The sequence below is a fragment of the Camelus dromedarius genome, chromosome 31, assembly GCF_036321535.1.
Source record: "Camelus dromedarius isolate mCamDro1 chromosome 31, mCamDro1.pat, whole genome shotgun sequence".
Lineage (NCBI taxonomy): Eukaryota > Metazoa > Chordata > Mammalia > Artiodactyla > Camelidae > Camelus > Camelus dromedarius.
Window position 1 is genome coordinate 19,148,939 of NC_087466.1, and position 144,179 is coordinate 19,293,117.

Consider the following 144,179-nt stretch of genomic DNA (forward strand, 5'->3'; position numbering starts at 1 on the left):
TGAAATATGAGAAGCAAAGTTGGTGGTGAGATTGTGAGGGAATGAAGAAATGGCATGTATAACGAACAAGCAGAGTGGAGCAACATGAGGCCAGTACTCACAGACCACATTAGGGATCCTTCTCCACCTCGAAAAATTGGTAAGTCATTTCAACATCTTAAACAGGTGGTGTGTCTGTGACCCACAAAATTTCATCTTGATGGAATGGTCCTTATTGCATAGTAGTAAAAGGATTGGCGATGGAACAAAAGTAAAATTCTGAGACTAGTAGATTTTTGTAATGAAATAAAATGTTATCTCGGATTAGGGTTGTGGCAAGTGGTGGGGAGTTAATATTTAATAGAGGGTATTTAAAAGATACAATTAAAGCAACAGATAACTGAAGGGTTGTTGGTGCGGAATGAGACAAAAGGCTTATGAATTATTTGCCAGGGTTCTGACTTAAGAAACTGGTTGAATAAATGATTGAGACAGAAGACAGTGGATGCTGACCACGTTTTGGAGCAGAGTTTGTTTCATTTTGTTTATGTGATACCTTCAGGCAACCTTATCCTTACAGACAACAGAGAAGTAACTGGACTAGTGGAAGAAAATTCTGAAGCACTGGTACATTGGAGGTAAAATTTTAGGCCCATGGCAGCAGCTAGATACTTGAGTAAGACTCCAAAAAAGAGGTCTGAACTAAAGGTTAGCATTTGGCTGGTTCAAGTTTTTATGGAAAGTAAATACAACTATGATAGAGTAATGAAAAGTGGGAAGAAGTCTAGGACTGGGTCCTAGAGGGCCAAGATTGAGGATGAGACAACTACAGAAACTGATGAACAGCCAATGGGAGAACTAGGAGAGGTCTGCTTCTATCTCCTTCCAAGCTTTTTTTAAACCTACTTCTTCAATGGTATTTCTCTAATTTTAATCAAAACACCTCATTATCCAAATTGGAAACCTCATCTTTGAATTTGCTTATTTTACCCTCAAAGTCAATTATTCTCAGAGTACCATCATACCTTGACTCAAATAGTGTGGTTTTCTTGTTTTACTGCCTGCCTAGCCACTATGTCTTTAAAATATCTCCTGGACAGCAACTTACGGTCCTGTGGCAATCAAGAGTGAAGCCGGATATATCCATCTCAGAGTAACAGGCTTTCAAACTGAAAGTAACAGTAATAGCTAGGAAAATGGTAACAAAGTTTAAGCTCATGAAAACTATGGAGTATGTTTATTTTCCCAATGAACACATTTCCAAATTGAGTCAAGCAGTTAACTAGCCCCTGCCTCGACTCCAGTAATTGCTTCTTTAATTATGCAACTGACAATTACCTATATGCCTTCCTCTAAGTCTGCACTGTCCAGGATGGTTGCCCCCGGCTAGATGCGGCTACTGGTAACTTTAAAAGTGGCTAGTTCCAACTGGGATGTTAAAATATAATATACCCACTGGATTTCAAAAATAAGCATGAAAATAAGAACATAAAATCTCAACTAAAAATACTGATTACCTATTCAATTATTTTGGATATTATACTAAATGAGTCAAAATTAGTTTAATCTGTTTAAACTTGCCTACAAAAATTCTTGAAATTCTAGATGAATGCAGGATGAACCGTATTATTCATAATGTATGGCCAGCTCATTAAGACACTGCAGAAAAACAGGAAGCAGTTAACATGTGCCTTTCGTATCCATACTTTATGCTAGAGAAGACTTCAAAGGGGATAATGAGCGAAGGGCATACAAAGAGCATGTTATAAGGCACTTTATTAAAATAAAAGTGCTTACATCCCTTTAATGTATTAATCTATTTCCTGAATAACACATGGAATATTTAACAAATACTGTACACCAATTCTGTCCCTTATAATAGTAGGAAAACAGTATTACTTTAGTTTGTTCACTCCTCCCAACTTCCTTTTACATTTCTGCTCACCATGGTATTGCCTATAGCAGTTAATTTTTCTTAAAAAAAAAAAAAAAAAAAAAAAATCCTAGCCAGTCTTCTAATTAGCAATTGCAAAGTGCTACGGATACCATAAAACAAATTCAAATAAGAATTCCAGGTAACTTAAATTAACACCAGTTTTGAGAAAACCATTTTTATTATCATCACCACCCAGCTTATTTGTGCTGGATAATGTACCAAATGGCCAGATCTTCTAAAGAACATCTACATAGCATTTCTTTCATGTTTCAAGAGATGAAAATAACTGTACAAGGTTAAGTACAAAAGTACACAAGACAGTGGACACGAAAAATCCATGTATGAGATTTTACCCCACCTGCAGCTTTTATATATTCGAAAAGTAGAATTCATGAACTAAAAAATATTGTCCTCCTATAGTACTGTCAAGTTTAATGGAAGTGGGTATAACCTGATAACAACACTAACACCAGTATCACTGATCTGATATTTACAAAAAAATTGTATTTTTCAATAAATTAAAGTCAATGCAACACCCATGCAAGCTAGAATGCTAGCTGTTTGGTGAACAAGGACCTGACATCAGAACCAGAAGTCTATAAAGTCCCAGATATTAAGTGTGATCTTCAAACTGCGTCCATTCCTCGCATTGATGATGTGAAACCCAATCCCATTCCTCTCTGTGTGTGGGTTTGTGATCTTGCCATTTCATATTGAGCATCTAGATTTCTAAATACTTCTTCTTGCTGTTTCAGTGTCTTGTAACTTTCTTCATCAACAGAGCTACATCCAGCTTCATCTTCACTCTAAATAACAGATATAAAATATACTATTAAAATGAATTTACATCGAATTAAGAAGTACTTCTCTCACTTAAAAGTACTGGTAGATCCCACTTTAGGGGTACATATTTGACCTTAATTGCCTTCCATTTAGTCATTCAGCTCCTATGGAATGCAAGGCAATATTCTTTCTAGATCCTGGGACAGAGTAGGATGTGACAAAGATCAACTTCATTTCAGTGGGCACGAAAAAGAACACACAGAACATGCCTGACAGTGTGTGAATAAATGACTCGGAGAAAAGTAAAGTAAGAAATGGGGATAGAGTGCTTCCTATTTTAAAAAATGTAGGCGAGAAAGACTAAAAAGGTGACTGTTTGGGCAGGACCCAGGATTAAGAGAGTCACATAGGCAGCTGAGGTAAGAATAATGCAAGGAAGGCTAACAAAGGCCCTCTGACATGTTTGAAAATAGCCAGGTCTGGGCAGCTCAGTTTAAGGCAAATTTCCCTTCAATGAAAAATGAACTGAACATTTGTGGACCTTTCCAGATTTAGGTTGTATAAAACCTAATACCTTATCTGTATATTTACATGTCATTCAGCATAAGATCAACTTTCTAGATCCTCTTTAAAAAAACAAAAAAGCTTCCTTGAAACACTGAAAGTTAAGAAGGTCCTACCCTCATTAAATGTAGTTAACCTTAAATGGGCAGTGACTATCATTTTTTTTTTAAAGCAAATTCATTAATTCCGTTTTTACAATTTCATTTTCATTTACTAAGAGAAGCTTATGATTGCAAACAAGATTCACCTAAGGCATAAACAGTAATAATCAACAAATGTGTTAATTTATGTTGAACAATTTGAACTGTCAACTAGTGACAATAAACATTGGTGTGTTATTTCTGTGAAATCAATGAGAACATAAAACAAAAAAGCATTAGAAAGTACCCAGAGGAGACATACCACTAAAATAACATTTGAGTTGAGAACCAATGTTATTCTAAAAATATGTTAATATGAAATTTAATATGAAGTGTATAACTCACCTTAATACCCATTAATTTCCTAAATTTGACATTTTGGTCCTTGTTTCCAAAATTCAATTTCTCCCATATTTCAGCAGACTGAGATTTGTCCTGTTAAGAAACACTGGATTTTTAGGATATGTACAATTTAAATATCTTTTATTAGCATATTAAATCTCTCCATAATATAGTCTAAGTAAAAGAAATAATAGCACTTATGGCATCAATGGAGTTTATAAATTACTTTAAGATTTCTACTATAGAATAATGACACAAAGAATTACTAATACTTCATAAAATCTCTCAAGAAAAAATATCAAAGCTAAGGAACAAACTCTTCCCCTTTAATAAATGTATGGAAATACGGGTTTCCTTTGAAATCTTGACTTAGACCATGCATTCCCCCCCCAAGTATTAAATAACTATTGCAAATTAAATTATTCTTGTCAGGTTCTTAGAAGATAAACCCAAACTAATCTCTTCTAATCCAAATTTATTTTCCTAAGCAACTGCTAATTAGGAATAAATGAGAAAAGAGGAGAGGGAATAAAAGAACTTACTCCTTCTTTCTTGCCTTGCCAAAGCATTTTCCTTTTCTTCTCTTGTTCAGCAAATTTCATTGGATTCACAGCTGCTGGGTTGTAATAGCTAGGTACAGCTATTCCGGTCTCTGCCAAAGCTTTGGCCTGGAGGGCTGCCATCTGAGCTGCCATAGCTATCTGAGGAGTTACTTGCGTTCCTGAAGCCAACAGGGCAGCAACATTGAGGACGGAACCTCCGGTTGCTGCAGCTGCTAAAGAGACAAGTATGGATTTTAACTAAAACAAACCTCCTGATTTTCAGTAATACAGTGTTAATATAAAATAGCTACTAATCTGCAAAAAAGTAGGATATTTTCACCAAATATATGGAAATGACTGAGTGTTAGCTTACAATGCAGTAACATTTTAGCAAGCATTTATTCAATGTATTCATCAACAAATATTTCTGTATATGATCCCTTATAGATACCCTAAAAACTTTTATTTGTACAGTTCTTTATAGCTTACAAAATGATTTCACAACATCTCATTTGAAACTTATACAAAACATTTAAAACTATTAAGTGGGTATTATGTACATTTAACAGATACTAGGCCCAAGTCCTATAAAAGTTAAGTGCCATGCCTGGTACTTTCATTTTAAGTGGTTGAGTTAGGAACTGAGTCAATCTTCTGTAAACAAGGACTGTTCTAATTACATTTTTCCTGTCAGTACAGAATATAAACTTTAAAAAATCTGACATTACTATCATAATGGGAATCCAATTATAAAAATTGTTATAATTATGTATAAAAACCAAATGGAAGATTATAAAATTTTAGGTTATTTTTAAAAGTACCACTATTTAGTAGGAATGTGAAAAACAACAAAAAATACCTTCCAGATTATGTTTCATACAAGCCATCTAATCACCTTTAAATCATCCTCAGGCAGTGTTCATGTCATGTCTAAAAAAAAACCTGACTGCTTTAACAGTTAAGATATAATACATATTCTACTTAAGTTTATTATCCTTTAACAAACTGCATTTCTAAAACCATAACTATAAGACATGTGCGGTGATGGTTAATGTGCTACATGAACAAGAATAGTCACTATTCGCTTCTCAAAATTATCTACATTGATGAAATCAGAAACATATATGCATGAAGATTTTTATGAAGTAGGAAAGTAACACTAAAATTAACATGTTCACAATTCAATAGTAATTTAAAAAAGATGTTTATAGCACACTGATGGGCAGTAGTGATCATAGGTGATTTTCTTCCTGTTCCTTTTCTGAAATTTTTACAAAACGCCAAACTTCCAAAATAAATTTTAAAAATTACCTGCAGCCATTTCTTGTTGTTTTTGTTTTTCAACCATTTCCTTTTCTCGCTGTTCTTGTAATTTCTTTGCCCTTTCCAACCTGTCAAAAACAATTTAAATAAATTAAAAACAATATAAAGCCAATATTTACCTCTATATGTATACTCATATAAGCAGAAGACATTTTATATGGAATTTTTAATTAAGTTTAACATCTTCTCCAAATTGGTATCTGTGTGTGGGGAAAAAGGTAATCATTCTCAAGATGGTATCAGTCAAATAATACCAATACTGGTTTTAAATATTTTTAAATTCACTGAATAGCCAACAACTGTTAATAGTTTATACAGTTCCCATAGAGAATGGTTAAAATGGTTAAGAAATAAAAATAACTGTGCTGGTTACAGGAGTTAAGGATCAAATTAAATCTTGCAAATAGACATACTCAGAAAATATGTTGAGAGCTGAGAAAATCTTAGACTATATACAATATTTACAGAACTACCTAAATGCTTCTTAGGGGAGGCTGATAGAGAATAAGGCCAACCAAAACATGCAGACAATGATTTTTATATTTATAGAGATTTTATCAAGTCTCTAAATTAATAAAAAGTAAATAGTCAGAAATAAAGAATTTTAAAAAGGGCAAGCAAACCCTAATTGCCATTCTGTATAATCTAATAAAATGGGAAAAAACTCAGTATTAGAAAATTACTTTCAGGAGGTGAAGAAATTTACTAGCAGCTTTTGAAACGTGAAACACAAACTTATCCTAAAACAAAACAAAAACAAATTTTGGTTCACACTAAATTCACTAATGAATACACATACTAAACTAAATGCACTGTCAAGTCAGTACCTACTTGCTATACAGCAAAGTAATGCTATCTTCAAAATGAGTTCCGGAGAGAGAAACCCCTTTTCTTCCAAAGATTCCTTGATTTACCAATCCTAAATTACACCACCTTTTCCCTCCTTTAATATGGTATAAAGGGGCAGCAAGGATTGGGGAAAATGTGTGGGTTTTTTTTTTTTTTGAGAGGGTGCTATATGGGTATAAACACAATGGTTGTAAATTGGCATTTGCTTTATCAATTGCTGAAATTACATAAAATGTAACAATCTAAAATTTTGTTCCCTTCAGTATGTATTGAAGACAGACATACAGTACAGACCTGAATTTGTCCTTGGAAAAAAGTTTCTGATTAGGATTAACTTTAAAATGTAAATCCACTGATATTAAAAGTATCTCCAAAGCAGTTTTAAAATAGTCCTCATTAAAAAAACAAAAAATGGTTTACATACTATAGTTTACTAACAGAAATACCACCCTTCAAATTTCAATGTAGCCAAGAAATAATCTGGTATTCTGAAATTAGAGCATTTCATGTAAAGTTGTCATCTGAAAAATCACTACGTAGACTTTTAAGTAAAAAAAGTTTTAGATGTTAGTGATAGATTCAACTTTAATAAAATCCAAAAATTAAAACACAATTAACCTACAGCAAATTAAGAACAAATTTTAGGGCTTTAAAAAATCCATGATCAGAGTTAATGGGCCATTCTTTATAAATCAGTTCAGCTACTGTAAAAATTATTCCTAACTCTGGTGATTTGAGTTTCAGAAAGAAAATGATTGACTACTATAGGTTGCATATTTTAAATGGTCATTGCAGGTTTGGAAACACCACCATTCACTAAGGTGAATGGAACGAAGGGATGAGCTCACACCTTTGCTGCTGCTGCTGTTCAGCTGGAGTTTCTGCCAGGCTGGGTTCGTAGGGCAGCAGCCCATCAGGTTACATTGTGATAACTGTATTTTTGTAATGAAAAAAAAAATACAAACTCAATTTCATAAAGAAAAAAAATTAAAATCAAAAGATTTTAGTTTTCAGAACATGGGAAAACCTGCAAACCAGCGCCTGGATTTTACCTTACTTCTTGCCTTTCTCTAGGAGGCAATCTTTTCAATGGTTTTGCAGATAGATTTCAACTAGATAGCCTTGCTGTGTGTAGTCCCACAATCACCCACCTTTGAAACACTAGAAAATTTAAAAATACAATGATTTTCCTATGCTGTCAGCAGTAAAATTTACAAGATCAAATAAATAGGCTGACTATTTGCCATCTTCATTATTTCAGACTTTGTTTTCTTAAAAAGGAAAAACAAAAAATAGACAAAATAGTTTTAAAGGCAAGCTTAAGAGTTTTTAAATCCAAGATTTTAAATTTCAAATGCAAACTAAAAATATTTAAGAATCCAGATTTGAGAAAAATGAATCAGTTAATCATGAAGGAAAAAGAGGAACTGCTTGCTGCAGACACAGAAATCCTTCTGGTTGTGCAAATAAGTAAATCTTTAAGATGAAAATCAACAAACCACTTAGTTGTATATCACAAAGGTGCCACACAGTCATGGCTAGATTTAATTATGTGAATTCTCTGACTGAAAGTATTTGTTATATCCACACAATTGAGTACTTCAAGATGACAAGGAAAAAAACAATGCATCAAATAAAAAATAAAAGCACCTTCGAGCTAAAGCTTCTTGTGCATCCATCGCTGTGTTTCTGCCTCTGAAGGGAGGTGGACTAGGAGTTCGGCTTAAACTTCTGCTGAATCTTCTTGGTTTTTCAATTCTCTTCTTTCTATCTCTTTAATAAATCATATTTTACATGTCTCAGTATTACCCAGTAATAATTACTTTGTTGAATCAAAACCAATTATATTTACATGGTTCAATAAAAATCAAAACGGTACAGGAAATAAATTTTGAGCCCTTTCTCTTCTGTCGTACATCTTCCATAGGCATCCCAAGTTCCCTGCATATAAGGTTAGTTTTCTATAAACCCACTTAATCATCTGTTTCAGATGGACATATAGGTTGTTTCCCACCTTTTACCATTACACCCAATGTTGTAGACACAAAATATAAACCACCAAAAGAATTACAAAAATAAAAAACAGACATTGATCAGAATAAAAAGTATCAGTGGTCAATATTAGAATCTCCATGACCTGAACTGCCCAAATGGCTATTAAAAAAAAAAAAAAAAAAGGTAATTAATGGTGAAATTATCATCTACCTTAGAGTGACTAAATCTAACTGGCAAAGTTCATTACTTTCTTTCTTTTTTTTAAATAGAGGTACTAGGAATTGAACCCAGGACCTTGTGCATGCTCTACCACTGAACTATACCCACCCTCTAACTGGTAAAATTCAAATTAGACAACTGATTTAACGAGCAATAAATTAACAAAAAAGCTTTCCCACTACTTCAATACCAGTATCTGTGACTATAATGTACTATTAATAACTGTCTTATATGACTAGAGAATAAACATATTCTCTGAATATCCATAATTAAGTGCTTTTTATTACAGTTCCTGTCTAAACAAATCAAAGCCTCCTTCCAATCAAGACAAGTTGGAATTAATAAGCTCATCTTTTTGAATAGCTGAGATAGTATAAGCAGTATGCTGGGTTAAGCACGTATGACTTCACATTCAGACACATTTGGGACCCGGTCCTGGCTGTACCATTTAGTAACTATGATACTGGGTTTCTTGGGCAGGTTACTCAGCCTCTCTAAGCCTTACCTGACAGACCCTGTGAGGGGCCTATTTGATTTTACTCAAGATGAGGAATACCTACCGACTTCTACTTCTCGTCCTACTCCTGCTTCTACTCCTATGCCTGTGTCTTGATCTTGAGCGGGAACGAGATCGGATCCGACGTTTTCTCTCCCTGCTTCTGGATCGTGATTTCTTCCTGTCTCTGCTTCTGGATCTTGACTTCTTGCGCTCCCTACTCCTGGATCGAGACTTCTTCCGCTCTCTGCTCCTACTACGATGACGCCTGAAATTAAAGTGCACAAGTTTCTATTTACTTTTAAGAGTTGTGCCTTCAATTACGGACATTATGAATTAATTACTTAAAGTGTATGCACTCAAGACAGGCAATAAACTATTCTGGGTTGTGTATAGAAAGTATAATTGAAGTTTTTAATGGAAGGAGGTATAACCAAAGATAGACCTTTGTTCTTGTTTGATGGAAGACAGTGAAGTTAAAGTAATAACATGTCCCAATTTAAGATTCTGTTTAACAGTTTAAAGTCTATTGCCTTACCAAACTACTTCTTAAGTTTAAGAGTAACAAGCAAGTTATTCACTTCTGAAAGTTTTTTGACCAAATCTGATATTACACATACACTCCCCACAGAGGTCTCCAAGTATATGATGTTAAACAATGGCTTCTTAAAACAAAAATGCCACAAAAATTCAAAACATGATCCAGTTTCTCAAAATTCTTTTAATCTATACCTAAGAAAACTTAAGAGTTTAGCAACAAACAAGTCCTCCATCAGCAATGTAAAAAGGACTGTTATACTGGCAAACTGTATTAACAGTTCAGCAATGATTTTTTTTCATTTTGTAGGACAAATCAAGAAATATAGTTGTTAATGTTAATTATGAATATGCTAATTATACCCACCCCTTGTTCCCCACTCTTGGATACCATTTTTGCCTTTATGAGGAAGCAAAGACCACAAGACCAGGTATTAGTGGACATTAATAGGCCAAAGAATGGATCAAGTTAAAAAGTTAAAGCTCTAATCTGTTCTTAGAAACAATCTGTACATATATGTAAACTAAAAAAAAAGTGCAGTATATTATATATATGTATTTACATGCAATATAATGTATATGTGCAGTCAAACTAATAATTTCTAATAAAACTGAAAAAGGAAAACAAAGAATGGATCAAGTTAACCAAAAATACCAATTTTCTAAGATTTTTTTTTAAGGTGTTGCTTGGTTATGTGAATGTGGAATGTGAAACGTGAAACTTTATGTAATTTAAAAGCTCTCTAAAAGGCACAAACTTAGAAAAAACTTACCTTTCACGAGACCTAGATCTTGAATGACTTCTGCCTCTTGATGACTTTCTTTCTTTGCGTTTGTGTCTGTCCTCGCCATTTTCAGATGAATTTAGCCGCTCTCTTCCTTTATCAGAAGAATGTTCTTTGTCATTATGTTCCTCAGACTTGTGTTTCTTAGAGGATTTATCTTTGGATTCATGTCTTCTTGCCTGTTTTAAGAAGAAGTTGGTTCTTTCAGGAAAATAGTGCAACAAAGAGAGTTAGTATGGGTATCAATAGCAAAAATGTTGTGATGCAACATTAGTAACCTTAGGAGTGTGTGGCAAATTAAAAACAGATCTAGTTTCACATCACCCAAATGTTGCAGATATATATGCTAATTTTACTTTTTCTTTATAAACCCCCAAAATGCAGTTTCTACCCCAAAATATTTTCAATCACAATGAAAGTGACTTTCAATGATGAAATAATACTGAAAAACCATTATTTCAGGAAAAGAAGAATCCCTGACGTTTCTTTTATCTTAAAGAATAAGGGAAATACACACGTATCAAAATTTTTTCACTTTCCCAACAAACCTTTTAGAGAAGCAGACCATGTATATACATCAACTTCTAAATGCATAGTATATAGTATTTAAGTTTAAAAGTTAACAATGATGAAAATGAAGGACACAAAGAAATGCACCAGAAAATGCATTTCCAATTAGGTAGCTAAATAAAATCAACCTAAGCATTAGTATTTTCTGCAACTTTAATTTACTTTACGTAGGGTTGAAGTGTCCTTTTTAATAGCTATAATGCCACATCCTCTCAAAAACATGGCTCTTTCTTGATTTTTCTCCCAATGTCTAAACTGTGAAGCAATCACTTTTCATCTTGTAATATCCCAACAGGCTTGGAGTTCTATTAACATTTCCTGTACCTAGGGTAGAAAATGGCAACCATACCTGTTTTAATTTTTATGAAATCAAACTAGTATAACATAATTAATCCCTATATTACGAATACATACTTCCCCCATATTCTGAAGGATTATAAAAACCAAGGCTTTTGCTTTCACAATATATGCATTCAGAGACTGAGCTAAAATTAATTGTATGATCAAGTCTCCATCCTACACTCATACTGAATTAGAAAGTACTAAACATTAGATTTCCCCACATTAAGATTTGTCAAATCTATCTCGCAGCTAAAGCTTAAAATCTTGGACATTTCAGACTCACAATTTTAAAGCTGGAAGGAAACTCAGATCCTCTAATTCTCCTTACTTCACATATGACTAAGTTAAGATTTAAAGTCACAAAGCTTCATATTAGGAGAGTTGAACCCAGACCCCATGTTCTTCTGATGCCCAGGCCACCGTTTTCCACCACAGTAGGACACTTATCTCATATTTTCTAAAACAGACCATAGCATTAAACCATGCTTCCTTCCACTCAAGATTAACTTTTCTTAAAAAAAAAAAAAAAAAAAAAAACTTTGGTCAAACATTATCAAACATGCATGGTGATATATCTGAAAAGGGTCAATTTATTATTCTGCAGAAAAATAAGAGACCTGGAGACACAGCTAAATTTTAGTTTCACTGCCAGTTCTCTATAATGAGCTTATAAGAGTATTTCCTTGATTTTGCCATATAGTGGCAAACTGGAAAAGCTTTAAATGGTTAAACTTGCAAAAGTTTTAGAGTTTACTTCAAACCATTTTCCAAACATAACATTATTAAAAAAAAAACCATTAAAACCCTTAACTGATTTAAAATATACTTAAGGGAAATAGGAGTTTGAATGACTAATAGTTACCTTATCATGAAGTAGGCTTATTATTTTGCTATCTGAGTCTGCAGCGTCTTCAGTTCAGTCTCTTCGCGCATTAGCACGCTGAGTATGATTTATTATAGAAATGTTATCATGTGAGCTAAACAAAATAGTCATTTTCACAAAAACTCTCCTAAATTAAAAATTTAACAGAGCTTCCATTAGGGGAAGAGGTGAAGTCCCTGCCCACATTTGTTTTAGGAGTCCCTTGCCCAGCCCCCATGAGACTCCTCCTCCCTTTTTGGCTGTTACTTCTGCTCTTCCTTTGTTGGCTCATTTCTTGTCTTCTCAGGTGGGCAAGTTAACTCCTCTGCCATATAGCTGCTGTCTTTATCCTCAACTTTTGCTGTCATCACTACCTTTCCAGCTGTCCCTCACTGACGCTTTTATTTCGATTCAATACTATTAGGGAATCGAACTAGTTTACTAATGAAAAAGACTCTTGTTGTCTTCCATAAAGAAAAAGTAGCCCATTGATATCTAGGGTAGTGCTACTTAAAGATGATTGCTATCTAAAAATCCTGAGCAGTCATCAGGCATAAGGAGACTCGGGACCTCAAATTAATGGAAGCTCTGTGTGACAGGCCTAAAAAACCAATCATATTCTTCATATGAAATTTTTATTGTGAATATTTTCACAACATAATATAATTAATAGTTTCTGAATGAACTTTTCATATAAACAACTATCTTCTTGAAAAATGATGAATCCAAATCATGCTTATTTTATAACCCAATTAAACCTTTAAAATTTCAAGTTTTGGTACTTACCTTGACAATATCATATATTCACACAAACATTTCTACCAGATACTTTACAAGTATTTTAAAGTGCCTATTCACTACAAAGTGTTAATTACCTCTTTGCTTCTGCTCCGGCTCCTGTGTTTTCTTCCTTCATTATCTGTAAACACACAAAAATTCACCATAAGATACAGAAATAACTCAAACACAAATTCCAACTCATATAAACAACAATCTCTGTCCATTCAGCTAACTAAATCTGTTTACTAATCATCCGCCAAAGCCTATTTTTTAATGGCAGGGGCAGGATCATTCTACCATTAATACTGTACATATTTGAAGCAAATCAAGCAATCTGAGCAAACCCAAATATAATCAAGTAAGTGAGCAAAAAAAGTTCCCCAAGTCCCTGTTTTATGACAATGACAAACATTGTCTTTTGGTGGTCAAAGATCCCCAATATTTTACAAAACATTCTAACCAGCCCTCCTTGTTTCCTAGTACACAGCAGAAAGGTCTTATTAGAGGTTACACTTAAAAACAAGAGAAACAAAGAATGCAAGAGAAAACAAATAGGCTAAATTACATTTGGTGCGTTGTAAGTAGTCAAAAGGATGTTGTATTTCAGAAAAATTTCCTTTCAAAACTGGCTATGATAATAGTGTGCAATTTCAACTATATAGATAAAAATTACATTTGAACCATTTTGTTGATGATTATCTGTGGGGGCAAAGGGTAATAATTAGAGCCCAGGTCTTAAAACTTTTAAATTCGTTTCTATTCTACTTCTCACCTCGCTACTTCATTAATTATTGATTTATCGACAATACATCAAGCATTTTCTATACCACATCAGTCTAGTTTTTTTCCTTTAAAAAAAACCCTGTATTAGGACATTTGTATTTCTTATAATTGAAAAATTCTACAGAAAATTACCAATATATTTTCACTAACCATTTCTCAATTGGAAGAACACACATTAATTATACCAGTAAATGAAATTTATGTCTTATACACAGTTCTACATGCATTGTTAAAATGCCTGTAGTGATAATTACCATTTCCAGCAATTCATACCTGACTTTCGTTTTCTTTCTCTTGACCTTGATCGTGATCTTGAATAATGATGTTTTGAGGCTCTAGGAGAAACAGATACATCTGACTGCTCTTTTTTCTTATCTCTATCTGGGGATGTCTTTTCTGGGGCTAGTCCATCTCGTTCAGTATCACTAGCCTAAAAGTTTAGAGAAAAATAGCTGTAAATTCTTAACTGCATTTAAAACTTTTCTAATTTCTTAAAAGAGTCGGGGGGGGGGGGGAGGAAAGACAGTCATCCTTGTTTTACAAAATTAAAAGAAGAAAATCAAGAAATAAGAACAGGTGATTTCCAAGTAGCTAAATGTGCTTTGTACCTGATAAGTAGGCCTGAATAAATTCACGACTAACCCAATACCAAAGAGACACGTGTAATTACACAGATCTATTTTTTTTAATTTTTAAAAATCATAACTTTTATCAGCTTAATATAAAATAGGGGAAGGGGAAAATAAGGGTCCCAAGTGTTCCCAATAAATATTTAAGCAGAGAAAATAGAGTCTGCTTTAGATTTGTAAATTTATTTAGCTGACTTAACCAACACTTGTACTTAAATCGGCATATGTTAAAAAGGCATTTAAAATGAGCCGTTAGAGGTTAGACTCAAAACTGTAAAATCTTAAAAAGCAAAGAGAATGTTTCTAGAATATTATAAAAGAATAAACAGAAAATAAACTTACCTATCTGAGAACCCAATATTAATTTCATTAACCCTCTTTAATGAAAGCCCCTTGGCACAGTGCTGCAGCAAAATATGGTCTGCCTCTCCTCACATATGCTCTGGGCTATGGAAACATTAAGTTGTTTCTGCTTTAAAGCACTTTATAAAGTCACAACATAAAGTTTTTAAAAGTTAAAACAATAATCAAACATACACACTTTTCCAGAAACCTGATACCTAAGAGAGTAGGTACCATTACCTAAATATCAGTTCTTTGTTCTCCAGTTACAAAAGGCAATTTCACCTGCCTTGATCACGACAGTACTCAGAACAGAAATCAAACGTGAAGAAATGAAGACCAGTTATTAGTTTTCCATTAAAAATAAAGTATTTCTGTGGCTCTGCAGACATGGTCCAAATTACATGTAACAAGAGTACCACACACACAAAAAATTTTTTAATGAGTCATAGGAAAAAAGCTTTAAGGAGAAACTAGAATCTGAATGTTCCTGAGTCAGATTTTGATAAAAGGCAGAGTAAACAGTTACAGTGATATGTGGAAGGTGGACAATGATGACCTATTTAACCAGAGAGGGAATATGAAAATAGTCACCATGTCTGGGGAGTTGATTACTTAGTACAGGAGCAGGCAAACTACAGCCTGAGTTTGAACGGTGAGTTAAGAATGGTTCTTACATTTTTAAAAAGGCTGTTAAAACAAGCAAGCAAATGTGATGGAGACTGTGTGCTCTATGTGGTCCACAAAGTCTAAAATTTTTACTACCTTGCCCTTTATGAAAGAAATCTGGATTGGATAAATAATGAATTACTATACATTTTCAGCAGGAGGAACAATGAATTTCTAATTAGTCCAGAAAACAAACACCATGTAAACTAAACAGGGAGTATTTTAACAAATAAAGTGTGAGAGGGTGCATTACTTCAACAACTATTTTATTAGGGTCAAAAATGCACCTAACTAGACCCGGAACTCCAGGAATAAAGTGATAAAAGGGAAGGATTTAAAGCTTAGTTGGGATGACAGAAAAATTAGGTGTTAAGCCTCTAACAATGCTACCAGAAAACCAGTAAGAAACAGGAGAAACCAACTAACTACTGGGGAGGCTCATTTGAGCATATATGCTTCTCTAGTTTCCTTGGATGATTTCTAGAATCATTAAGTTTTTGTGCAGAAGGCTCTTATCCCTTCGATTCACATTCAAGTTTCTCACTTTACAGATGAGATCCAGCAACATCAGTTGCTTCGAACTAAGACACTGCTCTCTTTGCTGTCTACTATTAATGCATGATACTGTATCACACAAATAAAGACGATGCTGATTTTCATAACTTACACTGGTCACTTTCATTCCTGTTCTTATCCCTATTCTTAAGTACTATTTCAGACTACGACATGCTGTGTGTTAGTAAAGTTACACTTAGCAAAATAAAAGCAACAGCAAAAACTTTAAAGCACTGCTATCACTTTCCTCAGCGCATGCCACTTTTCTGCCCAACAGAGAGAGCATTCCTGAACCGCCAGCACGTGTCATCCACTTTTATAGTTCTAGTTAAAAACCTTTTCAAGGAAATGTATGCATCTAGCCCAGGAAATAACTTTTCCGTCAAATGCTTATTAACATCACAGAAACCTGGCAATAGGGAAGTCAAATATTCCTGCCTTAAGGGAAGGCACTTACAGCCATTTTCTTTTATAGAATATACTGCAGGACAACAGCAAAAACCACTGTATCACCAAACAGATATTAATAACGGGTGGCACTTAGGCCAGGCAAAACTTTTATTTCCACGAAGATATTCTATAGTAGCATAACAAAAATATCCAAATAAAATCAATTGAGTATTAAAACTTCTCTGAAAATTTCTAAGACTTTAATTAGTAGGGATCTATACATAAATCTTAAATGCTAACTGCAAAAATGCCCTCCACTCCAGCATCTGCTCTATTAGGACACCACGGTTTCTTAAAATTTACATCTTCTTTAAAACCCTAATGACACTCAAGACATAGTATACAAATGTTTTTCCAGTGCAAAGAGGGTACAGTGGATTTAATACTAGGCCACCTCTCCAGGGGATCACGTCTTTTTATTGAACGAGGCACTGCATAAAAAGATGTTTGAATTGGTTTTTTAAAATATCTGAGCCCAAGTAAAACAATATCACACTCTACTAACAGTGTATCAAGAGGATGGAATACTATTTAAACAAAGGAAAACATTAAATCGATTAGTTACAGAGATACCAAATAGCCTGCCAACTGTTTGAAACCGATTCTAAATTCAATTGTCCAAAAAAAAAAAAAAAAAAAAAATCGGTTCTAAATCCAATCAATTCAGTATGGGGGCGGGGAGAGGGGCAGAAAACTATTCCTAATTCCAGATATCCCAATGATTAGGATGGGTAAACTACAGGTCTTTAATCTTTACAACTTAAGTTTAATAGTCCTATTTATTTCTGAAAACAAGAAAATACAACTTTTTTAGTCAGTGGAAAGAAATGCAAAATGCTTGCATTTTTCTTTATCTGGGTTAATTAAAATGAAGTAATCACACCATAATGCGATGCATCAGGACTGGGCATTTTATACCCAAAGCAGGCTTTTTTTTCATAGGAAATAATTCGAGAACTATAGTTTTATTTAAAATTAAACGGGTTAGTGAGGAACTCTTAAATTGAAAATAACAACGCCAATGATAGGGCTTGATCATGTTTCTCAGACTTCAAAATGATTACATCAGGAGCCGCTTCAAAAACAGCAGCAAACAGAAATCGTAGTTTCAAAACCTTCTCCTAATTAAGTCTAATTTTTACTTCCTTCCATCAATACCTTCCTTCGCTGCTTACTAAGGAATAAACTAAGGTTTACACAGACGGAAAAGTAATCGAAGTTATGCAACTAGAATCATCGAGTGCAGGCAAAAAAAAAAAAAATCGCTGCAGAACTACTCTCTTCTCACATTCTATCCCTTAGAAGGACCGCCTTTACCCAACACTTTTCAGAGATGATCCGTGGTCTCTTTTTCCTTCCTCAGCCCTTTCCCACCACGATCGTTAAATGTCTAAACCCTAACGAAACTCAATATAAATCACCAACCATAGCGAGTAAGCTTAACCGGAGTCAACTCCGTGGCCCAAAGGAACACGGGGCTGGGAAGATGAGGAAAGTTCTAGAAAAAAAAAAAAAAGACACTCCCAGAAGCTCCCCACCCCCATCGACACCGCCTTATTTCCCCCTCCCTGCAGCAGGCAACCATGATGGCGGGCGCAGAAGAAGGCCGCGCCGCCATTTTGTCCACACAAACGCGGACAACAGCTCCGGGAGCCGTTCACCTCTTCTTCGGAGAGGAGCAGAAAAATAACCCTGACTACAAACTCAAATTGAGCACCTACCGCCATAGTCTAGGGTCTTGGCCCCTAGGGCGGCGCCTCCTCTCGCCGCTTTCAACAGTACCGGCCGACTCGACGCCTCGCCACAGACTGACTCTCTCGCACGAGAGACCCGGATGGCACAAAGGGGATAAGGCCCGGCGCGTCGCACAGCTCGCTGGGAGGAAAAGGGGTGGTGATAAGAGTTTCTGTAGCAACGCCGTTCGACGTTGATTGGTTATCCTTTTAAAGGGGGCGTGTAAATCCAGGGAAGGGGCGGGGCCGATAACACACCCTTGAATGCGCAACCTGATTGTGGGAATTGGTGGAACTTAGGGTGGGGCGACTTCCTAGTTCGATTCTAAAGCAATCTTGGCCCCCTCTGGCCGCCGTAAAAGGGGTTGGGCTTGATGTTCTCCCGCCAATTTAAACTTGTGGGATGGACCCTAAAGAGGCCAGGGGCGGCTGTGGGAGTCAGGAAGAGGAGCGATAAACTTGTTTTTCAGTTTCTTCAATTGCAGGTGAGGAGAGGGAGCCGCGTTGCTGTAGGGAGCTGGGGATGGGATTAGGTCGACACAGCAGAGGCCTCAGCTCTCTTCGGGGTGTTTTCCCCTCAAGACGCTGGCGGGAGAGAGGCTGGAGTCGGTTCTTGCCGGCCCCAGTGTTCAGCTGAAAGGATTTACGCCTGGAGGCCTAACTGAAACGACTTCAATTCGTTAACTCTGTTCACCCAGCAGCCCCATTGATCTCAAATTGTTAATCAAAATATGTCACTCGTTTGCTTAGTATCTTTCCCTCCCTAGTACTGAGGATGAAACCCAATCTTGAAATAGAAGATTTATTTAGCTCCACCCATTCGTTTAGCTCCCACACTTTTCCTTTCTTTCTATGGCCCAGCAGCCTCCCCAAACTCATTCCACCCTCTGAGCCTTGGCACTCGGCCTGCATCTTTGTTCCCCGAGTTGTGCATAGTTGGCATCTTGCTATTCGAATCTCAGCCCAGTTGTTATCTCTTTCCCTTCCCAAACAGGTCCTTCTTATGCGCCCCTCCCCACCATTCATTTGAGTACTGTTTGTAGTTGTACGTTCACTTATTTTTTCTTAGGGAGGCAGTACAACTGTTAATAGCTGGCATGAATTTGAGTCTTGTCTAGCTACATCATTAACTTGATTTAGGTGACCTTGGCCGTTTACTTAGTCCCTGACTGATGTTTCTCAGCTGTAAAATGGGTTGTGTAGATTAAATGAGTAATGCCTTCAAACTATTTTGCCTACTCAGTACCGTGTTTGTTTTATTTTTGTCTGTCCTTCCTACGGGAATAGAAATTTCATAATGGCAAAGAACTTTTGTCTTCTTTACAGCTGTATTCCCAGCTTTACTTGGCATATAGTAGGCATTCAATAAACATTTGTTGAATGAGTGAGTGTTATACACCTGAGAGGCTGATGGTATTTCTCTATTTCTTACAGATGTGGGACACTGAGACCTATAAAAGTATACACTCTAACCCGTCCCTCCTGTCTTAATCTCCTCCCAACTCCCACCCAAATACAGCCACTAAGCTATTGTCTGTTCTAACGTGCTTTGTTTTTGTACTCTTGCATAGTAAGAACTCTTTTCCTATATTGAAGAAGCTCCTATCAACCTTAAATTTCTAGCCCAAGTGTTACTTGCTTCCGCAAGTAACAATATTAAGTTAGCTAACATTTAAAATTGAGTGCTTACCATGAACCAAGCACTGTTTTGTGAATATTTAAAACTCATAGTGACCTTTCCAGCTACATACAACTACATTCCTACTTTATAAATGAGAACTGAGGAACAGAAAGATTAAGCTACTTGTTACTTCAGGACAACTGGCCAGTAAGTGTGATAGAGCACCAAGTCAAAAATCATTTCTTTCCTGTACTGTACTTTCCATAGATTTAAAAACATTTCTGTGAGCACGTATCAAAACAACTGTAACTATTATGTTATCATTCCCCACTAGTCTTGATTCAAGGATTGTTTCTCATTTTAGTATTCTTCGCCCACCCAGACCCAGTGAAATGAGTTACATAAGTCTTTGCTAGTGAGATAGTAGTTAAGTGACTCCTAAGGTTACAGATATGCTCTTTGGTCCAATCAGAAACCTAACCCATTTTTTTCCTTCTCTCCTTAACATTTTCATTTATAGTACAACGATACTGGAAACATAAATTGACTTTTTTTTCTTTAAAGTTCATCTGAAACCCTACTGTCCTAAGATACCCCAGACAGCCTGACTTCAGAGCCTTCACAATTTATTGCTGTACTGATTAAAAGGTTTTTTTTTCAAATGAAAATTTGTTTTAATTTCAACTAGACATACAAAATTCTGGAAGCTCTAGGATACATTGGTAAGATTGGAATTGTTTACTTGTGTTCCTAAACCAATATGTTCTTCTCTGGCAATAACCTGAGCTCTAGTTCTGTTTATCTTAATGGTCCAAAGTGTCTAGTGACCACAGAAATAACCTGAAGACAGAGAAGTCTTTATTTATTGATGTGTGTCTATTTATATATAAATTTTTTTCTTTGATAAAGCTTTTTTATTTCCCAAGGAACTGGATTCTATGCAACAATGTAATCTGGTCTCTAATTTTATCTGTTGTCATAGGGTAATCACTGGTTCCTGACCCAGGAGAAACAGTCTCAGAAACATGTGGAATGATATTGAGCTGCTAACAAGTGATGATACAGGAAGTGGATACCTAAGTGTTGGTTCAAGAAAAGAACACGGAACTGCTTTATATCAAGTAGATTTACTAGCAAAGATCTCCTCGGAAAAGGTAATGGTTATGGCACTGACCATTTTCATTCACAAAATTTGTACTAAGTGCTAAGTAAGACTGGTAGCCACATAGTAGATGTTTTATAAATGAATGTAGCCCTTTCTCAGGGACTCGAGGTTCAGATTACTGGAAATTTCCATCTGAATTCCCCCTGCATCATCTCACAGACAGCATTTCCAAAACTGAACTTTTCATAGCTCATTTTGACATTTTGGACATACACATATGTATAAAATGATACAAAGGATATCCACCACCAGCTTAGGAAATACAACATTACCAATAGAATTGAAGCAAGCCCCTGGGGTCCCTCCCTGACCCCATGCTCTTCATACTCCACCCTTGAGTTCAGCACTCTGCTGAATTTGAGATTATCTGATCCTTTCCATGCATTTCTTTTTATATTTTAATTCACCTCTTTTAATAACTGTTTCCACCATTCTCACTCCAGGGTTGAAACCTTATTCTCTGTCTTCTGTGGAAAATGTTGCCTCAAATGTAGGCTTTTGACTTTTCTTCAAGTTAATTTCTATATGTATTCAAAGTAACTGGCTGATAGGATTTTAAAAAAATCATTTTTTATGCAGCTTGCATCCTATCGTCAGACTGTACTGCTTCATGGCATTTGTAAATTATAGAATTTATAAATATGATGAGTAGTACAAATAAATTGTATTATATTCTTTCATATTAAATTATTTATTTGTTAAAGGCAAAAGTTTACTATAAACTCTGTAATAAGAAAGTGGTATTTCTTTATTTTTTAATATTACCAGCAGCCTTAAAACATGGACGTGGCCCAGGTACCTCTTGACCTCTGGGGGCTCCTGTTGTAAAATAATTGTATTAAGCTTTGAATAAAGTTAGGAACTAAAATTCCACGTGTTACTAGGTTGGAGCATCAGTTGTAACAAATGCTATGTTCAAAGTCCTTGTTAGGCACTTGGTAAGGAAACATTATTTCTTCTTCTTAGGATCTTTCCTTAAATTTACACAGACAGGACACAAGGACTAAAAGATACCTAGCTGTGCAAGTCAGTATATGCCAAATATCAAGTGAATGGTACAGACAGCAAATGCAGTAGGAATTCAGCAGATGGAGAGCTCATTGTGGGTTGGGACAATTTAAAGAGCATTTTGTAAAGAAACTAGCACTTGACTTGGGCCTTGAGAAGAAGGAGGGAAAATAAAAACACAACTTACCAAAATATGTGGAATGCAGTGAAAGGAGTGCTTAGAGTGAAATTGAATGCCTATATTAGAAAAGAAGAAAGATTTAAAATCTAAGTTTCCAGTTGGGAAACTTTTAAAAGAATAAATTAAATCCAAAGTAAGCAGAAGACAAATAATGAGAGCAAAAAATTGATGACATTGAAAATAGGAAATCAGTAAAGAAAATCAATGAAACCAAAAGCTTATTCTTTGAAAAGATCAGTAAAATCTATAAGCCTTTAACCAGGCTAAGAAAAAAAAGAGGGAGGACACAAATTACTAATATCAAAAATGCATGAGGGGGCATCACCACAGATTCTATGGACATTAAAAGGATAATCAAGGAATACTATGAACATCTCTGTGCCCACTAATTTGATAACCTAATAAAATGGACCAATACCTTGAAAGAAACAATCTGTTAGAACTTAGACAAGAAGAAGTAGACAATCTGAATAGGCCTATATCTATTAAAGAAATTGAATCAATAATTAATAACCCTTCCAAACAGAAAGAACAAGTCCCAGATGGGTTCACCAGTGAATTCTACCAAACAATAGGTAGAAAATTATACCAGTTCTCCATAATCTCCTTCAGAAGATAGAAAGGATACTTCCTAACTCATTGAGGCCAGCATTGCCCTAACACTAAAACCAGACAAAGACATTACAAGAAAACCTCAGATCAATATCTTTCATCGGCACAAATGCAAAATCTTCAACAAGATATTGCCAAATTGAATCCAACAATACATAAAAAGAATTATACACCATAGCCAAGTGGGAATTATCTCAGGTATGCAAGGCTGGTTCAACATTTAAAAATAAATTAATGCTAAGGTGATAGATGTGTTAACTAACCTTATTATGATAATTATTTCACAACATATATGAATATAAAATCATCACATCGTACACCTTAAACTTACACAATGTTATATCAATAAAACTGGAAAGAAAAATCAATGCAGCCCATCATATCAACAGACTGAAGAAGAAAAATCATATCAATAGATGCAGAAAAAGCATTTTTTCAATATTTTCTATCCGACACTCATTTATAATAAAAACTCAGTAAACTAGGAATGGAAGGGAACTTCCTCAATTTGTTAATGAAAAGCTACAAAAACTATAATGGTAGAAGACACAAGAAACTTTCCCACCAAGATCAGGAACAAGGCAAGCCTACTCCCTCTCACCACTCCTTTTCAATATCATATTGGAAGTCCTAGCTAGTTCAATAAGACAAGAAAAGGAAATAAAAGGCATACAGATTGGGAAGAAAGAAATAAAACTCTTTGTTCACGCATGACATGATTATGTAGAAAATCTGACGGAATCGACAAACTTGCAGAATTAATAAGCGATTATTAGCAAGGTTGCAGGATACAAGGTTAAGATGCAAAAGTCAGCTGCTTTCCTGTATACCAGCAATGAACAAGGAATTTGAAATTAAAAATATAATCCAAAAAAATCTTTGCAACTTTGGATTAAGCAAAGACTTCTTAGATATGATGCTAAAAACACAAGCAACCAAAGGAAAAAATAGGTAAATTGGGCTTCATCAAAATTAAAAACTGATGTTTCAAAGGATACAGACAAGAAAGTGAAAAGACAACTCACAGATGAGAGAAAATATTTGCAGATCATCCATCATCCTACAAGGCGTTTGTATCCAGGAAAACTCTTCCAACTCAATAATAAAAAGACAAATAACCTTGTTAAAAATGGGTCAAAGACCCTAACAGACACCTCACCAAAGAAGATATACAGGTGGCAAAGAAGCATATGGAAAAATGCTCCACATGGTGGGTCATCAGGAAAATGCAATTTAAACCAATCATGAGATACCGCTGAACACCTATTAAAATGGCCGATATACGGAAAACTGACAATACCAAATGCTGACAAAGATGTGGAGCAACTCTCATTCAGTGCTGGTAGGAATGCAGAACGGTATAGCCACTTTGGAAGTTGGACAGTTTCTTGCAAAACTAAACATACTCTTATTATGCCACCCAGCATCATGATTCATATTTATCCAAATGAGTTGAAACATTTCTACACAAAAACCTGCTCATGGTTGTCTATAGCAGCTTTATTCATAATTGCCAAAACTTGGAATCATACAAGATGTCCTTCAGTAGGTGAATGGATGCACTGCGGTATATTCAGACCATGAAATATTTTCAGCGCTGAAAAGAAATGAGCTGTCAAGCTATGAGAAGACATGGAGAAACCTTGAATGTTTATTACTAAGGGAAAGAAGGCAACCTGAAAATGCTGCATACTATATGACATTCTGTAAAAGGAAAAGGCTGTAAAAAGATCATTGGCTGCGAGGGTTTGGGGGTTGGAGAGAGGGTTGAATAGGCAAAGCACAGAGAATTTTTAGGGTAGTGAAAATACCATGTATGAGAGCATAATGGTGAATATGTCATTATATATTTGTCGAGGTCCACAGAATGTCCAGCACCAAGAGTGTACCATGATGTAAACCATGGACTTTGGATGATTATGATGTGTCAGTATAGGTTCATCAATTACAACAAATGTGCCAGCTGGTGGGGGATGTTGATTACATTGGAGGCTATGCATGTGTGGAACAAGGGATATATGGGAAATCTCCGTACCTTCCTCTCAATCTTGCTATGAACCTAAAACTGCTCTTAAAAAATAAAGTCTTAAAAGGCAGGGGGGAGGGTATAACTCAAATGGTAGAGTGCATGCTTAGCATGCATGAGGTCCTGGGTTCAATCCCCAGTACCTCCTCTAAATATAAAGAAATAAATAAACCTAATTACCCCCCCCCCAAAAAAAACCCTAAATAAATATATGTCACTCTTCAAAAAAATAAAATAAATTTAAAAAATTTAAAAAGAAGAGGAGGAAGAATAGCCCAAGCAAAGAGAACAGCCTGGGTTGATCCCTAGAAGGTGCAGCACAGTTCCTTCTCTGCAGTGCTTTGCTGTAACTTTTCACTAGTTTAATAAGCAAATTAAGATTATAAAAGGGGTCAGTAATGTGGTGGAGTTTTCGAGTTACACCTGGAGAATGTGACCATTGAAACAGGCATAAAATGAACTGATTGGCTTAGTTTGTCAGGGAAGAATAAGAATAGTTAATACTTGTCAAGCATACCCTATGGGCAAAGGTCTCTTCTAAGCCATTTACATATCCGTTTAATCTCCCTACCAGCCGTGTTGTAGGTATTATTACTATTGTTATTATTATCATCATCATCATTAGTTCTGTTTTCCAAGAGAGTCCATTGAAGGATTTGCCTGAGATCACTCAGCTAGTGACGGGCATTCTCAACCACTAAGCTGTCCAAACTGCTTCAAGATACATATGTGTGGGAAACTAATCAGCAGAAGCTGTGAAGTGGAGACTCATTTGGCTTGCATGTGTTTTTCAAAACATTGACTTAGCTGCCAATATTTAAAAACTGGAATCTTTCACAGAAAGATCCAGATTTTCTTGGTAAATTGGAAGCTGTGACCATGCCAGGGTCACATTTCCATGCAGCTTTAATCTAGCTGAATCTGTTCTCTCTAGTTTATGTGGGGCCTTGTGTCCCCCAGTCCACAGTACACCACATTCCTCCTCCCTGTGGTATCCCAGACACTGAGACTTTCAGCCAGAATTGGTTCATTCACTTATGTTAATACCTGCTGGCTTCTACAGGTGTTAAGATCGACCCTTAGGACACAAGGACTTGTACTTGGGAATCCTTTGCCCTTCCCTAGCAACCCTGGGCTGTTTCCCTCTTTTAGGCTTTGAATGGATCTAAGATACTGCATATGAAAAGCTTGCCTAATTAGGTATATGTGCTAAAGAAAAAAGGCTTGTGCTTGGGACTATGATGACACTATTGATTAGTATTGTCAAATGGTGTATAAAAATGTTTTACTTTAGTCATGCTTTTCCCTCCCACAGGCCTCATTAAATCCACAAATACAAGCATACAGCTTAAGTGATGGGTTTATCATTGTAGTGGACCAGTCAGTGATACTATTGGACAGTATTTGTAGATCGCTTCAATTGCATCTTATATTTGGTAAGTCTAATGTAATGCAATAGAATAAATCGGAAGTCAGATACATCTTGTTAGAAATTTCTACACCATTTCCTTTTCTTTATTATTTCTAAGACTCAAAATTGGACTGATTTCAAGAAATTAATCTTGAGCGTCTTGTGCTAAGTACCAGATGCAAAGGATGCTGAGATGATCCCTTCTCTCAATAAGTTGAAGGGAAAACATACATGGAAAGCAACAATTTACTTGTATGATTTTCGTATTCGAATGCTTCAGAAAACAGTTGAGCCCAATTATGTTCAACTTCCTGAAATCTTGTACATAATTTCAGTACCATCAACAGATACTTGAATACTTTTAGAACATACAGCACTATGAAAAGTTTTAGAACTATTTATGAATTAATTCTTCATTGAGTTAAAGAGCTTCAAGTATGTATGTGCAAATACGTACTTAAGTGTAAATTAAGGTACAGACAAGTCAGTGATTGTGCTGGAAAATAGGTGAAAATATTGTGAAAACTTTTGCTGAAATTTTGAGAGAAAGATGGTGGTTGAAGTGTTTGCATAAGAACAGCTGAAATTTAATTAATTAATTAAAAAAAAAAACTTAGCTGAAGAGAAATCAGAGGGTATGCCCGTGAGAACAAAATCTCAATCACAATATGCAGGACAGAAACTCACATTTTGTGGAATCTTACTGTATCTACCCTGATGGTTCCACAAGATTCACAGTTTCACCAATGGAAAGTGAGACTGTTTACATATAATGCTTTATTAAAGATTGCTGCTGAATAATTTTAGTTATGAGCAGTGTACATGCGACTGCTTCTCTTGGTCTTCCCCTTTCCATTTCACCTCCGGCCCCCAGCCTTTTTGCTGTCATGCAAGCAGTAACTTCCTTACCTCCTTCAAGTCTTGTTCAAATCTCACCTTATCTAAGAGGGCTCTCCTGAGCGCTCCGAGTAATACTGTGTGGCTCTTCTGAGCTCTCTTTCCCTGCTCCACTTTTTCTTTTTTCCAGAGAATTGATCATCTTTGCATATGTCATATATTTGATTACTATGCTGACTGTATATCATCTATTTCTGCCTTAGAATTTGAGCTCCCTGAAGGCGGGACACTTGTTTTTATCCTCAGATACGTGCAAAAGGCCTAGAACAATGCTTCGCATATATTAGTGCTCAGTAAATATTTGTTGACTGAATAAGAGTCAGTAGCATTTCTTTTCACTTTATTCACTACTTTTTTTGAAATATTTAAAAGAAGCTTAAATAGTTTGACGTTTAATGACAAAATTTACAACTTTTTTGTGGAAAATAAACGTTTGTGAAGGAAGCTCGTAACTTTGGTTTGAAATTTTCAGATACTGAAGTGGATGTCGTTGGCCTGTGTCAAGAAGGAAAGTTTCTTTTGGTTGGGGAGAGAAGTGGCAACTTACATCTTATTCATGTAACATCAAAGCAAACATTGCTCACCAACGTAAGCCCCTGATATGTTTTTCATTTTCGTTATCTAAGTTCTAAATCATCTCTTAGACAACTAAAACTGTAGCAAAGCATTGCTTGATTTGTGTTTTAAATTAATAATTTTTCTTTACATTAAATTTAAGAATCATATCTTAGAAACATGAAGTAAATGCAAAATTGAAAAATTATGGTTTGAAGACTTTCTTAGTATGCTTGTCTAAAGTAGTTTTCCATTTTAAAACTAAAATGTCAGAATATAGGCAGAATTATTGCTAATGATAACTGATAACCTTAGAGTTTAAAGAATATAATCCTAGATTGTATTTTTCCTGTTTGAACCTTATCATTTGAAATTAATTTGCAATTAGGCTTTTGTTCAGAAAGCTAATGATGAAAATCAGTGTACTTACCGGAATCTTGTTATTGAGAAAGATGGTTCAAATGAAGGTAAGTATTTTTAATTTCTTTTTTAACATCTTATTATTAATACCTAAACAAAAATCAGATATATAATTAATATGTTATATAAATTAATTGGTGTACCTACCTATGCTACATTCCCGCTTTCTAGGGATGCAATTAATACTATTCTAAAAAACAAGTTTTTTATTTTAGTTCTTTTCAGAGGCTTCAATGTACTTTCCTTAAATACAATATTCTAAACTTATTTTTACAGTTTTGAAAATTCTATAGATTACCAAAGAGACATAATATTCTTTTAAAGTGTTTTTATGGATTTCAGCATATTTATCATATTTTCTTTTTAACATAGGTTAATGGGACCTTAATTTATTTTGATATGTCTGAAATTTAATTTTTCTGGCAAATGAAGTTTGATTTTTAAAATTTCAAAGACATTTTTGCAAATAAGTTACTATTTCTTTGTAAATAAGCTTTATTTATTATATCTTTACTGTATTATTTGATAATTAGAATCTAAATGAGCAAATTGACATATTTTTAAGCTAGATCCAGATTCAGGTATAAATTTTATGTCCACATGCCTTTTAAAGAAACTGGCTCGATTTTTTTTAATAGGTACCTATTATATGCTGCTTCTTACAAACACTGGATTTTTTTGTATTACAAACCTTCAGCTTGTAAGAATTCAACAAGGTAAGTAATGTATTATTTTCTTATTACTGATTTGCAGCAGGATTTCTTATTATTTTTCCAAGTAAATTTTAAAATAGTCTCTTTAGGAATATTATTTTAGTTTAATTACATTCTGGATATGATATTAATCATATTCTATGATACTTTTAAGTATTCATAACATACTTATCCTTCACAGTTAGAGCTGCAACAGGATCTGAAAAAATGTAATTTGTTTATTGCCTTCAAGGACTTTACAGCCTAGATAGGGAGACAAGAGAAATGCTAGCCTAGTAATAAATGCTTTTTGATGGAATGAATGAACCTAGAAGCTGAAATGACTGTGCAAGTGTTAACCCTGCAGGGCAATAACCTATAGAATGTGCTAAGTGAGTGGTGTGGACAATACATCCCTCTGAGTGGACAGAGACTGAGGAATTGGTTCAAGGCATGTATTCAGCAAATATTTTTTAAAATTCTGCTATGTGCCAAGAATGTGCAAGGTCTTGGGTATACAAGAAGATTTAAGATATGCAGTTCTCTGTAGTTTACTGAAGGAGCTCTTCCAAAACGGAGTGCAAAGTGATGAAGACTTTACAGGCAGGACTTCAGAGCTTGAACAGGAGAGCTGGAGCAGGGAGAAGATCCTCTCAGTAGGAAGGACCTTGGTAAGGGAAGGTATGGAAAGGCACTGTAGGGACCATGAGGCAGTCTGGCTGGTGCCCTGAGTATGACATGTTATCTCAGTTTATTTCACTCAAGGCCAAAACTGAAGAGTCACCAGCACCTCATTAATTTCTGGCCAATGTTCTTCTCACTAGACTGTATGTAATTTCACCTTGACACAAAAGGGGCGACTTGTATGTATTTGATAGTTTAATGCTATAAATTTAGTCTGCTTTCTCTTTTTCATGCAGCAATTGAGAACGTAGACTTCAATACAGCAAAAAAGGTAACCACATTGTCTTGAAACTTAGTTTTACCATCAATTTAGGAAAATGTTTCTGTACATAATTGTCTGATGGTTGATATTTTGGAAATTGGCATTATATAACATTTTAATATTTCCATTTAAAAATACATTTATAACTGTTGACTTAAACTGATTTTTATCAATCTTTACAAGGAATTTGGGCTGTGGAGCATATATGTAACATTCTTATTTTTTAAATCTTGCAGCTACAAGGACAAATCAAATCCAGTTTTATTTCTACTGAAAATTATCATACTCTTGGTTGTCTTAGTCTTGTGGCTGGTGATTTAGCAAGCGAAATCCCTGTGATAATTGGGGTAATTCTTTTTTATAAAATTTCATTTTTTGTTTCTGGAAGGTTTCTTCTTTAAAAACATAGTTCTGGTTAAATTACAGATTAATTTATAATGTGTAACAGAAACAGGGAGATTATAAAATTAAGATCATAAAAGTAACTCAGTAAGTAAACCTAAATATTGCACCTTTATTTTCACTAGTCTCTACCTGAAATTTAGCATGTCTTTCAATTATGAATGTAGGAAAAAACAGCAGCAAACAAAACATCTAATATTATATTCATGGAGTAGGCAAAAATTCAGTGTAATTATAGCATTTACGGCATTTTTACTTGCTGAATTTATATCATATGTTAAGAAGTGATCATACTTCCCTGTTTTGAGTATCTGTATTTCATAGGAGTTTCAAATAATTTAAAGTGAACATTTATGAATTTTTCTCAAGCATTAGTACTTATTTTCATGAAAATACTTCATCAAAGACTGTATTTATCTTGTAATACCAGAAGAGATCTTGAAGGGTGAGTCGCCTGAATACGCCTGCTCCTGGTTAAATGTTGACGTGATAACAGTTCACAGGCAGGAGTTCACTCTTCTTTCCATTCTGTTCTGTTGAAAACAAACTCAGAAAGGAACTGAAAGATAAAAGCCAGTTGGGCTTGAATATTTAAATACATTTCAAAATTAATCACATGTGCAACTTAGGTGTTTCTACTTTGAGGATAATTCAGATCTAAAACTGAATTTGTAGTTGACATACGACTTTCACTTCTGTAGGGAACTGGCAACTGTGCATTCTCAAAATGGGAACCGGATTCTTCCAGGAGGGGGCTGACAGTTAAGAATATTATTGACGCAGAGATTATTAAAGGTAAGAGAAGGTAATGAAACTACTTCTGGTACTGCTAAGTGAGTTGTCATTTTTATGTCAATACACTAAGTCTAGCAAACGGGGCATTTTACAATACCACGCTTAGAAACAAGTCAGCTTAGTCTGATGACTGTCCGTTTATCTGACCATTTTGGCATGTTGCAGTTATTAGTCCTCATTTTTCGAGGTTTTACATTTTAGTGGTCATCCCAAAAAAATAGAGACGTGAGAATAAACAGGAATGGGAATTTTTTTTTTTAAATGTAGTTCTGCCTTTCCATGAATATGTTAGTTTACTATTTAAACATGGCTATATGTGTAAGCATATATATGAGAACATAATCCTGACACACCTTGCTTTCTCTTTTGTAGGTGCAAAGAAGTTCCAGCTGATAGACAATCTGCTTTTTGTTCTTGATACTGATGTATGTTTCTAATATTTTCCCCTTAAGTGTTTTCACTTGGCATTATGTTTAACAACAGAAATGTTGTCAAACTTACAAAGACAAGGACTTGAGCTGGGTTGGATTACTGTCTTGTGTGCTGTACTTTATTTCAGTTCCATATCAGAAGATAGGTCCTGAAATGTAAATTTTTAGTCATTAAGACGTTGTATCAATGAAATGTCTCTTTTGCAGAATGTGCTGAGTTTATGGGATATTTACACCCTAACTCCCATATGGAACTGGCCCTCTCTTCACATAGAAGAGTTTCTTCTCACCACGGAAGCAGATTCACCTTCGTCAGTCACGTGGTACATTATGATGCTCATGTTAATTTCCCTTCTGTTAGAACCAAGTTTCTTGCTTGGTTCTTCTGTTCAGATCATTCATTATGTATTACATTCTAAATAACGCTCTGAGCAGACTGACAGGGTAAAGACCATTTCACTGTTGGTCAAATTCCTTGAAAACAAATAGGCAACACAAAAACCTCCAAATGAGTGTGTTAGAAAGAGTGTCAGTCTGGGCCATAAACATTTCAGAAATCAAGTTTGATATCTTCTATGTAAATTTAACTTTTATATAAGAATATCACTTTTCGCTTATCTCTAGCAAAACTTACTTGATTTACTTATACGATTTACTTATACCTTTTCTCTTCTAGGCAAGGAATTACAAATCTCAAATTAGTAGCTCTGACAACTACTACTAATAAGAAGGTATTGGAAAATTTATTTCACGTTTGTCCACTTTATGTGTTAGAAATGGCATTAATACAAAAGGACTAATTGTTAAGAGGTGCTCAAAGCATATTAGCTCTTAGTTCACACAGATACTTGACAGATCAGAAATAATCCTGCAGAGCTCTTTTTTTCTTATTAAAAAAAGGGTATAGGGGCGGAGGGTGGGAAGGGATAGACAGGATTTCAAAATTGTAGAATAGGTAAAAAAGATTATACTGTATAGCACAGGGAAATATACACAAGACCTTATGGTAGCTCACAGAGAAAAAAATGTGACAATGAATATATATATGTTCATGTATAACTGAAAAATTGTGCTCTACACTGGAATTTGACACGACATTGTAAAATGATTATAAATCAATAAAAAATGTTAAAAAAAAAAAAAGGGCATAAATCTCAGCTCTACATTTTAATTGGAGCATTTCAGGAATAAGAATGTCCACAAGAGGGGGGTGGGTGTAGCTCAGTGGTAGAGTGCATGTTTAGCACGCACGAGGTCCTGGGTTCAATCCCCAGTACCACCATTAAAAATAAATAAAAATAAAAATAAACAAATCTAATTACCTCCCCCCACAAGAAAACAAAAAACAAACAAAACCAGAAAGTCCACAAGAAAATGTTTATAGTGACTCTTATGTAGTTCTGGCACTGAGGAATTACATTTACCTTAAGTACAGATTATAAAATGGACTCCAGGTGTGTACATTTTCATTTAATGGATTTAGAAGGTGGGGTAGAACATAATTCTATATGTTAATATTTAAATAATACAGTAACAGACTTCACTTATAAAATTGTTTTTGCATTTTAGCTTTGTAGCAAATGTTTTAATCTATGCCCTGGACTGTAAAGTATTGTTTTGTGCTTATAGGTTTATACTGACCTATGAAATTAATTGCTGTCCTATTTTTCTTAGATGAAAAACCTCATGGTCTATTCGTTACCTATGATGGAAATACTATATTCTTTGGAAGTATCTAGTGTTTCTTCTCTGGTCCAAACAGGAATTAGCACAGTAAGTTGACCTATATTTTGAATTACTTTATGAAAAAAAAAACAATTAAGAATAACTAAGCTAAGCGTGAGTGGAACCTCGTGGAATACCTGGATAGATCTCAGGTTTATAACCATATTTATTGTTATCAGAGGTCCTCAAATACATTTGCTGGTGGTCAGTCTTCATTTTAAATAAAGAGGAAAATTAATCAAATAAAACATCCATCAACTACATATTCAATTTTCTTGTCTCTCTATAGGGAAATGTAGATGACAGTTAATTTTGGGGAGGTTATTGCTTTTAATTATTTATTTTTTAACTGTGATCTTAAAAAAATTTTTTAATCTACATTTGTTGCACCTTTTGTTTATACACACTATATTTTTCCAAACCATTTGGAAATTACTTGCAGACATCATGACCCGTCACCCCTCAATATTTCAGCAGGTTATCTCCTAAGAATAAGGGAGTTCTTCTACAACAGCTATCACAAGATTCAACATTAGTGCAATACTATTATGAAATACACCATCCAAATTCAAATTTACCAATTGTGCCAATTCCTGTAAAGCTTTTGTTTTTTTTTCTCTGATCTAGGATCCAGTCAAGCATCACACATTGAATTTTGTTGTCATGGTCACATGGTAGTCTATTGTAATCTCTAACACTTCCTTAGTCCTTTTTGTCTTTTAAGACCTTGACATTTTTCGAGTCCTTCGCTGCTGTGTTGTGGAATGCCCATCTATTTGGATCTGTTTGTTTCACATGATCACATTCATGCTGAGCTTTTTTGACAAGAATACTGCGTGGGTGGTACTGTGTCCTAACTGCATCCCAGTAAGGGACTGATGTCCATTTGTCCCATTGTTGGTGTTGTTAATTTGATCACTTGGTTAAAGCAATTCTGCCCGATTTCTCCTTTGTAAAGGTGCATTTTCCCCTTTGTAATTAGTAAGTGATTTCTGTGGTGTTTATTTTGAGACCATGGGGATAGCCTTTTCTTCAGTAGTTTTTCGCAGTAACTTTAGAATCCATTGATGGATAAATTCTGTCTAAGCCCATTGTGACTCTAGTAATAGTAAAGTGAATTAATTCTGTATTTCAATTTTAAGTATGTTTTTGCTTTTATTATAGGATACCATATACCTTCTGGAAGGAATTTGCAAAAATGATCCAAAGTAGGTCATGTTCTGTTTTATCAGATAAGTTATTAAATAACAGCTAAGTTAAAATTTACTTATTAATATTAAACGACAGATGTTGATATTAAATGAAAACTTTTTTTCAGACTATCTGAAGACTCAGTTTCTGTTTTAGTACTCAGATGTCTTACAGAAGCTTTACCAGAAAACAGGTAACTTCTCATTTTCTTCTAAGCCTTACCCCTTAATGAAAAACTTGAATTTCCCCGGTTAAAATTTTACTGAAATTTCTGTTTCAACTTACCAGATTGAGTCGGTTACTCCACAAACATAGATTTGCTGAAGCCGAGAGCTTTGCCGTTCAGTTTGGACTTGACGTTGAGGTAATCATTCGTGTATTCACTCGTTCGTTGGACAAGCATTTCTTCATGTACTAGAGGCTGGGAGACGAATGTGTAAAGCATAATAGAAATTTAGTGTGATGAGGCCTAAAGTTAAGATATGATCAGAGTAGAATAGGCCTTCAAAGGAGATATGGACCCTTAGTAGGGTGGAAAGGCTTCATGGAGGAGATCATTTTTATGTCAGATCTTGAAGATGTCCCAGGGAGGAAGGGAATTCTCAGTATGGAGACCCAGGAAGAAGGTGAAGGAGGCTTATGGTGCTTCCAGGAAGTCCTAATAATTAAGTAGGACTAGTGTGTAGGTTATATGTGCACAGAAGGAAGAGGAGATGATGGACAAGGAGAGGGTCAGAGCCTGGAGGGCTTTGTATGCACTGCAAAGGATGTAGCTTTTATTCTGCATGTGTTGGGGAGCTACTGAGAATTTTAAGCAGGACAACGTCTTGATTTGGTTGTCATTTTGTAAAGATGGGGAATTGTTTGGAAAAGGGCCAACCTAGAGGTGCAAAGACCAGTTGGAAGACTGACCCGATGCAGTGAATTGGAGATGTGCAGGAGGGAAAGTCTGACAAGAGAGGTCTGTAGGAGACTGAAGTGATCAAACGCAGATGGGCACAAATGCAGGGGAATGACTGGCAGGACTCTGGCTCAGCAGACTAGTTGGAATGTGATGACATTACTTCAAATGAGGAATAGGTGTGGAAGAGCAGGTTGGGGTAAAGATGAAGGGTTCTGCTTTATAAAAACTGCATGGAAGGGATCTTATAAAATGAGGTTGTCCTGTAGGAAGCTGGAGAGTGATCTGAGCTGAATCTAGAGGTAGGTAACACCAGGGGAGCACCTCAAACCACTCAAGGAAAACATGCAGAGTAAGAGGTCATCTGAGGATGAGATACAGGGGCACCAGCACACGGCGGGTAGAGGAATAGGGGCTATAAACAGACGTGGGAAGAAATAAGGGAGGAAAACCACACCAATGTATGATTTTAGAGGCCAAGGAAGGAGAAACTAAAGTTTAGTGAGGGGTGATCAGCGGTTTCAAACATTACAAATAAAATCAAGTACAAGAACTGAGAGTTGTCTGCTGGATTTGGTGATTAGGAATTCACTGATACCCCTTGAAAAGTCTTGGGAAGTAATGAAGGAAGAAGCCTGATTGGAGTCAGGAACTAATATTTCCTAATTGGGTGGTGGGTACCATGTTTTAAAATGTCGCATTTTAAAGCACGCAAAACAGTTCTGTATATTGTTTAGAAATGTATATGAGTAAAGAAATAAATTAATGGAATAACAAGCACCAAAATCAGAATACTGTCTACTTGTGTTTGAGGGAAGGAGGATGATGTATTTGGAAGAAGAGAAAGGGGTCTTTTTTTTTTAATAGAGATCTTAAACTATATTCGTAATGTGCTTTATTATTTTTGATTTGGGTGATGAGTATATGCGTATTTGTTATATTATTTAAATACCTGAAAGTTTCATAATAACTAATTTTTAAAAGGAGTGAATGAAGCAAAAAATCAGAATCGTTGGAAAGTGTTTTCAGGGAGTGGAGAAACAGAGCTAGAGAAACTACTCTTTTTGTATCATTTTTAACTTTCAGAACCAGAGAGCCCACGTCAAAGTTGGTGTTTTGTTTAAAAGAAAGGAACCTGAAATTTTGGCTATTTCTAACTCATGCTGTTTCTAGCTTCTAAAGAACCTTTGATAGACTTAGAAAACTAGGTGTGAAACAAAATTATGTGGTCATCTTCTAAAAACCAGCTCCATTCCCTTTTGAGCAGCATAATTTCAGACACATTACTTACCCTCTCTTGAGTTTCAGTTTTCTTGATTATAAAATGGGAGTCTTGGTATTTATCCCATAGAGTTAAGATGAGGTGCAAACTGTTACTTAGGTTTTATGAGATTTAACTGAAATAATTCACATAAAGTTCTTAGTACACTGCTGGGCACATTTAGTGAGGTTGCAATAGAAACGGTTTCCGTAACTCTTGGTAATACAGATTACCTGTCAGTTACCCTAAGTGTTATCTTCTTTAACGCTTATTCTTTCTTTCTTTCTTTTTTTTAGCTGAAGTATAGTCAGTCACAGTGTGTCAATTTCTGGTGTACAGCACAATGTCCCAGTCATGTAATGCTTATCGTTGAACCGTATGAATATTTACTTTTTTCAGCACACAGTGTAAGAAGTCATCCACAGGCATTATTTTGCTTTAAGTTGCTTGATATAGCATGTTTATATTACAGCTTGTTTACAAGGTAAAATCAAATGATATATTGGAGAAACTAGCTTTGAGTTCTCTGGACACCAGTGAGCAGACCGAATGGCAAAAACTTGTAGATGAAGCTAAGGAAAATCTACATAAAATCCAGGTGTGTTTTCCCTGTCATATACTGGAGTATTCAGATCGATGGATTGTTCAGCATTGGTTGCCTTACCATGTCTGGCATTTATGTAACAGGATGATGAATTTGTGGTGAATTACTGCTTGGAGGCTCAGTGGCTAACCTATGAGACAACTCAGGAAATGCTAAATTATGCCAAAACCAGGGTAAGTTTTTATAATGTTTGTACATGTTAGTTTGTCTTATGCAAAAGAAACAATTTACAGAAAATGAATTTTTTTTCCATCATAGACATTTTTTTAAAGTGCTTTTTTTTTCTGTTCCAAATAATGCCATTTTTGCTATAGATTGTTCCCCTTACTGGCCTTTGAATGAATACCACTGCTAGTTATATTCCTTAAAATCAAGGTGTTAACATGAGCAAAATGTGAGCTGTTTTCATAAAATGCATTATTGTTTAAGATATTTAATCTTATTGTTCACTGTTCATCTAAGAGTTAACAGCAATTTAATTTTTAAAGATAACTTTTTTCCTTTGATTCACAAAAAATCCATGTTCTTTCATAAAAAAACAAATATACCTGATATTCTAACCATGTTTCTTATTGTTTATCTTAGCTTTTGAAGAAAGAAGATAAAACTGTTCCTGTCTATTCTGATGGCTTAAAAGAGGTAATTCATTACATTACTTATAGGTTAATTTGAGGATGAATGTACTATTACAACATACTTTTTAATTCAGGATAGTTCAGGAGCATTTTTCCTTATTGCAAAATGAGAATATAATAGTACTTATAGGGTTATTTTAAGGTCATATAAAATATTTCCTATAAATCATTTTGCATAGTGCCTAGTATCTCAAACAATTGTAAACTATGACAGTAGTTATGATGGTTCCAAAAATATATAGATGTGCACATGTACCTACAGATCTTCCTCAACTTTTGATGGGGTTACATCCTGATAAACCTATTCCTAAGTTGAAAATGCCATAAGTGAAAAATGCATTTAATACACATAACCTACTGAAATCATAGCTTAGCCTCGCCTGTCTTAAATGTGCTCAGAGCACTTACATTAGCCTAGAGTTGGGCAAAATCATCTGACTCAAAGCCTATTTTATAATAAAGTATCAAATAGCTTATTGAATACTGTACTGAAGAAAAAATGGTCGTATGGGTACAGAATGGTTGTAAGTGTTTCGGTTGTTGGTGATTGTGTGGTTGGGAACTACAGCTCCTTGCTGATGCCTAGCAGCACAAGAGAGTATCATACTATAGATTGCTAACCCTGGAAAAGATCGAAATTCAAAATTTGAAGTATGGTTCCTACTGAATGCATATAGCTTTTCCACCACCCTATAAAGTTGAAAAATCTTTAAGTTCAGCCATTGCAGGTCAGGGACTATCTATGTATTTTTAAACTCTTAAGTAAATGTTTAGTATAATCCAGCTAGGTTTTACCATAAAAGCATATTTATAAATCAGTGGAAAAACTAACTGATTTTGAAAAGCACCTACAACTAATGTACAAATACTTTCCTCTCCTTTGCAGTTTTATTGCATTGAATGTTACTGGAAATGTTTTTCTCATCCCAAGTTTTTTTGTTCTGTGTTAAATAAAGGCAGTCATATTTATGAGAACCTGTAATATGGTATAAAATGAGAATGTGTACAAGACTTCTGAAACAGAATGCCTAATTTTTTGGCACTTTTTAATTTTAATATTATTGCATACAACATTCAAACTATCAAGTTATTCCTTTTTAGGTACTAAGAGCTCATGCAAAGTTGACTACTTTTTATGGAGCATTTGGACCAGAAAAATTCAGGTGTGTACATTCCCCATTTTTAATTTCTAGATTGTTTTATTTCTATATTTAAGTTTGGAATGTCATAAAAGATACAGCATTGCTTTGAATGAATTTATGTGTCTAAGGGGTTGAATGATAGAAAATGCCCTTTCCATCATTCCTGCAGAGCTTAGGCACTTCCGACATCATCCATTGGAATTGATGCATTTGAAAGGCAGATTTAAATACACATGCCTTTTGCCTTAGCAATTTCACTTCAGGAAATTGATACTGTTGGGTATACTGACATGTGCATCAGGAGTATCAGTATTTACAAATATGAGATGTGGTTATTTTAAGCATAAGACAAGTTTATTTATCACGGTAAGCTAACGATGAAGGAAGCTTTATTTTTTTCCTTGTGGCTAGTCAGTTATTCCAATACTATCATTAAACATTCCACCTTTTCACCACTGAAATGTTACCTTAATCGTATGCTAAAATCCTCATGGGTGTTTAAGTCTTAACGCTGGAATATAACTGTTTTCACTTATCTCATCTCTCTATTCATTGACCAATATCAAACGATATCAACTAGCCCCACTATACTTTTCTTATTTTTCAGAATTTGGGGGACTGTTCTCTTTTTTTCATGGCATTAGGAATCAGAATCAGCTTACCCAGTTTTAAAAGGTCTCATTTTTTTTAAACTTTTTTTTTTATTGAGTTATAGTCATTTTACAATGTTGTGTCAAATTCCAGTGTAGAGCACAATTTTTCAGTTATACATGAACATACATACATTCATTGTCACATTCTCTTTCGCTGTGAGCCACCACAAGATCCTGTATATATTTCCCTGTGTTACACAGTACAATCTTGTTTATCTATTCTACATTTTGAAATCTAAAAAGTCTCATTTTTATTGGGATTTTTATTATTTTTTTTTTATTGGGAATGTGCTGAATCTAAGGTCAATTTGGGGAGAACCAGTATCTTTACAATATCAAATTTTCCTATTTAAGGATAGTATGTGTCTTCCTACTCATTCTGTTTTCTTTCTCTCTTTTTTTAATGTTTCTGAATGGTATCTATTCAGTTGTCTTCATATAGATTTTGTACCTTTTTTTGTTAATTTTAATTTTATCCTTCTTCCTACCGTGATAAATGGGACTTTTCTTCATCATATTTTCAAGAGGATATAGAAGCTACTGATTTTTTAAAAGTGCTTTTTAACCAGCTACCTTACTGAATTCCTTTATTTCTTATAGTAATATTTCAGTGGATCTTATTTTTTCCAAGTACAGAATTATATATGGAAATAATAATACTTTTGCCTCATTTTTTTCCTTGACTAATTTCATTGACTGCTACTTGCAGAACATTATTAAATAATGGTGGTAAATAGGCACTCTTCTCTTGTTCCTTATGTTAATGGAAATGCTTATTTTGTTTTATCATCTAAGCATGATACTGGTTTGTAGGGTTTTGTTTGTCTTTTTACTGTACTAAGGAAATATTCATCATCTATTTCTGAGCTTTAATCAGGACTGGGTAGTCATTACACCATTACTGGTTATAGGAAAAGACTGGAAATAGCCCTAATGTTGAACTATGAGGGTCTAGTTAAATTACAGTAAATCTATGCCATGGAATAATATGTAGTCCCTTAAAAGAATAATATCTATATGTGCTAATTTTGTACATGTGCTGAAATAATATAAAATGAATTTTTTAAGTACCTATAGTTTATATTAAAAAGTCTCAATTTAAAAATTTTAAATGGCTGCTTGTGTATGTAGTGATTATCTCAGGAAGGACCTACAAGAAGAGCCTTGGCTTCTAGGGGAGATGCAGGAGTTCTGCAGGTCTAGGATAGGAAGGAAACTTTTCACTATGTAATCTATGGTACTTTTTTTCTTAACTCTTTGAGGGGAAAAAAAACCTAGTTAAAATGCGTAATGGCATCCACTTGTAATGTGTAACTTTAATATATATTTTTCAACTACTAACTTCTTTCTTTCCCCTTTTGACTTTGCAGTGGTAGTTCTTGGATTGAATTTCTGAATAACGAAGATGACCTTAAGGATATTTTTTTACAGCTAAGAGAAGGAAACCTTGTTTGTGCACAGTACCTTTGGCTTAGACATCGGGTAATTCGTTTTGCCTTTTTTTTTTTTTTTTCTTTGCCCCTTAACGGCTTTATAGCTCCTGTGAGAGGTGATTGAATCAATGATGGGAACTAATAGGGTGGCAGGAGTGTCTGGGCAATGGGGTGTTTTCAGATTGTTTGATAAAATATGACCTGTCTCAGAGAAAACTATTCTCTGATGATGTTAACTCGGGAAATATAACGGTAAAATAGGAACTTAACGTTATCTGACCATTCAGTCTAATTGACTCGTAAACGTAGCTCAGGAGGCAACATTTTATTAAGCTATTTATTGATAGGCTTTGTTATGGAGGACTGGTGGAGAGGGTTTTCCTGTTGCAGCCTCAGATTATGGTAAAGGAGTGCCCATTACAGTCACTGCTCTGAATCCCTTTAATGTTGATAGAGAATGTTAGATTCAAAGAGCAGTATCTGAATGTGTTGCCATTAGAGATAAATGATTGTTAAGATTTGTACCATCACCTCCAGTTAAGTTTTCCTTAGGATGACATCACTGCCAATTCCTCTGCCACTTAATTTATTAACCGGTACTTGCTACTGTGAAATTTCATGGAATTTGTGCCTCCCAACTCGAATCATTTGCATAGAATAAATCACCCTTAGAGGGTCATTATTAAATCAGTAAAATATTTTTTGAAAAGACTTCCGAATAGGTCTTTCCCTTTTGGGAGGCTATCAGTTTAAATTTGTCAGATAAATCTTAATTTCTCACTCTGGATAATCTAGGCAAACTTTTTTTTTTTAACACGTCAGCAATTTAATGATTTCATTAAATGGTACAACCATCACTGTAAATTAGTTTTACAACATTTTCATCCCTTTAATAAGATTCCACATGCCCATTTACAGCGAATCCCCACTCCTACCTCCAGGCAACCATTAAGGCACTGTCCGTCTCTGTAAATTTTAATTTAGGCAAACTTTGAAAGCAAATTTGATGTGAAAATGCTTGAGAACTTGCTCAACTCAATTTCTACACCAGTCTCTTTGCATAAGCTTTGTCCATGGCTTAAAAATGATGTGATCCCATTTGTGAGGAGGACTATTCCTGAAGGACAGGTAAGTTGCCTTCAGTATTTCCACTTCTGATCATTCAGTCTTATTTTTTTACATTATATTGTTGAAGATTAAATCATGCTAACACCAGTTAGTTCCTTTTAGTTTCTCTTTTGAAAGATTATCATGGAGGTTTTAAATTATTTCAGTGATTATCTAGTACTTTATTTTTATTTTTATACAATGTATCTATTTCAGAAAATTCTTGCAAAATGGTTGGAGCAAGCAGCCAGGAACCTTGAATTAACTGATAAGGTAATACCAGTATATTTAGAACTGAAAAGACATTTCGAATACTCCTAGTGGCGTAAACGTTATTTTTAATGGTCTCTTAATGATTTTTAAAGGCAAACTGGCCAGAAAATGGACTTCAACTAGCAGAGATATTTTTTACAGCAGAAAAACCAGATGAGTTGGGACTGGCGTCCTCTTGGCATTGGATCTCCTTGGTATGATATGGAAAACAAATTTTTAATAATAAAATATTTAATTTATATTTAAGGGTTTGTCTGTGTGTATTTAGAAATATATCTACTTCTTAAATTTCATGTGTACTTTTAAAACCCACAAAAAGGAAAATTTGCTCTTTTTCTTCCCAATATTTATGTTACAACTTCAGCCTATTTAATGCACTGTTTTTCTCTATTGAGCCAACCAAAAGAGAAACAATATATAAACATACTCCTAAGCAGTCTAATTGGGATTTTCTGCATTAGTAGCGTTTCATAGTCCTTTAAAAGGACGAAACTTAATAATGCATTAGAATTAGTTTTCAAAGGTGTATCAATGAAGTTTACTTCTGGGACTTTCTATTTGAAAAAAAATAGCAATGTTAGAAATTAAACTAAAATCAGGGATACTGATGTTATATTTGATGTTAATTTAAGGTTAATGAGCTGAAATTATCAGTTGGTTTCTAAATTTCTTTTTTTATTTCTAAATTTCTTAAGTTAATTTATTTTTTTCCTTCAGAGTTCTAAAAACTAGAAAGCATTTATTATACTGAAAAGTACATGCTTACATTTTTAAAAAGTTTGATGGGGTACCATGATTTTGTTGATTAACATATTGAGACATCTCAACTCTGAAGTATAAAGTACTTAAGGACCAGAAGATGTGACCTTATGTAAGGTCACATGTGCATTATGAAATTGCATTTATCCCTTAAGTTTCTGGAGCCCAAAAATAAATAATAAATTTCCTCCTACTTTCTGATATAGTAGATTTTTGTTGTTAATTGTACTTACTGATTATGCACTGTTAAGAAAAAAAATGAGAATTTTTTTCTAATAAGTTTCAAGCAGTATATTGATGTTATATAATCAATATATATCATAATGTATAATTATATTGATCATTACATATATTTTTCCATAGAAGAGCTTTTCCTCTTGCTATAAGACACTGCTTTATCTTTTCCCTGTTAATTGCCTTTTACCAGTAATGAAAATTCTGTTCCCAAATATAACTTTAGGAAATGTCACAGCTTTATATCTGGTATGATCTATATAGATGGGACGTTGAGGGCCATCTAAATGATGTTTGTATATCTAACTATATTATGGTTCTGAAAAAACATTACACTAATATTAATAACTTCTTCTTTTCCTTTTTTTTCTATTTATTTTGAGAAAGAAAATTTCTTTCAGATTTCTGTTGGATTCTGATATGTTAATTTATACTAGTTAATTTTAGTTAAAATTCTGCAAAATTTAAAGGCAGAAATTACAGGTTCCCTCTTATATACATAATGATGGTCATTTCTTACTTTACCTAGAATAATTCTGACTTTTTGTATATTTCCCTCACACTTTTATTTCCTATCCTTAACAACTCAGCATTTTTGTTTTAGAAGGATTATCAAAACACAGAGGAAGTATGTCAGTTAAGGACTTTGGTAAATAACCTGCGAGAGTTGACCACATTGCATAGGAAATACAACTGCAAATTGGCCCTCTCTGATTTTGAGAAGGTAAAAGTCTAGATTTATCAGAATTACTGTTACATTTTATCATAGCCAGTGTGGCTAGAGTTTGCATTTATGCCATCTTTGTTCTGGTATCCAGGAGAACACAACCACCATCGTGTTCCGAATGTTTGATAAGGTGCTGGCCCCTGAGCTTATTCCTTCCGTCTTAGAGAAGTTTATCAGAGTTTACATGCGGGAACACGACTTGGAAGAGGAGGAACTTCTCCTACTGTATATAGAGGTAACTTTCTTTAGCTCTAGTTTTTTGTTTTTTGTTTTTGCTGGATCTATGCACCATATCATTGTATAAATGTTTAACTCTTTAAGGAATGTCATGCTTTACCATTAGGATGTGTGCAGCATATTGCATCGATTAAGAACTTGGATTTACTCAGCCAGTACCTGATGGGCAAGACTTTCCCCAAATGGTTATTGTGAAATGATAGAAGCACAAGCTTAATAAATATTAGCAATTATTTTCCATAGACATTAATAAGTGCAGCTATCTCACTTGTAGATTCTTCAAGAATATTTCCTCCTTAAGTTTCCTGCACTATATAAAACTGAAGGCCAAGGTTCTGGCAATTTTGCACTTGTTGACCCTTGTTCAACAGGCATGGTTAAGTGTAAGTTTTTTGGTTTTTCACACATCCATAAAAGTTTTTTATCTATAGCTGTATGTGTATTTTATTTACTTATTTATTTATTTAGTGAGAGTTTTAAATTAAAAAAAATGTTTATCCCACTTTAGGATTTATTGAAGAGATGTAGCTCAAAGTCCACATCACTCTTTGAAACAGCATGGGAGGCAAAAGCCATGGCAGTAATAGGATGTTTGTCTGACACCGATGTAAGTAAACACTGACCATATAGATTTTTCCCTTCTGAGCACTGCATCTTTTTTTAAAACTTTTCTTCTGGTCATAAAAGCAACATATATTTGTTAAGGAGAATTTGTGTACTATGAAAAAGGGGGAAAAAAAATGAAAAAACCACCCGTAATTCTATTTTCTTCAATTATGAAAATAAAAAGTGAAAATTTTCTTCCTCCCACCCTGAGAAGTACCACCATGGACAATTGGATGCGTAAATTTCCAGACATTTCATTTCTCTATGTGGTTTTACAAACAGAGAGACATTTTTAAATTATGTTATCATACAGCTTTACTTTAACTTCATACCGTTAGTCACCATTATAAAAGATGAATAAAGTCATGGAAAATATTTTAAAACACAAAGTGTAGAAAGGAACAGAGCTATATGATTTAACTTTCAGCAGAGAAAATACTTTTCTGAATTTTTCTAAATAATAAAATTGCCTTTTATGTGTGAATATTGGAAGAAACATATGCTTTTGCAATCAGAAGATGAAAGATTCTCAAGCTTCCATACGGTAGATGTAAGCCCCCTCCTGTCGGATCAGGCAGATCATTAATTTGCATGAAATGTAAATCCGAGGGCTATTCACTGTCGGTGTGTGTGTATCTTTGTAGCTCATATTTGATGCTGTGCTTAAGATAATGTATGCAGCCGTGGTTCCCTGGAGTGCAGCTGTGGAGCAGCTGGTGAAACAGCACCTAGAAATGGACCATCCCAAGTAAGATTACAGCCTACCAAACAGCTTTTTTGGTGTTAGATAAAACCTCATGTTTTGAGTTGACTTTCCTATATGGTTTTCTATCCTTTACTGTGTCTCTTAGGATTTCATAAAAAAGACAATCCATGTTAATATCAATAAATTTACTTTTAGAGTCAAGTTATTACAGGAGAGTTACAAACTGATGGAGATGAAAAAGCTTTTACGAGGCTATGGGATAAGGGAGGTAAATCTCTTAAACAAGGAAATAATGGTAAGTACAATAATCGTAGAGACTTTTAATGCCTTTGTTCCATTTCTAGGGCAACATGGGAAATTTAATTGGATTTTATATTCTTAAAGGTGAATAGAGCTAGGTTCTCCTCTACTTTCCTTTTGTTAGACAGAATGTTAATAGGGTGTTTGATTGTTATTAGAGTATTAAAGACAACAGCTAGTAAATTAAGAAGCTGAAGGAGTGTATCACATCTTCATGTTGTATACCTTAAAAATATATATATATAATTTTTATTTGTCAATTAAACCTCAGTAAAGCTAAGGGGAAAAAAAGAAAAGAAAAAGAATTATCATTAAATTCAGAATACACACACACACACAATTTCAGAATACAAATTATGTTTTAGTTTTTCATACCATTTAGTTTTTGCTGCATTGTTTTAATTTTATGAACAGATGATTTCTGGTTTCTCTGTGAGATTTCATAACAAAGAAATGTATACTGTCTCTGTTTCAGAGAGTGGTCAGATATATTCTCAAACAAGATGTTCCATCTTCTTTAGAAGATGCTTTAAAGGTGGCCCAAGCATATATGTTATCTGCTGATGAAATCTACAGTCTAAAGATTATTGACTTGATTGATAGAGAACAGGTGTGAAAGTTTTATATTGTCCTTTTATATGGTTTCTCCATTAGCTAAGTTCTTAAAAATTCACAACAGTCAAATTATCCAAATAGGTAAGCACAAAATAAAGTTACACCAACATTGGACATTAGATTGGCCTGTATGTGTAGTTTTGTTTTTCTTTTTAATGTATTTTGTGAATACCTAATGAGCTTTTGTAGTTTTTGGTAGTTAATAAAACCCAGACTCACGTTTTACATGTACTATAAGGACCCTTTGATTCCAGAATAGGATGTGTTTTTTTTGTATTTCTAAGTGTCTTTTTAAAATATAATTCTAAAACTATAGGCATAACTAAGATTTACAAAATACAGAGGGTGGTATTTTAATGTAACTTTCTGTTTACTGTCATCCAAAACAGAATTTTCAGATTTTTAAACCATGGGACCAGAATCTATTTTTCAAAATGTTTATTTCAAAACATCATTTGTTTCAAAATGATGTTTAAGTAGAAAAGAGATAAATGCAAACTATCCTTTGTAGGTACCAGCTGTTTTTTCTTCCTTTCAAATGCTGTTTATAGGGTGAAGGCTGTATGCATCTGTTGAGGTCTTTGCCTCCTGCTGAAGCTGAAAAAACTGCAGAAAGAGTAATCATATGGGCGAGACTGGCGTTACAGGAAGAACCAGATAATTCCTACGAGGTGAGATTTTCACTAAATAAAATGTAGATAAATGCAATTATTATGGATATTAATCAATAGGATAGAAAAGATGAGGGGCGAATATAGCTCAGTGGTGGAGCGCCTGCTTAGCATGCATGAGGTCCTGGGTTCAATCCCCAGTACCTCCATTTAAAAATAAGAAGGATTAAAAAAAAAAAGGGATAGGAAAGACAGATTTACAAGTATGAATATTTGCCCTTCTCACTGCTAGAATGGCCTAATATTAAAATTCCTGTGTACTATATAGAAAATTTACCATGTAGGAGAAAAACCAAATGTGGCTGCTTTGGCACAGTGGCTTTGAGCCCACACTGAATAATCCAGGATCTGCAAACAGAAGGGTTACTTGAAATACCTGTTGTACGTAGAGAGTTTTCCATAATGCTTTGCAGTGTAAACAGTGTTTTGTATTGTATTGGGCATAATCATGACTTTCAGGTAACATCCGCCTCAAAACCAGTGTAAATCTAAATAATCTGAGAATGGAACATTGAAACTTAAAAATGGCTTCAAGAGAGCCAGTTCACTTTAGAGAGATGAGATACCACAAACCTAATTTATCTAGGGTACTTGCACTTTTTTAAACCTTTAGAGATATTTACATCCCAGCCTCTCTCAGTGGTCCGCATCAATCATGTTTTACCTTTAGAGAAATGAGTTTGTTTAAACATCTAAAATTTATTATCCTCTTCTTATGTACTAGACATTGGGTTAAATACTTCAAATGGATTATCCATTTTTTCCTCACAGCAAACTGTGAACAAAGTTTTGAAGTGGGCTCTGTTGTTAGCTCCTTAATGATTGAGTTCATTAACTACAATTTTAAAATAAGTGACTTTCCCAAGGGTATTGGAAAGTGGCAGAGTCTCAAGACACCAGCACCCCAATGTTCATAGCAGCACTATTTACAATAGCCAAGACATGGAAACAGCCTAAATGTCTATCAACAGATGACTTGGTAAAGAAGATGTGGTATATTTATACAATGGAATACTATTTAGCCATAAAAATGACAATATAACGCCATTTGCAGCAACATGGATGTCCCTGGAGAATGTCATTCTAAGTGAAGTAAGCCAGAAAGAGAAAGAAAAATACCATATGATATCGCTTATGTGTGGAATCTAAAAAAAGAACATAAATACAAAACAGAAACAGACTCATAGACAGAATACAAACTTGTGGTTGCCAAGGGAGTGGGGGGTGGGAAGAGATAGACTGGGAGTTCAAAATTTGTATATACTGATAGGCATATGTAGAATAGATAAACAAGATTATACGATATAGCACAGGGAAATATATACAAGATCTTGTGGTAGCTCACAGTGAAAAAAAAATGTGACAATGCATATATGTATGTTCATGTATAACTGAAAAATTGTGCTCTATGCTGGAATTTGACACAACATTATAAAATGACTATAACTCAATAAAAAAAAGTTTAGAAAAAAAGAAAGAAAAAATACCAAAAAAATAAGTTCAGTTCTAACTTTTCCAGAGTTTTTTTCCAAATGTTGTCTCAAATAATAAGTAAAAACTATTTAAAAAAAAACAAAACCTAACTGCCTGTTAATTACAGTGTAGCTGAAAGGTGATTTGGGAGATTTACATACTCTGTGGTATTTCTAAATCCTATATCCAAGAATCTATATGGGAATTTTTTATGTTAAGCTTATATATTATTCACTTTATGATCCGTTTCTCAGCTGCCCAACTCCCTCCTCAGACCTCTCACCTCTTCAGCCATTTTTATTGTCTTCTGATTCCGTGCTTTTTATGTATTTGTATGTGCATTACATATACAATGGTAATTACAAGAAATGGATTTCATTTTGCATTTTTCTTTTTAGGACAAGGCCTGGAGAATGTCTGTAGCGAAGACATCAGTAGACATTCTTAAAATACTGTGCGACATTCAGAAAGGTAGTTTCTACCTCTGTTCCTTTGTCTTGGTTCAATTCTAAAGCTTATCCTTTTCAGAAGGGGGCATCGGTGACAGCTCTCATCCTGACCCACAGTTTTCCTTGCTCTGATTGTCTTTTTTGATCCCACACATTTTTCTTCATGAAAAGGCTTTCTTGTCTTAATCTTTTTACTAGTACAGTAAGAGCAGAAGCATCTAAGATCAACTTCTCATTTGTGTATGTACTTCAGTTGCTCAGTGCTAGACTAGATTTCTCTGGTGTCTTACGCTTGTTACTCTTGTAGCCCATAAATTTCTCTTTTCTACCTCGAGAAAGAGTAATTAGATTTTCTTTTGTACTTAAATTGTCTTCTGACAGAATCTGAAAAGAACTACTGATGACTTGAGATGAGAAAACCAAAGCGAATTAGAATTTTAGCTGTTAAAAATTCTGATAGTATCAGAGTTTGGATGTCTGCTTTAACTTTTAAAAATTTAATTACAGAAAATCTGCAGAAGAAGGATGAATGGGAAGAAATCTTGAAACTATTTAAAGCTGTTGCTAGCTTACAGGTAAGACGTTAAGCCACGTTGAACATTATTATTTAACCAATCAGTGCATTTGACATAGATGATCAGTTCCTCCTGAAGATTTTCTGTGCTATCCTTCAGGGACTTTAGATATTCTGGTTCTCCTTCTTTCTCTCAACAGCTTTAATGCAATATAATTCACATAACATACATTTTGTCCATTTAAAGTGTAGAATTCAATAGTTTTTGGTGTATTGCATTATTAATTGTTTAAATTGTGGTAAAGCATATACAGTATAAAATTTGCCATTTAACCATTTTTCAATACACAGTTCAGTGGTATTGACCACATTCACAGCTTGTACAGCCAGCACCACCACCAGTGTATCTACTTTTTCATCACCTGAAATGTTCTTGTCAATAGAAGGGCTTTCAGGGGGTTAACTGATGAGTTTCATCAAATAGAAAATTGGGTAGATGTGAGGATCTCTTTGTGAAAACTTAAAATTAACACAACAGCAGATTTAACTCTCCACTGTATTACCCCGAAGTGTGTAAAGAAGAAATAATTTATCACAGATTATTGGACCACTGTTTCCCAAAGTATAGCCCATGGAACCCTAAGGGTCTCTGAGACCCTTTCAGGGAGTCCATAAAATTAAAACTATATTTATAGAAAAAAGTGAGAAAGTATTTGTTTTTTCATCCACATTCTCTCATGAGAGTACAGGGCCTTTTCAGAGGTTTCACAATCTCATAACATCACTGCTCTGAAGCTCATGGAATGTGCACTTTCACATGTTCTTGTATTTTAAATTGTTCTCCGTTTATTTCTAATATGGTAAATACTGCTAGATATCCCATTAAAAGTTTTTTTGAGATCCTCAATTTTTAAGAGTGTAAAGGAGTGCTACAATCCAAAAGTTTGAGACCTCCCATTAAAAACAATAAATTTCTCTGTGCAAAGCACCTAGGTGTCAGCATAAGTTAACTTTCCTACTTTTTTCTTTAATTCGAAAATTACAGGTATTTTAAAGCAATGGTTTTGATCTAAACACAGTCATTTATAGTTATTATGCTGCCTTTTATGGAATATTCCTTATACCAGGTCTAGTGGGTAGATGTCAGGGAGGCTGCTGGACATCCTCCCATGCATCCTCTGTGGTTCACAGCCAACTGGGAAAGAAACAGAGCTGGGTTCTTCAAGCCACTGGTGTGGAATCGCCCACACCTAATACTTCATCCCTCCCTTCTGTTCAGAGCTTCCCCGCAGCAGAATTTCCAGGCCCAAAATGTCAGCGGTGCCGAGGTAGAGAAAACCCTGGGTTAAACCAACCTTTATATAATATAGATCCTTTTTTCTTTTTTAATTGAAGTATAGTTGATTTGCAGTGTTGCATTAGTTTCTGGTGTACAGTCATACAGTTATGTTTGAAACACTAAATCTTAAATTCTTAATTTCTGAGGGAGTAGTCTTTTGAGAGAGAGGTTTGAGACATACTGATGATTGTTAACCACAGATAAACTGAGAGGACTTGGGGCTTTGTCCCGCTTGCTTTGCTGCAGGAGAACTTTGAGGTCTTTCTTCCATTTGAAGATTATAGCAATAGTTCCCTGGTAGCAGAGCTCCGGGAACAGTACATTAAAGCTCACCAAGTTGCACAGGTGAAACACAAACCCAGGAACCCCGCAGTGCCTGTGACTGCCAAGGAGAAGAACCTGAGCACCGAGTCCAAACTGCACCGACAGGCGCTGGCCCTGCAGGTGTCCAGACAAGAGCTGGAGGCCGAGCTGACCTTGAGGGCCTTACATGACGGGAATGCGGAAGCAGCTCTGAGAAAATGCAAGTGAGTTCCAGAAACCCCACATCACACAGCTCATCAGAGAGGAGCATTGGCTTCATTTATTTCTTCGGTAATAAGGATCCGGCCAGTGACACTTCCACTTTCACAGAAGTGATTCTCTTTTGTTTGTTTGTTTTCCTGGATTTAAGAAAAAAAATTTTATTGAAGTATAGTTAGTTTACAATGTTGTATCAATTTCTGGTGTACAGCATAATGTTTCAGTTATGCATACACATATTCCTTTCATATTCTTTTTCATTATTGGCTATTACAAAGTATTGAATATAGTTCCCTATGCTAAACAGTAGGGCCTTGTTGTTGTCTATTTTATATATAGTTAGTATCTGCAAATCTCAAACTCCCAATTTATCCCTTCCCGCTCCCTTTCCCTCCTGGTAACCTTAAGTTTGTTTTCTATGTCTGTGAGTCTGTTTCTGTTTTATAAATAAGTTCATTTGTGTCTTTTTTTTAAGATTCCACATGTAAGTGATACCATATGGTATTTTTCTTTCTCTTTCTGGCTTACCTCACTTAGAATGACAATCTGCAGGTCCGTCCATATTGCTGTAAATGGCATTATTTTATTCTTTTTTAATGGCTGAGTAGTATTCCATTATGTATGTATATACACAGACACACACTACAACTTCTTTATCCAGTCATCTATCGATGAACATTTAGGTTATTTCCATGTCTTGGCCATTGTAAATAGCACTGCTGTGAATAATGGGGTGCATTTATCTTACAGAAGTAAGTAAGAAGAAATATCTTAATTTCTCACCATGAGAGCCTATTTTGGACGCCTGGGTCAGAAGGCGGTGGCATAGAAGACAAGTAGCTAATACTGTGTAGTCAGGTAACCTAACCGTTGAGTGAGTACAGGTCACATTGCACTCTAACAGTTAACAGTATCCCCAGTAAGTTGAAAAACGAAAAAATGAGAGGTGTACTATATACCATGAAAACATTTAAAGACATTTCAAATGGTGGTGGTGGTTACGTATTAATCCAATAACGGCGACTGCATTTGCTTTTCATATGAGTATTCTAACTTCCAACACTTCCTTCCCTCCAAAGAGACTTGTTTAAGTATCACTGCAATGCAGATACTGGGAAACTGCTGTTCCTGACGTGTCAGAAGCTTTGTCAAATGTTGGCTAATGACGTTCCAATGACAGCCCCCGCGGGACTAGATCTTCCTTCTGAGATACATGATCTAGCATGCCAGGCTGCCACCATCTGCAGTCCAGGTGACAAGCTTCATAATCTACATGGTTTTGTATCCTCTGCTTCATTTTACTTACCCCCTAAATGCTGTCTCCTTACAGGTGGACATTGCAGTAGGGAGAGAAGTGATCATTACCTCCATTTCACAAAGGGACAAATTATAACTGATTCTTGATGGGCATTACTGTTGTAAAATATTTCCAAAATTAATGATGTCATTTCTGACTAATGATGATACTCACTTTCAGAAGATTGTGAAATTCCTTGAGTCCCCATATCTGATTGTTTTTTTTTTTCCTTAATGGAGGTACTGGGGATTGAACCTGGGACCCTGTGCATGCTAAGAACCTGCTTTACCACTGAGCTATACCCACCCCCTCCCCATATCTGATCTTTCCAGCCAAGCTTAAGAAAAATGTTGAACTCCATTGTTTAGGGTAGTCAAAGCTGTGTGGAAAGCTTTCTCTACTTTGAGGCCTTCCTTGGAATTTTGAATGGTAATGATTAAAAGGTGGTTTTCATCATTCTAAACACATGAAATATCAGTTTAATGATTTTTCTCCATTTTCTTTCAGATTTTCTGCTAGATGCCTTAGAACTCTGTAAATATACTCTAACAGCAGTAGAGCTTTCCAGACAGTGCCAAATGGATGACTGTGGAATTCTAATGAAGGTAAATTGCTTTTGAATTTCTTTTCCTGAAACAAAACCCCTGCCCAATCTATTATATACCACTTTTAAATCACTTGCATAGTTTATAAAAATACTGAATCTAGCTCCTGCATCTTCTAATTCTAGGCCAGAGAGTTACTTAAGGGCATAAGACCACCTCTCTTTTCTAGTCACATTTATTGGCTTTAACTAGCACTGTCTTTTGAAACATTGGGCTTCAAAGGTATCTCTGGACATAGTCCAGAGTAACAATTTAATTTAAAGCAGCATTGTCCTAAGCCACAGACCAGAAGAAACAGACTACATAGCTGTATTTGACCATCAAAACTGCATTTGGCTCTAATATATCTGATTCTGGATTCTGCTTAGTGAAGAGGGTGTCTGTTTTGGAGCGTCCTTATCTGTGTCTTCTGTATGACTTGGTATTCAGACTTCTTTTGGAACTCATAAAGATCCGTATGAAGAGTGGTCTTACAGCGACTTCTTCAGTGAAGATGGAATAGTTCTCGAGTCACAGATGGTGCTCCCTGTTATCTATGAATTGATTTCATCACTTGTGCCTCTAGCTGGTAAATCTCATTTGGGTTGTGGTTTGTTTTTTTTTTTTTTTTTTATTGTGTGTTTCTGCTTCATGCAAATTTAAACTATGGAGATTTGGAACTGGAACCATACACGGTAGCAGGGATGTGTCTCTCATAGGCATAATGCTGAACAAATGAATACACCCCATGTGATTCCATTTACGTGACTTACAAGGACAGGCTATGCTGTTGGAAGTCAGGGTAGTGGTTACCTTGGAGGGTTGATGGGGAGATGGGACAGAGTGGGGCTCCTGGAGGACAGCAGTGCTCTGTTTCTTGGTCTGGATGTATACTTCTCTGTGTCTTTTTCTGTATATATACTTAGGTTTTTTTTAAGCAGCAGTTTACTTTAGAACATTATTTGATAATTGCACAATATTTAAGTATCTCTGGGAGTATGTGCTCTAAGAGTTATTTTATTTAGTGTTATTTAATTTGTTCTCTTTTACAGAAGGCAAGAGATACCCCTTGGATTCTACAAGTTTACCATACTGCTCCATCAGTGAAGGTATTTGACATCAGAAATGTGTAACCTTTGTTTTACGATTTTATAAATACACCAATATAGAAATTTCTTGAAATCCTGAATATAAATCTGACATAGTGTCCTTAATGTAATTACTTAGTTATTACTGTTACGTTGTTACTTTTCCAGAGGGACAGGAGACTGTGTCATTTGGCTTATGGTGTTAACTTTTATGAATCTGTTCGTAAATTTTGGTCTTCCAAGTAGAGAAGTGGTTTTCCTCAGCTAATGATTTAGGCATCTCAAAATAGGCAAGTTACAATCAAAGTACTTCATTATCTGGTGGACTTTTTCTGGTTTAGATCAAGCCTTGTGTTAACTCTCTCATTTACTGACTTTGAGACTCAATTCTGTGACCATTACCTGCTTTGAAGAAGTTGGCTGTTCCTGAAAACAATCTCCAAATAGGACCCTTCTTTGTTTAAAAAAAAAAATCTAAATGTAAAATGACTTTTACCCAAATAAAATGCTTTTATCATTTCACAGGAGACGGCCTTATGTTACCTGTTATCAATTCCATCGCCGCCCTGCTTCAGAACCTTCAAGAATCTAGCCAGTGGGAGCTGGCCCTAAGATTTGTAGTTGCTTCTTTTGGTACCTGTCTTCAGCACTCCATGTCAAACTTCATGAATGCCAGTTTGAGTGAAAAGGTACAGTTTTGAGAACAAATACTTTCACTTTGGATAAATACAGGTACAAAAGCACTGCCAGACAAAGGAATTTGAAGCCCACATTTTCCTACTTGGCTCTGTAGCAAAGAAATGGATAATCTATCAGATTTAGGCAACATTTGTTGAACACCTATGAAGATTCAGGTATAGTTCCAGGTGCTCGGACACATTTTCATACCCAATCTTTACAACAACCCTGAGAGTCTCCATTTTGCAAATAAAGAAACTCAGATTCAAGGAGGTAATAAAAGTAATCTGAGATTTTTGGTTGCAATGGTAAGTCCTCTTGCGCCATTTGTTTTATTTTATTGTGCTGTTTGTTTTACTGTGGCCCCAATTATTACAATTATTACAAATATTACCTGACAGCGTCATTGAAAAGATTCTAGGAGACAAACTACCTGTTGATAACTTGCTCATGAAGCTGGTCTCAGAGGAAATTGCACTCATTTCTATTACTCTTTTGATATTTACTAAATGTCAATTTTTTTAAAATTAACTTGATTGAAGTATAGCTTTTAAAATTAAAATGCACATGTTTTCGGTGTATCAGCCAGTGTATTCACCTTGTTACCAACACCACAATCAAGATATAGAACATTTTAAAAATTTCCATCCTGCCCCTTCCCAGCCAATTCCCCAGCAAGCCCCAGCTTTCTGTCCTTATAGATTAAATGCCAATACTTTTTGCATATAGTGGTGAATTTTCAGAGCTGCTTAATATTTAAGAAAAGATTTTCAAAATGATGCATAGAAGTGGGCCTGAAGATTCTTTTGTTCTTTTCTAAAGTTGTTTGGAGAGGCCACATTAGTTAAATCCAAGCATGTTGTTATTGAACTGAAAGAGAAAGCCGTTAAGTTTATCAGGGGGACTGCCACAACGCTATTGCACAAGGTGAGTTTTTGTTTTTGGTGAGCTCTCTTTCTGTCTGTCTGTCTCTCTCTTTCCTGGTTGCTTCTGATTTCTCAGTGAGGGTAAGAGTGAGGCAGGGGAGAGGATTTGGGGATTTGAAGAGAAGTGATGAAATAGTCGTGCAGGAGAGAAGGTAAGGGTTTTGTGTCCTAGGGAACTTGTGATAGCTGCTTTCCTTAAATTTATAATAGTGACAAAAGACATTAAAATTAAGCAAACAAGTTTGAACAGTGTAGACATTAAAATTAAGCAAACAAGTTTGAACAGTGTTACTATAAATAGTTTTTCATGATACACTTGTTCTTTCATTGGGGCTATAATTTAATTTAGTGACAAATAAGCCTTTAGAAACTAAATTCTGTTTTGACTGTGAAGAATTTGCTTCTCTCTTCCCCCCCCCCCCAACGGAGGCACTGGGGATGGAACCCACGACCTCGTGTGCACCAAGCACGCGCTCTACCACTGAGCTATACGCTCCACTCCCAAGAATTTGCTTCTCTTCATGCTCTCTTCTCACAGGTATTTAATTGTCGCCTGGTGGATCTTGACTTGGCATTGGGGTACTGCACTCTCTTACCCCAAAAGGAAGTCTTTGAAAATCTCTGGAAGCTCATAGATAAAGCATGGCAGAATTACGACAAAATATTGGTATGAGCTAAGGAAGCACACCTTCGTTTCTTGAAATATTAAAGATTTAAGGGAAGAAATAAAGTTGGCTTTGCCTCCAGCTCTGTAAGATTTAGCAGAAGAAATGTCAGGCTAACTCATGTGATTTCTACCAGCTTTTCCTTGACTAATGACGCACCAGGGAATGTATATGCAAGCCCTAAGCATTGCTTCACCCAGAGAATCATGATATTTTTTATTTCTTAAATCTGTACACAGCCACTGAACCTCACTGCTTATACTTAACTCTAGTGTATTTGAAACATTAGGCCTATGAGCCTGTTCTTTTTTCGTAGGACAGGTTTAACAGATGCAAAACTTTTCTTTGATGTTTGTTTTAAAATTTGCCTCTTGTGGGGATTTCACTTGCAGGATAGCTAAAATTTGGCCTTCTCTAATGCAAGAAATCCAGGCTGAATTCATGGCCTCATACTAAAAGCCGAATTACCTAAATGTTGTATAGGTAATGACCCTGTACAAAGCAATATGTAACATTCCAACTGTTACAAAGAAGGATTATGGCTTTTATTATTGGGCTTTGTATAAAAGGTAGGAGAACATAGTCTATTTGCTCTTGAATTTTAATTCTATTTTAATTTTTTAGGCAATATCTCTGGTGGGCTCTCAGCTGGCCAGTCTCCATCAGGAAATAGAAATGGAGCTTAAGTTCTGTGAACTCAGTACTGATGCCCAGTGGGGCATTCGTCTCGGTAAACTTGGTGTGAGTATTCAAGCGCCATGAAGTTTCACCCATTCCGATCATCACCGAACTGGAAGACTTAAAGCAAAGATCCTGTGCTCGCTTCGACAGCACGTGTACTAAAATTGGGACAATACAGAGAAGATTAGCATGGCTCCCGTGCAAGGCTGACACGCAAATTTGTTAAGCTTTCCATATTTTTAAAAACACAAATGAACTTATTTACAAAACAGAAATGAACTCACAGACACAGAAAACAAACTCATGGTTACTAGGGGAGAGGGGGATAAAACTGAAGTTCGAAATTTGCAGATATTAACTACTGTATATAAAATAGATAAACAATAAGTTTATACTGTATAGCACAGGCAACTATATTTAATATGCTTGTAGTAACCTATGATGAAAAAGAATATGAAAAGGAACATGTGTATGTACATGTGTGACTGAAACATTATGCTGTACACCAGAAATTGACACAACATTGTAAACTGACTATACTTCAATTTGAAAAGAAAAAGAAAACAAAGACCTCATTATCCTTTACTTTTGGAGAGATTGTCTATAAACTGACTCATCAATGTTAGTTATATTAAGTACACACTTTGGTGCTTCCAAAGAAATAAGAACATTTCGCCTCGTTTTCTTTTTGCTGTATTCTTAAGGAAATCAGGAGGCTTGACAGTTCATCTGCTTAGCTTCCTCACTTAGAGGAATGCATCCAGTATTAATTGACATTTAAGCTCTTCCAGGCCTACTCTACAGCTTCAAGCTTTTCTGTGTGCTATTTGGTGAAGGATAATATTAAAATGTATATGCAGGGGTACTAGGCACCAAGAACTCCTACTAGAGAAAAGTTAGTGGCCCTTATTTTTCAATTTGTAAAAACAAAGTCCTATTTTCTTTACTATGAATGTAAAACATTTTTACTTTACTTGCAAATAATTGACTTATCGGGAATATAACTACGGCAGAAACGGTATATGTTTTGAAGCCTAGCTCCTGTGTAGCGATAGGACTGTTTATTGCTAACTGCCAGACTTTGCTGATGAAGAGCCGAGGGTTAGTGTGGCTAAGAGAGATTTTTGGGCCTGTAGCCAAATATACCCAAAATTTCAGAGTGATAGTTATTAAAAGTAAAAGCTGAGGGAGCTATAGAATAATGTTTCTCTGTATATAAAAAAAAGGATAGTAAAAAGGCAAGTCACGAAGGCACCCTTACTCTGATGCATTTCAGTTTAACAGGGTTTTTGTTTTGCTCTTTTTATTTCTAGATTTCTTTCCAGCCGGTTTTCAGGCAACATTTTCTCACCAAGAAAGACCTCATTAAAGCTCTTGTGGAGAATATAGATATGGACACAAGCCTCATTCTGGAATATTGCAGGTAATTCTTTAGACTTCAGTGGTATTTTTGTTGTTAGCTTAACAGACTGGTAATCCTGGAAGAACACAATAATAACAGTGATAGTTACATGTGGTCCGTAGACCTCTGATGTTTGCTTTTACTCACCGCAAACTAAGTAAATCCAGAACCAGATTAAATTTTCTTACAATATCACCTTTTAAATTCCCTGTATAGTGTTTCCCCAGCTTGCCTCATGATAAGCATGACCTTGGGCACTTAATTAAAACTAGTTTCCTGGGTCCCTCTGTGGTGGTTCTGGCTCAGCAGGTCTGGGCTGAGGCGCAGGAATCAGCTCTTAGTAGGATCTCTGGATGATTCCTGTCATCAGGAGGTCTGGGAATATTCTTCTGAACAATTAAACTTCTAAATCAGATCAACTTAGGGGCAAGGTAATCTTAAAAATCAGTGAAAAGTATGATTTAGGGAGAATTTTTTTTAAATAATTGAATTTAAGAAACTAAAACTAAATGTTATTTGCAGATGTAGCTTCTGGGATGAGGAGGATCAAATGATTTATAAATCTCTGATGTTCTTATCTGATGAATTCGATAACCAATTTGCTGGTCCCTTACTAGTTACTAAGTGCTTTCACACACATCATCTCATTAAGTTTTTTGTATATTCTCACCAATTTATGTCTGAGAAGGCAAACCCATATTAGGTGCCCTGCTCAAAGTCAGATAAGTGACTGCTTCTAGAACACCGAGGGCGCTGCAAGCCTCATCCAGTTGGTGACGGATTAGTGGAATCTGAATTCTTGATAATGCGGCTTCTCAGTGCATTTCCTCACCAGACAGAGATCTCGTTCCTTGTCCCTGCGGACGGTGTGGAGTGGAGTAATGGCCCTGGCTGTCACCATTTGCACCTGCGAGTCAGGGACCGTAGGATGCTCACAGCTTAACTACCACTGACTTTCCCGCACCCTGATACAACCAAATTATGCCATCCTTCGGTTTGGACTGCTACAAATCCAGAATAAGATTACGCATACTCGCTCTTCTTTATTAATTCAAACTCCTGGCCGATTTTTGCCTGTTGTTTTATGGCATTGATCCTTTTCTGAAATTTAAATAGCTATTATTATGTCAGGCTCATTTCCCAGCTGCTGTGCTCACACGGCTTTGATGATCTGTATGTTTCACAGCAACACTCTTGCCTCAGGCAGTCCCGCTGAATAAATTTAGATGACCTTTAGAATTTCCAGGAATGACTTTAAAATTACTATACTTAAAGCTTTTCATGATGTTTCACTTATTCTGTATAGCAGATTAAACTATCCCTGTCTTATTAATAAGGGTTAAAAGGCATTTCATTTGTCACTTTGTCTATACTAACCTGATTTGTAATTTTTAAATGTACTTACTACTTTTTCTAATTCAGATGAAACATAATAAAATTAGAGTCCTACATAATCCCACCGCTCGGATAATCACTGTTAAAAGAGAGTTTGGCTTGTATTGTTGATTTTTTTTTTCCTTACGCACTTACTAACATGCATTTTTAAAAAGACTTATTGAAAACAGAATTGTGCATCATCTTGTTGCATGTGTCATTCACTTAATAAAATAAAAATGTCTTCTCAGATTAGTACATGTAGCTTATATCTGTTCAACCATGTGGTGGCCCTTTGTATGAAGAAGTTATTTAACCAGCCCCCTATTGATGAATAATTGTTTCCAATTTTTAAATATTACAAGCAGTTGTTGCAGGACATCCTTACCTGTGTGTCTCTGCTACTTTTTGTGAAGTGTGTAAAAGTGTAATAGCCCTATTAGAGGACGTGTCTTCAATTTTATTACAAGTTTCCCTCAGATATTGTGCTATTTACCTGTCCACCAAGAATATCTGATTTTTTTTTTGAAGGCAATAAGTGACTCCAATGACAGGTAGATGATCTGATTATGAGACTGGACAGTGAGAGGGTTAGATTTCAGCGGTGGGGGTGCGTACCTAAGTTTTCTGTGAGAACGTCTGCGTGGAAGTGCACACAGTCGGAGAGATTCATGCGTAACTGAACACTCTTTTCAGCACATTTCAGTTGGACTGTGATGCGGCTCTTCAGCTGTTCATTGAAACGCTCCTCCACAACACGAATGCCAGCCAGAGCCAGGGAGATGCACGCGCGGAATCCACGAAGCAGCAGCATCCCAAACTCCTGGCCAAGGCCGTCGAAATGGTTCCTTTATTGACGAGCACAAAAGATTTGGTCATCAGTCTTAGTGGAATACTGCATAAGGTAGATGAATGTTGAAACAACCCCTCCCACCCTTAATCATAGATGTATAGCAACAAATTGGAAATGTGAGTCCTGTATTTTTTGTAAAGTTTTAATTTTGAAATAATTTTAGATTTCTGTATTTTCATTATAGTTTAATACAGCAGTCTTCCTGTCTTTTTTTTTTTTTTTTTTTTTTTCAAAATAAGAATAGCCCTTTTCTCCTTCAGATTTTTGAAAATAGCACATACTCTTTGAAAGAGATCAAACTAGAGGGGAAGGTATAAGTCAAAAAGTGAAATTTCCCTGTAACCCCACTCTCATAGGTAAAAATGTTAATAGTTTGGTGAATATTTTGGACTATATAAACTATCCAGTTAGTCTCTTTTTTCATTTAACATAATTGTCTTTACATGTCAATACATGTCCATCTGTCTCATTTTTAGCAGACATGTAGGTTATTATTCCACTGTATAGATGAAACATCCTATATTTAACCAGGCCTTTATGGATGGACATTTAAGTTGTTTGTAAATTTTGTTATTGTAAGCTGTTACAATGAATATTTTCATACATACATATTTGCCCTGTTGTCTGATTATTTTTTTTTTTAGGAGATATTCTGCGAATTGGAACTTTTAGGTCAAGGGGTAGTTTGGTGGAGGAGTGAATATGGATGGAAGAGGAAATAAAATTATAAGACTACAAGAAATGCTTTAGTGTTATGTTTTGTCTGTAATTCAGTCAGAAATTATATAGACTTGCTCAAAACTTCTAGGTGCTATAGAGATCATCTTCCTGCTTTGTTCAGTGTTCTTATTCTTGTGAATTTAGTTGGCATTTAAAACATAAAAAAAAAAAGAAAAGTAACGGTGTGTGGGCAGAAACAGAGAACAAAGAGAATCCTTCCTTTCTTTTTTTAAATGTGTATAGATGCCACCCAGCTAGTTCTTGCATCTTACTATATGGTTATAGCTGGAATGAAATCCTTTGAAAAGGTTTTGCTTGGAGACCCACACTTTTAGTTAACATCATTTCCAGGAAGAAGTCAGTTCTCTCCTATTCATATTTTCCCATCATAAAAGGAAGAAATAGAATTTTAATTTAAAAACCTTATAAAATTATGAAATTTTATTGTTTGTCTTTCTATGTTTTTAGTACCTTAAGAACATTTTTCTTCATTCAAACAACATTGCCTCGTGCAGCTTTTTTAAGAAATAGCTTTTGAGACATTTTAAAGCATGTATGTTTATTCTAGTAGAGCTAATTTTAGATTTGAGCTAAATTTAGATTGTTAAAGAATAATCTAATTTAATATTGTAGTGCACTGAGATGTTACATTCGTAATCTGTGCTGATGAATGTAACTGAATAAAACCATTGACCAGCCTGGCAATGTCTTCTCCAGTTTTGATATGTTTTTGTGTTTATGCAGTTGGACCCCTATGATTATGAAATGATTGAAGTTGTCCTGAAAGTTATCGAAAGAGCTGATGAAAAGATAACCAACATTAATATTAATCAGGTATAAATAACAAATACAGGTTTTAAATTTATGTTTGCATTTGGATCGTTAAAACATTACAGTTACCTCATGTCTTTCCGGAATGTCCTCTGAGTTCCCTTTAAACTGTACATTTTTTACTCTATTTCCTTTTGTTTAAAAAAAAAGAAGTAATAAGATTTTTATTTGTCATCTGGCAAAAAAACTCGAAGTATGTGGGACCCAGAGTCAGGTTCAGCCTTCTAGACTAGTAGGTAGGTCCAGACTCAATTCTGTTTCAGTGCTTTCAATAACTTATTAGTCGTTTCCAAATTTTGGTCATAGGAGTTTTTAATATCTTTTTAAATTGGATTTTTAAAATTAAGAGAAAATGGGGTGATTCCAAAAGTTATGCAAGCCCCCAAAATATAAGATATATACTTAAGATAGGAAAGGGATTTAGAGGGTTAATTTTAGATCTACTGCCTATGTGGTTAAAGTGAAATCAAATATTTTGAGATTGCTCTTAAACTATTTGAAGCGAGCACAGAGAACTTCCAAACTCTTGTTTACAAAACATCTTACCAACAACAGGGTTCCACTGGTTTCTCCTAGTGTAATTTCTTTAATGATCACAAGCGTTATAGTTGAGAAGAATTGCATTAAAGGTAAAACTACAAAAGGTTTTGATCATCTTTATGAGAATGATACCGTCCCAGGAATAGAATCCTATGACAGTATAGAATTAGGTGCTTTTAAAACTCTTAGCGATTGGTTTAATCTCACAGGAAAATACTTTCTTATTTTTAATATAGGCGTTGAGTCTTCTGAAACACTTGAAGTCATACAGAAGACTTTCTCCTCCAGTGGACCTAGAATACCAGTATTTGCTGGAGCACGTAATAACTTTGCCATCAGCTGCCCAAACTAGACTGCCCTTTCACCTAATATTCTTCGGCACAGCACAGAACTTTTGGAAAATTCTCTGTACGTTCGTTGACTTCTTATGAATGGTACTGAATAGCCAAAATCTTTTTCTTAGATAAATCATACTGTCTTTGTTTCCTTTCTAGCTACAGAACTCAGTGAAGAATCCTTCCCAACATTGCTCTTAATTTCTAAATTAATGAAGGTAATGGGTTCAAACTTTGTAAGTTATACCTTTATCCTGTAATTCATTCAGATCCCATGAAGAAGGCTTTTAGGCTGCTTTCATGTAAAACCCTTAAAGGCAAACATGTAAGTCAGCTTTCACTTTTCTTTTCCTTCCTTGGAAGTTCTCTTTGGACACCCTGTACGTGTCTACAGCCAAACACGTCTTTGAAAAAAAACTGAAGCCAAAGCTTCTGAAGTTAACACAAGCTAAATCCTCGACCCTGATTAACAAGGAGGTAACGAAGATCACTCAGACCATTGAGTCCTACTTGTTGTCTATAGTTAACCCAGAGTGGGCTGTCGCCATTGCCATCAGTCTGGCCCAGGATGTCCCAGAAGGTATGGATTCTTCCTTTAATTTGGCTTAAAATCGTCAGCTGTGTGGTTTTTGGAACTTGTAATAAAAAAAAAAAGTACTCCTTTTGTATCTCTAAGGAGAAGCAATGTGATAGCTTAAAAATGTGGGTGCCCCGCCCCCTCCCCTCCCCTGCGGCATTGCTGAGTGTGAAAGGGGCCCCAGTGAAGTAAGCAAGTTTCCGTGCTGCTTGCTTGGGGCGCAGGGGTACTGGCGTTGTCCAGCTGGAAGGTGAAGTGATTAACACTTCCTCCCACCCAGCCATATGTATTTTCTATAATGAAGCCTTAGTATTGTCACGTGACCAAACCAGTGCACAAACACAGGCACTTATTGCCATGTTTTTGGTTGTAACAAAAATTGAAAGTAACTTTTTTAAAATGCTTGTTTGTTGGGAACTGGTTAAAAAAATTAAAAAACCTATTCTTAGGATGGAATACCACATCATTGATTTGAAAAGACATCCAAGATATATATTATCTTAGAACAGCAGATTTTACTGTGCATATGATCTTATCCTATCTGGGTTAGAAAGCTTGTGCACGCACGTGTGTGCATGGAATATAAGGATCTAGGGAATCGGAACAGAGCTGAAGAGGAGGGCCTCTGGGCTTTTGTTTCTTTTTGTCCTGTTTAAATTGTCTTTTACTATGAATGTGCGTTTTTATAATTTTTTGAAAAGTGGATAATTTGACTAAAATACTTTCTCTTAGAAGGATTCAGATTTGCTTATAAATCTTTTCTTTATCTGTTTAGGTTCCTTCAAGATGTCCAGTTTGAAATTCTGCCTGTATTTAGCTGAGAGGTGGCTACAGAACATCCCATCTCAGGTGTGCCTGAATTTTAAGATTGAAGGCTCCTCTTTCTTTTCTCTTTCCTTTATTTTCCTTTTAATTGAAGTATGGTTCATTAACAATATCATATTAGCTTCAGGTATACAACATAGTGATTCACAGTTTATAGATTATACTCCATTTAAAGTTTTTATAAAATACTGGCTACATTCCCTGTGCTATACAGTATATCCTTGTAGCTAATTTGTTTTAGACGTAGTAGTTTGTACCTCTTATTCCGTTACCATCTTGCCCTCCCACCTTCCCTCTTCCCACTGGTGAATACTAGTTTGTTCTCTATATCTGGTTTATCCATGTTGTTGCAAACGGCAAGATTTCATTCATTTTTGTGGCTGAGTAGTATTCCATTGTGTATGTATATCACATCTAGTTTATCTATTCATCTGTCAATGGGCACTTAAGTTGCTTCCATGTCTTAGCTGTTGTACATAGTGCTGCTATGAACATTGGGGTGCAGAGTCCTCTTTCTTTTTAATTTAAGTTGTGCTCTCCTAGCATCCCTTCTCATCATGCTCTGGCAGTGGGTGTCTTCAAGGTTTAGATGCCTAAAATGGAGAAAGAAGATGAGGTTTTGTATAGATACTTAAGGATGTAACTAAGTCAGGCAGGGACCTTGTTTGATAAAGATGGGTTCTTAGTCTCAGCTGAGATTTAGAAAACAAGATTTTCGTTTTGATTGGAATGTTTTAACAGGATGAAACACGTGAAAAAGCTGAAGCTCTGTTGAAGAAGCTTCACATCCAGTACCGGCGATCCGGCACTGAAGCTGTGCTCATAGCCCACAAGCTGAACACTGCAGAGTATTTAAGAGCAATTGGAAAACCAGCACATCTCATCGTCAGTCTGTACGAACATCCCAGCATAAATCACAGAATTCAGAATCCATCTGGCAAAGATTATCCCGGTGAGGGCAAAGCCCTTTTTATCTTTTTGTCCAAAGAGAACTATCCTTTTGGTTCCCCGGAGTATCTTGCATTGAAAACTTGAATTTTTCTTTTTTTTTTTTTTTTTTTAATTCTTTATCTTGAATATCTTAGATATTCACGCAGCCGCTAAAGAAATAGCCGAAGTCAATGAAATTAATTTGGAGAAAGTCTGGGACATGCTGTTGGAAAAATGGCTGTGCCCGTCCACCAAACCTGGTGAAGTAAGTCCTCACTCTGGGAGGGTCTGCTGTTGATTGGGAGCTCATGGCCTCTTCTCAAAAGCTGCTCATTTCGTCCCACACTGATAGAACTTCTAATTAGGGCACAAAATCTTAGAAGGAACATTGAGCATTTTAATACCTTCTGTTACCTGATGAGTTTTAATGGGGTTGTTTACTTTTTCTTTTCCTTTAAATGTTGTTTTGCAGCTGTTCTACTTTTTAATTGATGATGCCAGACGAATTCTTATATAAAAGAAATGGCCTATTCTTAGACTCAGGTTCATGTGGTTATTTTTTTCATTAATTTTTGAGATACAGAGAAATTGCCAGAATAGTATAAACAAATTCCCTGTATATCTCCTTCACCCACATCTATCAGTTTTTAACACTTTGCCACATTTGTTTCATCACTCTCCCTATGGTATATATACTCATAATGTTTTTCTTTTCTTTTCTTTTTTTTTTTCCTTTTTTTTGGTGGGGTGGGTTATTAGGTGTATTTCTTTATTAATTTTTAGAGGAGGTATTGGGGGATTGAACCCAGGACCTTAAGCATGCACTCGACCACTGAGCTGTACCCTCCCCCTGACCCATCACGTTTTTCTGAACCATTTGAGAGTAAATTACATGTGTCCTGCCCCTTTATACTCCTTAATAATTACATATTTACTAAGAACAAGGATCTTCTCTTACTTAACTATAGTATAATTATCAAAATCAGATAATTTAATATTGATACATTTATAATATGTATTTAAATTTATGGTCCATGTTGTAGTTTAACCAGTTGTGCCAATAACATTCTTTATAGCAATTTTTTCCTCTGGGACCGGGATCTAGTCCAGGATTGTTTTGCAAATATTTGTTAAATCTCCAGTCTCTCTTACTGTAGAATAGTTCGATAACTTTTCTTTGTCTTTCATAACACTGACATTTTTTAACAGCGTAGGCCTGTTATTTTATCAGCCCCTCCTCATTTTGGGCTTGTCCCTGTCCTCGTGATAAGATTGGAATTATGCATTTTGGCCAGAGTATCCCCTGAGCGATCCTCTGTCCTTCTCAGGGTGTGACATATGGAGGCACATCATGTCCCTTGACCCTAATAGGGAAACGTTAACTTAGAGAACTTGGTTAAGCTATTGTCTATTTCTCTACTACATAGTTACTCTATTTCCTTTTATAATTACCAGGGGGGATATTTTGAGACAATATAGTATCCTGTTCCTCTTCAAAGTCCTCCCTGCACCACACGTATGCCCTAGTTTAGCATTTCTTAATGATTCTTACTTGAATCCATTTTATCTGTGTTTGGACCTTGACATTTTTGAAGGGTGCAGTCCATTGGGTTTGTAAGATGTCTCATTCTGGGTTTACTATGTTTCTCATGATTAGATTCAGGTTGTGCATTTTTGGTAACAGTACTCTATAGGTAATGTGTTCTTTTCAGTGTGTCACATAGGGAGGCACATAATGTCAGTTTTTTTTTAGAAATAATGCCATTAACATCTAAATTTATGATGGGATTCAGCAATCCAAATGCAGGATTTTCTGCACTGTTTCAGGCACTGCATTGAGTTTTCAGGCAGAACTTAATTAGGGAGGTTCTATGTTTCTTCTATCCACCTAAGCAGATAGCCTTGAAAAATAAAGTCAGTTTGTAAACAAATAGCATAAGTGACATGACGTTAGATTTTTAACTAGTAGTGTTTGTGTCACTTTGCATTCAACTTAACGAGCATTTTTTGAGTATTTACCAAGAGCAAGGACTGTGTATCAATAGAAACAGAGAAGTTGCAAGCATATCTAGGCCATGTAGAATCTGTAGTTGACTCAGAAGCCAGCATGTTTTAACTTATACGTAAATTTGGAGGAGTAAACAAAGTCCCTTGAGACCAAGAACTGTCTGTACATATAGCACCTAAGGCATTGCTTTGTAAGTCCCAATAAATATATACTCAATTAATGGACAACTTATTTAAAATTCATGGAGCCCTTCCTTTTTAAAATTGTCCAATGAACATAAGCTCCAGGAGGACAGGAATATTTGTTTTATACACTCAGCCAACCCACATGCCAGAATCATGCCTGGCACATAGTAAGTGCTCAGTAAATGTTTGTTGACTGAATAAATGTCTGTAAACCTATTTACTAAGCAAGAACCTTCTCATAAAGTAATGAATTACAATGTAATTTCTTGTCTGTAAACGTAATTTTGTATATTAGGTTTTTCATCTAATAGACTTTCTTAAGCTTATGTAGTCAGTCAACTTTATTTAGTTTTTAACTTTTTTTTCCTACTATTTCAAAGAAATCGTCAGAATTATTTGAACTTCAAGAAGATGAAGCACTACAAAGGTATTCTTCCTTTACTTACAATTGTCCACATCCTGCTGCCCAGTAGGAATCTTACCAACTAATGTGTCAGAGGTTGGTTTTGAAAAGACTTTCTTGCTATAACTTAGAGCAGAACCTCTGAGAAGAATCAGTTCGTTGATATATGACCGTGAGTGTGTTTAAGTATCTCTAGTGGAAAAACAAGAAACAACCAAGATCCAGAACTTTTGAACCCTCAGTGAGTTCCTGCTAGAACATCTTTAGTAGAGAATGTACCTCAAGCAAAGGAAAACCCTTCTATTAGCTAGGACTCTGGCCCCGGACCCCTATGTGTTCCCTCTCCCTGGCGAGCCAGGCTGGTTCAGATAAGGGCCACTGGGATTTCCTTTTTCCCTTCTAACCCAAGACTGAGACCAAGAAAGGCACATTAGCCTCACGTACTGTGCCAAGTTTGATTGGGTCGTGGCTTGCTCTTGAGAAGACAGTCTGTGCTCCCATCAAAAAGAAAGTGGTAATCCATTAATGATGCTTGCCATAGGCATGGGAGAGGGGGTGGTGGCGCACATGCCAGCTTTTTGCCATCCCAGCCTAGACCAAAAGCAGGTCAGGTCACTCATGAAACTATACCCTGCATCGGCCCTGGAGATCGGATAGTCAGAGAGGAAATGGAAAGATAAACCCTGGAAAAGAATTTCTCCTGGTTTGGGCAGAACTGGCCTCGTACCCCCTCCATGCCCTCCTTTCCTCTGGGCAGCCCCTCTTCCTTGCCCTGTCTTTTAAGGGCAGGGACACCTTTGTCTAAGCAAGAGGTAGCACCTGGGGCATCTCACTGAACCAGCCCCCTGGAAGGGCTTAGAGGGAAACAGTTCAGGAGGAGAGAGAAAGAGAAAATAGCCCAAGAAGGAGATCCCAAAGGGTACTTCAGGCCAACCTCGTAACTTCCTAGCTTTTCCCGCTGGAGGCTCCCCCACACTCTTCCAGTACACCTGCTCCATCTCGCCCTTCTCCAGAGCGGGCCAGTCAGCCCTGAGTCCAGAGGTTGAAATGTGCCGCTACCAAGGTCCTTCAACTAACACAGAAGTTTCCATGTGCAGTATTCAGTGTACTTTGCAGCCGTGGTTTGTAGTAATTTCTTAACTAGAGAGAATTTAAATGATCAGAGGTTGACTAGCCACTTTATAGATGAGAAGACTGAGGCCTGACATTTGTTATTCTTCTCTTCTTTACCTATGAAGAAACTCAAGAAAAAATTAAGTATCCTTTAAGGGGGAAAGTAAAAATATCCTTGACTCATAAACCTTTCAGCCTATTTGGAATGCCTAATGACTTTTTCTATGTGCAGTAAAACAGCTGTCTTGTTCTGCTGGTCTACCACTCGTAAATTAAAACCTAAATGTAGTTAAACTTTTTTTTTTTTTCAGAGTCTTGTATCTCCTTCTGTCTCGTCCGATTGATTATAGTTCAAGAATGCTGTTTGTATTTGCAACCTCAGCTACAACCGTAAGCCCTAGAAACTTAGTCAAGACTCATCTTTGCATCTCAGCTTAACATTTTTTTCCCTGCAGTTTTACTGTGTTTGATTTCATTGACAGATGATTAAGATAGTGCTCACTTATTTACTTACTCCAAGTATGTCTCACCCTATAAACGAGGGTTGTGTTATCTGCTGAGCCCCACTGAGTGCTGGCTTCTGAAACATCCTCCTTTGTACACCGAGTCAGCAGTTCCCACGGGTTACCCACATTCGCTGCTTTAACGCCCTGGCCGGGCGGCATTCCTAACACCAGGAGCCCAGACCAGCTGGCCTGGGAAGGCTCCACCCTGCATGACCTGTCTCACCTGCCCTCCTCACTAAACTCTTGCTAGACCAAACTCTCCGAGTTCCCTGAAGGCAGCCGCAGCCTCTTTGGCCTTCAGGCTTTTGCATATAGGAAAGCTCCCTGCGGCAGCTGGAGAAGAAAGGTGTAGACAGGACAGAAGGAAGAAAGGGGCAAAGGCTGAGATGCTGGCTGTATGTCCTTGCCAGCAAGGGTGCAAAAAATCCCTTGTTTTTTTCTGCATGTTAGTTTATCTGACAGTCATTCTTTCCAGTGAGGACAGAGTTCTGTGAGAAGTGCCTGGCCAGCTCCCAGCTCGGTCACACAAGCGCCTTTCCCTGAAACACCCATTGCCCCGCGGTGTGCTTTACATGTATGTCCCATTCTGTCACACGGAACGTTAATGAATACATTCTGATTAATTAATAATTAACACGTATTCAAATGTGAATTCATAGTAGTATCCTCAGGAGTTGAGGCTTATTAAAATGAATCTTTACGGCTTCATCAAGAACCGTCTTAAGTGGACGTCCCTTACTTTCAGTACTGCTGACGTGAAGCATGCAGTGGCTGCCCCGGCAGTCAGGTGTTCCTGCCGTTCACCCTCCAGTGCTTCTGCACAGTCAGTGCAGACGTTAACGTGGTGTCAAAGGCAGATACCACCATAGTATGAGTACAAGGTTTTGACCATTTTCTTTCTGAAAGAGTGCGAGGAACCCCCCACCCACTCCACGCAGGGGTCCTTGGAACACACTTTGAGGACCACTGACTCCCTAAGGGCAGAGATGGACTGTGAGTTTTTAAAAACTGAAGTGGTTCACGTCACCTAGATTGAAACTCAGTTACCCAACTTGAACACATGCGCAGCTCTCCAAACCTTCTCTGGTCTTGCAGACGCTAGGCGTGCGCCAGCTCACTTTCGCCCACAGAACACGGGCTCTGCAGTGCCTCCTCTATTTGGCCGACAAGGAAACCATAGAATCTCTCTTCAAAAAACCCATTGAAGAAGTGAGGTAAGCGGGATTTTAAAATTGTATTAAGAACAGGAAACAGATCATTCTTTGGAAGCATAACATTTGAAGCCCCTTAGTTCGGAAGAGCGTGTTAGTAACGGGCCGTGTCCACGTGTTTCTGTTGCCTCGAGTGCCCTCAGCGTCTGGCAAAGAGGGAACAGGCCTTTAAGAACGTCTTATTTCCCTTGATTCTTCGAAACATTTAGAAACTGAACATTTCCTTCATCTTGCTCAAACTGATTTCTTTCTAATAATATTCCATGACTAAATTTGGAAGCCTAAAATAGACATTTAATAACAAACTGGCCCAAGTATTTCCAAGTGACGGCTTTTATCGTAAATGTGGCCTCTGAGGATGATTCCCACACATGCCTGTTTTCCAGATCTTATTTGAAATCTGTAACTTTTCTGGCATCATTTGAGACCTTGAATATCCCCATCACGTATGAATTGTTTTGCAACAGTCCTAAAGAAGGGATGATCAAGGGTCTATGGAAGAACCACAGCCATGAACCCATGGTACGTACACCAGGTCACCCGACAGTGGGGGCCTCCGTCTTCTCAGACGCTGCTGTGTTCACTCAGCCACCTGCCACCACTCAGACTGCTGAAGGACAAAACCGGAGAAGCTCTTCATTCCTGAGCAGGTCTACTGCTCCGAGGGCTTTCCTGCTTTCCTGTCCTGGCAGGTGACAAGGCACCTTGGAAGCCCCCTTACCTCTCTCTCTTAAAGCCTGAGGCCTGAAGCCTTCCCTGCCTACCAGACAGAGCACTTTCCTGATTCCTCCCCGAGGCCGGCCAGTCCTCATCCAGACAGGGCGAAGACTGTCCCTGTGCAGGGAGTGGTGTTTCTCTCCCTCCTAGTTGCCGACGGGGATTTAGTCTCTGAGGCAGTTGGAGCCCAGGGCAGGCAGGGTGTGGGCCCACCAGGCAGACTGTTTTTGAACAGGAATTAAAAAGGAAGGGAAAGCCTGAGGTGTTGTTTGTGAGTCCATAACAGCAAGAAAGAAAAAGAATAATCTTTTTTTTTTTTTTATCTTTCACTAGAGAGATGAGGGCCTTCATTGAAATTAGGCAACAGACACTTTGATTGATAAGTGTATTTTGAGGGGAGGGTATAGCTCAGTGGTAGAGCACGTGCTTAGCATGCACGAGGTCCTGGGTTCAATCCCCAGTACCTCCATTTAAAAATAAATAAACAAAAAAACCTAATTACCTCCCCAAAATAAATGAATAGACTGCTTAAAAAAGAAAAAAAAAGAATTGAAAAAATACCATAAGCTCAAACAAGTAGGCTTTAAAAAAAAAAAGTGTTTTGTCTTCAGCTGCCCTACTTTTCCAAAGGTGGTTTAATTTACTGGTGAAACACTATGATTTTTCCCCCCGGCTTCAGGCAGTAAGGTTGGTGACTGAGCTTTGTTTGGAATACAAAATCTATGACCTGCCGCTTTGGAATGGACTCTTACAAAAGCTTCTTGGCTTCAGTATGGTAAGTAAGATTCAGTGCCCTAGACTGCAGTGTATTTTAAAGATTTTGCACAGCATCTCCCAGACATTTTGCACTGATACTTGTTATTGAACTGATGTATGCTGAACACATTCACTCTCACTGGGTCCATGCCCAACTGAAAGAACTTGGTGTTAGGCCAGAGAAAATGCAAACTCAGAACTGACACAAATTTCACTGGAATCAACTGGAAGTTCCCTGGCCTTTTTTTTGATGTTTGTGAATTTGTAAGTTACCTTCTCTGGTGGTCCTCATGGAAGATAAATTTTACTGATACTCCTTTTTAAAGCTTAAGAGTCCAATATTTCACACTGGAATTTTCCATCTTGGTGATCTTCAGAACATTTGTGTTTTATTTTTTCAGATTCCTTACCTAAGGAAGGTTTTAACAGCCATTTCTAGCATCCATCCTTTATGGCAGGTATGTACTTTTCTAAAGTAGATTTCATGGAATTTAATCTTTATACTCGCTGGCCTTGTGACCTCTGGGTACACTGGATTAAGTAGTCAGCTCCTCAGTGAAGCTGCTGGATGCTGTTCCATTAATATGGTGCCTGGACCTGGAATACACAGCTCTGACGGCACCTCTACCAAGACATTACTTTCCCCAGTTCTCCAGGCCTCATGCTTCATATCTTCATTTATGCCCTTGAAACACTTTGGCTCAACTGTAACGCTGATCATGGTGTAATTAAAACTTTCAGCTGCCCCTCTTGGACTCTGAAGAGCCTTAAAGTCAGAGACCCTATCTTACTCATCTTTTTTAAATCTCACATGTTGTTCACATACATAATCACTATATATATGTATATATAGTGTAATGTATATAATAGAATTATATAATTCATTCTTAGTTTAAGTAATTAGAACAGTATAGAAATATGCTGAGTAAAACATGAACATTTTCTTTTACCATTTTGCTTTTTCATGCTTATCTCCCCAGAAGTAATTACTGTTTATAATTTATGTTTTCTTCTAGAGCTTTCCTATTATAATCAGGTGTGTACATGTATATGTGTCATAAAGTGTGCATTATGTGTGTATATATTCATTTTTGTACCTATAAATGCAGTCACATTCTAAAGTCTTTTTTTCCCATAGTAACAACGGTATATGAACAAGTCTTGAAGATTGTTTCATATCAGCACATACAGATTTATCTTTTTTGTTATTAAAATATAATTTGCATGTAAAATTTACCCTTTTAAAGCGTACAATTAAGTGGCTTTTAGTATATTCACAAAGTGTGTTACCATCACCATTATCTAATTCTAGAACATTTTCTTCATTCCAAAAATATATCCTGTGTCCACTAGTAAATCATTCATTACCCACCCTGCCCCAGCCCCTGGTAACCACTAATCAACTTTCTGTCTCTATGGATTTCTCTATTCTGGACATTTCATATCAATGGAATCATATAACATGTAGCCTTTTGTCCTTTCACTTATAAAGTTTTTTAGGTTCAGCTACATTATAGCAGGTATCAGTACATCATTCCTTTCTATTGCTGAATAATGTTCCATTATATGGATAGACCACATTTTATTTGTCCATTCTTCAGCTGATGGATAGTTGGGTTTCTCCCGCTTTTTGATTATTATGAGTAATGCTGCTCTGTGAACATTCGTGTACAAGTTTTTATGTGGACATATGTTTTTGTTTCTCTTGAGTGTTTACCTAGGAGTGGGATTGTTGGGTCTTAGGATAACTATTTAACCTTTTAAGATATCTAATTTTTTTCTTCTTCTTAAATTATACTTTCTGTTTTGCGGAAATGAGAGATGATACAGAAAAGTACAAAGAACTAGGTAATAATCACCCAGCTTTTCACCACCCAGAATTAACAGTTGTTAACTTTTGTTGTATGTCTTCTGATAATTTTTTTTGACATCAGAACCAATGAAAATATGGAACGCTTCACGAATATGTGTGTCATCCCTATGCAGGGACCATGCTAATCTCTGTATTGTTCCAATTTTAATATATGTGCTGCCAAAGTGAGCACTCAGTATTTTTAACTCTTAATTATTCTCCAAAATATGGAATAAAATGTGTCATGAGTTATTTGACCACTCCTCTACTGATGGAAATGTACATGTTGCCTTATTCATTTATTGAAATTCTTTCTCTCCTTACCTCTTTCCTATGATCCTAGCACAATTCCTGGCACATAATAGATTTAGTATAAATTTTGTTTTCTGATTTGGGTTCTGACACTTTTCCCAAGTGGAACAATAATGAATCATGAAAAGATACATGCACTTCAGTGTTCATAGCAGCACGATTTACAGTAGCCAAGATATGGAAGCAACCCAAATGCCCATCAACAGACGAATGGAAAAAGAAGACACACACAAACACATACACAAGGGAGTATTACTCAGCCATAAAAAGAATGAAATTCTGCCATTTACAGCAACATGGGTAGACCTAGAGAATATTATGCTTAGTGATATAAGTCAGACAAAGACAAATACTATATGATATTACTTATATGTGGAATCTAAAAAATAATACAAATGAGTGTATATGCAAAACAGAAATAGACTCACAGACCACTAGAAAATAAACTAGTGGTTACCAAAGGGCAGATGGAAGAGGGGAGAGGGGCAAATTAGGGGTAAGGGATAAAGAGGTACAAACTACTATACATAAAACAAGTAAACAACAAGGATATACTGTGTAGCACAGGGAATTGTAGCCATTGTCTTGTAATGACTTTTAATGGAGTATAATCTATAAAAATACTGAACCACTATGCTATACACCTGAAACGAATACACTATGATAAATCAACCATACTTCAGTTTAAAAATAAAAATAATGAAGTGTATGCTGCAGAGCAAATAATGATAACAACGATGAGAAGAAGGAATCAGCCAGGACTGAATGTTAACATCCTGAAATATAGCTAGGAAGAAAGTTATCCAAGAATTTTAAACATTAAGAGCAGAGAAATATCAATTTACGGTTTTGGTCTTAGCATCAAAAACGTGAGCTCCAAGTGTATACTGTTCTGTGACCACAAAATAGAGTTCATAAGATCCGAGACATTCTTTACTTCTTTAATACCCTTATTTCCACAGGTCCCCTACTTCAGCAAAGCGTGGCAGCGTGTGGTTCAGATACCACTACTTTCAGGTATGTTTCTCAACCCCTGAAACGCTGACAGAGCATTTCATAGTTGCAGGTATATACTCATTGTTGCTTTTTATTTTCAGCCTCTTGTCCTTTAAGCCCCAGTCAATTATCAGATTGTTGTCAGAGTCTCATCGCTGTTCTAGAGTAAGTAGAATATTTGTTCTCCTAGCTCATGAAATCAAATTTGTTGCTTATAAAATTCCTTCCTAATAGATATTCCTTATGAGTAATTCCTTTTTCTAGGGAAGTTAAGTATATCACTTGAATCGAAAATAAAATATCTCCATTGTTTTTACAATGTCAACTTTCCCACATGCAGTGTAACTAATGAACTTACACTCAATATGCATTCTCTAAAATTTGTACCCAATTTCAGTATAAGCATAGAGTACCTTCTGTGACTACCGTAAATCATACAGTGTCATCTCACAGATTTTGAGTCTTCTGAGTATTTGTCTTTAGCCGCATGTGGACTTTCAGAGACAATCATAGCTGCAACCAGGAGTCTGTGTTCCTGTAGCTCGATTCTTTTATTCCACAAAGGATCTACTAAAAGGCTCAAGTTACTCGTTACTAGGCATATGTTATGCACCAGCACTTTAATGTTTAAAGTTATTGAGGGGGGAGGATATAGCTCAAATGGTGAAGTGCATGCTTAGCATGCATGAGGTTCTGGCTTCAATCCCCAGTACCTCCTCTAAAAATAAATAAGTAAATAAACCTATTTACATCCCCCCACCAAAAAATAAATAAAGACAATTATTGAAAGCACAGACCAGGTAACCACTGTGGAAAACTAGGACGGCCATTGTAATCTAGTGAACCTGACAGGTTATTAACTGACTAACGTGCTGTCTTGAAGATGTCCAGTTTCAGATGATCTTGACATGATTGGAGTGGCCAGGCAGTACATCCAGTTGGAGCTCCCGGCGTTCGCATTAGCCTGTCTAATGCTCATGCCCCACTCGGAAAAAAGGCGCCAGCAAATAAAGGTATCTTGCAAATTATTTTTCTGGGGCTGCCGGAGAAATGGAAGATCTCACATTGCATGTCCCCCACAAAATGCTACGTTTCCTTTTCACCAAACCTGTAAAGCTTGAGTGGGGTGGAAAGTTTGTGTGGGGGGCTTAGTGGGAGGTAAGACTGAACGATACATGAAGGTTCGTCTGAGGGATGCCTTAGGAATGGTCAAGACCTTTCTCTTTATCAGTGGGGAACAGTGAATTTTCCCACAAGAGTGAAGTGAAATGATCAGGCTGCATTTTGGAAGGAATAATCCACGGGGCCTGATCAGAGGAGAGAGGTGGCAAGAATGGGGAACTCTTGGGAAGCAGTTACATTTGAATAGGACTTTTCTCACTTGATCCATATCCAGCAGCCTTGTGGCTAGGCAGGGGAGGCTGGAGGGGTAAGTCCCCAAAGCAGAGCGGCGGCAGTGAAGAGGAGCTGGGTGGAGAAGACGGCGGGGACGCAGCTTGGCTGGTGATTGGATGTGGGAGAAAAAAGGGAGGGAGGAGTGGGGTTGTGTGTGGGTGTCTCACAAAGCAGCCACGAGCATTTTGGAGACAGAATTTTTAAAAATAACTCCCATTCCCTTTATACTATAGAACAAATAGAACAAAGCATTTGAAGTGTTTTATAATTATGTCCCCACGGGGAGATAAGCCAGTACATGGAAAGCTATATAAATGAACACGCATGTTTTTTGTCACTTGCTCTATTGGTTGCGTTGTTTTTTTTTTTTCAAAGCCATCTGTGCCTTTCTTTGACTTTGTTCTTTTTTGACTATTCTTAAATTCATCCATTGATGCTTTTCAAAGTTTTAGTACTTAAATAGATTCTTTTTGGCACGTAGAATGACAAAATCCTTATTAACCAGCTCTTTGCGATTGGAATAGGTATTTGTACAATGCTTTTTTTCCTTATTTCAGTAATTTTTTTGTTGAATCAATGTGTTTTTTTCCTGTAATAGATTTGCTTTAAGATATTTCAAATTAAAAATGAAAAGTTTCCAGTTTTGATGGAAATTAGTAGTAATTATACTTTTCCATTAATTATGTTTTGATTTTTTTCTCTAGAATTTTCTGGATTCGTGTGACCCTCAGATCATTTTACAGCAACTGGAAGACCATATGAATACTGGCCAGCTGGCAGGGTTTTCACATCAAGTAAGAGGCAATTTCCTCTCCTTTTTGTTATGAAACATTTGATATTAGAAGGTAATACTTTTCCTTGATCCAAGATTAAGCTGAAAACTACCATCTCGATCTGTTTGTTAATGGGTACAGTTGTTTTGCTTTCATTAAAACTTCAGTAAATTTTTTAAAAGGCAGGGACCCTGGCTGTCTTATGTACTGCTGTGCTCAGTGAAAAATCTATAGTCTTCAGCGCTTGTCATTGTGAACAGATCTTCCTTGTAAAAAGTCCCAAAGTGCTTAACAACAATAACTTTTAATTTATTCACTGTGTACTGAAATGTGCCAAAGCTGTCCCCGCTTCCCCCGCCCCTCTCCCGACCCCCTCAAAAAGGAGGCTTAGTCACAATGCGATGGTAATTTAACTTCTAATTATCAGAAATGTTTTCATATTGAATAAGACCTAGCAACATTTAACACATTTTGAAGATGTTGATACCTGTCCTTCCACAGATTAGAAATCTGATTCTGAATAACATCATACATAAGAAGGAGTTTGGGATCTTGGCAAAGACAAAATACTTTCCGGTGCTGAAATCACACGTGATGAATACCAGCAACATCACTGAGCTAGTAAACTATCTGGCAAATGAGTTAAGGTAAGTTAATTTAAAAAACAACAACAACAACTTACTGTAGAATTTCCTTAAAATTTATCTTTACTTGGAGGAAAATATCAAATAATTGTAGAGCTGTTTCATTGTAATTAAAGGCTCCAGATATTGAGCTGAGGCATCACTGTATTACACAGTCTGTGCTCCTAAAACATACTCAGGGGTTAGTTGTCTTGTAACCTGATCTGTTAGAGCATGAACTTGGAATCAGACAACTAATCAAGCTGCCTGAACCCCTAAAACAGGTGCCTCGCAGTCCTGCTCTGAAACCCTGCATTACCACTCTATTCCTTAGGCCCTTGCCCAGAGAACTGACAGCTGCATGTAACATAATTTTTGCTGAGCTTAGTTACCTAATGTCCCAGCGCCCACAAGTTTAGAAACCAGAAGCTTCTTGGGATAAGGTCGGGAGCAGACTTGGAAAGTGAAAGAAGGGAGCACTGGTCTGGCACTGAAGAAAGGGAAAGCTCAGTCAGCACTGAGCTACTTGCTGGGTCCGTCCTGCGCTTGGTCTAAACCGTGCTGACTGCTTGGGGGGCGCCCCTTTCTCGTTGCCTCGCCATGGATTTCTGGTTTGGTTTTTTTTTTTTCATGGGGGAGGTAGTTAGATTTACTTGTTTATTTTTAGAGGAGGTACTGAGGGTTGAACCCAGGACCTTGTGTATGCTAAGCCTGCACTCTTACCACTTGAGCTATACCCTCCCCCCTCGCCGTGGATTTCTTTCCCCTTGTTTACCACTTGTCCAACCAGAATGACAGGTTGCCATTTATGAACAAGTAACATTTTTCGAGGTAAAGTTGATATGTGTGTATAATAAGCTGGATGTACTTCAAGTGTGCAGTTTGATAAATTTCGACATATGTATATGCCTGTGAAGCCGTCACCACAGTCAGGACAGCAGACATATTTATCACCCCCAGAAGTTCCCTCATGCCCCTCTTCTTCTTTCGATTCCATAGTTTAGATGAAGCTTCAGTCTTTATTACCGAATATTCCAGGCATTGTGGGAAACCTGTGCCACCAGACACCGCTCCCTGTGAAATTCTGAAGGTAAATCTGGCCCAGAGTTACTGGGTTCTAATCTGACACCAAGTCTTGAGATTGAGCCAGCCTGTTCTGGCGTTCTGGAGATAAATGTATTTTTGTGTTGCTTTCTGTGTGAGAGTCCTAGCCCGGGCCGCGAGGCCTTGGTTCCGCTCTCAGCTGTGCCAAGAAGCAGCAGTGTGGCCTCAGGCCGGCGCTTAACCTGTGGCCTTCAGTTTCCACAGCCTCGGGTGCTTTCCAGCATTAGAAGTCCTCATGAAGTCTTGTTTTTAATCCTGAAGCAGCTGAAAGACTAAATTTTAAAAGGCACTGATGAACGTTGTGCTTGGGTATTAGCTGCCTTTACTACTCCTTTTTGAATTAGCTCAGACATACACATTCACTCTAGAAAAACAAGAATTTGAAAGAGGAAAAAAAACTAATCATATATTGTACAACACAGAGAATATAGCCAATATTCTATAATACTACAAATGGAGTATAACCTTTAAAAATCGCAAATCACTATATTGTACAGCTGTAACTTCTGTAATACTGTACATCAACTATACTTAAATTTTTTAAAATTATAGTAAAAAACTAATCACTCGAAATCTCAGTCACCAGAGTTAAGATCACTGTTAACATTTTGATGTACATCCTTCCTAGTGGTTTTGAATGTAAAATATGTATATAAATTACTTCTACTTCAATTCTGTACTTAAATATAAGGTAAAATTTTTATTTTGATCATGTTTTGGTAGTTTTAGTAAACCTATTTAAGTTACTACGGTTTTTTTCGTCCTTTGTTCCAGATTAAGCATGCTGAAATACACCTACGTTTTGCTAACATCTGTCAGTAACTCCCTTGTTCACTTCTGGTCTGTTGTGCTCAGTGCCATAAGATGACTCTTTTCAAAAAGGAAAAATACTGATTCAGGAGACAAATTTGTGGCTCTTAAAATGTATCTGTTTTTCTCCAATCGTATCTGTCTAAAATGCCAAATAATTTTATAGGTAGATTTTTAGCAATATAGTTAAGTCTTAAGCTCTGTAGTTCATCAAACCATTTAAAAAACTAAATGACACTCATAAAAATGCTTCTCTGTTTCTTCCCATTTAGATGTTTCTTAATGGATCATAGTAGAGCATCAGATCTCTTTTCGAGAAGAATAAAAGGAAGTTTGGAATCTGCTCTTAACTGACCATATTTATTACAGCTTTTAAATTGTGCAATCTCTATGTTACAGCTGTTGTCGAATGTTCGAGAAGTCATAACTAAGATGCTTAATAATAGCATAATTGCCCCCAAAAGAGCTCATATCCTGAATTAATAATCCTGAATTAATATATCTTTTCTTGCCAGTTACTTGTGTAACTTGTAGAGACTATCAGGTTTTCGCACTCTATATGCAGGAAGGTATTTTTTGTTCCCCTTATGAGAAAAGCAACTAAGTATACCCTGTCTCTTCTACCTATACAAATAAGAACATCAGTCTTTTTAATGTCATTCTATAAATATGTATACTTTTTTCTACAGAGTGTATCAGTCAGTGGCCAGCCAGAAAAATAGAAACCACTCTAGGCAGAACAAGCAGAGAAGGAGTGAAGGTCAGGAATTGGTTACAAAGGTGGTAAAAGGACTGAAACACAAAAGGCAGAAGGAGAGGGCACCGCTGGAGAGGCGGGAGGGGAGGACTGTGAGCAGAACATCAGAAGCGGCTTTGTCACGGGTCGGGGGGGCCGGGGGGTGGTGCTGCTGTTCAGAGGGCTGAGCCCCCTCCCACCAGCACTGCCACTTTCCGTCACCCTCGGTCATCTGCCACTGCCAGGCCACCTCCACAAGGGAAGATAAGCAGCACTTTGCTTTTTCCAACCTTCTATTTCTCGTGCCAGTGCCAAGAAATGACAGGACTGAACAGAAGCCATCGGGCAAGGAGTCTGGGAGATGCAGCCCACAGGCTGTAAGCCCCTGCGGAGGGCAGGGTGGAGCTGAGAGCTGCAGCCGGAACCCAGCACAGGGAACGTTCATCACACCTCTACTCTGCCTTTTTATAGTCTTTTGCACTACTTGTGAGTAAGCTGAATTTGGTAATGCCAGAATTCATTTGCCTTTGTTTTGCCTGGTGAGAAAAATAGTATTTCTTTACAGAAAACTCAGTGTAACTTCATGATTAAAAACATAGGTTTTAGAGTAAAGCCAGTCTGGGTTTGTCCTCTGGCGCTATCGCCTACTAGCTGTGTGATCCTGGGCAAGTTACATCACTTCTCAAAGACTTAATCCCCCAATTTGTAAACTTCTAGCTGCAGGAGGTTTACATGGCCATCCACTTGCTCTCTTTTGGATATTAAAACTACACCAATATTTTTCACAAAGCTTTCCCCATATTTGGAATTATTTCCTTAAGATGCATTCCCAGGAGCAGATTTACCAGATCATAGGGAATGAAGGACATTTTAAAGACTAGATACGAATTGCTGGACTGTGTGCATTTCAGAAAGTCTGCTTCACAAAAGCCTGTTCCTACCAGAAACACACGAGTGTCTGCTTTACTGTATCCTCCCCAACGCTGGGCAATCTCACTTCTAAAAACTTTTCGCTAATTTGATAGTTGAAAATAGCACCTGTTTATATTTGTATTTCTTTAATATTTATGTGATTGAACCTTAAGAAAGCTATGTAATTACAAGGCTGAGATCACAAGTAGAGCCTGTAATTAAGTTCTCGGGCATAAATGTGCAAGAAACGAGAGGGTCAGGTGGTGGCACTAGAAGGTCACAAATGGGAAGGAACCTTCCTGCTTCACAGACTCACGCTGGGCCCAGAAGGAGTTCTTTCCTGTCTCCACCCTGGTTTCATTGTTCAGAATAAAGTTCTGGATGTTAACTAAATTCATTGCTGTGATCATTTCATGATAGATACAAATATTGAATCATTATGTTATACTAACATTGTATGTCAATTGTACCCCAATAAAATAATTTTAAATTAGGAAACATGTCAAATAAAAGTTGGTGGAAGATTAACACATGCACACAAGTCCTGACAGGTAACAGGTTAGCTGTTGCTGCACCAAAGAAGTAATTTTTTTAATATAAATAAATTTGAATTTCTCTGAAGTTCAAATACATAACTCTCCAGGATCCTTCTCTTTTGTTATATTCATTGTATTTTTTTATTAGCCATGATGGTTATTTTTATTATTCCACTCCTCCCTCCAAACAGCCCTTCTCCTTTCCCTTCCCTGAGTGTGTTCCTAAAACATAAGCCAGACCCCATCACCATCTGCTTCACACTTTTTACTGGCTCCCTGGTCACTTAACACAAAATTCAAGTCACCAACTGAGGCACACTGGCACCTTCATCCAAATTAGACATATTGATGAAATAAAAACTCACATTTTAAGACAAGAAAAATTTACTTATTTATTTTGTTATTGAAGTATAGTTGATTTACAATGTTGTGTTATTTTCTGGTGTACAGCATAGTGATTCAATTATATATATATATAAAGTGTTATTATAAGATATTGAATATTGTTCCTTATTCTAAATAGTAGGACCTTGTTTATTTTATACATAGAAGTGTGTATCTGCAAATCGTAAACTCCTAATTTACTCCTCCCCGCCATTTACCCCTCCAGTAATAAGTTTGTTTTCTATATAGGTCTGTTTCTGTTTGGTAAATAAGCTCATTTGTGCCATTTTTTTAGATTCCACATATAAGTGATGCCATATGATATTTGTCTTTGCCTAACTGACTTCACTTGGTACAGTCATCTCTGGGTCCATTGGTGTTGCAGCTAATGGCATTGTTTCATTCTTTTTTATGGCTGAGTAGTATTCCATTATATAACTATACCACATCTTTATCCAGTCATCTGTCAGTGGGTGTTTAGGTTGCTTCCATATCTTGGCTATTGTAAATAGTGCTGCTGTGAACATTGAGGTGCATGTATCTTTTTGAATGAGAGTTTTCTGTGGATATATCCCCAGGAGCGGGATTCCTGGATCACATGGTAACTCAGTTTTTAGTTGTTTTTTGTATATATATATATTTTTTAATTGAAGTATAGTCAGTTTACAATGTGTCAATTTCTGATGTACAGCATAATGTTTGTTATACATAAACATACATAAATTCATTTTCATATTTTCACCATAAGTTACTACAAGATATTGAATACAGTTCCCTGTGCTATACAGTATATACTTGTTGTCTTCCTATTTTATATATATTAGTTAATATCTGCAAATCTCAAACTCTCAATTTATCCTTTCCCACCCCCTTTCCCCTCTGGTAACCAGTTTGCTTTCTATGTCTGTGAATCTGTTTCTGTTTTGTAAATAAGTTCATTTGTGTCCTTTTTTTTATTTAGATTCCACATATGAGTGATATCATATGGTATTTTTCTCTTTCTGGCTTACTTCACTTAGAATGACAATCTCCAGGTCCATCCATGTTGCTCCAAATGGCATTATTTTGTTCTTTTTTATGGCTGAGTAATATTCCTTTGTATAAATATACCACAGCTTCTTTATCCAGTCATCTGTGGATGGACATGTAGGTTGTTTCCATGTCTTGGCTATTGTAAATAGTTCTGTGAACATTGGGGTGCATGTGTCTTTTTGAATTAAGGTTCCTTCTGGATATATGCCCAGGAATGGGACTGCTGGATCATATGGTAAGTCTATTTTTAGTTTTTTGAGAAATCTCCATACTGTTTTCCATAACGGCTGCACCAGACTACATTCCCACCAGCAGCGTAGGAGGGTTCCCTTTTCTCCACACCCTCTCCAGCATTTATCGTTCATGGACTTTTGAATGATGGCCATTCTGACTGGTGTGAAGTGATACCTCATTGTAGTTTTGATTTGCATTTCTCTGATAATCAGCGATATTGGGCATTTTTTCATGTTCCTGTTGGCCATTCATATGTCTTCATTGGAGAGTTGCTTGTTTAGGTCTTATGCTCATTTTTGAATTGAGTTGTTTGTTTTTTTCTTATTAAATTGTATTAACTGTTTATATATTCTGGAGATTAAGCCCTTGTCAGTCTCATGTTTTGCAAATATTTTCTCCCATTCTGTAAGTTGTCATTTTATCTTGCTTATGGTTTCCTTTGCTGTGCAAAAGCTTGTAAGTTTGATTAGGTCCCATTTGTTTATTTTTGCTTTTATTTCTATTGCTTAGGTAGATTGCCCTAGGAGAACATTGTTGAGATTTATGTTGGGTAATATTTTGCCTGTGTTTTCTTCTAAGAGGTTTATAGTATCTTGTCTTATATTTAAGTCTTTAAGCCATTTTGAGTTTATTTTTGTGTATGGTGTGAGGGGGTATTCTAACTTCACTGATTTACATGCTGCTGTCTAGTTTTCCCAACACCATTTACTAAAGAGACTATCTTTACTCCATTGGCTTGCCTCCTTTTTCAAAAATTAATTGACCAAAATTTTGTGGGTTTATTTCTGGGCTCTCTGTTCTGTTCCATTGATCCATATGTCTGTTTTTGTACCAATATGATGCTGTTTTGATTACTGTAGCTCTGTAGTATTGTCTGAAGTCTGGGAGGGTTATTCCTCCAGCTTCATTCTTTTTCTTCAGTATTGCTTTGGCGATTCCATATAAATTTTAGGATTATTTTTTTCCAGCTCTGTGAAAAATGTCCTGGGTAATTTGACAGGGATCACATTAAGTCTGTAGTTTGCTTTGAGTAGTATGGCCATTTTAGTTCTTCCAATCCAAGAGCATTGGCTCTCTTTTCCGTTTCTTTAAATCATCTTTAATTCCCTTTATCAGTGTTTTGTAGTTCTCCACATATGTCTTTCACCTCCTTGGTCAAGTTTATTCTTAAGTATTTTAGTTTTCTTGATGTGATTTTTTTCTTTTTTTTTTTTTACATTTTTTTATTGAGTTATAGTCATTTTACAATGTTGTGAAATAGTTATCTTTTTCTTTTTTTGTATGTGTGGGGGAGGTAATTAGGTTTATTTATTTTTAGGGGAGGCCCTGGGGATTGAACCCAGGTCCTTGTGCGTGCTAATCATGCACTCTACCACTCGAGCTATATCTTCCCCCTTTTCTTGATGTGATTTTAAATATATTTTTTTTGAAGTACAGTCAGTTTATAATGTTGAGTCAGTTTCTGGTGTACAGTACAATACTTCAGTCACATAGGAACATACACACATTCTCATATTCTTTTATACCGTAAGTTACTACAAGATATTGAATACGGTTCCCTGTGCTATACAGTATAAACTTATTGTTTATCTATTTTATATATATATTAGTTAGTATCTGCAAATCTGAAACTCTCAATTTATTCCTTCCTACCCCCTTCCCCCCCACCCCATAACCATAAGTTTGTTTTCTATGTCTGTGAGTCTATTTCTATGATGTGATTTTAAAAGGGATTTTTTTTTTTACTTTCCTTTTCTGATATTTCATTATTTGTGTAAGAAATGCAACGGCTTGCTGTATGTTAGTCAATCTTGAATCCTGCTACCTTGCCTAATTCTTTTATCAGCTCTAATAGTTTTTGCGTGGAGCCTTTTGGGTTTTCTACATATAGTATCATGTCTTCCACATGTAGTGGACTGTCTCACTATTCATTATTTTGTCCCCAAACCTTAGAACCGTGCCTCATGAAGTAGGCTCTTAATAAATACGAGATAAATGAATTTTGACTGCCCGTTTTCAGGGTAAAATTCCTTCCTTGAATGTTTCATGCTCACATGAACTAATGACAGCACCCCATTACACATAACACAAAAGGAGGAATTTAGCAACAACCAAATAAGTGAAGGCACTGTATTTCATCTTCATGACTCATGCACATTGTTTCATCATCTCTTGCTTTGCCTGGGGTGGCTCAGTTCCCATTCCTCTGACTGGTTGGAGTAGAGAGTTTAATTCACGAGCGCTCTCCTTGCCCTTCCCAGGGGTAGAAAAGCTGGTCTGACAAGATGTTGGCTCTTCAGTCTTCGTTCTCCTGTTTCTTCTGCGGCCCAGAGATTTGGAGTCTACTTGTGACGCTTATGTAAAAACACATTGGATCCCTCCTTTGGGTGGTTTTTGACAAGCTATCTTTAATTAAGGGAATAAAACTAAATAGTTTTGGTGATCACCTTCATCCAGATGGGAGGAGCCAAGTAAGCATACAGATGTGCTTACGATAACCACCAGGTTCCTTTTTTGTTGATAGTTGGTGCTTTAGGTATAATAGACTAGTGCCCCCCCCCACTTTTTCACTGCATCCCTTTCAGTAAAAACTTTTGAATACATATTCCCAATGTATATTCCTCTAGGAGAAATGTTATAAAGAAGAAATTGGAACTATATTCAGTATCTTGTAACAACCCATAATGGAAAAGAACCTGAAACTGTATACCTAAAACTAACACAATAGTGTAAATCAACTATAGGTAATTAAAAAAAAAAAGGAATCAAAAATAGAGATTCTAATACTTTCTTCTCGTACCAAATGGATTGTCCTGTGCACACCATTTTGGAAACCGCTGGGATAGACAACTGCACTTTGGAATACTCTTTTAATATTGAGGTATAACTTATGTGCAATAAAGCACATAAATCTTAAATTCAAAGCTGGGTTACTTTTCACCTGTTTATACAGCTGTATAATGATAATTCCTATCAAAACATAGACCACTCTTGCACCCCCAGAAGGCTACCTTGTGCCCCCTTCCAGAGCATACTTCCCTTGTCGGCAACCTCTGCTCTGACCGCTGTCATCGCAGATTATTAGGATTATCTGGTTTTGAACTTTACAGCATCTACTCTAGCGTCTGACTTCGTTACTCAACATTTACAAGATTCATCTGTGTTATTTTATGTAGCAGTAGCAGTAGTCCATTCTTGTGAGTATCCTGTTGGATTCAGATGCCTTAGTTTCTCCATCCTACTGTTGACAGATATTTGAGTTATTACCAGCTTTTGACAATTACGAAGAAAGCTGCTGTGAACACTCCTACACATGTCTTTCGGGAGACATGAGCGCTCATTGTTGGTGGGTGTGTTTCCCAGAGTGGAAGTGCTGTAGTAAATGTTGCCAAAAAGTCTTGCCAAAGTGGTTGTGCCATCTACACTCCCACCAGCCATGTGTGAGAGAGAAGATTGCTCCACATCCTTGACAACACTTTGAGTCATCAGTCCTTTTAGTTTTAGCCATTCTAGTGGGAGACCTACAATACTCTAGATGAAAAGGGGGGAAATAATGCCAGGACAAACATCTTGTCTTCTGTTCTGGTTTCTCTCCCCTCCCTTTCCCACAAGAGACTCGTGGATGAGTTAAATCCACGGTGTATCTGCACAGCTCAGAGTCCAATGGCCATCACACTGTGATCTCTACGGGGATGCACACAGCAAGATTCTGAGTCTCAACTCGCCACAGCTCAGTCTTACCATAAACTACATAAAAGATCAGAGAACTACAGAGTGGGTTGTTTTTTCTTCCTTTCTGGAGCTCTTCACATTCAAAAGCAACCAGAAAACAAGGGCTTGTGTTTCTAGGATGACCAAAGCTGAATGTTTTCTAAAGGGAAGAAAGAAATTTCCAGAGCAGTTTCTCTTTTTGAACTCTCCTTCCAGTGTCCATAGGACTCAAGAATACAATCTCTAAACTGACTTTCCCTTGGTAAGTGATCCTGCAGCTTAAAAAAAAAAAAAAAAAGAAGTATTGAGATATAGGTCACATACCATACAATTCACCTATTTAAAGTGTACAATTCGATGGTGTTGAGTATATTCACAGATACATTCAACCGTCATCACAGTCAATTTTAGAACATTTCCATCACCTCTAAAAGAAACCCCAGACCGTTTCTCTATTATCCCCCATCCCCTATTCCAAACCCCACCCCCGACAAGCAGCCACTCATCTCTCTGTGGATTTGCTGATTCTGGACATTTCCTATAAATGGAGCTGTGCAGCACGTGACCTTTTGTGTCCATCTTCTTTCACTTGGCTTAAGTTTTCAAGGCTCATCTGCATCATAGCATGTATCCTTACTTCATTCCTTTTTATGGTGGAGTCCTATTCCATTGCCCGGAGAGATAACATTTTGTTTATCCATTCATCCACTGGTGGAAATTTGGGTTGTTTCTACCTTTTGGTTATCATTAAAAAAATTTTGCTATATCCTATAGCTTTTTAAACACTTTGATACTTTTAGGGTTTTTTATTAACTTATTTTCAATATGTATACACAAGACATAATCATTCTTAAGATATCAGTTAAGACCGTATGATTAGATTTTTTTCTCCCTGCTGTCTCTGGGAGCAGTTCTCTGCACATACCATGCTGATTCAAGTCTGCTCTCATCCCCTCTTTGCCTAGTTAACTACCACTCTTTCTTAATTACATGCTATTTACTCAGTATCCAAGTTCCTTGACTTACTTAAGAGAATATCTCATTTATTTGACTGTACATCTAGTTATGAAGCATCAGGATATTCCTAGCATTCAAAGAAACAATATGGAGGGGAGAGTATAGCTCAGAGGTAGAGCACATGCTTGGCATGCACGAGGTCCTAGGTTCAATCCCCAGTACCTCTATTAAAAAAAAAAAGAATAACCCTAATTACCTCCCCCACCCCCCCAAAAAAGAAATAATATAATGAACCAGGAGGAATGGCATTATCTCAAAACTAAGATTTATTTTCAACTCGTTTTTTCCAACGTTCTTTATATAGACTTGACTTTTGTTTTAAAAGGATACATTACCCATAAGCCATACTATATTTCATACCTCAAAAGAAGAAGTGGTAATTTACAAACTTTCTTCCTCTTCCTCTCACCCCACATCACATGCCCTGTAGTTGCTAATGGTTTCGGTCATAGGGGGCCAGGATATCTAAGAAAAAAATTTTTTTAATCTTTTTTTTGGTGGGTAGGTAATTAGGTTTATTTATTTATCTTAATGGAGATACTGGGAATTGAACTCAGGACCTCATGCAAGCTAAGCCTGCCCTCTACCACTGAGCTATACCACCCCTCCTAAGAAAACTTTTGTCATCAAATGATAGGAATGCATATGCTGGTGCTTCAGTCTTTCTCTTTTTAAGATGACCCTCAACCAACCACAGTTTACAGCATCGAGGACAATGTTCAGTCATTCATAAGTTTGCCAGGTGAAAATAAGACCTCTGCACACTGGTGTATTACTGGGTGGCCCTTTCCTGGGACGTGATCTGCTTTTGGTTCAGCCTAGCTTTTGGTTCATGCTGGTGGAATTTTTCCATATTTCCATTTTTACTTCTGCGCTTAGCAAGAGTAAGAAGAAAATGTAAGTGGTGAGGGTTATAAGGAAGAGTGAAAGAGACGATCTTAACAGTGAAAGGAAGAAAGACCCAGAAGGATGAAAGCCAGTGACCAAGTTACACCATCACATCATCTTCGTGCAGCCTCCTTTGTTAGAGCTCTTCAAAGGCAGTGGGAGAAAACCCAGTTTCACTCCTATTTGCCCCAGATATCTCTGTATTCATTTTCCAGGGCTGCCATAGCAAACTACCGCTGAGTGTTTTAAAACATGGGAAACTTACTCTGTCACAGTTCTAAAGGCCAGAAGTCCAAAATTAAGCTGTCAGCAGGACCACAATCCCTCCAAAGACTAATGGAAAATCCTTTCTTGCTTCTTCCAGCTTTTGGTGGTTCCAGGTGCTCCTTGGCTTGTAAACACATTACTCCGATCTCTGTCTCTATCGTCACATGGCCCCTTACTGTGCTTCTCTGTGCGTCCTTTTCTGTCTCATAAGAACACTTGTCATTGGATTTAGGTTTGAAATACATGTAGCTTTTTTTAAATTAAATTTTATTTTTTTTAATGGAGGTACTGGGGATTGAACCCAGGATCTTGTACATGCTAAGCACACACCCTACTACTGAGCTGTACCCCCAACCAAACTTTATGTTCTTTATTTTTTTCCTTTCTGAGGTGATGGGGTAGGGAGGGGGGAAGGCGGTAATTAGGTTTATTTATTTATTTTAATGGAGGTTCTGTGGATTGAACCCATGACCTTGAGCATGCTAAGCATGAGCTCTACCACTGAGCTACACCCTCCCCGTCATTGGATTTAGGGCTCACCCTATCCTGTATGATCTCGTCTTAATCCTTACCTTAACTACATCTGCAAACACATTGTTTCCAAAGAAGGACACATTCTGGGGTTCCAGATGGACATGAATATTGGGGATGGAGGAAGACATTATTCAACCCACTCCAAGCTCCTTGCTCAAATTTTACTGCTTCTGCCTTTGGTTAAAGTATTTACTCCTTTAAATGACAGTGAGCGCTCTACCCTGCCATTGATAAGAAACAGTCATTTAATAAATTTTACTGTAGTAAACTAACATGCAGAAAAATGCAGAAATCATAATGGATTTTCACAAAGACAGCATGCCCATGTAACAAGCACCTAAATCAAGACAGAACATTCCCAGGATAGATTAGGAGCCATATTCTTTCTTTTCCATTAAACTACAATTTTAAATTGTGGTAAAATACACATAACACACCACTGTATAGCACAGGGAACAAAAAAAAAATTACACATAACAAAATTTGCCATCTTAACCATTTTTAAGTGTACAGTTCAGTGGCAGTAAGTACATTCACATTGTCGGGCAACCATCCCCACCATCCAGCTCCAGAACTCTTTTCATCTTGCAAAACTAAAACCCCGACCCCATTAAACAGTAACTCTCCATTTCCCCAGACCCTGGTGACCACCACTCTCCTTCTGTCTCTATGAATTTGACTGCCCTGGGGACCTCATGTAAGTGGAATCATACAGTGTTTGTCTTCTTGTGCTTGGCTTATTTCAATCAGTCCTACGGCTTCATCCATGTTGTAACGTGTCAGAATTTCCTTCCTTTTTGGGGCTCAATATCATAGGAACCATATTCTTTCGAAAGATGATGACAGCCTCCTTTGGATTTTTATGGTTAAGTCTACTTAGTTTCATCCCTGGTTTTAATTAATTAAAAAATATGTGTTTCATTAGTGTTTTCCTCTTCGGTGATTATGGAGTTCAGTTTTTCGGGTTTTTAAACCAGAACCTAGCTCTCTGCTCTGGATCCTGTGGTTTTGGCCTTGCCAACCAATCTCCTGTGCATGTTAATGATCCCACTGAATCTACAGAAAAGCTAGAGAATCAATGGGTTTCAAAAGTGGATAAGAGTAACCAGAAGAAGACTCAAAAACCAATTTCTTATTCCTCTGTCCTCTTCCTGTCTTTGAGCTTGAAGGACCTTGGCAGTAGTTGAGATTTAACTCAGTGTCTTCCTCCTGGCAGCCCTCTGAAAGTCAGCAGGAGTCTGTGTTTTGTTTCTTTTTATTTAAGCACACTTAGTCATTGTTTTGGAAATACCTCACATTCCAGGTGATTCAAGACTTCTTGAATAAACAACTCACCTTTGTATAGACAGGACCCATTTCCAGCTGAATATATATGAATTTCCAGCTGAGCAGAAAAAAGACCAACCAAGATCTGAAGACAGAGAGGAAGGTAATTCCACGTCCATAGTAGACATGCTCAGAGGGATACAATTTAATTCATTTTCATCATGGCTAAGTCCCTGCCACCTTCACAGACAAATGCAGCACCTTAATCAGCACGAGCAGAGGGCCTGTTTCCTCCCTTAATCCATCAGCTGTGAAACAGGTTTTTGCTGTAGGCGACTTAAGTCATTTATTTTCATAGTTTGCACATTACACAATGACTTAGGACTAAATGCCAAGAAATATTGTAAGAGCGAGACCAAATCCAACCACACTTCACGTATTCATCTCTAATATTGGCCCTTAAACGCCCTTATAAAAGCCCATCCAGCTGTTTGTCTTTTTCTGAAACCTTTCTACCTGTGGAAAGTAGAGGAGGGGTCTTTATAGGGTGGCTACGCCAAAACCTGCCAGAACTACTGAAAAGTGAGTGAAAGGTGGTGGAGAGGGAACCAGTTACCTTTCTCTGCTTTCTTTCTCTGCTTTCTCCCAGTCACAGCCTAGTGATGCAGAAAAGTCAACCTGGCTTTGAAAAGGGAAGTGTGCACCTTCACCACAAAGAATTGATATTTCACGCAGATAAAGCGTGAGTTTTTCTACGTCTGGTCATGTTTCAGTGTTAGATGCTAAGCTCTCAAATCCCGAGGGAAGCTGTGCAAAACTCAGTGGTGTGGCCAGTGATTCCATCTTGCCTGCAGTACTCAAAGCTGGCAACTCTATGATTATTTAAACATTGCACCTAAAGCTGGTCCATCCTGTTTTTGAAATACTAAGGCTGGCTGCAGACTACAGGGAGAATGAGACTTGGGTTCATCTTGGGGATCACACACACACTTCTTGCCTAACCCTGAGAACTAACTGCAGCTGAGAATTCTTCATCATTAGCTCTACTTACAAGCTGGAAAGGTTTCAGCTGTAGCAGCATATTAGGTTGCTTTTCCCTCCAGGGAGAGGACATAAAAGTGTTTGCACGTGGCTACTGTTAGTCTTGTGATTCTTGCTCCCATTTGGATAAAATTAATACCTTGCCTTGCTTTCCAGAACCTTTCTTGAGGCCCTCTGATTGCAAGTAAAAAGAAACCTAACTAGAAATGGCATTAAGCAAAGATGGTATTTACTATCTTGCATAATCAGAAGTTCAGATACTGAATTCTCAGAACTTGCTTATGACATAATCCAGAGCCCAGGTTCTTTCCATCTTTCCACTCGGCCATCCTTTAACTTCCTGCTTTGGCCTTAGCTTGTCTCCTCACCATACAAAGGGGCTCAGCTGCTCCAAACATTACATTCCTAGGCAAGAATTTCCAAGGTTCTTTCTTTTAATTGAGGTGAAATTCACATGACATAAAATTAACCGTTTTATGTATGGATGTATGTATTTAATTTACTTTTTTTTAAGTTTTAGAACATTTAGTTTATTTTTTGTACAATTTTATTTTGAGGGGGGAGGAATTAGTTTATTTATGTATGTATGTGTGTATGTATGTGTGTATTGTAATGGAGGTACTGGGGATTGAACCCAGGACCTTGTGGATGCTAAGCACACACTCTGCCACTGAGCTACATCCTTCCCTCTTGTATGCATTTACTTTTATCATGGTCCCAGACTTGCCATTTATGAAATACACCAGCTAGTATTATACTGCAGTCAATTCGTTCATTAATGGTATTACCCTGATAGTTATTAAAATTTGTTTCAGGTACATATGTTGAAAATATTTTCTTTTGCATTCTTGCTGAAGATAGGTAAAAGTTAATAATTTTAAAAGTGAACAATTCAGTGGTATTTAGAGCCTTCACAATGTTTGCAATCACCACCTCCATCTAGTTCCAAAACGTCCGCATGACTCCTGAAGGAGACCTCATACCCACTCAACAGTCACTCTCCCTGTCCCTCCTCTCTGATTCCTGGGAAACCACTAATCTTTCTGCCTCTAGGGGTTTGCCTATTCTGGACATTTCATATTGGAATCATGCAATACGGGGCCTTTGGTGGGACTTTCTTCAGTTCGCCTAATGTGTTCGAGGTTCATCCACACTGTAGTGTGAAAAAGAGTGCTGCATCCTGTTTCTGATGTTCCGTTGCGTGAACACGCCGCACCTAGCTCGTGCATTCTGCTGCCGATGGTCACTTGGGCGGTTTCCACCTTTTGGCTATTGTGAAGAGTGCTGCTATGCGCATGCCTGTACATGTATTTTTTTGAGTAACTGATTTTCAGTTCTTTGGGGCATATACCTAGGAACAGGATTACCAGGAAATTTTCTGAAAAGCACCCCTAGACGTCCCCTCGCATCCTACAGGTCAGAATTGTGTCACGTCCCCGTGCCTACAGCAGTATCTGGGCAAAGAGAGTGAGACCACCGCAACTTGCTTAAACTAATCAAGGTTCACACCCTGTGGTTGGGTCGGGGCCCAGTCAGTGCTGAAGGACACGGTCACTTGGAAGAGGACCATTTTCAGAAGGCAGTGATCTTGAGCATGAACGCCCTGACACAAGTAGGCAAGTTCTTTTTCAACCATCCCTCCCCCCTCTTGCTAGAGCAATTTATATTCTGTTCAAGGGTGTGAACCTGTCTGTTCTCCCTACCAAGAAGCATTTGCTTTGGGGATTGTTTATTCTACAAAGATCTGTCTTAAGAAGTGTGGGAACTAGAGTCATGACAAACATGTCAGACGATGAAGGCTATGGGAGATGGAAGCTCTTAAAAAACACTAGAGGAGAGACCTTGGTGGGTCCAGGGTGTGCTTTCCCTTCAGCATCCTGGAAGAGACACTGGGGATACGTTTATTGCCCATTGATTTCATGTCTTCGAGATTCTGGTTTGGGTACCCAGATTGGCCTTTGCCACCACCACCAAGTCATATGGAATTCATTGTATTTGTCTATTCCACAGACATTTCCTGTGTGCCTACTGTGTGTCAGGCACTGGGCAAGGCAGCGGGGAGATGATGGGAAACCACAAAGCCTCCGTTAGCGCCGCTCCTCAAGGACCTTACGGTGTGGAGGAGACTGAGATTAACCACATAATTATACAGATCATTTTTTAACCTGTCGATCATTACTTTTTGTAATTGAAGTATATATGCTATACAATATTAGGTGTTATAGGTATACCAGAGAGTGAGCCACAATTTCTAAAGGCTGTACCCCATGTGTAGTTATTATGTAACGTTGGCCATACTCCCCGTGTTGTGTAATACATCCTTCTAGCTTATTTTGTCCAAAATAGTTTGTCCCTCTTACTCCCCCACCCCTAGATTGGCCCTCCTCGCTTCCTTCTCTCCATGGTAACCACTAATTTGTCCTCTCTGTTTGTGAAAATCTGCTTCTTTTTTGTTACAGTCACTAGTTTGTTGTTATTTTTTAGATTCCACATATAAGTGATATCATACAGCATTTGTCTTTCTCTGTCTGACTTACTTCACTTAGCGTAATGACCTCTGAGTCCATCCATGTTGCTGCAAATGGCAAAATTTCGTTCTTTTTTATGGCTGAGTTCCATTAAATGAGTTCCATTGTGTATTTGTGTATACACACACACACACACACACACACACATCTTCTTTATCCATTCATCTGTTGATAGACACTTAGGTTGCTTCCATATCTTAGCTATTGTAAATAATACTGCTATGAACATTGGGGTTATGCAGATCATTTTTAAATTAATATTGTGATAAATGTGATGAGGGAAAAAAAAAAAAGGCACAGGGTCCTATGAAAGTGGAAGACAGGAAGCATTCTGATGGGACCTTCCATGACAAGAGACAAGAGGAAACACTGCAGCCGTTCTTGTAATGCTCGGTTAGGGGAAAGTGGTTACATCAGCAAAGGTCAGTGAAGTCCCTCAATTAGCCAGCAAGGTCGAGTGCAGGCTCCTGGGACCCAACTTAGGCCATAATGAGGATGAACTTGTTTTCAACTGAATGTTCATGAGAAAAATAATACTAGGTTTGAAAACAAATAGTCTGTTTCAGGCCAGAGCAGGGCAGTTTTTAAAACTTGAATTGCAATCCCTGTGTCACTCTGTGCTGTGCTGGAAGAGAAGTACCATGTCAGGCCACCACCTGGGCCTCAGTCGTCTAGACAAGCTGTCGGTGCTCAGGCCCAGGGAGGTCACCCATAGGCTGACTGGCAGCCAAGGGGTGGCCTGGCACACAAGCTTGGCTCAAAAACACACTCTGTACTGGTGTGTTAGTTTCCGGCAGCTGCTGTGACAAATTACCACACACTTGGTGGTTTACAACAACAGAAAGATATTCTCTCCCAGTTCTGGAGGCCAGATGTCTGAACTCAAGGTGTGGGCAGGGGAGGCTCTCCCGGGTGTCTTCCAGCTCTGGGAGCCTCAGGGATTCCTTGACCTGTGGCCGCATGACTCTAATCTCTCCCTGTCTTCACATCTCCTTCTCCTCTCCATGTATCTTTTCTAAGGATGCTTGTCACTGAACGGACAGGTTATCCTGGGGGGAGGATGTAGCTCAAGCAGCAGGGCGCGTGCTTAGCGTACACAAGGTTCAGTCCTCAGCACCTCCTCTAAAAATAAGTAAGTAAACCTAATTACCCACCCCAAAAGAAATAAATAAAATAAGAATTTAGAGCTTAGCCAGATGATCCAGGATGATGTTTTCTTGGAATCCTAAATTTAGTTGTATCCGCAAAGACCTTTTTTGCAGATAAGGTCACATTCACAAGGAAGGTTCCTAGGGCTAGGCCACGGACATGTCTTTTTGAGGCTCACCATTCAACCCACTACCAGTGGATAGTGACTGTTAGACCCCATCATGTCAGGGAAGATGCTGGACAGTGAGAACAATCCAGTCGGGTCCTCCCTTTATGAGAGTCTGAGCACAAGACATGCAGGACATAGACACCTCCACTGGAGTTGTGCAGAAGCCAAGGGACCCCGAAAGAAGACGTTGCAAGTCAGAGCAATGACCCGCTGAGGCCACGTCATGAGAATGGGGACAATTCTAGGGCTTCTCTTCCCTGGCATACCATTCTCATCGATGTAAGCAGAAACATGTCTTTTTTTTTTTTTTTTTTTGCATTCTATTTTAACGTCTGGGAGTGTGTCTAACAATAGCTGGTTTTGTTGAGGCAGCCGTCCTGAAGTGATGGACGTTTGGGTGGTTTCCACCATTTGGCTATTGTGAAGTGTTGCTATGACCATTTGTGGTCAAGTTTTGGTATGAACATCCGCTTCAGTTCTTTTGGATACAGTCACAGTGATGCAGGAAAACGGATGTGGGGCGTGAGGAGGGCCGAGTCCCAGGTCTCAGTTGAGCCCCTGGGACGTGCCCTGCCAAGTGTGGGTCCTTGGCTTCGCACAGGAAAGAATTCAAGTGCAAGCCACCGTTGAGTTAAGGTAGATTTATTTAGAGAGATACACACTGCATAGAGTGTAAGGCAAGAGAAAGGCAAGGGAAGAGGTGTGGGAGTTGGGTGCTCAGGTCAAAGTACAAGTAGGTGCACACTCCATAGACAGAGAGCGGGCTGTCTCCGAAGGAGAGAGAGAGCGCAAAAGGGCCACTAGGCGTGGTGGTGTCACTTTTTATGGTCTCAGTAGCTTCACATGCCTACAGGTGGGATCAATCCAACTGCCCTGGGGAAGGGGCTGGGATTCCCAGGAATTGGGCCACCGCCCATCCTTTGGCCTTTTGCGGGTAGCCTTGGGGCTGTCATGGTGCCTGCGGGCATGTTACTAATCACGTGGTTACAATGAGCATATACTGAAGCTCAAGGTCCACTAGAAGTTAAGCCTCTTAATCCTCAAGGCCCACTGGGAGGTGAATCTTCACCATTTTGGTGTTAAATTGCTGTCACTCCTTGAGTGGCTGTGCCCTGCCCTCTTCCCTCCTGTCTCAATAGGAGTGGAATTGCTGGCTTCCTGTGGTAACTCTACGTTTAACTTACCAAAGAACCGCCAAATTGTCCTGCGCAGGGACTGCACCAGTTTACATTCCCACCGGCAGTGTAGGAGGGTTCCAGTTTCTCCACATCCTTACAACACCTCCCCTCCCCCCGCAGTGAAAGGTTAATACCACACATATACCGTGTATTTGTTTGTGTACGGTGGCCCTTTCAAGGGCAGACTTTGTGTCTAATGAAAACATTTGCTGAGAGTCACGGACTCAGAAGCCTGCAGGAATTTATAAAAACACTGCTGGCTCACCAGAGACACATCTGCCTGCCCTCAGGGCCAGGCTGCAGACACTGATTTTATTTTATTGAAATGTGTATAGAGTGGACGTAGCATCATATATTCCATCGTCCCCTTTTTTCTTTTGATGGGCATTCACTTTGTGGCCAGTTTACCGCCACAAGAAAAAGAAAATGCTGCAGTAAACATCCTTGTCCTTATGGATTGGTGTTTTTATTTCTTTGGGACGGATTCCCAGGAGTGGGATTAATGGGTCAAAGGGTTTAGTTTTCATTTTAACAGATGTTGCCAGATTGCTTTCCCAAAGGGCTGCAAAACTTCACATGTACAAGAGTGCCCTTTCCTCCATATTCCTGCCAGTGCTGGACAGCATCGTTCAGGGAAGTTTACATCCATCAGTTTGATGGATGTAAAATGACATCTCATTGCTTCTTTAATTTGCATTTTTCTGACTGTTACCTAACAAAAGTTCCCATGCTGGAGGCACCGTGAGGCCCAATAAACCGAAACGTTGGAGTTTGGAGCAGAGAAAAGTTTATTGCAGGGACAAGCAAGAAGGAAGGGCGGCTCCTGCTTGAAAAACCTGAACTCCCTGATAGCTTCCAGGAAAAAGGTTTTATAGACAAAATTTGGGGGGAGGGTTGCAGGGTGTGTGATTTTCTTATGATTGGTTGGTGGTGTTCCAGGAATCTTGTGCTCAGCCTGGAGTTACCATCCTCCACCTGGGTGGGGCCTTAGTTCCCACAGAAGAACTCAGAGGTATTGTTCTATATATTCCTTGAGGGGGAACCTATTGTTTCACGACTGCTCCTCCTTTGTCTCTGCATCCCCTCCCTTCCGTGATTAGCAACCATTTGAATCTGCCCTTTGGAGCTCAAGGAAGGTCAAGCAGGTGGAGCGAAGCCCATTTCTTTCTTTCTTTCTTTCTTTCTTTCTTTTCTAAAGCTCATTTCTTACAAAAGATAAAAAGGGTTGGGGGAGAAGAAAGGTATGTACCAGGGAGGACCCCACAGGGTCTTGCTCTGTTTCATGACCACTGTTGATTTGAAGGTCTTTACATTCGTTTGTTGGCCATTTGGTTTTGCTCCTCTGTAAATAATCTTTTCGTAATCTAAATCCATTTCTGTCTTGGTTGTTTGTCTTGTACAAGTCAATTTGTAAAAGCTCTTTAGACAGTGTCCATTTGGCTTGATCGAGGAGAAGTGGTTTAGAACATTCTTCTCTGGGGCGGGTGGGCCAAGGGTCGCATCAGAACTCAGCTGCTGACTGGCCGTGTGACCCCAGCAAGACATTCCACTTTGTCATGCCTCCGTTTATTCATCTAGAAAGTAGTGATCATCATCAACATTCTAACTCCTACGTCATACTGTTCCAGACACAAATGAGTTAATACAAGTCAAGTCAACAGGATGGTGAATGACACACAGTAAGTCAGTCAACAGCAGTGGGTGACTATTTATATTGCAAATATTTTCCCAGCGCCATCATTTGCACGGGCTTTATTTATGGTTTCCTTTGTCACATAAAACATTTTAACGTTTACATAGTCAAATACCCATTTTTTCTTTCATACCTTCTCAGTTCCCAGGCCTGGTTAAGAATATCTCTCCGTTTCCTTCATGATGAATTTCCTTGTTCTAATAATCGGAGGCATGTGGCTCACCGTTTCCCACACTGGGATGCACTGTCCTCCCAGCTCCTAGATCTGTTTCCTCCCCTTCTCCCTCACCCCCAACGAGATGAGCCCTTTGGATCACTTTCACTTCCTCCATCTCCTCCTCTCCTCCCCCATGCTCCCCGCTGAGACCCATGAAAGACTCTTCCCTCCCCACCCCCACTCACCAACCTCTGAGGTTTGGCTGACATAATCCAGTGTTTGTTAGCATTCCCTTAGGGGATGTCCGTTTGGTTTCTGGAGTCCTCTGTTACACAAATCCCAGTCCATCTGGATCCATTTATTTACTTATTTATTTTAAATTTTTGTTTATTTTTAATTTTTTTAATGGAGGTACTGGGGATTGAACCCAGGACCTCATGCATGCTAGGCATGCGCTCTACCCTGACTCTCCTCCTCGCTACCCCGCCGCCATCTGGATCTATTTAGATGTAAAACGTCGTATGCCTACATTCTTAATGCTGTTTTGTCTTTTCTTCACCTTTTTTCTCTTTTCTTTTCAGGTTTAGTTGTTGTTTGGTTAGTCTTTTCTCAAGTCGTTTCTTCAGATGGAGTTCTGTTCTCTGAATCCTTGGGTATCCTTGACTGCCTTCCTTTCCATCAATAGATGGAAAGAATTTTGAAAACTGCAGAGAGGATTCTTGGATTGGGGTCCTTTCTCTCTCTTCTCTGTAGATGCCGCTTCACTGTCATTTCTCCGTGGCGAAGATGAAAAATCGGAGTCCAGTCTGGTTTTTTCCTTTGTGAATATCTTCTGCTTTCCGCCGGACACTTGTAAGATGTTTATCTTTATGGTTTGGGAATTTTACTAGAATTTGCCCACATATGACTTATCTCATCAGACTAGACTGGAACTATGAGCCCTTCCCGTCTGCAGTCTCCAATCTTTATTAATGTCAGCCAACTTTTCCGCTCTTATTTGTTCATCTGTTGCATCTTCTCATTTGGCACGCCCGTTACGCATACATTCGCTCTTGTGGAGCCAGCCTCCAACTCGGTTATCTTTCCCCACAGATTGCTGTTTCTTTATCATTTTGCTCTATGTTTTAAGACATTTCTTGCATTTGATCTCCCAGATCTTAGTAGAGGGTCTACTCACCTTTCAGCTCATAAATGGAGTTAAGTTCAAGACAATCGTAACTCTAAAAAGTGCTTTATGTGCTATATTTGGATTTCCTTAAGTGCTATTGTTTATAACTGTTTTTGAAACCAAGCAGAACCCTGTGGGGACCCTGGGTACAAAAGTTTTTCCGTGTCCCCTGTTTCTTATTTGTAGGAAAAGGCTTCAGCCTCCAAGACCTTCCCTGAGTTCCAAAGGGCAGATTCTAACAGTAGTTAGGGAAGGGAGGGAATGCAGAGACAAAGGAGGAGCAGCCGAGAAACAACAGTGCAGCGGTAGGGCAGGGTCCTGGGTCCTCCTCGAGGGAGATGCAGAACAACCTGCCTCTGAGTTCTCCTAAAGGAACTAAGGCTCCCACCCGAGTGGACGGTGGTAACTTCAGTCTGAACAGAAGATTTCTGGCCACCTGTTACCTCACCACCAACCAATCAGAAGAAAGTCACACACACTGCAGCCCTCACCCCAAATTTGCCTATGAAAACTCTTCCCTGAAAACTATCCAGGACTTTGGGTCCCCGTTTGAGACAGGAGGGGAGGGGGAGGGGGCAGGGCACAGCCATTCAAGGACAGCGATTAATACCCAAATGGTGGAAGATTCAACTCCCAGTTGGCCTCGAGGATTAAGACGGCGGGGAGTTTGACTTCTAGTAGAACTTGAGCTTCATTATATGCTCCTTGTAACATACTAACATGATAAATAACATGCCCACAGGTGCCATGACAGTCCCAAGGCTAACCATAGAAGGTCAGAGAGTGGGTGGTGGCCCAATTCCTGGGAATCCCAGCCCCTTCCCCAGCGTAGTTGGAATAGTCCTCCCACTTGTAGGCATGAAGCTACCGAGCCCATAAAAACTGGTAACACCACACCTTATGGCCACCTCTTTTGCTTCTTCCTCTTCAGATATGGCCCGCTCTCTGTCTACGGAGTTTGTACCTACTTTTACTATAACCTGAGCACCCAACCCCACACCTCATGGCCTTTCTCTTGCCTTTGAAACAGCCTACACTCTATGCAGTAGTATCTCTATAAATAGATCTGCCTTTACTCAACTGGGGCTCGCTCTTGAATTCATTCCTGCACAAAGCCAAGGACCTACACCTGACAGGATACATCCCAGGGCCCTTCTCATGCGCCACATCCATTTTTCCTGCATCACATTCTCCTTGCTTGGTGCCCTGTAATAAACCTTTCTCTGCTCCAAACTCCGACTTTCCGGTTTGTTCGGCCTCACTGTGACGAACTTAACATTCATCGACATTTTAAATTCAGGGGCACCTCTGTCTATTTCAGCCATGCGTATTCTAATTACTGTCCCCAGTCTTCCTGTCTCTGGGTGCTGGGGCCCCTTTAGTGGGCTGAGCCTCCTCTTGGTCAGCTCCCCGGGGCTCAGGTCTACTTGCTGAGGCTTTCCTACATTGCGGAGGCCGGCAGTGCAGCCTCCCACGTGGCTTGTACTACAGGGGTGATCTGCTTTTATTCACAGAACTTCTGACACCAAATTGGGGGGGGGGATTTTCCCCCTATACCAGCCAATTCTCCAACTCTCCAGACACCAGCTTGGTGTCCTCCAAGTCAGTTTAAGTGACACTAACTACCCAGAGTCAGCATCAGATCCCACAGGTGAAGGGCTCAGTCCCACAAGACTGTTGGACTCAACCCCAGAAAAACAAATAGCTAAAAACCAGATGGGGAAGAAAGCCTTGTTTAAGGCCTTCCCCTCCACCCAAATCCCCCTTCCCCAATTTTTCTAATCTTGTTATGACATTTCTTCATTAAAAAAAAATAAATTATGACCATAGAGGTAGAAAGTAGATTGGTGTTTGCCCAGAGCTGGGGTGGCTCTATGAGGCATGACTGACCATGGGTATCGGGGCTCGTGGGGGTGGGTGACGAAAAAGTTCTGGAATTAGACAGGAGTGATGGTTGCACAAGTTTGTGAATATACTAAAAATGGCCAAACTGTACTTTAAAAGGGTGAATTTATTATTTCTTGGCCTTTTGGCTAAGATCAAGTACAAATATCTGTTTTTAGTTGGTGTCCTTGGCTGACCTGGAGTTGAGGGCTGGAGGGCAGAGTCCTTGGGGAGTTGCATGGTGTCTTGAGTGAGTGGCTAGGGTGGCTGGGAATCCAGTCTGGAGCCAGCCTCTGACCCAGCACATCCTGGCCACCTCCGCCAGCACACAGCCGTATACCAGGGACCTGGCTGCCAGAATCAACCAGATTGTTTCTCTTGGGAGTTTCTCAGGCTTCCCTCTGCCAACCGGTTGGTTCTCTTAGATTCCATTTTATTTTGCTCTATCAATAGTAAGAAAGGACTGATCCCTGGGTAGCCATAAAGGTGGAGGGGAAGTGCTGGCTTAGTCCTCAGCGGGAAAGGCGTAGGAAGGGCATTGACAGAAGTTTGAATTGTGTCCTGGTTATCCGGTTTATCTCAGGCCTTGTAGGCGTGTATCTGAACGTAAGACTGTAAGAAAGTATACAAGATAGCCAACGAAATGAGTGACCGAAAAATACAAATGTTGAGTTGAATTTTATAGTATGTGAATTCTCTCTCAGTATGAGATTTATCCGTAGTTGTAAGCATCCTAGACCCCGGACCTCTTTCGTTCCCATTGCCACCTCTCCACCCAGCCCGCCCGTGAGTGGGAAAGCTGGAATTTCAACCCAGGAACATCTGCTTCCACAGGCCCTTCTCTTTTGCCCCCTCCGCATGTTGGTGTGAGGTAGCCTGGCAGCAAAGACCATGCTGAGCTGGAACTTTATTCTTTTCATAATCAAAGGCTTTCAGAGTGTGGAGGATATAGCTCAAGTGGTAGAGTGCTGGCTTAGCATCCATAAGGTCCTGGGTTCAATCCCCAGTACAGTACCTCCTCTAAAAAAGTAGACAAATAAGCAAACTAAATTGCCTCCCCCAACAAAAAATAAATAAATAAATAAAAATTTAGGGTCAGTAGAGCCCAGTGGCAGAGTGCCTGCTTAACAAATGCACGAGGTCCTGGGTTCCATCCCTAGTACCTCCTCTAAATAAATAAGTAATCCTAATTACTTCCCCACCCGAAATTAAAAAATAAATAAACAAGAAAAAAAAGTTTTTTAAAGGGTTTTGAAGTAAGAAGAGAGGCATGATTCAATTTTTGTGTTGGAAGGATAATTTTTAGGAACTTTACATGAATTTTCTTGGTTAGAAATAATAACAATAGATGAGGCTATCAGAGTCCATTTTCTGGATGGACTATAATTTTAGTAGTTTTGTTTTTAAAAGTTTTTTTTTTCCTTTTAATCATGAGTGAAATATCAGCCTCTATGGGAACCGCAGAGAGCGGTGTGATTTTTTTTCTCTCATTCTTTTTTTTTCAAATATGCATCTTAATGAATTTGGAGATTGGTGTCCATCATTAAGCAAAAGATAGTCCGAGAGAGAAGCAGCAGTTGGACAATGTTTGCCTATGAAGTCAGTCTGTCTTTAATGTTATTCTACTTTTTCCAAAGTTGAATTTCTCTGCTGTGTAGCACTGCAGGCCCTAAGTGAAACTGTATTCAAATTTATAGGTGATAAATGGTTTTAAATAAACACGCACGGCGTCCCAGCCCAGCCCGGAAAGCACTGGCTGAAGTATAGACAGAGCTGATCGGCCACCATGTCAGTTTGCTCAGGGCCGCTTCCTAGTGCAGTGCCACAGTCTGGGTTACACAACAGAAAGCTGATTTTCTCACGGTCCTGGAGGCCGGAAATCCAAATCAAGGGGTTGGCAGGTGTTCTTCTGAGGTCTCTCCCCTCGCTTTGCACACGGCTGCCCTCTCCCTGTGTCCTCCCGTGGTCTTCCCTCTGTGTCCTCATCTCCTCTTTTTATAAAGACACCAGTCCTACCGGGTTAGGGCCCCACCCACTAATGACCTCATTTTGATTTAATTACCTCTTTAAAGACGACATCTCCAAATACAGTCACATTACGAGGTACTGGAGGTTAGGACTTCAACATGGGAACTTGGGGGGACACAAATCAGCTCATAACAGACACCCTAGTTTACATCTTGCTCCAAGGAGTCGTAAGAGTGAAGAAAATGTTTCTACCCAGTCTAGAGGTAGGTTACCAGAAATCACCACAGACACTGGATCACACCTGATACCCCACCCTTACTCCGTCCTCAGGCCACTGCCCTCGTGCTATACAACACCCACCCCTCTTCTCAAACCCCTAGCAACCACTGATCTATTCTTCTTTATAATTTTATCATTTCAAGAATGCTATATACATGGGATCAGACAGTATGAATTTTTTAAAGATTGGCCCAATTTTTTTCACTCAGCGTAATATCCTTAACATCCACCCAAATTGTTGCAAGTGTCAATAAATAATAAACAATAATTTATTTCTTTTCATTCCTAGGTAGTATCCCATGGTACCTAGATGTACCACAGATTGCCTAACCATTTCCCCACTGAAGGACATTTGCAGGTCCTTCTTCTAAAATAACGTAAAAGCGTTATGGATACAGTCGAGGTGTCCCCTTGGTCAAGTTGCCCTCCCTCCCTCCGCAGAGATAATCTGTATCCTGCAGTTACTCTGCATCCTTCTTATCTGTGATTTTTGTATTTTAACATATTGATACTTCCAAAAACCATACGTTATTTTGTTTAGCAAGTTTTAAACATTTACAGAAATGTTATCTTATTGCGTGTATCTTTGGGCAGCTTGCTTTTTGCTCTAGATGTATGCTCAAGATTCTGTCCTGTTGATACAAGTAACTCTGGTTCATTTTTTCTTCGCTGCTATATAGTATTCCATTGGGTGGCTCTATCACTATTTATCTGTTCCCCTCCTAATGGACACTTAGGTTGTTTCATGGTTTTTGCTATTACACTTGCAGTGAACATCCTTGACCTGCCTCCTTGTGAGATGGTAGCTTCATTAGAAAGACAAGACGACTCTTCAACAAGAAGAAAGGACTTAATCACCAGTCTGCTTTGGAAGACAGGAAACTGACATTTATTGATCATCCTACTCAGTGCCAGATACCCTGCCAGGCAGCTGAAGGGCATGATCTCAGCCGGGATCTGAGGGGTCCCTGAAGACGTAAGTGGTTGGGCAGCCTGAAAAGTTCTGGAAATATTGACCCCAATGGGTCAAGGCATCCGCACTACTTTTTTTTCAGTTCAGTTTTGCATTTTTTTTAGAACTTTGAAGGCAAAGACTCTGAAGTTAGACTGCCTCTGTTTGTTCTCTTGGGTCATCGCTTAAGGTTCATATGACCTCAGGCAAATTATTCAAACTCTCAGGGCCTTAGTTCCCTTATCTATATTGAAAAGATGAAATGAGATCATCTGTGGAAAACACAGCATCTGATTGGTGGCAATCAAATGATGATGAGTGAGGCATCTCTGATTATGAGTCTATCTTTGCATCATGTTGCTTCACCAAAATAAAAAGTGGATCATTAATACCATTTGCCTACTAAAGCACTGTATTCCGACGGAGGGACATTTTGTAAGCATGCTGAAAAGAAACCCCCTGTTTTTTCCAACCGGATGACATCAGTAGGTTGTTTTCTTTTCTCTTCAATTGCCTTGGGAATGTCGTGTCCTGTTCACAATCCCTACTCGTGCTTGTAAATCCCTCTCTGGGTGTGGCCAGAGCGCCCAGTATATCAATATTTGTTAAGAGCTTTAGAAGCGCTTGCCTTTCAGGGCCCTGGGATTGTGGTCAGGCCTGATGTTTGTGATGCCACATGCAAACGCCTGCTCCCTGAAGACACAGAGCATAGCCAAACCTTAAATTTGAGCCCCGAGAGAATCCAGCGCTGGTTGCAAAATAGCCATGTTTCTTTTGTCATAGAAGATACAAAACTTAGGGGACAGAATGTCAGGGCCAGGTCCTCACCCCAGCTAAGCCTGCCAAAGAGTATTTCTTTGACCTGAGTTTATTAAGCAGTATATAAAATAGCAAAGACTTTAATTCTGTGGGAAGGCCTTTGGAAGGGCTCTGGAACTCAGCATCCTTTTGGGTTTGGGGCAGCGTGGACTGGATTGCTTCCTGAAGGTTAGCTGATCACCTCTCTGTCCTCCAGAGTTTTGTAACGCAGCAGGAATTTTGGAAGCAAGGAAACTGAGATCAACTCAGCAGAAAGCCCAAACAAGCTGATTTTGTTTTGGGGGGAGGGGTATAATTAGGTTTATTTATTTATTTAAGAGGAGGTACTGGGGATTGAACCTAGGACCTCGTGCATGCTAAGCATGTGCTCTGCCACTTGAGCTATACCCTCCCCTCCAAACATGGTTTTTAAATTTGTGATGTGGAAGGTGATCTGAAATGTTATCTAAGGCACACCTGGCAGAGAGCATGTCTTTACACAAACAGTAGTTTAAAAATACGCATTAGTGGCAGAGGGTCGGGGAGGAGGAATTGGATGAAGGTGGTCAAAAGGTACAAACTTCTGGGTATAAGATAAATAAGACCTAGGGGTGTAATGTACAACATGATAAATATAATTAATACTATTGTATGTTTTACCTGGAAGTCGTTAAGAGAGTAAATTCTAAGCGTTCTCATCACAAGGAACATTTTTTTCTTTTTGATCTTGTATCTATATGAGATGATGGATTTTCCCTAAACTTATTATGACCATCATTTCGTGACGTATGTAAGTCAGATCATTATTCTGGACACCTTAAACTTGCACAGTGCTGGATGTCAAATACATTTCCATAAAACTGGAAGGAAAAAACCCCTTTATACAGCTGCTGCATGACTGTTGTCCTCCTGACTCTTTTATAAGTGCTGTTTGGGACCAATCAGATTCTCTCATTTAAGAATCTGACCTGAGAAACATGGATATTGAGGGGTGAGTCATGTTCATGGTTAAGACCTGGGGCAAAGAGCTATGAGCTGGTCTCCTGGAACTGCTCATGCCTGGCTTAATTCTCTCTTAGTTTCTGTGAGAGACACCACTATATGTCTTCTCTTTTTATTTATTTATTTATTTATTTATGCTCAAGTTAATTGGAAGAGTGTTTCAGTTATTTCATCCATAAGCACTTTGAGTTAAACCACGATAGTAAGACATCTTCCCCCTACAATGAGAGGGAAAAAAAGGAATTTCCTTCCCAGGAAGTATGCCAATAACATGAATAGCTCAGCCTCAATCACTGAAGAATTTCATCAAAATGTGCTTTCTAATTTGAAGAAGTCACCAATTTGAACCAAAAGGTGGGGGAGCAGGAGATGACCCATGGCTCCATTGGTTGGTAGATGGTCAATTTCCAGTACTTAATGGACCCACCAAGCACCACCAAGATCCAGGGTACTGTGATCAGCCAAATTCCTCAGCTAAATTTCGATTATGGAAGCAAAGTCAGGGAAGAGAGGGGTTAGCTGGGTTTGATGGACTGTCTATGCTTGTTGTAAACAGGCAGGTAAATGGATCTACAGACCATAATTAGGAAGTATTTTGAAAATCAAACCAAACAGCATGTTAAAGACCAGAGGAGGGGCTTCAAGATGGTGGAACAGAAGGACTTGGAGCTCACCTTCTCCCACAGATACATCAAAACTACATCTATCTCTTCGGCAAATGGTGTTGGGAAAACTGGGCAACAGCATGTAAATCAATGAAGTTAGAACCCTCCCTCACACCATACACAAAAACAAACTCAAAATGGATTAAAGACTTAAACATAATTCAAGACACAATAAACCTCCTAGAAGAAACCTTAGGCAAAACATTTTCTGACATAAATCTTAGCAATGTTCTCCTAGGGCAGTCTACCCAGGCAATAGAAATAAAAGCAAAAATAAATAAATGGGACCTAATCAAACTTACAAGCTTTTGCACAGCAAAGGAAACCATAAACAAAACAAAACGACAACCTACAGAATGAGAGAAAATATTCGCAAAAGATGAAACTGACAAGGGCTTGATTTCCAGAATATAGAAACAGCTCATACGACTTAGAAAAAAACAAACAACCCAATCCAAAAATGGGCAGAAGACCTAAACAAGCAATTCTCCAATGAAGACATACGAGTGACCAATAGGCACATGAGAAAATGCTCAATATCACTAATTATCAGAGAAATGCAAATCAAAACTACAATGAGGTATCACCTCACGCCAGGTGAACACAATTTTGTGCCCCTGATGTTATGGGTTGAGACTTAGGGGTAATCTCTTGAAGCTTAGAAGACATTGTTTGGGGGCAGCTAAAAGGAAGTCCTACTTTTATTTATTTATTTATTTATTTATTTATTTATTTATTTATTTATTTATTTATTTAAGTCCTGCTTTTTATATTGCAGAGAGTCAACTCATGGAACTCATGACCCCCAGAACTGGTACCCTCCAAAATAAAGAGGAAGTAATGAAAAAGAGATGAATAAATGATGATAACTGCCCCTTCCTATATGTATCCGATGTATCTGGACACATAGACATACATACATATACTTACACACACACACACACACATACATATATTGTACAGTTTGAGACTAGGTAGAACACATCATTGGTTTAGCCCAGAATATCATTGCTTGCTCCCATTTTAAATTAATGTTGGCATCCTCCTGGACACGGGAACAGAGGTATTTAGGAGACTGCTCTCTTAGTAAGTACTGTTGACGATCAAGGAAGATGACAATGTTCACATAACTAAGGAAAAGTCCAGAAAGAAAAATAAAAATCAGCTGTAATACTGTCACCCAGGGAGATTCAAAATGCAGGCTTTGGAAATGAAAACCATAGTGAAATAGCACTACACACTACTAGAATGGCCAAAATTAGAGAAGACTGACAACTCCAAGTGTTAGTGAGGATGTGAAGTGATTGCTGTTGAGAATGCAAAATGGTACCACCTCTTTGGAAAACAACTTGGCAGTTTTTCATAAAGTTGAATATACACTTACTATACCACCCAACAATTCTACTCTTTGGTATTTATTTAAAAGAAATGAACCCTCTTTCTACTCAGAGACTTGTACGTGAATGTTCATAACCTCTTTACTTGTGATAACCAAAGACTAGAAACAACCCAAATGGCCATTAACAGGTGATTTGATAAACAGCCTGTGCACAATGCGATAGACTCAGTGAAGTGTAAGGGGCTGTCGAGACAAGGGACATGGATGAATCTCAGATGCATTATGTGAAGTGGAAGGAGCCAACACAAAATGCTAACCCTGCATAATTCCATGTATTCGATCTTCTGGAGAAGATCAAACTCTAGGGATGGAGAACAGACCAGTGGCTGCCTGGAGTTAGAGTTGTGAGAAGCCGGTTGACTGCAAAGGGAACTTTTGGTGGTTAGGGAAGTGTTCTCCATCTTGATTGGAATGGTTGTCTACTAAGACAAAATTCATCAAACTGTACTCTTAAAAAGGGTGAGTTTTACTTAATGTAAGTTTTCCCTCAATAAACTTGACTTGAAAAAAATAGGAAAGGGAGGAGGGTATAGCTCAGTGGTAGAGCGCATGCCTAGCATGCAGGAGGTCCTGGGTTCCATCCCTAGAATCTCCTTTCAAATAAACAAACATACCTAATTACCCCCAACACAAAATTTTTAAAAATTAAAAATAAATTTTATAAAATAAGGAAAGGAAAATTTAAGGCTTGGGTTTGTGTTCTTTTAGTCAGTGTTCCTGGCGTATTATACACAGATAGACATATTTTAAAAGAGAACCAAGATCATATTCTGTTTTTAAACTCTTCCTTTTAATGGAATGTGATCTTTTTCTCATGTCTTTTGTTATTTTTGCACAACAGGGTCCTTTACCTCACCGTGGAGCAAACCCCACACTCATTGGACTCAGTCATACTGGCCTCACCTCTGTTCCTCATTCTAGAGACTTGAATTGGGGCCCCGAAAAGGTATATCCACCCAGGATCTCAGAATGTGACCTTATTTGGAACAAGGGTCTTTGCAGATGTAATTAAGGTAAGGATGTTGAGATGAGATCATCCTGGATGAGGGTGGTCCCTAAATCCAGTGGCAAGTGTCCTTATAAGAGAGAGAAAAGGAGAAGACACAGAGGGAAGAGGCCATGCGAAGGTGGAGGCAGAAATTGGAGTGATGTATCTGCAGGCCAAGTAATGCTAAGAACATTCCTGATGGCCACCAGGACCTAGGAGAGAGGCAGGTGACAGATTCTCCCTCAGAGCCTCCAGAAGGAACCAGGCCTGCCGACACTGTGATTTGGACTTCTGGGCTCCAGAACTGTGAGAGAATGTATTTTTGCTGCTTTAAGCCACCAAATTTGTAGTACTTTGTTTATGGCAGCCCTAGGAAACTAATACACTCACACATACCAAACTAACTCTCACCTCAGGGCCTTTGCACTTATCATCCCCTCTGCCTCGAATGCCCTTCCCCCACATTTTTGCATTGTTTGCTCTGTCTTGTCATTCATGGCTCAGCTCACAGTCACTTCCCAGTCATCCCGCCCCCACTTCCTTTTCAGTCTATTGTCCTGATTTGTTGTCTTTATAATACTCATAGCCATTCCCAAGTTCCCTTTCCATTTATTTGTTTACATCTTTTCTGTCTGCCTCCTCACCCTGAATGTGAGTTCTATGAGAAAGTCTTGGGTACCTGATTCCTTGTTCTATTTCTACCAACTGCCCAGACCAGCAGCTGGCACGTAGCTGGTGCTTAATACAAAAAAGCTGATGGAATGAATGAACAAAAGGACGAATGTGAGTTGTTAGTTCTGAACAGATGGGAGTTTCCCAGCCAGCCTCCCTGCTGACTCATGCATCTGAGGCTGGGGATCCCTACTCTCCTCTGAGTTCATAATTGCTCATCTCTTCCTCTTGAAGAAGGTGATCTCTGCCTTTAACTTTCTACCTCTAGAAGTTGATTAGAGAACCAGACAAGCAAAACGCTCAGAAAATGCTTAAGAAATTCAAGAATGTCTACCTTTCTCCATTTACTGCCATGCAACCATGGCTGGGATTGAGTTTCTACGCTTCTTATCGGTATCCGAGTCAGAATGTCAAAGCAAGCTGCATCTTGCCAAAGAATCAAGGAGTGACAGCAGCTGGAAATGAGTGTAACAGAAACTTGGACCGATCACAGACTCAAACCAGTACATCTCCTTTCCATCCCAGAACTGGGAACTGAAACCATTCGGTAGGAAGTTCTTTCTTCCCTCTCCTATGCAAAAACCGCAGTCTGGCCGGGTCCCTTTTTAAATACACAAATATTAATAGCAACATTTACCAAGCCCTAAATAAAACATAAAGTGCTCTTGCAGTCCTGTCTGCACTACCTTCTGAATTACTTATAATAATTATAAATAATTTTTATTTATTCCTAGCCCTTAACCATCCTTGTTCCAAAGCATATGTATTTTTTACTTAACTCTGTCATGATGCAGAGGCCATTTCCTTTTCTTATTTTACAATATGGTTATTTTCCTACCAGGGCACAGTTAACAGCCCATAAAGGTCTCTGCTTAAGTAAGAAGTCCATGTCTGTGAACCGTCACCCAGACACATGCAACACCAGCGTGTGTGCCTCATATCAAAGTTTATTGAAGTGGTAGATTTCTTGTTAAGTACAGAAACAAAAGCAAATGAACCAGGAGGACTCTTTCTCTCCTCTAACAGTTGGGCAGCATTTTCCTTTTAATGATAAAAGCAAACAGAGGTGGGAAGCAGCTCTCTTGCCTAAAGTCTTTTAACTGCTCACCCTTCAAATCAGTGCAAAGAGGAGAATGGATTCCTTGCAAGTTGTAGCACAAATGCCATTTCCTTTCCCTTAGTAACACTGTTTTTGCTCAGTCCCTTCTGGGGCTCATCCCCTTCTTACCATCACTGGACACTCAGATATTAACCAAAGCTCATGAGTCTCTGCCTAGTCTGCTTCTGCTAAAGCTTGGCTGAAAGGTGAATGGATCTCACAGAACCCAGATGACCTACTGGCTTGTTTCACGATGCCTGGGTTCCCTCCAGGAGCAATAATTCCCCGCCAATCGCTTAGCTCGCCTCATCCCAGCAGGAGCCCACAAACAGGCCAGGCATCGCCCCAGGAGCCGAGAACCATCCAAGTCTCAGGCAGGTGAAGGACAGAGGCCGGCGAGCCACAGGCGCGGACGGGCGTCTCCGTGGGTGGCTCCAGCTCTGCGCGGCAGGAACGTGGGCAGCTTCGCCATCTTCGGTTCTGCAAGTGTCTGAGACTGAAGAGCCGTTTCAGACGCCGAGAAGCTTCATCCTCTATTCCCCCAAGATTCCGGTGGAGACACTCGGCAACCAAGCAGCCCAAGCTGCCACACCAGTTCTCTAAACCTGGTCCTCCACATCCGGAAGTTCTGGGAAACCGCGGGCCAGGGCTAACGTGTTACTCCGAGCACCCGCCAAACTGCTTCTCCAGCGATCTTGGTCCCTGGTGACCATCTCCCTTCTTGGCTTGGTTATTTTAACTAGAGGCTGGAGTCAGACAACAGGGGCTCCACGGCTTACCCGGGTCGGCCATTAAGGCGTCAGGGACATTCCTGGAAGTACTCGTTTCCCCCGTGAGCTCGACGCTGGTACTGCGGTTATTATCTGACTCCTCCGGCATCTTCCTCCGCAGACAGCGGTTGATCAAGCTGGAGAAGAAGCTGGGGAAGGATGGGCTGGAGAAGTAATACACCAGCGGGTCCAGCATGCTGTTCATGTAGGTGAAGCTGAGGGTGACGTAAAACGCCAGGTCAGCGGACTGGTAGATTTTGCAGTCCTGGGTCCCAGCCGTGCGCAGGAGCCAGAAAATGCGGATGCGCACGGCCACGCTGGGCAGGAAGCAGATGACGAAGACGATGGCCACCACCAGGATGAAGTTGATGGCCCTCTTTATCTTGGCATGCCTGTCCATTTGCCGCTGCCGCAGGCTCCAGATGATTCTGGCGGAGCAGAACAGGATGATGCCCAGGGGCAGGAAGAACTCCAGGAGGAACATGGCATCGTGCCAGCGGAAGGTATGGCAGATGCTGAAGCTACTGCACAAATTCGAATCGTGGTTCCTGATCAGCATCTTTGTGTACAGGAGGTGGACCGTCAAGCCGATAGTGACGCCCCACAGGAGGCAGGAGATGATGGCCGCCGTCCGGTTGGAGATCTTGTTCAGAGCGTGGTGGGGATGAACCACTCGGAAATACCTGTCCACGGCCACCACCGTGAGGAAGATGATGCTACCCTGGCGGTTCATGGCCAGCATGAAGAGCATCAGCCGGCAGGGGATGTCGCCAAACCTCCAGTCCCACTTCCTCACGTAGTTGTCCGCCAGGAAGGGCAGGCAGATGATCAAGAGAAAGTCAGCCACAGCCAAGTTGAACAGGAAGATCCTGCTGGATTTCCAGGACTTGAGGTGGAAGCAGAAAATCCACAGGGCAAGGCCATTTCCCAGGAGCCCGAACACAAACTCCAGCCCCACCACCGGCGGCAGCACCCTGGCAATGAATTCATCCCGGAACACACAGCAGTTCTTCTTGCCTATTTCCAGAAAGTGATTCTGCTGGGACGGGTTCATGAGTGAATCCCGTTGGTACTGGCGAGAGCCTCACCTAGCGAATGCTCGAGGAGAGAGGTGTGGGTCTGAGTGGCGAACCTGTGGCTCAGCACTTGCCTTTATGTCATGTCAGGGTGTTGAAATAGATGACTGAATGGTTACCAGGAAACTACGAAATCACTTAAAAAAAAAAAAAAAAAACCAGCAAGGCTCTTATGCAACCTGCTGTTTGCATAAACAAGCAATAAAAAAAAAAAATCCCCCAGGGCAGACAGGAACCCACAAAATGTTCTAAATGTAAAGAATATGTTTAGGCAAGTGGACTGTCAGTGTGAATTACTGAAATGTGGAAGGACCTTCCGGTGGAACGCTGTGTTCCTGGATGCTGAATACTGAGCATGAGAGAATTAATTCTCTGTCATGGGGCTGGCTTACAGAATGCACAAAACTACAACAGCAATCATAATTTACTGTGCTCAACAGCGCGGTTCTCCATAAACATTAAGAAGGAGTATGAAACCTCAGCATGTATATGATTTTTTCTTTTTATTTTTTTTTAGAAAGGCCAAGAGGACAATCATTGTCTAGTCTTTTATCTAGAGGACAGATGTGTTGCATTTGATGTTCCCATGCCATCTTCTCTGTACAAACACAGATTGCTTTTCTACACCAGAACGCTGCAATTAATCTCCAGCTAACCAAAAAAAAAAAAAAAAGCTATCTGAGAGCAGCATACATTTCACAAGATGTTTGAAAACTTGAACCCAGTTTGGATTGCCAGTGGTATGTTACAATTAGTCGGGTTTTTTTCTTTCTTTGTGTTAGATTTTGAGATCCCTCTGAGCGCAAGTAACGTTGTTAAGCTCATGATTTTTTTAAATTAATAAGCTTTATTTTTTAGAGAAGTTTTAGGTTCACAGCAAAATTGAGTGGAAGTACAGAGAGTTCCTGTATCCTAGCTGTCCCCACGTGCACACAGCCACCCCCACCAAGTGCATGGTATTTTAATAGCTCTCATTTTTGGAAAATTAAACTTAGAGGACCTAAGAAGACTTTGAACTCCGCCTCCCGTCACACATCTTTTCTTTGCTTTTCAGTGTAATTGGGTGTAACCCTACAGAACACTTCCACCCTGTAATATTTTTTGTTGATGTTTTTTCTATTGTCTGATGAATTCTTACTGCGCAAGAGGTTCTGCGTTGTGTTGCTTGTTCTTTGAGTGAGAAATAGGGCATTTATATCTTTAGTTGCATATCCAGGCTCCATGATAGGGGTTTGTAGACTCTTCACAGTAAATGGGAGTCAGGATGATCTAACGTCAGACTCCCGTCAGAACCGGAGGCGCTTGATGATGAAGACGATGATGAAGACGATGTTGGCCCCTGGGTTACGGAGAGCTTCCCGTTGTGCTGGATGCCACACTCAGTGCTTTAAACACATTATCTTGTTTTATCCTGTCTGCAGTCCATGAGAACTATCCCTGATTCGAATTTTGAAATGAGGAAGGTGATGCTCAGAGAGGTTGGTCATATATTCAAGACTACACAGCTAATAAGATTTGAATCTGGCCCTGGCTTCAAAGCCCATGTCCCTAACCATCACACAGCACCGCCTCTTCTTGTATGACTGCCCCGTCTGCGCTGGATTGAGGTCACATTATGTGGGTGTATTAAGGCTCCAGTGAGATGATTAGTGTTTGTTCCCTGTCTTTGCTGCCTGTGAATAACCTGCGTTCTTCTTGGATGCATGTAGACTTGTCAGTGATATTCATAAAGTAACCCTAAGGGCCTTTATAAACTAAAAGTCAGAGAAACTGTCTATTCAATTAGCTCTGGGGGCTGCAATGTGCAAGGGACTCTCCCTTTCTAAGTTTTCCAATTTTAGGAGGGAGGATATAGCTCAATGGTAGAATGCATGCGAGGCATGCACAAGATACTCGGTTCAATCCCCAGGACTGTTAAATAAATAAACCTAATTGCTTCCTCCTCCCTGAAAAATAATAAAAATCATAATAAAATAAATACACAAATTGACCTAAGTTTTCTAATTTTATAATACTTGCCTTAAAAAATGATCATGGATAAAATTAAGAAAGAACCACAACAAATATTGTTAGGTTTGAAAAAAAGCAAGAACTTGGAGATTCTGGATGCTGCTTCTGGCTCTGTCCTTGGCCATGAAAACTCTTAACCCCTCAGCTCCCTCCTGTGTAAAGTGAGGGACGAGACCACCTTCTACCTTCCTTCCAGCTCTCATATCCTATGATTCTAAACCCAAATTGACAACTCCTCAGACACAGTGTCAATCCCCATCTCCCTGGATTCTGGTGCCTGCCATGGAAGTTCCCGTCTTCCCACTGTGCTGCGGGCATGTTTTATCTTGCTCATGTCCTTCTCTGCTGTATTTCTTTTGCTTTCTTACTAATGCATGAGTTGTACAGGAACTCGTTGTAGTGAATCATTTCAACAGCTCAGGCAGGGATTCCACCAAGTTTGGTGGAAACTCTGCTCGAAATCTGTGACTTTCACAATGAACTCGCATCTCCATGCCTGGTTCTCTTCTTACAGCTGAAATGTGTGCCAGTGAATTGGATGGAACTACTTTTTAAAATTTAAAATAATAATAACTATCATTGATCAACCGCTTGCCTTGTGCCAGGCATTGGACTAAGAGATTTGCGAACATGATCTCATTTAATCCTCTCAAAAACCCTGTGGGGAGACGGCCTACAATTATCATCATCTCCATTTTACAGATCAGAGGGCCCAGGTTTAGAGAGGTTAAGTAATTCACTGTTTGTCTTTGAACGTCGCTGGGATTTCTGTTTTAGTTATCTATTGCTGTGTGACAAATCAACCCAACATGGACCAGCTTAAGACAACCACCGTTGTATCCTCTCTCATGGTTCTGTGGGTTGACAGCTGGTCAGTGCTTGTTTGGGGCCTCTTAGATGGCAGTTAGGCTCAAGCAGGACACTGGGACGCCTGGGCTTCTCTCCTTCTTCATGTAGTCTGGTGTCTTTCTGTGTAGCACCTACACACAGCCTCTTCACCTAGTCTTCCCACAGGGTACACCGGACTTCGTACAAGACTATTTGAGACTTCCAAAAGCACACAGTCAGACCTTCTTAACGCCTAGGCTTGGAAATCCCAGAACATCACCTCCACTGCATTTTGCTGGCTAGGGTGAGTCACAAGCCAGTCCCTGTTCCAATGGGAGGGGCCTTGCCTGGGTGGGGGTTTGGGAAGGCCTGCCTCTGGAGATGGTAAATGACATTGAAATGGGGCACTTAGGAAGTGAGAGACCTTTGGACCACTAGTGAAGAGGAAGCAGGAGAAACTGGGAAGTAAGGGGGAGAGGAAACTGGTGATACTAATCAACAGAGGTATAAAAAGAAAGGAGAAGAGGGTACTTCAGGGTTTTGAAACATGCTGTTAATTTTAATACAAAAAAAAAACTAAGAATAACCAAATAATCTTGGAAAAGAAGAACAAAGTGGTAGAACTTACATTTCCCAATTTTTAAAATAACTGCAAAGCTGAAGTAGTCAAGACAGTGGGGTTCTGGCATAAGGACAGACATATAAATCAATAGAGTAGGATTGAGAGTCCAGAAATAAATCTTGCATTTATGGTCAGCTGACTTTTAACAAGGGTGCTGAGACAACTCAGTAGGAGAAAGAATCATCTTTTTAATCAATGCTGCTGGACCACTGAATGGGCACATGGGAAAGAATGAAGCTGGATCCTTTCCTTGAACTGTACACAAAAATTCACTCAGTGGATGATAGACCTAAAAGTAAGACATAAAACTCTTAAAAGGAAACCTAAGGGTAAGTCACCATGACCTTGGCTTAGGCAAAGCCTTCCTAGGTACAACACCAAACACACACACAAACAAAAAATTAACCAATTGGAGTCATCGCTTTAAAGGAGTGAAATTTTTTTTCCCCCAAAAAGGGGGAGGCGGGGAATGCTTATTAAACAATGGCCTATGGAAGAAGGCTTTTTCATGCACTGTCAGTGGGAGTCTAAGTTGATTCAGCCTTTTTGTTGGGCGATTTGGTGGTACCTATCAAGGTTATAATAAAAGCTAATGAAAAATAAGAGCTAATACAAGACAGTAGTAAGACTTCATAGAAATAGAGCTTACTCTCTGTTGGGCAACATTCTAGGTGCTTTATTCAGCTAAACTCATTTAGTGCTTAGAACATCCTATAAGACAGGTACTATTATTTTACAGATAAGGAAAATAAAGCAGTGAGAGGTTAAGTAACTTGCCGGAGGTCACACAGCGAGTCAGGAGAGGAGATGGGATTTGCACCCACACAGTGTGGCTCTGGGGACTGAACGCTGCCTCACCCAGTGTGCCTGTCCTTGGACCCAACAATTCCATGTCTAAGAATCTATCTTCTAAGCCTCTGGCACATGTACACAAAGATACATCATTCAGAATGTTCACCAAAGTATGGCGACAATAGAGGAAAATTGGAAATAACTTAAATGTCCATTAAAAGGCCATTTGGTTGAAGAAACAACATGTGGTTCATTTTTACAATGAAATACAATTAAAGGAGCTCAATTCTGATGTAGGAAGCTATTCAGGATAAAAATATCTTGCAAAACTCTATCTAATCTCTATGTATCTATCTTGCTTTAGCAGAACAAAAGATTCACGATTTTTATGCAAGTGTGTGTAAAACCCCCAAATGTGAAAAGTCATCATCTCTAGAAAATGAGATTAAGAGGAATGAAAGGAAGACTTTCTTGCTCTATATATGTATGTGTTCCTTTGAGCTTTGAACAAAAACATCTACGACTCTATAATTGAATTTAACTCTTGTTTAAAGAGAAAGGGGTCTGCAAGGCTATTATTCATGAATCTTCTCTCAAGAAGGACTGTGGGCAGATGCTTCTCACCTGGGTGGGTCTCACGGCTCCACCTCTTCCCAGGTTCTGGTAGCCCAGCCTTTTCACTCCTGACCTATTCCTCTTCCTTCCCATGGTTCCCAAGCAATCTGCCTTCTCGCCTCTCTCCTCTCTACCTGGAATATCTTTCCCTGCTGTCATCTGGTTGCCTCTTCTCCATCCTTCAGGGCTAAGTTCATGAGTCACCTCCTCTGAGAAGCCTTCCTTCCCTCCTCCCATGCCAAGACTAAGGGCCCCTGGGTTCTCCTGTAGAACCCTACGTTTACCGCTTTCACTGCAGCTACCCTGAATGATAATTTTATCTTTTCATTGATTTCTACAATAGAACCCGTAGAGTGAGGGGCTGTGTTTTTCATTTGTGTTTTCACTCTGCCTGGTACAGAGCTGGTGCCTAATAAATGCTCCTCAAGAGGTGGAATAAATAAGTGAATGAATCTTTACCAGGAAGAAAATATCGACCCCCTTCCCACTCTAACTGTATCATCACTGGAAGCTGGATATAGATTAAGCCCATATGTGAGCCCATCAATTTATTCTACCCCATCCTAACCTCTCTCTGTATGAAATGTAGGGCCCCAGCTTCATGGATGAGCTCAGAAGGGTCCTGCCTTTAGTTTAATGCTCCACTGGCGCCATCTTGAAATTCTTAATGCTTTCGGAACGAAGGATCCTTCATTTTTACTTTGCACTGGGTCCTGCCAATTTTGTAGCTGATCCTGAAGCCATGTGTGCACTTGCTATGATGATGGGGTCTCCAGTCATACTGGAAACCTCTGTGGGTTAGGAGGCCCAGACGACAAGCAGGTGGATTCTGTCCACCACAATCTGGCAACCTCCTCACCTTGCTGTGGTACCTTTAATAACTGGCTGAACTCTCTGTGCCCTAATCGCATCCACGCAGCCCCTGCATGCTGGGGACTTCAGATACCGTCTTAACCATTTTAGTTTTAAGAAAAAGTAAGGAAACACATTCTGAGAATAAAGCAGAACTAAAATTTTTATGTTGTCAGCACCAATAAAGGGTATCTCTTATTTTTTCCATATAAATCCTGTACAATAATGAACTGCTATTACTTCTAGCTTTTATGTGACTTTTCCTGAAAAACCCTGAGTAGGGATTTCTTTTAAATCGATTACATTTTCCCATTCCAGGAAGTTTAAACAGAACTTTGTCAACAAAGCTAACTTCCCTTCCTTAGAATTTCTCAAGAGTGCTTCTCAATAACACTTATTTTTCATCACATTCCATGAATTTTAAAAAGGGAGGCAAAATCAGAATCAAGACTGTGTTTGGATTTTTTGATTTTTCTTTTTGTTTGTTTCTGTTGTTTATCGGTGAGAACCTCTGCTGACCGTGAGCTTCTAGATTTGTGTGTGTGTGGGGGGGGTTCCTTGGAGGGTAAAGTCTCATTCGTCTTTTAACCTAGGCTCACACACAGGAAACAGGCTTTCTTTGGGAATCCATCTTTATTATGATGAAGCAACAAAGGGCAGCCCAGGAAAGAATTTAATTAAGACTAGAATTCTGAGAAGAATAACTTTTTCTTAAAGCAGAAGTGCAAGGTTTTCACAGATTTCTTTCAGGAGGATATACGGTTTTTTGATACTGGGAAGAATCTTTGCTTCCACCCATCCCCAGGCAGCTGGGGAGCCAGGAAACTCAGGCAGAGAAAATGGAGCAGCGACACAGAGACTCTGAACTGCAGGTGACACTGTGCTTAATGTTTTATGTGCACATATTCATTCCAATATTGACTGAGCACCTACTGTGTGCTGGCAGGCTGCTGGGCACTGGGGATATAGCAGTGAACAAAGTCCCCAGGCTTCAGGATCTTACATTCAGTGAATCCACATAATGACCTTTTGATGTCAGCATTATTGTTACCGCTGTTTGGCAGAAGAGGAAATTGAAGCTAAACGTGGTGAAATAAAATCTGCCCCCAGATCACACATCTAGTAAATGGCTGAGCAGGGATTCAAACTTAAGATGCGTGTGACTTTGTACAACCCATGCTTTCCATCCCTGGGGTTTGCAGTGCCTCTGAAAAAGGAAGTACTAAGGACAACCTAGAGGGGTGTTCCGAGGCCAGAGAATGAAAAGCTGGTAAGGTCCTTAAGTGCAGAGAGTCCTCTGGGAATTTGAGAAAGTGTAAATAAAGGAGCTGCGAACACCTTTACCACTCGGTGGCTTGAGAACCCATCTAAGGTTGGCTTGGAATCTTTCCTGCTAATCCAGGGCAGGGCCAGCGTTTCCTTTCATAGAATCATCTCACTTTGAGGGCTCCAGGTACATATTTGGGAAATTCATGTGCATAAGGGACACTACCCTTTCCACCCTTTGCTGTTTGTACGGAATCCTGCAATAAGAGGATAAACACAGATGTTTGCAGAGAACAGGTCTGGAAAGTATAGTCATTGAAAGGGTGAAGGTCATTAACTTCTCTATTTGCTCCCCCTCCCCCCTACATATAGAGGAGTTAACTAACGACCCTCCAGGTAAAAAGGGACACAAGCACAGTGCCTGGCGCAGAATATTAATTCTGTAAATATGTGGAAAATGAATGAATGAATAATTTCAACTCATCGTCACGTAACAAGCAGCCAAAACAATTACACTGGACCCAGCACTTCCCGAAAGCTAACGGGATTTTTTCAAGCACGCAGCTGCCACTGGAAAATCAAGGCAGGTAAACATATCCCTCAGGACCTTCTTCGAAATGCAAAGACTTGCAGGAAAATGTGGAGCTCCGAGAAGGTCAGAACAGATTGTTTTGCTGTCTTTCTTCTTGTGCTCCTAAGAAGTCAGAAAAATCCAGGGGGGCCCCCAGAAAGATGAGACTCACCGGGATCAAGACATCTCTGTCTACAGGATCTCACTCCACCTGAAATGAAAATGTTGACTTACCCCAGTTTCTATTTTTCCAAGACAAATGAGGACTTAAGTTCAGAGGATAGGTCATTAAATACACTAACTTCCCCCAAGGGAGAACATGATGGGTTTAAACATTGTTATCTATTAACTTAGCTGTTTAAAAATACGCAGGAGATGAGCTCTTCCTAACCCACCAACACACACACAAACACACACACACATATGCCCCTGTCATTGGAATCAAATCATATAAATGCAACTGACTCACTTCTCAACTGGAACCTTCCAAAAAGGCATAGTGATCTGAATTTCATTTTCAGCAGAGTGAGGAGGACACAGCTAAGAAAGAATGGCATTTTCAAAGCTCCCCACCCCTCAGCATGGATCATTTCTAAGTTGCCAGTCGGTCCTCTTTGGTTTTGTCAGTCTGTCTGTCCTGGTGCCATTTATCAAATTTGGAGATCCTACTGCACATTGGATTGGCTTTGGAAGCTGTTTGCCACACTGATGCAACTCCTGTGACAAAGGTTTGAAATTGGCCTCTCCTCTGGCCTCTTGGAGTGTCCTGGACGCTTAGGTCTCAAACTGCGGATTTTGAGCTTAGTGTAGAATTTGGGGAATGAGGGACTTGAAAAATAATACACCAGGGGGTCAAGCATGCTGTTCATGTAGGTGAAGCTGAGGGTGATGTGGAGGGCTACGTGGACAGAGGAATCGCAGGCACTGGAGGGCACCGTCCAGAGGAAATATAGTCTAGCCGCCACGCTGGGCAGGTAGCAGGTGATGAACACAGCTGCCACTACCATGATGACCCGCATAGCCTTCTTCATCCGAGTCTGCCTGGCCAGATGCTGCCTTTGCTGCAGACTCCAGATGATCTTGAAGGAGCAAAACAAGATGATGCCAAGGGGCAGAAAGAACTCCAGCTGGAACATGACATCATGCCAGCCGTTGGCCGACTCCATGATGAAACTCTCACAAGCTATGGTCTTCCCCTGCGTGCACAGATGGTTCTCCATCAGAAGATACAGAGTCCCCAGGATGAGCATGGTCCAGAGGGCACAGACGATGCCAACCGCAGTCCGGTTGGAGATGGAATTCACCGTATGGTGGGGGTGGACCACTTTAAAATACCTGTCCACAGCCACCACCGTGAGGAAGACGGTGCTCCCAGCCCTGTTCATGGCCAGCATGAAGAGCGCCACCCGACAAGGAATGTCCCCAAAAGCCCATTGTCTGTGCCTGCGGTAGTAGTCTGTCCGAAAGGGCAGGCTGATCATGAGAAGGAAGTCGGCCACAGCCAAATTGAAGAGGTAAATAGTGCTCGGCTTCCAGGTCTTCATGTGGAAGCAGAAACCGCACAGGGCGATGCCGTTGCCCAGGGCACCGAGCACGAAGGCCAGGATCAGTAGTGGCGGCATCACCTGGGAGATGGGGTCCCCCTGGATCAGGCAGCACGACCCGTTGTCCATGGTGGACAGAGGGCCGGTGTTCCGTGCGCCGGGCTGTGGCGATCCCGCAACAACTCAGCTGCTTATCTGAAACTACCACTCACCCAGCTGCTGTGTTTCCAGCTTCTTCACCCTGGGCTGCGAGTCCTGCACACGTGGGTGGAGGTGGCCACTGCATGGAGAACAGAAACTTCAGCCAGGAAATGAGAGACTCGGGGTGGTCCTCTCCCAGAAGCCTGGGTCACAAGCTGCCTGTCTCCCCGAGAGCCGAAGCATGTAGCGCCACGGGGCTTTGAAACGCAGGTAGCTTCACCCAAGCGGTCATTTCTGGGGAACGGCTCACAGGTCCGATGAGAATCATGCTGGAGACGAGTTGATGGGTTCTGCCCCAGGATGGTTTTTATTTTCAGCCTCTCTTTCTCCTCAGACTTTCTCTGAGCTGCAGATTAAGCAAAGCTACCCAGAAGCCACGAAGAAAAAAAGCTTGTTTGTTCTCCCTCCCGGTGGAGAAATACAAACATTTCCCGGAGCTGTTCTGGGCCTCTGCCTTTGCTTCCCTCCCTAACCCTTGCCTGACTGCCCCGTCCTCTCCCTCATCCCTTGGGGCGCTCCTAGGCGGTGCCAGAGAGGGGAGGTTTTGCTTTGCTGCTCCTTAGAGCCACTTCCTGTGCCCAGACCCAAAAATACAGCACTTAAAAATCAGAAGGATCTATGGAGGGAAAAAACATCCTTACAAACAGCACTTGTTGCCTGTTAGAAAAATTCTCTCAAGTGAGTAACTTTTCCTCCCCTCCATTCACAGCTCCTACCCTTTGCATCCTTCCTTGGACCCAAATGACCAGTTGCACCACCAGCAAGACCATGAAATAGATCTGAAGCCACTTCTCATGAAACAGCCTCTTTGGGAGCCAGGTCCTCCCTCTGCTGTTAGCAGAGGGGGATTTGGCTCTGAGTTTCCCAAATTTGGCTGCTCAAAGAGCCAAATGCCATGATCTATGTGTTTTTCATTTTAATTACATGCTGAGACCTTGGTGGGGGCAAAGAAGGGCTGGAGTAGTTGTGGAGTCTATTTCGAAAATGATTGTGAGTAAATTCGTCTGCTCCGAAGTCCAGAGTCTTTGCTATAATTTCCTGTCCTTTGGCTTTAGGGATGATCTGATGGACCTTTCAGCTTTCAGGGTAGGAAAGGGTAAGAGGCGGGAGTGCACTGAAATAATGCATCTGCCTTCTTCCACTTGCTGATTAAAGCTAAGTTCCTTCCACTGAGTCCTCCAAATGAGCCCAAGGACATTCCTTCTGTCCCGACCGGAGCAGGAATCGTCACCTCCCACTTGAAACTTTGGAGTCTCCTAATCAGTTTCCTTTCCTCTAGTCTATTTTCTGTAATTCCTCTCCCACACTACAATGTAATTTTTTTTTTCTAAAGCACATATTTTCTTTTTTTTTTTCCCCTCTAAAACCCTTCAATCTGCCAGGGTGATATCTGTCTGTCCTGTGAGCTGTGTCTGGATCAAAAACCAGTTTGATTTGGCCCACATGTTTCAAAAACCCTGGCCTGCCCTATAAAAACCTGACTTTCCAGTCTCTCTTGGAAACTGGAAGATCTGGCCACACAAGGCCAACAATCCCACATGGTGAGAGTCAGGTGGCACTGAGAGTAACTGCACCCTTGAGACAAGGCAAGAATTCTCCATTTTGCCACAGTCCCCACCACTCCCTGTTAACTGGTCAGCTTCACTCATTTACATGACTCATCTCTGTGGGATTTTAAGTTTGTCACCTCTGCTCTAGGTCACATTCCTCGGATCGGTAGACAGGGCCCATCACACATGGTTCCCAAACTCCTTTTCCAGCATCATTTTCCTGTCCCTTTCCTCCTCACACCCTGCTTGCTAGTCTCATAACTTCTGATAAATAAACATGTTCATCAAACGTCTACATTTAGCTCCCTCAGTAATCCAAGAGATCCTTGGAGATAAAGCCCATGTTCTTGGCAGGAACAGCGTAGACGAGGATCTGATGATTAACTCCTGCTTTTCTTGAGAGCACACAGCAGCCACTTCCCCTCTGTTGGCCTTTGTGATTCTACGAGGAGACGTTAAGTAATGGGAGGTACCCTCTGTAGGCTGGAACACCCCAGGATGAGGCTGGGTGGGTAGCCCTGAATGCCTTAACGTTATCAGGCTGGAGTTTTCAACAAATGGCAAAGGTTCTTCAGCCTGTGTTGGCAAATACTGTCGAGATTCTTGTAAACACGAACACGAGTGTTTCCCTTTTCCCAAAAGACGGGCCCTTGCCTTTCTTTTCCACCTTCTTTCTGTCTTATCAAATCACTTCCTCTCTCTGGAGTTAGCAGAGGATTACAGATGAAAAGACGGGTTTCTCTTTCTCTGAATGTCTACTGTGGATAACGGGGGAGGCTGTGCGTGTGTGGTGACAGGGGGTCGTGGGGAATCTGTATCTTCCCCTCAGTTTTGCTGTGAGCTAAGAACTGTTCTATAAAGTCTTAAAATTTTTCAAGCTCAATTTTATTACTGATGGTATTTTTATGCTTACTTCTAGCTGCTAATTACAGCGCCTGATGCAAAATAGAGGCTTTATTGACTTTAAAATGTTTATTCAAGAAAACAAAGTTATGGTTACTGAAGGGGACAGTGGGGAGGGGAGGGATAAATTAGGAATTTGGGATGAGCAGATACAAACTACTACATATGAAAGAGATCAAGAACCAGGTCCTGGTCTATAGCACAGGGAACTATGTTCAGTATTCTGTAATTTACCATAATAGAAAAGATTACGAAAAAGAGTATGTGTGTGTGTAACTGAATCACTGTGCTGTACACCAGAAACTAACACAACATTGAAATCAACTATACTTCAGTTAAAAAAAAAGTTAATTCAGTGAACCTTTGAGATACGTTAGCTAGATGCTTCAGGATCCCCAAAATGAGGAAGATACTATCTGCTGTCTGGAGCTGAGTGTTTACTAGGGGAAAGAAGACAATCACATAAATAACAATAAAGGAAAAGCAAACAGAATAAGTGATTTAAGGCACTATTTTCCAAAATGTGGTAGACATGCCACAGATGATATGTGAGCTTATTTTAGATGATGGAGAGTAATACCCACATGTACTCTGACTTTATTGCGGTGACTTTATTTAAATATGCATTAAAAAAAATACAGCTGGTTTATTGGAGTTTTGTGAATGGAGGGAGTGGTGAGGGAGAGCTGTTAAAATTTCTAGGGGCAGAATTAGAAGGAACAGACATTCTGGACAAAATGAGGAGCCTGGAAAAAGGAGGGCTGGAGGGGGTGTCTGAGGAATCTTCCAGAAACTTGGGACTTGGAGTCTGTGTCTTAGAATCATAAGGAATAAAAGAGGCCATGCTGTGTGGGGCTGTTTTGCAGGGAACCTTGGATTAAGTGGCAGCAGGGAACCATTTGTGGGTGAATTGGAAAGGAGTGGAGGGAATTGTTGAAAAAGCAAAAGGCTTTTAATATGTGTCCCCCACCCCTTCTCCAGCCCGTCCTGGAACCACGGTACCGTCCACTCTGGTCACCTGGGAATTCTGCAGGCTCAGAGCCCATGATTTGTCTCCCTCCCTGGTGGGTTCCGTGGTGAGCCACAGGGGGGATATGATCAAGGAGCGAGGTGTTCCAGATGACTGCAGCCCATTCCTTCACGTTTCTCTGATTCCACATCAGACGTAGGGAACTGTCAGCACCATCCATCAAATAACTCAGGCCATAAGCTTGGTTTCTTCCTCTTCCTGGCTTGCCACAATCTCCCTTCTGTTGGTCATTCACCCTACCTTATAGGAAGCCCAGGGGACGCCACTTCCTCCAACCCCCAAGGCTCCTCTGTTTCTCCCTCTCCAGTCTGGGTTAACCCTCTTCTCTGCCCATTTCTGCCACCCTCAGACTTACCGTGCAGTATTGTGACGGTTTGCCTGTGCGTGTCCCCCCAGACCCTTGTCTCTGTGAAGCCCAGCTCTGGGTCTGATTCAGCTTTGCATGCCCAGACTGTAGCCTGGCACCAAGGGGACCCTCAGGAAGGACGTCTTGAATACATGAATGAACTAGTGATCAAATGTGGCTTACTTATTCTCCTGGCTGTGAGAAGACACAGGAAGTGTATGTTCAAAGAATGACCGCACCTGCCAGGCTGATCTGGCGTGAGCTCAGGGCTCTTGGACCCCCACCATACTGCCTCCCCTCATGTTTCTTCGTGAGATAACATTTCACTTTACATGTGACAGGGACAGGAAGTGGACATTCCTGCAGGGCTGCCCAGCAGGTGGCAGAAGGGGGAACTGTCTGTGTGGCAGCGTGTCGGGAAGGCACACTCCTGGGTGTGTCTCCTTCACTCCGGCACTGCGACTACACTCACAACACTTCGGATGCCATTTGTATGGGATTTTTTTCCCCCGCACCATACAATTGTCTGCAACCCAAGCTGGGTGTCCTATAATTCAATTCAATTCTGACACTAATTAGAGTTAGTGCAGTCCCCACAGGTTAAAGGCTCAGTCCCTGAAGACTGCCCCCCACTTTGGATGCTAATTGCAAGTGTGGGTCCCCTGGTTACCTACACCTTATGCCCGACTTGGCTGCAATTCGAGGTCCCCATGACACCCTTCCTCAGATTCGATCATATATGCTAGAACAGAACTCAGGGAAACAGTTACGTTTGCCAGTTTCTATATAACAAGTAATGTGATAAAGGATACAGAGGAGATACATAGGGTAAGGTCTGGAAGGCTCTCGACTGCAGGAGTTTCTTGCTGTCCCCGTGGAGTTAGGGAACCTCCTGGTTCATGAGTGTGTTCACCAACCCAGAAGCTCCCAAACATCATAGAACGGGGATTTTTATGGAGGCTTCATCACATGAGCACGATCAATTATTAACTCCATTTCCAGCCTCTCTCCCTTCTCTGGAGAATGGGGGGGTGGGGGTGGGGGATGGCCTGAAAATTCCAAGATTCTAATCATGGCTTGGTCTTTCTGGGGCCCAGCCCTGCTCCAAGAGCCCACTGAGAGTCACTTTATTAGAACACAAGACAATCCCATCACCCAGGAAATTAATTCCGAGGGATTTAGGGCTTAACCAGGGGCAGAGACCAATGTGTATCTTTCTTGTTATTTCATAGGCAGAAATCCAGGGGCTTTGCTTTCCCCAAATTCCTTTCCCGGCCAGGGGTCTGAGTACATGACCGTGTTCCCCTTCTGTGGCTGCAGTCACAGATTGCCACAGCGTGGTGGCTTAAAACAACAGAAATGTATTCCCTCACAGTTCTGGAAGCTAGAAGTCTGAAATGAGGGCATCCTCAGGCTGTGCTCCCTCCAGAGGCTCCAGAGAAAGTGTTCCTCGCCTCTTCCAGCTTCTGGGGACTGTGGGCATTCCTCAGCTCACCACCAACTCATTCCAACCTCTGCCTCCTCTGTGATCACCTAGGCGCCTCCTCTGTGTGCCTCTTGTAAGGACCCTTGTCAATGGATTTAGAACCCAGGTGATCCAGGATGAGCTCATCTCAGGACCATTAACTCAGCCACATCTGCAAAGACTCTTTTTCCATATAAGGTCACTTTCACCGTTTTGGAAGGTGAGGATGTGGAAGTATCCTTTTTGGAGGGGTGACCACTCCAACCCATTACAGCAAACTTTTCAACGTCAGTGTTGGAGTCTTAGAGTTCCTCTCTCCGCAGAACTATTTCAAAACGCCCTCTCTGAAAGGGAGGAAGAATTACTGACCGACTTTAAGGTCTAAATGATTTATCACGGTTTTTGTTTGTTTCCTGCTACAGCCCTGGGGACAGCTAGGGGCCTGAAGGTTAAGAGGAGGGGTGGGGGTTGCTTCACAGGGTGCCCAGGGGAGGGCATGGAGGTTACCCTGACCTACACATGCCCTGACAAGGAAGTTCCTTGCCATTTCAAAATTAGCCTTAAAAATTGCAAAGAAGTTTTTTTTCTCCTGAGCATAGCTCAGGGGTAGAGCGCATGCTTAGCATGAAGGAGGTCCTGGGTTCAATCCCTAGTATCTCCATTAAAAAAATAAATTTTAAAATGTTTTAATTAAATTAAAAAAAAATTTTTTAAGACAAAGGAAACTACAGATTCAAAGAGATTTAAGAGATATAGTAATAACTGTTTGTACTGCAACTTAAACAACTCCAGCTGTTAAAAAGTATGAGACATTTGGGGAAATCTGAACCTGGATTGGCTAACTAAGGTTATTAAGGAATTATTACTAATTATTGCAAGTGTGATAATGGTATTTTGGTTATATTTAAAGAAGGAGTCGTTGTCTTTTAGAAATAAATACTGAAACACATGCAGATGAAATTATATGATATTTGGGATGTAATTCAAAGGAATCCAACAAGGAAGAGAAACAGAAACAGGAACAGAGAAGTTATGAGGTTTTTGATTGTTGTGGCTGGATTGTGGGAAGAGCGACGTTCATTCTTCTGTTCTCCCTGCTTGTATATATTTTCCATAATAAAAAGTTAAAGTTGAAAGCAGCTTAAATCTTTACCAGTGGGGAACGAGATAAATAAATTATGGTGACTCCATTCAATCAAATACTATAGACTTATTAAAAAGAAGAATCTTCATTTGCATAACACTCCCTTTGAGCCAGGCCCTTCGAAACACAAAAAACACCCCGGAGTTTGTGTAGCATAATCCCATTTTTGGAAGTGAAGAAAATAACATACATGCCCTTGTACATCGCTGGTGGAAATATGAAATGGTTCAGCTGCTGTGGAAAACAGTTTGGCAGTTCCTCAAAAGTTAAACTTTGAATTGCCATACGATCCATCAGTTCTACTCCCGGGTATATACCTCCAAAAGCTGAAAACAGGGCTCAAACAAAAACTGGAATATGAATGCTCATAGCAGCATGAGTCACAATAGCCAAAAGGTGGTGTGAGGGTTTATTTTATGTCATCTTGGCTGGGCTATGGTGCCCAGATATGGGGTCAAGCATTATTCTGGGTGTTTCTCTGAAGGTGTCTATTGGATGAGATTAACATTTAAATAGGTGGATTTTGAGTAAAGCAGACTGCCCTCTATAATGTGGGTGAACCTCACCCAATCAGTTGAAGGCCTTAATGGAACAAAGACTGACCTCCCCCAAGCAAGAAGGAATCTGGCTGGCAGATGACCTTTGGACTTGACTACACCATTGCCTCCTCCCTGGGCCTCCAGCCTGCCAGCCTACCCAGCATATTTTGGACTTCCAGTCTTCATAGTCATATAAGCCAATTCCTTAAAATAAATATTTTCTGTTTCCCTGAAGAACCCTGACTAATACAGGTGGAAACAACCCAAATGTTCACCAATAGGTGAATGGATAAACAAATTGTGGTACAAACACACAGTGGAATATTATTCTGCCATATAAAGGGACAAGAGTACAATTTCCTGCCACAAAGTATATGAACCTCAAAAACATTCTAAGTGAAAGAAGCCAGACATAAAAGGTAACTTTGTAAAGACAGAAAGTGGATTAGCATTTGCTAAAGACAGGAGAAGGGGAGAACGGGGAGTGACTGCTTAATGGGTACAAGGTTTATTTTTGGGGTGACAAAAATGTTTTGGAACTAGGTAGAGGTGCGGTGCACAGTGATGTACTATGCCACTGGATTGGACACTTTAAATGGTTTATTTTATATAAACTGTAACTCAACAGAAAAATAGGTATGTGCACTTAAAAAATCTGGAAGATAAGAATATGTACTCTGGAGTTAGGCTGCCCGGGTTTAAAGTTAATTCTCTTCCTTATTGTCAGTGAAGTCTTTAGGCAAGCTGCTTCCCTCTTTAAGGCTCAATTTCGTCATGTGTAAAATGGAAATACTATTACCCAGGTGATTCTAACAGGAAGGCAAAATGAGTTAATCTATGCAAAGTGCTCAGAGCAGTACATAGCTTAGAGTAAACTGCTGTGCGTGTTTCAGCTGCTATTTCTATTTCTACTGCCATTATATGCACCAAACTGTTCATAGCACTCTGGAGAGGGGAAAGGAAATTTTTGCTTCACACTGCACACACTTTGAATATTTTGTAATACAGTAAAAGAGAAATACACTTAAGTTCAATACAACTCTCAGAGTGTCAAAGGGCTTTGGGCCCCTGATACGAGAGCAAAGGAAGGATGGATTTCACTGCAAATTCGATCAAGTGCCTACCTTATCCTGATAAAACTGTATCATCTTTGTCAGTTAATCCTCCTCTGTACTGAATGTTTATGGGCCTCTTGTGGCAGAACTGGTTGTGTCCCTTGTTGGTCCTGTACCACAGGAAGAACAAATGACCTTGTGAAACATCTGCTTTTTGGAGAAGCAGAACAGGTTGGTTTTCATTAACCTCTGTCATGTCTGCTCCTTCTCTGTCATCTCAGCCCCCTCGGTCCTTCTTCCTCTGCACAGGGCTTCTGGGGTCAAGAGCTCGGCTGGTGGGCTGGTTATGTGCTGCTTTGCTGTGCTCGGCACCCACGTGCTCTCCTTTTGGCGGTAATGCCCTGACTTCCTTTGCTGATCCCCCCATCCCTGAGGTTGGGCCATCTTTCAGGTTTGGGAGGATTTGGCTCCATCCCTAGGCTCTGGGAATGGACACGTGACCTGGCCTGGCAAATCAGATCTTTTCATCCCTGCAGCCACTGTGATTGGCTCAAGGAGGCACAAGAATCAAAGGATAAATGCTTTCATTTGGGTTGCTCTAACAAAATATCATAGACTGGGTGACTTATAAGCGACAGAAATTCATTTCTCACAGTTCTGCAGGCTGGGATGTCCACGATCACGGGGCCAGTAGATTCACTGTGTCGTGAGGGGCGGCTTCCTGAGTGTTGCCTGCTCTCATGGTCCTCCCACGGTGGAAGGGAGGGAGCCCTCTGGGGTCTCTGTGTAAGGGCACTAATCCCATCATGAGGGCACCACCTTCGTGATCTAGTCACTTCCCGCCTCCTAATACCACCACACTGGGAGTTGGGATTTCAACATATGAATTTGGGGGTGAAGGGGACACAAACCTTCAGTCTATGGCAAATACCAACCTGAGTTGTTTGCTAGAACCATTGGAAAAGATAATCTTTCTTTCTTCTGAGATTACTAAACTAGTGGAAATTTGGGGAAAGTATAAAGAAAGCATAGAAGGAGACAAGACATGAGAAGAGATTGTTTCCTTTAAAAAAAACTTTTGAATTTGAAATAATGTAAAACTTACAGAAGAGCTCCAAGACTAGTACAAAGTAACTCCCATACCAGTACCCAGAAGTACCAAGCCTAAGTGCTTTTCACATTTGCTTTACAGTTTTCTGAAAGAGATAGGATTTTTTTTTAATTGAATTATAGTCAGTTTACAATGTTATGTCGGTTTCTGGTGTACAGCATCATGTTTCAGTCACACGTGTACATAGATGTATTCCTTTTCATATTCTTCTTCATTGCAGGTCACTACAAGATATTGAATATAGTTCCCTGCACTATACAATAGAAGCTTGTCATTTATCTATTTTATATACAGTAGTTAGTAAGAGATAGGTTCTTGAGTATGTTGTTTTATCTCTAGGATCTAGCTATGCCTGAAACTGGAACCTACTCCTGGATTCTTAAAATTTTTTTCATTAAAAAAAAATCTTTTTTCCCCGAGCTCCTTGTCTTCCCTGCATGGGGCCCCGCTCTTCTGCCAGAGCCGTTCATCCCCTGAAAATGTACACTAGCCAGTTCGCCTCCACCCCTCCTAGGTCAGGAGGACCTCTACACCATAGAGCCCATCACTGCCTGCCGTGGTGCTGGAACGAGCAGAGACAGAGGAGAGCCTCAGCGGCTTGGCAGCCCCACGTCCCCTGACCTCACTCACTCGGAGCCGCTGCTTCCAAACCAGCGCCACTTCAAGGGAAATCGACACGGCAGCCAAGTTCATCGGAGCTGGGGCGGCCACAGCATGGGGTGGGGGGTGCTGGTTCTGGGGCTGGAGCTGGGACTATATTTGGGAGCTTCATCATTGGTTATGCCAGGAACCCTCCTCTGAAGCGCCAGGAACCCTCCTCTGAAGCAACAGGAACCCTTCTCTGAAGCAATCACTCTTGTACGCCATTCTGGGCTTTGCCCTCCCGGAGGCCTTGGGGCCCTTTGCCTGATGGTGACCTCTCTCATCCCTTCACCTGCCAAGGAGCCAACTCCACCTCCCGTAGTTCTTTCTCTGGTGTTTCACTACCCTGTATGTTCCTTTTCCTATACCTCCCCTGGCAGCCTGGGGAAAGTGGTTGGCTCAGGGTTTGACAGAAAAGACAAATAAATACTGTATTAATTTAAAAAAAAATGTATTTTTTTCTAAACCAGTTGGAACGTCAAAGGTTGAACAGAAATGTACCATCTTGCTCTTGAGAAAACAATTTCTAAAGGATAGCCATCCTTCAAGAGAGGAAGGTGACAAAAACTCTCTTTTCAGAAAAGAATAAATGATTTCAATTTAAACCAGAGCTAACAGATGAAAAATATATTAGTTTTGAAGGTAGCTCACGTAGCTTGAGAGTAAATCAAGCCCAATTTCACTTAGCAGTTCTCGTCCACGTGCATCTTGACCCACTGGGACGGGGGATTCAGTTTCACAGATGGCATGTGTCTGGTAACTTACAGCTAATATGAAAACATTAGAGTTGGAAGTTTTATATACTTAAACAAATGAGACAGAATTAAAGGTTAGCCCTATGATGTTTCTCTTTGGACCAAGCCTTATTCTAACAAGTTCAGGTTGGAGGGGAAAGAATATAGGTCAGTGGTAGAGTGCATGCTTAACGTGCAGGAGGTCCTGGGTTCAATCCCCAGTACCTCCATGAAAAAAAAAAAAAAACAAACACTAAAAAATAAATAAACCTGATTACCTCCCCCACCAAAAAAATTTTTTTCTAAGTTCAAAACGCTTTCTTGAAGGGGAGAGAAAGGAGTAAGTGACAGCCCTTTTAATCTACCATAGTTCAAAGCCACTTACCTTACATGTGTATCATAATTAGTTGTGAAAGTTATAAATTCTTATCATGCTTTACATCCTTGCAGTCATTTGGAGATTTCATCAAAATGTAGATTTGTTTATGAGATTGTGCTCTACAAGGGCATACTGTCCATGAGGTGTTATCATAGTGGAGAGACAATGCTAGGGAGCACTGGGGTAGGACTGGTCTTAATAAACCCCTCTAAGGGCTGCACTAGCCCTAACCTTGTGCGGACACTGGAACTAATTTGAAAGTGACATTCCAGTTTAAACTGGCTTAAGTAAAAATAGGAATTTGTTGACTTTTATAACTAAAAGTTTGAAGGTTAGAGCTGACCTCAGATGTGGCTGGAATCAGAGGTCAAACCTTCTCCAACTCTCAGCCCTACTCTTGTTCATACTGACTTTATTCCCAGGCCACATGGTGACAGGATGGCTGCCAGCAACTCGATGTGCATCCTCCGAGACTCAAGCTCAGTGGGAAAGAGACAGCTTCTTTTCTAGACGCTCCTTGAAAAAGTGTGCTGGGATTCACTCTGATTGATCTACTCTTGAATCAATTAATCATGGTTTCCAGCAGGACACCACATGCTAATTGCCTTAGACCAGGGTCACACGTTCCCCCTCTGAATGGGAGATGGTGGTTATGAAGGACCAGTTGGACCACATGGGTTGAGTGTCGGGGAGATGAGCCCTTCTAAGCCAAAATGGACCTGTTACAGAGAGGGGATGCTAGAAAGGCAATCAACAAATATCCATGCCACCCAAAGTGACCATCTTGAAAATGAAACATCCAGAAGAAAGAAAATGTTTGGCTAAAAGTCAAGCCAGCCATAAGAGTGGAAAAACAAAACCCATGATTGAGAAAATGGATGATGTCATGACAAGGTATCACGTGTGGTAAGGAGTCACTTCTCATTTAAGAAATGAGCCCAGGCTTTCATTCCCTTTGACAGAAGTCTTCTCAGAAAGTGAGTGTCAGAACGCCCCTTCCTCCAGGCTTCATCTGAATGACAGATCTTGCAACATTACTTCCCATTAATCTTTTAACCAGGTCTCACCTTTGTCTCTGTCCTTCACACATGCTTTACTTGACCATGGGTTCCCTTCTGGTGTTAAGGGAAGTATCTGCCTTTCTGACAGTGACCATTTACGAATGCATTCTGTAGTATAATAGAAAAATGCTACTATATTACTTTAAACAGACTTGGGGTGGGATGGGATCTGAGGATGGGGGCGCTTTTTTTTCACAATAGGAGACTCCAGAAGGGGGAAGAGTCAAGAGCTGATATGGCGACTCAGCGATGCTCTCAGGAACACAGGCTATTCCTACTTCCAGGCCGAAAGCTTTAGTACTGGCACCTTCATTCTCTGGCGTGCAAGATGGCTTATGCTCACATTTCAGTCAGGAAGAAGACAGAAAGGTCAAGGGATCTTTGTTGCTGTTGTTGTTTTTAATGAGGTCTTGCCTTTTTATCTGAGAAGTGTTAAATGATCATTTTTTTACATGGGATAGGGCATGTGAAATGATAAAGTTGTTGAAGAATAAAAGCATGACTTGTGTCTAATTATAAATAAACATGTGTCAAAGATTTTATTTCATTCTTTAATTAATAAGGGAATCAGATGTTAAAACCGATTCAAAGGATAATTTAAAAAAATACATAGGCAATCATATATACATAGATAGGCAATCAGAAATGCTAAAATGAATTTACAAGTAGGACGGAAAACCAGTCAACAGAAAGAATCAATTACAGCTCCACCAGACACAAGTTATTTGCATTTCTGTGGACGAGACTATTTGCATTACTATCAGGTTTCTACAACTTATGACATTGTACAATAGTTCAAAGTCAATGAAAAATGACACTAAAGAGAATATTAAACAGGACACCCAGTATTCTTTTTTGTCCATTTAAAAATCTTTCACAATGTTTCCTGAGAGAAGAGATGCCCTTCTCAGCATCTACCTACATCTCATTGACCAGAACGGTTATTATGTAGCTGCCTTCACTGCAAGGGAGGCTGGGGAATCAAGTATCATTAGCTGGACACACAGCTTTCCCAAATAAAACAGGATTCTGTCTGTAAGGGAGTCTGCCTTACCTATACAGCCACTTGATGTGTTAAGGGTACTAGATTTTAAAATAATTTTTAGCACATGTGATTATGAAGATGTCTGTCGGTTTTGACACTTCATCCCTCTTCTGGTCATAGTGCCTCAAATGTCCTTTGGGATGTACCCTGTCTCCACTCTCCAAACCCAGCTCCAAAAGTGGACACTTGACTCAGGGCTTGTTTATGTTTGGTTAGGAATGGACATAACCGGAACCAGGTCAATGAGATTCAACTTTTGGACTTTCGTTGGAACAAAACTGTAATTTATGCTAGAAAATAGTAACGCTTAAGTCTAAAAGATATTTTGTCAGTTTCCTGACAATTCTTGATGCTCAACTGGATTCCTGTATTCTTTGCAATAATTCCACTGCCACTCAGAGTCTGTGGCTTCCTGGTGAGAAACCACTGTGACATTTCTTTCTTAATAGGTTGTTCCTCCTTTTAGTGCTGGAGAGCTGACAGGCTGTGGCCGTGGGCTAGGAAATGCGACTCTGGGTTTGAATGCCAGGGGTACCAGGCAGAGTCTATCCAGAAAAACAGCACCCCATCTAAATATTTAAAGCAGAAGAGAATTTCATTCAGGGGATTGGTTACACGGGCAATGGGACTGTTGAAAAGTGAAACACAGGTGGTTAGGCAGTTCCGGAGATTAGCAGCAGCAAAAAGCTATCAATCACCACTGCTAAGGCTAGAGACTAGATCCAGGGAGGGGCTTATGTTACAGGAGCTCAGGGGCTGGGATCCCTTAATGCAGGGGTGGAACCATCTACTGCCAGAGATGCTACTCAAAGTGAGTGGGGTGGTCCCATTGCTGCCTCCCATTGTCTGAACCTAGCTGAAAGCCTGAGAATTCAGTCCTAGTGGTCAGTGCCCATTTTGCTACAAAGCAGAGCAGGAAAAGGGTGAGGAATGGAACTGAAGACACTGGGTCTACCACGCAGAATTGGCCACTTAGATATTTCATCACATCTAAGATGTCATTGACTGAAAGATGCATTATTCTTTTATGTATCACTGAGAAAGAAAAATGCTGCCAAATTAAACTGACACAAAGCTAAGACTCCATCCATTGCATTGTATCTTGATATGAGACAGGTGAAAATGTGAAAAATGTCTTAAGATCAGTAACATGCTATTAGCTGTGTGATTTGTGTGTGATCTTAAGCATATGTGAACTTAATTCATTCTCACCATTGAGGTTTGATTTTACCATCTGTGTGGAAATTGGAGACAATATCTACTTCATAGGGTTTTTGAAACATCTAAGATTAAGTTTAGTGAGAGTAGGGACTTTGTCTCTTGTTCACTGTATCCCCAGTACCTAGCAGAGTGCCTGGCATGTAGTTGGAACACAAGAAAGCTTTGTGAAATGAATCCACCTGGACTGTATCCCCAAATGAACAGGTTCTTGGCACATAGTGGGAACTGGCTGTCAATAAATGGAAGCTATTATTATTGGAATCAAACAGGCTCGGGAACAAGGTCTTCTTTCATTAATGTCACATAGATTGACACTCTTTTGCAAGAGGGGGCAACTGCTCTTGTATTTAAGAAAGTCGTCTGAGTAGAGGCCACAGTCTCTGGTGGAAAAGATTATTTTTATGCTGGATGGCTTCGTGTGCACACACAAAGCAATTTCTGAGCAGAAAATTTAAGGGTGGTAGTGGTGGTGGCAAATGAAGTTACAGGGAAGGAGGGGAATGAGGTGGATGTGAGTGGAGGATAGAGCAAAATAGAAAGAACAATCTACACCATCTACAAAGCACTTTTTGGTCACCATTTCCCTAATCCTTACAGCTCTGCAAGTGTTGTAGGGTTATTCACAAATGGGAGTCAGGCTGAGGATGGATATAAAGGGTTTTTCTTCCCAAAATGAAACAACTAGATGGAAGCAAAGCTAAGACACATTGTGTGTGTGTGTGTGTGTGTGTGTGTGTGTGTGTGTGTGTGATTATGGTTACCTGACAGCCTCCTGAAAGCCTGAGATGTGAGAGTTAATGCCAAGTTACAACACACATAAGGATAGGTAAACAAGAGGAGGGTGTGAACCTAGCTGGGAGGGTTTAGTTCAGTGGTAGCGTCTGCACGCTTAGCATACACAAGGTCCTGGGTTCATATACCCAGTACCTCCACTTAAATAAATAACCCCCCCCCCCAAAAAAAAACCAAACAGTTGCTAGGGTGAAGAGGAAATTCTAAACAGCGCTGATACTTTCTTTTCAAGAAGAATTCCGCCAATGGAAGGTACGGTGTTGAAATGAAATCAAATGCCTTCTCTGCAATCTCCCTGCGGAAGAATGACTTACTCAACAGGCTGAAGGTTAGTCAGGACTCCAGAAAGCACTCTAGACCCCGGGGCAACGTCTCCCTGGCTCAGTAATAGAGAGTCACTACTGACTTAGACGCACGTCTCCGCTTCCCAATCAGCGTCCCCTTCGCGGAGCGGACCGCGCACCACCCATCCTCTCCCGCGAGTAACGAGCACCGCCTACTGGCTGTCAGCCTCTGGGCTGCTTGGCTCCGCCCCTGAGCGAAACGCGCATGCTCCCCTATTCCTCTCCGCCCGCGCCTTCAGGCTTCTCGCGACAGCCGCCCAGAGGCGGCCTGAATCTCGCGATAAAGGCTCATTGTCTCGCGGGACCGCGGCTGGCTGACGGGTTCTCGGGCGGCTCTGGGCAGGGAAGAGGAGTCGCATGTGTTGCTTCAGCTGGCGGTAGTGGCGGGAGCGGAGGCGGCGGAGGCTGTGCGACCGCCTGGGTAACAACCCCTTGTGCCTCTCCCACTTCCGAGAAGCTCGTAGAGAGCGTGGAGGAAGCTGGGGTACTGCCCGGCGGAAGGGGGCCGGGCCGGGCGTCTCCACACCCCCGCCCACATGGGCCCCTTTGGTGTCCCCGCGTTTGCCCCTTCGCCTCAGGTCGCCCCCTCACACCTGCCCGCCCTTGGCGCCTCAGTGATCTTGCATTTTGCCCCCTCCGGGTTCTTTTGCCCACATTTTCTCTTGTCACAGAGTGGTCTCCCCGCCCCCTCCCACTCCCATCCCCTTTCCTGACTCTTCAGCGTCCCTCCGTTGGCATTTAGCCCACACCCTGCCTTTGGGCACCTCCGGTGACCCACCCCTTCTTCGTAGGCTTTTCCAGCCTCTTCCAGCTGCTTTGTGGCCTTCCTCTGTTGCTGCAGTTTGCATCCCTTCCACATTACCCTCAGACCTTTTGCCCTTTCTCTACCGAGGCCATTCTCCCCATCCTTTTTTCCCATTGCTTCCTCTTCCACTAGTGCCTCCCAACCCCTGCTTGTCATGGTCCATGACACTGTTGTCACTTGCCTCCCTGTAGACCTGGAAAATGGTGTGCCCAGAATTATTCATGTTTTATGAATCCTAATGCAACTTGTATCTTTTCGTTCAACGAAGAATTGAAACAGATTTGGAGTGGGAAGATTTCTGGTAGGAGGAGGTGAGACTACATCTGAACACTGCTTCTCTGGGGGTCTTGGTCCAAAATAGTGAAGATATGTTATCTTCCTTGCTTACAGGTTTGTGAAATGGCTGCTGACATTTCTGAATCTGGTGGGCACGATTGCAGAGGAGACCCAAGGAGCAATACCAAGTTAGATGCAGATTACCCGCTTCGAGTGCTTTACTGTGGAGGCAAGTGTTATAGGCCAGAAAATGGCTTTTACTGACTGTATTTTTATGCATTATGATACATTTAGTACTAGTAATCCTTTTTTTCATCTGTCTTTGTCATTTGGTGAATCCTTAACTGGGAGGTGGGGATGTTGGTGAAGAGGAGGTGTGGGTTAACAGATTTTCCTGACCTGAGTGAATTGTGTCTTGCTACTTAGCCTGGAGAAGTTTACAGTCCAGTAAATAGCGATATTGCAAATACATTATTTCAGCCTAATGTTTCTTGCTAGTCTGGCTATTAAAGGTGAGCTTCTTGGGAGACATTGAATCTTAAGGGATGACAAGGACTGGATAAGAAAGTGGGGGGGGGGCATCCCAGATGAAGTGAACAGCTATTCAAGAAAAAGCTTGTTTGCAGAGAAGTAAGCAGCTTTGTGTTAGTATAGTGTGTAGTACACGGATGGTGTCAGTAATGAGTGGAAGATGACGAGGTTGGAGAGATGGGTGGTAGTTCAGCCTTGGGAAAGTGTTCTTGGTTTGATTAATAAAATATAAATCAGGATTTACTTTCCCTTTGCGTGTTTTTCCTCATTTTCAATACAGAAATATTTACGAATTAGAGATACTCTTAATTTTATTAGCATCTTGGAAAGTTTCAGAAATTTTGAAGACAGTAAAGTAAAAGGGCAAGTAAATGCTATTTTTTTCAGTAACTATTTTTGACTACTTACTATGTGCCTAGCAGTGTTTTAGGTGCTGGGGACCGAATAATGAATAAGACAGAAAAGGTCCTTGTTCTCGTGGACCATACATTCTGTGAGTGCGATAGAGATTTCACCTGGAGTTTTAAGTACCCTAGAAGGAGAGTGGTGTCACTGAGCTAAAACATTGTGTCAATTCATCATTTATTGACTATCTTTGATAATAAAATAAAATTAGTATAAAATACCTCAGAGAGTAGGCAGGGGAACTTTTTGTAGGGCTGATTGAGTTTTGTTAATATATTGATCATACCTGGTTATACTGTTTGCATTTGGAGTCATGGACCAGAGTTTGCATCCTTACCTTGGGCATTACCAGCTGTTCCTGCTTAATTCTAGCTGTGTGACCTTGGGCAACTTACCTAATTTCACCAAAGGTTAGAGGTCTGTTTCTTAAGGTCTGTAAAATGAAGGTGATGATCACATCTTAAGTCAAATGATTCATACAAAGCTTGTGGCTCAACAACTAGCATAAGAACATGGTACAGTAAGTGTTGTTGTTGTTATTATTATTAGAAAAGTATACTAGTTTAGTATAGTTTATTCACCCTTGTTTGTCAGATGTAGTTAGGAGCTATTGTTCTTTGTACACTAATTCATCGAATCTAAGATGCCATATTTTATAAGATGCATCCCTGTAAAAATCCCAAAAATGAGAACTGATGAAATACAGTATATGAAAGGCATTCTGTTCAGTTGCTTGTGTCGCTGCTAAGATGGCTTTGAACAATTCCACTAAATATGCATTCCACCCCAGTGATAATTTGTGTTGACCAGAGGTTCCTAACCTTTTTGAGAAAGATTTACTTTTATTTCCCTCCCTGGTTTGTATTGATACTCCAGGCACTAAGATGGAGACTGTGTTACCTTTTCCTCAAGGAGTTTAAGGTCTAGTTGTAGGGAAAGCACTTAAGGAATATTAAATGCTAAATTAAATGATACTTACTATAACTCTGAATTAGGATTTCAGGAAAGGGGGGATCTTTGTTCAGAGGGAAGCTGGGAAAGTGAAGTGAGGAAGTGAGAAGCCTTAGATAATCAGTAGAAGTTGCAAGGAAAGGTGAAGGAATTCTTAAGAACAATATGGCAGCAAGATTTAGTAGGGTGTCTTCAGGGTAGAGGGAAGGGAAGGAAAGGGGCTGATTGGAGCAGAATGCTGGTTGGAGTGTAGTGAGAAACAAGGGTAGGTAGGATGGGGTCATTTCCCAGGAGACATTTGAGCCTTCAGAATCTGAAGTCAGTCTGAGTTTGAATCTTGGCTTAGCCATTTACTCACTGGGTGGCCTTGGCTGGTTCCCTCATCCATAAAATGGTTAACAGTAGAGCCTGCTTTAGAGGGCTGTTGAGAATAATAAATGAAATAATACTCCCAAAGGCTCCACCTCCTAACACCATCACACCGGGCATTAGAATTTCAGCGTAATGAATGTGTGTGCTTCAGACCACAGCAGGAGGTTTCACGGAGGATGATGCTTTGTTCTTCATGTTGTGTCACATCAGCAGATACATAATGTCAGGTTGTTCCACTGTTAGGGATGTGAAGCTGGTGACTGCTAGATCTTTTCATTGAAGAGGTACAGGTTACAAATAGTAAATCATCTGTGGAGGGAAATTGACTTTAAAAGCAAATAACAGGGAACTTGAAAGAATTGTCTGAATTTTTTCATCATATTAGAATTTTGCTAAACTGAATAGTATTTGAAATGGTGTGCAAAGTTTTATGGCTTTAGTATTTGCTGTAATGATATTTAACCTATAATTATATCCTCAAAGTGTGGCTATCTGTACCTACTAGCATTTGAACTTGAACTTTGGGAATTAGAGAGCTCTGCTTAACTGGGAGAGAACTCTAAACTTGAAATAAAGAGGTGCTAGATTCCAGTTTTCTGCTGCTTCATACCACCTTTGGATTAGCTGTTTAACTTTCTTCAAGGCTTCATCTATAAAATAGTGATAATGGACTGGCACACAGCTACATTGCCTTTACATAGTGTATGATCCCATTTAGTGGTTAAGAGCACAAGCTTCAGAATCAGACCAGGGTTCAAATCCTGTCCTGGCCAGATGTAAGTGGGTTATTTACTCCAAGTTTCATTTTTCTTGCCTGTAATACATATATGGTAATTCTTACCTTATAGGGTTGTAACGATTAAACATAATAATGTAAAGCATAGCAAAGTGCCTGGCATGTGCCCAGTATGTTAGTAATGGTGTACCACCCCTTCTTTCCCTCACAAATCTCAAAGTATTGGGCACACTGAACTACTCCATTCCTCACCTTAAATATAAAAATAAAATAAGCAGTTGACCCAGTAATAGAGTTAGAGTTAAAATTGGGAAACCCTTTGAGTTCTAGCCCCTTAGCCTTTGCAGGCTATGCAATGACAAGACTGAGCCAATGTCCCTTCTAAGGAAGAACATTCAGTTTCATGGTCTTACGTAGCATAATAGAAAAAAGAAAAGGAAAAATGTATTGCAAAGAAATGGTAGCAAAAGTGCTACTGACGTCTACAAATGTGTTGGTATGAATAAAAAGTAGTGGCTGTTTTGGTGAAATTATCAAAAGAATAACCAGCTCTATTCAAGCTTTGTTGTGTGGAGAATTATTACCCTGTAAGATTAGTTTCAGATCCATTGAAGTGGTTGTGGTAAAACCTTAAGATATGCAAAATAGTATAGTTTGATGTTCCATCAACTGAAGGAGACATTTTTCTTTAGATCAAAAAAAACCCAAGATAATATCTCTATTAACCATGTGCCATTGACTTCAAAAAAAATGTGGGGCGCATAATGGATAGTAT

The 144,179-nt window shown here is 39.2% G+C and overlaps 5 protein-coding genes and 3 non-coding genes across 15 annotated transcripts in view; 4 read left to right on the forward strand and 4 right to left on the reverse strand.

Annotated features, from left to right (window-relative positions):
* Positions 1–1,738: 1,738 nt before the first annotated feature.
* Positions 1,739–18,330, reverse strand: RSRC2 (arginine and serine rich coiled-coil 2). Of its 6 annotated transcripts, XM_064481264.1 has the most exons (11): positions 18,194–18,325; positions 14,799–14,903; positions 14,101–14,257; positions 13,140–13,183; positions 10,479–10,691; positions 9,233–9,436; positions 8,109–8,231; positions 5,598–5,677; positions 4,287–4,519; positions 3,748–3,837; positions 1,739–2,721 (listed from the first exon to the last, which is right to left on the reverse strand). In XM_064481264.1, the coding sequence occupies exons 3-11, from the start codon at positions 14,179–14,181 to the stop codon at positions 2,542–2,544; spliced, it is 1,248 nt and encodes a 415-aa protein (XP_064337334.1). In that variant the 5' UTR covers positions 14,182–14,257; positions 14,799–14,903; positions 18,194–18,325; the 3' UTR covers positions 1,739–2,541. The 6 variants fall into 6 exon arrangements, with proteins under 6 accessions (XP_064337334.1, XP_010994208.1, XP_031298455.1 ...); XM_010995906.3 differs by lacking the exon at positions 14,799–14,903 and having other exon boundaries at positions 4,287–4,516; positions 10,479–10,669; positions 18,194–18,330; XM_031442595.2 differs by lacking the exon at positions 14,799–14,903 and having other exon boundaries at positions 4,287–4,516; positions 18,194–18,330.
* Positions 18,331–18,419: 89 nt separating this feature from the next.
* KNTC1 (kinetochore associated 1) lies at positions 18,420–82,555 on the forward strand. The gene is made up of 64 exons (XM_010995908.3): positions 18,420–18,690; positions 20,809–20,980; positions 26,134–26,254; positions 27,599–27,714; positions 28,070–28,148; positions 28,740–28,817; positions 29,714–29,748; positions 29,976–30,086; positions 30,843–30,936; positions 31,309–31,361; positions 31,575–31,690; positions 32,044–32,098; positions 33,042–33,140; positions 34,257–34,300; positions 34,411–34,476; positions 34,572–34,647; positions 36,918–37,043; positions 37,133–37,222; positions 37,635–37,688; positions 38,786–38,847; positions 40,850–40,961; positions 41,897–42,040; positions 42,236–42,292; positions 42,385–42,486; positions 43,890–44,009; positions 44,104–44,247; positions 44,758–44,856; positions 45,500–45,603; positions 45,757–45,856; positions 46,337–46,471; positions 47,028–47,147; positions 49,019–49,091; positions 49,577–49,644; positions 51,169–51,449; positions 52,524–52,696; positions 53,249–53,346; positions 53,776–53,914; positions 54,378–54,434; positions 54,939–55,102; positions 55,914–56,018; positions 56,556–56,684; positions 57,307–57,423; positions 58,677–58,786; positions 60,836–61,043; positions 62,457–62,546; positions 63,320–63,491; positions 63,578–63,636; positions 63,782–63,998; positions 64,771–64,844; positions 65,562–65,772; positions 65,906–66,015; positions 68,324–68,370; positions 69,771–69,849; positions 71,061–71,179; positions 71,563–71,698; positions 72,573–72,668; positions 73,051–73,107; positions 75,776–75,830; positions 75,911–75,974; positions 76,693–76,822; positions 77,909–77,998; positions 78,479–78,624; positions 79,600–79,690; positions 80,787–82,555. The coding sequence occupies exons 2-64, from the start codon at positions 20,852–20,854 to the stop codon at positions 80,805–80,807; spliced, it is 6,627 nt and encodes a 2,208-aa protein (XP_010994210.3). The 5' UTR covers positions 18,420–18,690; positions 20,809–20,851; the 3' UTR covers positions 80,808–82,555.
* On the forward strand, positions 57,498–57,604 carry LOC116150073 (U6 spliceosomal RNA). Its single transcript, XR_004133750.1, has one exon. It is a non-coding gene; the product is annotated as a U6 spliceosomal RNA (small nuclear RNA).
* Positions 72,290–72,362, forward strand: TRNAA-AGC (transfer RNA alanine (anticodon AGC)). Its single transcript has one exon. It is a non-coding gene; the product is annotated as a tRNA-Ala (tRNA).
* Positions 74,591–74,694, reverse strand: LOC116150072 (U6 spliceosomal RNA). Its single transcript, XR_004133749.1, has one exon. It is a non-coding gene; the product is annotated as a U6 spliceosomal RNA (small nuclear RNA).
* Positions 82,556–112,650: 30,095 nt separating the features above from the next.
* Positions 112,651–114,737, reverse strand: LOC105102531 (hydroxycarboxylic acid receptor 2). The gene has a single exon (XM_010995909.3). The coding sequence runs from the start codon at positions 114,642–114,644 to the stop codon at positions 113,556–113,558; it is 1,089 nt and encodes a 362-aa protein (XP_010994211.1). The 5' UTR covers positions 114,645–114,737; the 3' UTR covers positions 112,651–113,555.
* A 7,982-nt stretch (positions 114,738–122,719) lies between these two features.
* HCAR1 (hydroxycarboxylic acid receptor 1) lies at positions 122,720–124,726 on the reverse strand. The gene has a single exon (XM_010995910.3). The coding sequence runs from the start codon at positions 123,893–123,895 to the stop codon at positions 122,888–122,890; it is 1,008 nt and encodes a 335-aa protein (XP_010994212.1). The 5' UTR covers positions 123,896–124,726; the 3' UTR covers positions 122,720–122,887.
* Positions 124,727–139,602: 14,876 nt separating this feature from the next.
* Positions 139,603–144,179, forward strand: part of DENR (density regulated re-initiation and release factor) — a 12,567-nt gene continuing 7,990 nt past the window's right edge. Inside the window, exons 1-3 of one of the 3 annotated variants that reach the window (XM_010995912.3) lie at positions 139,618–139,749; positions 140,402–140,444; positions 140,524–140,638. In XM_010995912.3, coding sequence (XP_010994214.1) covers positions 140,533–140,638 — 106 coding nt within the window. In that variant the 5' untranslated portion in view covers positions 139,618–139,749; positions 140,402–140,444; positions 140,524–140,532. Of the gene's footprint in view, positions 139,750–140,324; positions 140,445–140,523; positions 140,639–144,179 lie in introns of all 3 variants that reach the window. The other 2 variants (XM_031442592.2, XM_010995911.3) reach the window with 2 other exon arrangements.

Coding starts and splice junctions, on each gene's coding strand:
- RSRC2 (XM_010995905.3), bottom strand. Junction 13,184..14,100: donor AGAAAGAAAACGAAAGTCAG/GTATGAATTGCT, acceptor GTGTGTTTACAG/ATAATGAAGGAAGAAAACAC. Junction 2,722..3,747: donor GGAAATTAATGGGTATTAAG/GTGAGTTATACA, acceptor TCTGTTATTTAG/AGTGAAGATGAAGCTGGATG.
- HCAR1 (XM_010995910.3), bottom strand. CDS start 123,895: ATGGACAACGGGTCGTGCTGCCTGATCCAGGGGGACCCCATCTCCCAG.
- LOC105102531 (XM_010995909.3), bottom strand. CDS start 114,644: ATGAACCCGTCCCAGCAGAATCACTTTCTGGAAATAGGCAAGAAGAAC.
- KNTC1 (XM_010995908.3), top strand. CDS start 20,852: ATGTGGAATGATATTGAGCTGCTAACAAGTGATGATACAGGAAGTGGA. Junction 29,749..29,975: donor ACTTCAATACAGCAAAAAAG/GTAACCACATTG, acceptor TAAATCTTGCAG/CTACAAGGACAAATCAAATC. Junction 45,604..45,756: donor CTAGAAATGGACCATCCCAA/GTAAGATTACAG, acceptor ATTTACTTTTAG/AGTCAAGTTATTACAGGAGA.